Genomic DNA, 144,179 nt, shown 5'->3' on the forward strand with positions numbered 1-144,179 from the left:
TCTGGCCTCCTGAAAACTAACAGCAGCCCCAGCCCCAGCCCATCCCTCCCTCCCTCTGTCAGTAAACTAAAGTCTTTGATGTCTGGTGTTCTGAACATGAAACCTGACTGGTAGTGGTCATTGCTCAGGACCTGTGTTCAAATGAGTGATATGTGTGGGTCATTGTCTACAGTTGTACTAGACTCAGCTTTCAGGAAAACAAGAGATTTAAGAGATTTATCTCCTTGTATACATGAACCAAGAGGATGAGAGCTGGAGCCAGGGCTGGTATGAGTTCCTAGAATTCAGTTAAGGCCCATGTTTGTAACTGTGATGCAACCATTAAAAATTAACTGTGGAAGTAATTAAAGTGACTGTAATCTCTGCTCTCCCAAACTGTTGTCCTCATTCCACCCTAGCCCCATCAGGGGCTAAGATGACACTTCTGCCAGAGAACTGTTTCCCATCAGGAGCGGCACTGATTCTAGCGTTGAAGATTTCTCAGGTTTTGTCCACACACCACGTCATATTTGGCACTCTTTTCACCATAGACTGAGCTATAGCATTTTCTAATACTCACTGCTCCAAAGGAGCGACAGAAAACTCATGAAGTGTTTTACTCTGCTGGCAGTTAGATCTGTGGCTTTGAGGAGTAAGACTTCAATATAATTCTTGAACCACACCTCTAGTATCAGCCCCTAACCCTTATCTTAACTGTGGCTGTATGATACACATCAACGAAGAACTGACTGTAAAGCATTTGGACTTACTGATGAAAGAATGAGTGCGTAATCTTGTTTATATAGGATTATCTTCAGCTACAGTATGGTCCTACACTGAATTATCTGAGTGCACATTCTCAGGTCACGATTAGTTCTAGCATCCCTATATGGCAGCCTGCATAGGCCTGCTCCTTTTGAGCAAATCACTTAGCATTTCTGTTACTTAAATTGTTTGGGTGGGGACAGATGGCTGTGACAGACCTTGTATATTCTCCTCTTCACAGCTTCTCCAATAGTCCGTAAACCCAATCTCCAACACCCTATGATTTCAGTTCTTGGCTTTGTATCACCAAAAATTGCTAGCTGTGCCAAATTTGGGAAGCAGAGCGGTTTTTGAAATATGGAAAAGTATCCAGTAGGGACCAAACTAAAGCTATCAAATTCATTGAACAGATTATAAACCATATTTAAAGCTATTTCTCCATGGGTTAAAAGCTGGTTCATTAACAAAAGATTTAAATGTTTGCCACTCCTCTGCCTCTGTACAGCAGAAGTAGTTCTGAAAATGTGATAGCTCTGTACTGTATTGAACAGAATCAAATCCTTCATATAAGCCAAACTTCAGTTCTCTACTAATATGATCCTACATGCCACTTTATAGCGCATGTTTATTCTGCATTGAAAATGACACAAATCCTTAATACAGCATCCGTGCTGCCTGTTGAGCTTTGTATTCTTATAAATGTTCCCATGGGAAATCTGAAGGTTGGCACTGGTAGACTGTATTTTTAAAATATCACAGATGGGGTGGAACCCAGCATCATGTTACTTATTACTCTGGTTATCTATCTAATGGTATTCTTTGCTGCTGAAATCTAATAAAAAAATAACATTTTTGAAATATTAGATATTGGATTAAAGCTCCTAATTGTCTCTTTCATAACCAAGGAAGGTCCATATTAATAATTCTTTACAGAGCCATTCAAAAGAAGACATCTGTTTCGGCATACATTGTGAAACTCAAATCTGTCCAGTGCAGTTTTACTCATTTGTTACTTTCCATGAACAAATGTGACTGCACATTTATTTAAATCTTTAGAAATGTGGATGAACAAACAGAAGACAAAGTAAAGTTAAACCTGAATTGGAGACATGCTGTTAAGGAAGAAACAGTTCCACCCACAGTAGGTGGTTACTGCCCTTGCAATAACCCAATGCAATAATTCTGATATGGTCAAACTGTGCCTCTCATATTCACTGCCTCAAATGGATGGACAGTTCCAAAAAGAGTGCAAAAACCTCACTTACTTACTAAAAGGTCATAGGAAAGAGAGAAGAAATGCCAGGCACAGAAGCTGACCTATTCAGAGTATAATCACACCTTCTTTAAAAAGACATCTACATTACAAAGGGTAGAAATCTTACTGCATACTCCCTGCTTCCTCAACACAGCTACCATGAATAAGACTTTCAGAAATGAAGAGGGTGTGGCATAAAGTTTTATTATTCAGCCACTGTTTCTGTTTGAATTATTAGCAGTTTATGCACTAGTGTGAGGGTATCATTTTCGACATACTCAGGCAGCAGTTTTCTGGGCTTGCCCTATTGCTAGAATGCAGTTCTGCTGAAAGCTATGAGGATGACAGTCACAAAAGTGCTGCCCTCCATTTGCTGTAGCTCCTACAGAGCGTGAACATTTTCAATATTCCCAAGCATAGTTTTGGAAAGATCACATTTTTATTACTTTGGTTCAATTATAACTGAACTCAGTGCTTTTTGCAACTCGATTCCTAAACTGCTATTCTTACAAAGCTGAAAATGAAATTAATTCTGGCCCACAACCCCCCCCTAAGAACTGAAACAAGTGACTAGAGGAGAGGAAATGGATCCATACAAGCAAAGGAGAAGGTGATAAAATTGGAAAAAAGGGGTGAAGGAATGTGCATAAGTGACAAATCTGGATTGTATGCCCATCTTGGCTTCTAAGGCAGAAAGCAATGGCAGGAGAGATTGGGGTCTGCTTTATTAGGGAACATATCTTCTCTCAGCTGGAGAGTACAGAAAAATTACTGTCCTGTTGTTCCCCTGATGTCTGTGCTACTGAGGAGCAAAGTTAGGATCAAAATAAACCCTAGTTTAAATGTAAACCTGTAAGCCTTTTCGCTGTACCAGCAAAACTGAAGTCCAAAAAATTACAGATTTTTCTTCTACAAATTATCTATTTACAGCAGCAAGAAAGAGTATCAGCATGGATTGGTGGAGTAAAGAAGTGCTTGATGCTTTCAGGAGCTTCAACTAGGTAGATTTCATATCAGTGATGATCCTTATTTTTACTCAATAATGGTTACAATTCTTAGAACATCAAATCTCCAGAAAAGTGCATCTTCATTTCAGGGCACAGAATTATGGTAATACTGTTCTAATTCAGTAGCAATTGTCAGCAGTCACTGCCATTAAACTAATCAGTATTTTGTACCAAAAACCTGCCACTCAAAGTTGGTGTCTCCCAACCTGTAATGATCGTTTACAATTGTACAGTGTTTTCCACCCACCGGTAATTTTTGCATTTTGCATGTACAGAGCATCGGACCTGGTAGGCTGTCTGGAGGAGGCACTTAGCAGGCAGCTGACCTGAAAGACCCTGCATGAAATGCAAAGAACTAAAACAAAAGCCAGTGTTGCCTCTTGGGTTCCCTAATGTATCTACAGTGTTACCAGAAGGTTCAGGAAGTTGCATCTGTCAAGTGTGAAATTCTTAAGCTCCAAAAATGCCCACTTAGAGAATTAGGAAACACCTGGAGATTTTCGTCCACCAGAATGCTCTCATCTCTTCATCGTATGCAATATATAGCCTATACACACATTTTTTTCAGAAGTGTTTTATTGCCCGTTTGTTCAAATTCACATTTTACATTTTCATCCCTTCAAAGGTGTGAAAGCAATATTTGTTCTATATTGACAATATGTTTATTCATTTCCAGTGGTATGGTTTTTGGCCTTTGAATGCCAGTGTTCTGCTGTTGAATGGGTCTACAATGAAGTCGCATCCACTCTATCCCATGTTTTTATAAATATGAAAATAAGATGACAATGAGGGGTTAAAAGTAGCCTAAGGAAATGATTAAATAACTTGTTTCACTGATGCTTTAATTTGTAGCCTTGACGATCATCAGGGGCATAAATTGATTTATAGCAGCTGTGGATGAGTATTCAGGGCTGGGGCCTGAGTTTTGTATTTAGAGGGATGTGTTGAAAGTTAAACAAACTCATCAGAGTCACCTTAAGTACATGAACATTTCTGGTGCATTTTGCAGTTTTACAGCTTTGCTCCAAAAACAACATCATGAGGTTATACAATGAGACAAACAGCCAAGGGACACAGAAACACTGTCAGAATCACTAGAGTGCAGTTACAGAGCACTTTATAAAGTAATATGAGTAATTGCATGTAACAATTGCCAATATCCACCAGCACTAGCAATGTCTGTAGTGCAGTAGCTGAAGAATGCTGTGGCAGACTTTTAAAGGATGATTATCTTCTGCAATAGTGGTTCATTTCAAACTAGCAAGCTTGACATTTCCCTGCAGTGGTTTCTCCTTCACCTATTGCACCTGGCCTGCACTACTGAAAGTCATTTAGTGGTGAAAAATTTTGCAAAATTACAGTATTATGAATCCTTATTTTTCTAGCTAACGTTCTGTTAATTTTGTTCTGGTTTACAAATGTCTTCACAGATTTGTTTTTTTCATGTAAGAAACAAACCCAAGACGTTGTTGGAACTGGTGCATTTCAGCTCTCTGACAGGCAGTGGTGGATTTTCCAAGACTGTTTATAAGAAAAATGAGTTGGAATAGCCTCAGTATCTAGAATTGCAACAGAGGTCTCCTGTCACTTCCTCAGAGGAGTTTCTCAGAGACACAAACTGTAAATTGCAGAGAAAAATGAGGAGGGTGCCTTTACTCAGTTAGCCTACTTCTTCTATAAAACAGTGAACATAGACTGACAAAGTTTTTGAGGCAACAGAAGAATGAACTAATAGAAGCCAAGGGTCTTAAAATATTTGCTGTAGCCTTCCTGTAACTTGCAAAATGGCTTGCTATTTCTTCAGATATCGTACTTTATTCCCAGAGGAATATATCAAGCCATCATAGGAATGCTGGAGACTTTTGCTAACTAGAAATAAACCCATTTACTGACACTGTCAAATGGTCAAAAAGATAACCAGTTCCCAACAGAGCAGTGGTTGTATGCTTAGTCCCAAAGATGGAAGAGTTGGTGCATAGGAAACCAAGCTATGAAGATAAATTTGCAATGCCATAGTGACCCCTGATTGTACTGATGATCACTTTGGTCAGTGGTCTCTAAAGTGGAGGAGAGGAGAGCTGGAGAAGAATTAACTATCAACTTCAAAACAAGCTAGTGTCTGAGGACTGGTGGTGCACATGGAAAATTCAGATTCATCTCTCAGTGACCGAGCTCAGTCGTCAAGCAATTCCACTGCAGAATTTCCAACTAAATGTTTGGTAACTGGTGCATTTCTGCACCATTTCTTCATTTTTTATAAAATCACATTTTCTAGCTAAACAGCATTCATCAAAAAAATTCCAGCCAGCTTTATCTGGGAATAAAGGGGTAAACTTTATTATGAACAAACACAGAAAAAAAAAAAAAATCAGCTCTATACATGCTAGTGCTTGAAAAATGGTCATGTAAATTGAGGACCTTGGAAAAAAATTTTCTTTACATATTGAAGTGTAAATGCTGAAAGAATAACTTGATGTTGTTCATAGTCCTTTTTTTTCCTCCAGGGATAATAGACAGAACAGCAAATAATGGTACAAATGAGAATAGAACTTTATGCTGTTTGACATAAAATACACAATGGAAAACTAATATAGTTACATCAATAAATCTTTTAAATGCAGAGAATTCCCTCACTCCAGTGTTGTATTATGAATTCAGTAGCATAACACTTTATTTGACAGTTGGTAGCAAAACTTGAACTTGGATTATTAATAACCTTTCCACAGTCTATCATTAATGTCAGTGGGTGCGGTTTAGGAGTTTTATTTTGGCAAGTAGAATATGTTAACATATTAACTGACTGCTCGTATAGTCAGAGCAGAAATGCTAGCCAGGGAAGGCATTTCACGCCAATTCTGAAGGCACTAAAAATAAACTGCTACTTACCAACTCAGACAACTTGGTAAATGTCTGATTTCTCCAGCCTTTGAAGTGCTACATCAACACTTAGTCTAGAGTTTAAGACATTTCTTTCAGTAAGCATTTACATAGAAGAGGACAGTTTGGCTACAGGACATTTACAGCAGACAAATCATGTCATTGATATCTTGTCAAGTTTAACATCCTGTGAAGGCAACCGGCATCGGTATGTTCTGCTGAAAGCAGAGGATGGCTGTAAAAGCAGCCTGTGGAGCTGCAATGTATTGACCTTGACCATGAGGCATAGATACAATTTTTCATATCTTATGTTAGGCTATGGGATCTGCTTTTAGCAGCACTGGTGTACATAATACCTTCACTGCAGACTACAATTGGTACCATATAAGAGGTCGCTGTTTCAGCATGGACTGGTATATAAATGTAACTCTGCAACAAAAACTATGGGCTGGGTGAGCACTTGACAGTTTGTTTTGAATTAAGACTTGAACATAAGAGTAAACTGGTAAAGGCCAGTTACAATTTTCTATTACTACTCTTTGTTCTCGGAAGAACTATGCTACTTTGCCCTCTTTGGTGTATCAGTACCACAGGGTAGTCATTGTTCAAGGTTGTCCAAGACTCTCCTAATCCTCCAACTGCTGCTTCATAAGAGACAATATCAAGAGAGGGCTCTCTTTTGGTATATGGACTCACAGTCTCTCAGATCACTTTCCTCTCCTTTGAAGCCATTAGAAGCTAGCCTTAGAAGATAAATCTGAAGTTACAGAGAATATAAAAAACTGTGCCTGGAAGTTGCCTTGAAGAGATCATCTAGTTCCTTTTCCTGCTACCAGGTTGAGGACTCAAACCTAGACCATCCCTGACAGATGTTTACTTACGGTATTTTTAAAAAAACTTTGAATAAGGGGTATCTTAAATTCACTGTGTTTCACTGCTAAAGACTGGAGAACTACTTTAACACTAGTTGGATTGTTTTTTCCTAATAGCTAGCATAAATGTCTCCTGTTACAAATTAAGATAACTACTTCCTCTCCTACCCTCACTGGATACAGAGAATACTGATTGTTGTCTTTTTCATATGTATTACAAAAAAAGTCACTTTTCAGGCTAAGCAATCATAGGGTTTTTTTCAAATTTTCTTTATGCTTTCCAAATATCTTATAATTCTTTGTTGCTGTGTCCATATTTTATTAATTTTCTTTTCTAAAAGGGTGATGTGATTGCTGAATTATCTTTGATCTGTCCTCCCAGTTTAATTTGTTGAGTCCAATTTTTTTTACTTTCTGTCTTGTAGTCTTTTCATCTGGGCTATCTTTTCTCTAGTTTGTTTATTAATCTATTGTTTAGACAGGTTTAAAAGCTTTAATAATGTGAAACTAATTTAGATCTATTACTTTCCACCAACCAAAAGAACAACTTTTCTCTCACAGTAGAAAATTATACAGGCTTGACATGGTATGTCCTCAAAATCTGTGTTGATTGTTTCTTGTCAACTTATCTTTCAACACTTAAAGATAGATTGTTTAAGAATAATGACAGCAGCTATGGTCATAGTATGTTCTAATGACTGTAGACATTAGCTTATCTCATGTGCAACACCCTAAAACTGCTTTTATTCCCTTTTCAAGATGAATACTTTATTTTACTGTCCACAGTTCCTCCCCTGTGATTCTCTCTGTATCTTTAGTAGTCAAAATGTTTTTCTTGTAATTCTTTAGTATTCTAAGTATAGAACTTTAGTGCATTTATTTAACATAAACGTCTTTTTTTAACCTACTAATTTCCGTTTCTGTCCTGGTACCTGTTCTTTTGTTGAAACTAACTGTATTAAGCATCTATGATCTTTTCATATTTAACCTCATTTGGGCAAAATGGCATTGGATAGTTCAGTCTGCACTGCATCATATGGTTAATTTTCTATTAAGTAAAGGACCTAATTTGACTAAGAAGTCCTTTGACTTCTAAAGGACTATAAAATCTTCTTGGATATGCAATACTGTAAGTAGAGCCAGTAGAAATCATATTTGATGATTCCCTTCTGTTTAACATTTTGCCTGAATTCAAGAGACATGGGATAGCTGTACAGAAGATAGCACAATTAGTTTGCACTGCTGAAGGTTTCCAAAAGACATATCATGGAGGTATCATAGTACCTTTTCTCTGTACAGGTATTACTGTACCTAGACCATATAATAGATCTTTTCTTTTCCCCAGTAAAATGTAAAAACACTGAACAATAAGGACTGATTTTAAATGTTTTAAATAATTAATATGAATGTCATAGCCTGCACTATTAATGCTACTAGGCTAACTTGATGAAGTGACATTACAATGAATGACGCATTGCAACAAATGGTGTATATTGTGACAAATTTATTTTTATAATAACATACAATTTAATCACAGATAATTTTTCCAATTTCCACACCACATGAAATGCTTTCCCCCATCCCCACGTACTTTAGTTTAGAACTTTATTTTAAAACTTAAAACTTCAAGTTCTCAAATGCCAAAAGAACATGGACTGTTTTCATACATTGTGTATTGTGTGCCCATTTTCAAGTACAATAAGGCCTTATTAGATCCTTTCTTTCTGATCAGATAATTATAAAATTTTATTTTGTGAATAACAAAGTGACAGACAGATTTGATTCCAGTTGCAAACACTTCTCATATTGCTAATTCAGAATTTCTGTACATGTGGAATGTGTGTGTATTACTTTCAGTGGCACAAGTTACCCAAGGCAATTAAAGGCAATGAGATAGTTGAATGTCAAGTAATAAATGCAGAATTAAGGGCAATAAATAATTTCCTCTTATTTTAATGCCACTGGACATTGTTCTGAGGACAGGGAAATTTCACAAGCATTCACTTTTAATGTTCTCCTTAGAGAGATCTGGCTACTATCACACGATGAAGTTTCTGAGTTTTGGATGCAAAAACTCTGCCCTTCCTATTCACTTCCAAAAGCTGGTGAGAAAAATGCCAGAAATCCCTGATTTGGCTCCTATGCCAAGGCCCTACCACTGCAATGAAGTTTAAACATTAGGATTCCTTAAGTTTTGAATCAGTGGGACATGAAAGATGCTTTTCCCAATGTTATTCCTAGAGTATAGGACATAAGGATACAAAATGACACAGAGGGCATCTCAAAGATGGTATAGATCTGTAGGACATATATCCCTCATACCATGCTGCCTCAGTGCCAGGCAGGTTCCAGTGTGTGTGCCCAGGGTTCTCCTCTGGTAGGCACTGCAAAAATCCTGAAGAAATTATAAAACCCCTTTTGTTTGACACCAAAAAGCTAGAAGGTACATAGCATAAGAAACTAAATGGGAAGAGACAGGTGAGCTATGTGGGCTTTTTTGTCGTTCATCCCTGTGAATAATTTATCCAGCAGTAGATGTGTAGATATGCCAAATGAAATAATAATATAGTTATTTTGGAATTATGGAAAATTCCAATTCTTAAGGCTGAGAACTGACAGAAGGACAAGAAACAGTGGAGGTTGTATTATTCTTGCATATAATGTTCACTTAAAAGCACAAAGAGTTAATCTTATCATCCTACACATGGTTGCATTTATAAAAGATAAAAATCGCAAACAAGTAATGCACAGTTACTTGTTACATATTTTTCCCATTACAGTTGACAGGTTCATTAATCATACAGTGTATTTTACTATTAGAAGCTGTAAAGAAGATCAAATCTCTTGTAATTTTTCTTCTTCTTTTCCATTTGATAAGTGTGTTGTTTCAATGTGCAGATAAATATAGTGTCAGTCACAAACAGTCCCAGGAGAATTGCAACTCACCAGTTAGAAAATTCATCCTTATTTGCAATGTAAAATTCCATGGAAAATGCATCATTTCCTTTTTAACTTGACCATTAGATTGAGTAAAATGCATATGCCTGGGTATTCACAACAGAAGTAATCCAGAATGAAGTGCCTGTGGATATGAGCAATGTTTAAGTAATAGAAATATTGCTTACTGCATGTTGAAAGCATTAGCTATGAATACCTCTATTCATAACATCACATTGATTCATAATTAAAGCCCTGTGAAAATTATAGAGAAAGTTGACATGTTTCACAAGCTGTTCATGGTAAATGTAGCAAATTTTACAGTTTGTTGTGACTTGCCAATGAAGAACTCTCAGGAAGCAAGATAAAGAAGTGATTCTACAATACTGAGTTTTAGCAAGTGTGACTAACACAAATGATGACCTATGCAGAAGGCTTAGACCTGTTTTTTCAAAGAAAATTATGAAAGCTTCCACTTTTTGGTGGATGTACAGCAGTAGATTCTAGCCTACATATGAGGTAGGAAAGCCTCAAGAAATAAAAATAATTCAACCCTCTTAACCAATGACAGTGAAACAAAGCACTGCAAAGCTGTGTGCAACTGTAAAGATACACACTGAAGTCTCACTATTCTTTTCTTTTTGAAGAGGTACAATAGTAATTCTTAGTCCTTCTGCTATGTGTGACACTGTAATGTGTACATGGTCTGCTTTGTATTAAGATTTCCACATCAGGTGTCGCACTAAATATTTAGAAAGAGACATTCTGAGTCAGACTATAGCAGATGATATAATAAAGTGAGTGCACATCAAGCTGATTTTCCACAAAACTTTTCATAAGGATCAGGGAATGTTTGAAGACTTGTGGTTTAAATGTCTTCACAAAGGGGGAAACAGACTTGCTAATTTTTTCTTACACCATCCTTTGATCCCTGTAAAATCAAATTGGGCTTTCTGTCATATAAAAAGGAAACAAATCTGATGCACACCAATACCAGATTTACTCTTCTTCGTATTTTAGTGTCATGGAAGTAGAGGTACTGTCCTACATGGTAGTAACCTCCTCTTTTCATGAACGTTAATACTTGTCTCTTCTGTCCAAAAAATAAAAAGTACACTATTCATACCTCACAGTGTCAAAAGCCTAAATAAACACTGCAGAGGTTCCCATTCAGATTCTTTCTAAAATGAGCTTTCATAGACAAAGTACAACTGATTAGACAGGTTACCTCTCTACAAAGTCCCTAGAAGCTCACTCAGACGTAAGCTTGGCAAGGTAATTTATTAGGTGAATGAATGGTTTGGAGCAGTTATGGAGGAATGTAGGGCTGGTGTACTTTACAATATGAGATGAAGTGACCGCTAGTCACTGCTTCATAGTAAGATGTACAAAAAGGCTGTAAAGCCACCTCCTAAAGCAGTTCTGATACTGGGTGAAGCTCAGGAAGTTTGGGAAGTTGTAATTTACGAAGTCAAGATTATTAAGTAGCATTAAGTATAAGACTGCTGATACCCCTTGATTTTTTTTCCCTTGTATTTGGAATTTCTAATAATTGTGTCAGTAACAGAAATTGACATTTGGAAGTCTGAGTCAGGAATACTTAAAAGAAAATACATGTTTGGGTAAAGATATCAGTACACTTAATTGGATAATTGTTAATTGTTGATACATTAGTTAAGGAGTTAAGGACAAATCCAATGTATTTTATAGAGACATGTTTATAACTGCAGCTACAGTCTTACCCTGATAGTCGCAGTGCTTTTGAGTTAAAACTGAAATCTTGCCAGTGTGTATAAGAATATATTTAATTTGCATTCAATACAAATGAATGTGTGCCATGTGCTCACGACAAATCAAATCAGCAGGTTTCTCAGCTGGTAACGTAGGAATTTAGCTGTTGGAAGCTTGTATGTGTGGAAGGCAAACCAGCCAATCATACTTGAATGCGGGAAGGTGGAACAATGCTGTTGAGCTGAAAAAGAGGTAAAAAATTACTTCAGCAGATGTGAACAAAGTGACATCCACAAATGGTAAGTAGAGAAGTGAAAAGTATCCAGAGGGGGCATTTCATGAAAGTGATGTTACTTTTATTTTTTTATTTATTTAGTACCTCAGTGTTGATACTATTGATTTCAAACAAAAAGCAGTCTGTGACAAACATTGTGAGAGATATTCGCAGAAGGGGAGAATGCAAGCAGTTGAATCCACAGTAGGAAAGACAACTAAAGTACAAAAGATGGTGAATGAGCTATTTTCTGTGAGAAGAGCAAATACATCTTAGAAGAGAAGTTTGCTGATTTAACCGAGGCTTTTTGCACTGCTAATGTTTCATTTCATGTTCTGCACAGCCCTGCTATGAAAAGCTACTTGAAGGCTTCTTGGGAAAAAAATACCTTATGCTGGTGCCATACCTTGTTTAGATCAACTGGGAAAAATATACTTACCAAAGCTTTGTTTCTGCACTGTTTCTGTTCCTGTTCAAAGACCACTTGACCTTTTTGGAAAAAAACCCCACACATGGACATTCTATTTCTCCCAGGATGTTTCTCATGTACAATCGAATAAAAATTAAGTTAAACTTAGAATGCTGCTTCTTGTTTTACATACTTTGCTTTCCTGTGGTTATGTGTACAGAAAATATATAAATGTATTTTCCAGGTTTTTTCTCCAGTCATTTTGGGGAGCATCTGCTGATATTTGTGACATAAATTACTTGAAAGAACTATTGAGGGACTGACATGGGTTTTGTGTATTGTAGACTGATGCACAAGTGCTGATACCTCTGTGTTCATCAACACCTTTCATAGCAGCACCATCTTAGTCCTGTGGGAAAAAAGAATTATAGCTTTGGCAAAGGAGTCTAGCTCTTAAATCTCTTCTAGTAGGTTTTGCTTTTTCAGAAAATATCAAACGGGGGGTGGGGGGTATGGTACGTAGCTGTGAGAAACCCGTCTTGAAATTTGAGACCTTTGTGCATGAGTTGCATGTTTTGTTGTTCCAGTGCTAACTTACTTAGGTTATGTTCAGTACTTTGAACACAGACAAGCCAAATATGCTTTGTATCAATTAATCTTTTTTAATATGAATCCCATTTTACAGACAGTTTATTCATAAGGATGAAGACCAATGCAATTTCTGGTGACATACTAAAACACTTAGATTGTTTTCTAGTGCTGACTATTACTGCTTTGAGAAGTCTACTGGTGCCTAGTAGCACTGTAATAATTTTTTTCTTACAAGGATGTCTTTCAGAATGACATGCCAAAGAGTCAGAAAAGACAACCTCAGTAGAATTTCATTTCAGACCAAAGTGCATGTGCAAACTAATTTTTTTCCTGCTAAATAAATTTAGAGCTATTCTTCTCCATAGCTATTTTAATTGTACCTGTTAGTACTGATGCCATTACTAAGGTATGCTATACTACTAGGATCTCCTCTATTTGTTGGCTGAAGTCGAAGCTACATGAACTGGTAGCCTTGGATGTTAATGGTGAAAAATTCTGACCTCTACCTCGAAATTCTTTGAAAGTATCCTGTCAAAATCATAGCTGTAATTATGACCTAAATGTACAGATCAGTGCTGAGAAAAGCAGTTCATCTTCTACATACCCTGTTCCAGCTTGTAGTTTGATTTGTAGCTCTCTTTTTTGGGAGATACTAATGCTAAGACTGATTTAGACATTTTTACTTTCTTCTGTGAGAAAATTTATTAAAAAAAAATCTGCTGGATAGTTCTGTTTTTCTTGGCTATTGTAACTTTCTAGGAAAATAATACTAACATCTCTGTGAGATTCACAGGGATCTAACAAAAGTGTTAGACTATCACTTCTCAATACATGAAGTAAACTATATAATATATGAGTACATATATATTTGTATATGTGGAATATATATTTATATGTGTATATATACTGAGGACATGCCAGTGAATCCTCAAATGCTTCATACAAATATAAGAAACTCCCTTGTAAAACTTATAGATATTTGGAAGTTTTTTCTCACAGACTAACTGGATGAAAGCACTACTACGTCCTGAAATATTTTGACAACATCATTAAATACAATAGTAAATACTCTTTGCATTGACTGAGTTCACCGCTCTGTTGTATTTTTTCTGGTGTTCAGTTAGCTTCTTGGAGTCTAGGGTGCCACCTCGGGACAAAATGTTTATTGTGAAGAATACACATTACAAGTCATGCCAGTAACAATTTATACTATACTGCAGTGTTAGCCAGAAAAAAGACCTGGTGGTGACAGACTTTTGAGTGTCTTCAGGGAGTCTAGTTGTCCATTTACAATTCTACTTGTATTTCTCCTCTCTGAGCTATTTACTGTTTCCCCCACTATGTGGTCTAAAAAGATATCCTATGAAACCTGACTTACCCCTGCTGAGTTCTGCAGTCTCCTTGGGGTTGACCACATTGGGTGTGCTCCAGTGACTCATTATTTGTGAAACAGATTATAGAGGAACTGGAATATTACACTTAATAAATGCTTTGGGCACTTTTCTGTCCAGATAGATTATCTTTCCAGTAATTACCCTTGCAACTCTATAACCACCATGGTTCCCCATGTTTTTCTTATAAAAGAAATCAGGTTTCCACCTAATACTTCAGATCTGGTCACCCTGATAACTCTTAATCAAGTGCAACTGCTTCTAAAAAAAGCCACTGAAAATACTTCACTTCATGGAAAGGGGGACCCTTTGTAAATACCACCAGGTACCACACTACTAATATCTAGCCCCAAAGAACCTAAAGTATCAATGTCACTGATGAAATGTTACCTTTCAGCTGAAAGGCACACAAGTTATTTACTTCAAATGTCATAATATCACCAGTTTAAGAAAAAGAAGAGAGAGACTTGTATGCAGCAGTATTTTCTTGGTAATCTCTCCCTCCCCCTCTCAAGTAGGGACTGAAATAATTTTCTGCCAATAATGATAACAGTAGATTAATGGACTAAGGATCTGTTTTTCTAAACCCAAGAGATTATCCAGAAACCCCCGCTGTTGACTGTGCTTAGTGAGAGAGGAGGAAAGCACCTCTTAACAGTGCTGTTGCAACAGCTGCCTTCATTGGTCACGGCATAGCAGTCTTTTTTATTATTGTTTTTTTCTTCGTTTAGGATAGGATGTGTAGTGTAGGAGACTTTCCTCTTGGAGTTAATGAACATTGTTAAAATGTTTATTGTTTGTGTTGAGGGAGTGGATATTATCTCCCAAATCCATTTTGTTAACTCTGGCTTTTATTGACTTTGCTTGGTTTTTAAAAATTGGAAAAAAGAGAGTAAGTATAAGTAGAAGGTAGTCTATTACGTTAAGTTCTGCTCTGACATATGCATGCCCATTGGAACTAATGGATTTTCATAGATATAACTCAGAGCAGAATTTGGTGGTTATGTTTAATCTCCTGGCAGGGGTAGGGAAACTCAGATGCCTTAGCTGTGTAGAAGTAGATATATATCCCAAGCATATAGAAATATGTACTGGATTAATTTTAAACACTGTAATATATGTGTTGTGCCAGAGCCAAGGTACCCTATATTACTATAAATTACCAACATGCTACATAATATATACAGTATTCAAGTAGTGTTAAAGCTAAAAAACAGTGCAACTGTACATTCAGTGGTATAAGAAAAATAATATATAACATGAGACAGTTCCTAGAAAATTTATATTGTAGAAGCTAGGGATCTTTAACTCTGCTACGATCATATCAACAACTTTAACATAGTCCTTCTAAAATTGCTGAAGCAATGGTTAAAACATTTTAATAAAAGCTGTTTTTTTCTTTGTGTGTACTGCCCAGTTAGAACCATGGGGCTTTGAGTACTCTATGTGCTGTTCTAGCAGAAATTAAAATTACAGTATCTTATTCGCAAATTTCTCTTAAAACAATCCAAAAGAGAAATCCAACAGTCATTGTTCAGAGATGCACAAAGGTGTTAACAAAATAATTTTAACTTTATAATGCCCTACAGGAAGGTTAAGTTTTTTTCAATAAGGGAAGAGGTATTTTAACTAGGGGATAATTCCGACCTAAGAATAAATACAAAATTACTCAAGAATGAATATGGGTTCAAAATCAATTGAAAGTCTACCAGAGGAGTCAGTTTTGGGGGCAAGAAACTACATTTCAAGACAAAATTATATGGCTGGGTATAATCTCTGGGTATATGACTGAGTGATCCTCATCCTTCTTTGTCCCAGTCCCACGTTCCTACACACTGGGAAAATTATCCAGTTCTCAGACTGTTATAAGCTCAATATCAAGAATAGCTTATGGTACAGTAATCCTGTGGGAGAAAATGGGACCAAAGAAGCAAGAATGTAGGTTAACCACTGAAAGACATGGCTTACGTTTGTGAATTGAAATTATTTCCTTCTAGTGAATGGATGGTGGACAATTAATTTGTAATTTTCCCCCTCCACTCTGTTTGGAAATTTTCCTTGTTCAAAACTCTTACACATCTGTAATGGAATTGCAGGTATAAAGTCAGTACTACATTATTTAGAGGGTTCACAAGTTTATTGGCACACCTCCTCCTGCTCTGAAAAATAAAATCTTTCTTGATCCATTGTGATTCTTCTCAAATCAGAATTACGTCATCAGCAAAACTTTTTTAGTTAGTGTTCTTTTAGCTGAATAGGCAGTGAAGCACTTTGCTCTGGCATCCCCATGATTGATAGGAAATTTTCCAATCTCTATCATTAATGAAGAGGAAACTCTTAAGGAGAAAAATAGTAATAAAGAGAAAACAAAAGGAGACAGTTTTGTTGTGCTTCACTACTTTACAGCTGTAGTGCCCTGCCTTCAGAGGCCTCTTTTCCTCTGGCTGACTTGTGTGAGACTCCATAAGGAAGCACAGCAGCCATCAACAAGTGAGGACAATGCTTTTATTAATCAAGCATTGGAGGTTGCTAAGCCACTTCAGGTTCCTGTACTTCCCTGATAACCATTTATTCCCAACAGCTCACAAAAAAACCTATGTATGATGAGGATACACAACAGAATGCCTGCTTCACTAGTCCTGGAACAGACTATATGGAAAAGATCCTGAATTAGATCTGTTTGGACCTATTGCATTGTCTGAAAATTCATCATGGAATTAGATAACATGAAACAGCTAGCATTTATTGGTTACCCATTAACTGGTGAAGTCAGCTGTTGTCTCTTCCTTTGTCACACTGTGAATTTTATTCTCTTTAAAGGTCTGGTTGTAATTTCATTTTCTGACTTACCTGTTTGACTTGTGAAATTTAACATTGTAATAACATACATGTAAAATATTTTTCAGAATAGGCATGTAATTCTGGGTCAATGTATTCAACACAACACCTTTTTATCCTATTTTAGATTGCATAGTTGAAATTGTCCTTAGTCAACAGATTAAATTGTCCAAATCTTATTTCTCTGACTTGAAGTAAAATAGATCAGAAATTTTTACCCAGTGATACGTAAGGTTCCTATAACTGCCAAGAGTATATTCTAAAATGATTGCAAGTTGAAAATAATGTGTTGCAATATAATATTTATGAAGTTCAACTTGCTTAGATTATCACAAAGAAGATCAAGAAGTGATTTGATTATGGTGTGTAAGTACCTACATGAGGAAAAATAACTGGTACTAAGGACTCTTCAATCTGGGACAGAAAAGAACCAGCATAACAAGAACCAATTGGTAGTTCTCAAAGATACTCAGATTCAAATAAAAAATTCGGTACACATTTCTATCAGCAAGGATAACTAAACACTGCAACAAACTACCAAGGAAAATTTAAGTTGTTCCACTTCGGAAGTCCTTATAAATCAAAACTAGATGTCTTTCTAAAAGGAATGCTTTAGCAAACACAAGCTTTTGAGTTCACTTTGGTGTAAGTATGAAATTTGATTGCTCATGTTACATACGACATCAAGCTACTGGTACAATTGACCTTCTGGCCTTAAAGTCTGTGTATCCATGAATAATTTAGCAATACATCTTTGCTTATTTTGTACATTTGCCGACATTTTGTGTCATAACTATTTCCTCTCTTCCCACATATCACATTGGTTTCTGAAAATATGTTGTTGTATCAGTGAGAGCACAGGTAATATATGCCTTTCTATAGATTCTTTCTTCTTTCATAAATAAAGCGTATTTTGAATAAAACTACTATCCTAATCAGGTTCATTTTTGTAAAAACTAATACATTTTAAAACTTTGATTTTGAATGTTAGAAATTAATAAAAGCCATAACCTCAAAAGTACTCTACACATTTCTTAAGCTGTATTTTAAAGCTCAGAATTTCAACAGAAAAATCCAGTTTGAGCAAAACACTGAACTTAATGTTTATAAATATATGGCTGCTCTGAAGGCAGGTCATTCTGGGTATGTGCAGTTGTCTTATTGGACAGACTTACTTCCTTGACTGAACTCTGCATAAAGCCATGAAGTAAGACTGGTTTCAAATATACCAGAGAGTGAAGTAAGTATTGCCAATCAAAAAGTTTTTCCCCAGCAGTACTGAAGCAGGAAGGGTAGAATATGCTGTAAAGGATTCACAAATAGATTCTGTTTGTCATCAACAGGTCGCAAAAAGCATGCTATATACTGTCAGAGGTCAATCAGTGTTCCTCAGTGTATCCATAATGTAGCTGCTTTTATGTCTTACAGACAAATGAATCAGGCTCCTCTGCATAATATTAATCTCAAAAATGCTTGCTGATTTGGTATCTCCAGCTGCTTTCTCTTTCTTCTTTTTCTACTAATATGAGAAAGTATGTGATTGTATTTGCCTGCTTGAATTTGTATACAGACAAAAATTTACGTCTATTAAGGCAAATAACGACTTGTAAATAATACTGAGAAAATTACTTCAGGCCATGTGTTACTTCATTTACAGTCCTTTTGTTTACTGCAACTTTAAGAGTTCTTTTCTCAAGGCTACATCTTATTACTGTTATCCAACCAAACCTGATAAATATTGCCCTAATTTATCTGATCTAGACATCACTCAGTTCCATTTCAGTTCTGTTTGTTTGTTTGTTTGTTTATCATGTTGCCCTAATGGGTGTTCAAGAAGCCTTGAAAGTATGCTTTTGCTTGCCTCCTAAGTGCTGCTCCCTGTGGTAGTATACCCCTATAATAGGTTGCCTATGGTGTAGCTGTCCATTGCTTTGCACTTTGTACAATCATTTATCCCCCACGAAGTATGAGCAGGCATCACTGTCTTTATAATACAGAATAAGCCTGATCTGGTAACTTTTTATATCTTTGACTGGCTGTTAGGCAATGGATTTATGAAGATGGACTTTTTGAATATGGAGATTAAGTTAAATTCTCTGTTTTGCTTGCAAACCTTAAAATGAACTTATGAAAATTTCAGTGTTACTAACAACAGACTAATAAAGTCCCCGTCTCTTGCTGAAACACAGTCTCTAAAACCCATCTGTAAAACACTCTGTTACACAGAAGAATACGAGAGAGATGAATTGACTTTCACAAGTGCTTAATACACTACTGGGAATGTATGGATACCATTACTGAATATCATTAGAAGAGTAAGAGACATGTACTGTCCAGAGCTATGAGTGAATCTTTAGCATACAGACTGAAGGTCTACCTAAAAATATTTCAAAAGCACAGAAGCAGCTCAGTGGCTTAACTGAGCATTTCATTTTTTTAATTTGAAATGTTTTCTTTTGCCTTTAAAAGTATTATTTTATTATATACTGTATACTGTACCAGATAGCAGCACTTGAAAAATTAGCAATTCCTAGTCTTCATAACAATACTGGCTCAATAAGTAATGGTAACTGATAATGTGAATTGTAAACTTTGTTCCTTTCTTTTTTGGACAACTACTCTTATTTCAGTTATCTGCAGGGTAGGCCAAGAAAAATGTAAATTTAAAGACTTGCATTGTACCTTTTTCTCTTAGAAGACAGTCACCTTTTATAGACCAGATTTGACGAAACCACACAACCTGAGAGAACAGACTTAACTGTTTTGTTTTAAGGATAGGGCATGAATTCTTTCTTTTTAAGAGAATAGGCCAGACAGCTCCTGACTACAGAATCCAAAAACGGTGAAGTGATCACCATCTAAAAATTGCAAGTCTAGAATGGTTTGTTTGTGTTATTTCCCATTTTTGTTACAGCTGCTGTCATGAGAATGGAGTCATGTTGTGGTATTTTATGTTCTCCTTGCAGTCTCTGTCACAAGAACAAAACATGAAAGTTTGAATAGCTACCCTTGCCCGTGGAAGACAGTTGAATGTTGTTCTTCTTTAACCTTTTATATACTCAGTACTGTGACTGATGAGGCATTCCGGTAGGCATTCCTCCTCCTTCCCTAAAGTTGTTGGACCTGTACAGGGGAGTCAAAGAATGCCAGATAATCAAATGGCAAAGCACAGTAAAGGGCAAAGGTAGTGAAATTTATTGCGGTCTTTTGCTGCAAGTATGGAACTTTTCACATTTCCAGCCTACTGAGGCAAAGGTTGCAGAGCTAAAAGCATATCAGGACATGAGGATATTAGATCAATTATGATAACAGTGAAAATTATCATAAGCCTCAGGCACCTCTTTACATTGTCTACCTTTAATAACATAAGCTCGGTGATGCTTTCATGCCATATTTCAGGGCAGAACCTGTCCAGCAAAGCTATCCAAATACTGTTTCTACAGGATTCACATTTTTTTTTGTAATACTGCCAGCTTCATGAATGTCTTGTTTTCTCTGCTCCCAAACGTACATGCTTTTGTGACATTTTTGAAAATCTCTCCCTTGAGGGATAGGTCATCTTTGAAACCAAAAAGATTTCTATCTAAGCAAACTTCATTTCCATGTCTTTCAATTTCCAAGTCTTGCTCTGCATCCACAACACTGGTCCAGATTTAACAGTTGTGAACTCTAGTCCTCCATGACTTATCTACTTTGCTCAAATTTTGCCTGTTGAATTCAGTTCAAGGTGATTGCGTAGCTTGGCCACCGTCTTGGGGTTCTTTTGGCTTTATAATCCATGGCATTAAATACTTAATAGCATAATTACAGAATATACTCCAAATAAGAAGCTGTGCAGGAACAATGACCTCAGTTGCTTACTGCATATTGCAGTTGAAAGTACAAGGAATTGCAGCATTGCAGAATATTGCAGTAGAAATTATGAGGAATTACAAGGAGAATGGCTACCAGGGCACTGCTCCTTTCAAATATCTTTCACGCATAAGAAGTACGCAATTCAGGCACTTGGGAAGTCCCAGCTAGGACAGATGTCTTTGTTGTCAAACAGGATATGCTAGAAATAATAGAATGTGTACATATGTGAAATTTGTTTTACAACTGACTAAAGCACAGAAATAATTACTTACTTGACCTCTTCTCCCTTTAAAGAAATGGACCTGTCTAGAGGCTCCATCAGACTGGAGTCACTTCAGAATTTGCCTTTTTTCCATCCTGATGGAAGGTGGTAGCTGAGAAATGCCTTATTTGTTGAGTTCTCAAGGAAGAAAACCCTGTGTCTCCTTGAAAAAAATTGAAAGTTTGTGGTAGAGTGAACTAGAAGCACTCTTTAAAGACAGTAAAATGACATTTCTTAGCAATCAGCCACTTATCACTAAGCTCTGATGCTGTAAATACTTATGGCCACTCATTACTGTAACCTTGCAAGTAAACCTGAGTTCAGACTCTAAAAGGACAAAGTTATACACATGCATAAGCATTTCAAGCATAAAAAGGGTCATTCCAGGAATATGTGAAAGATGAAACATTCAGTGTTTCTGTTCTTTATAATTGTATTTGTTCTTCAATGGAGAGTTATCAATTTCTTTCTGCCATATTAATCTCTACAAATGAGAATGTTTGATATCTTTTTAAATACTGCAAATATACAAAATCTCTTAAGAAACAGAACAGTAGCACAGATTAGATTCTGAAGATATTGCAAATTGGACAAGAGCACCACATGACTGGGAAAGAGTCTGAAATACATTGCCATACCATGTGCCAAATCAAAATACACATCTGATAAGTAAAGAGACTGAATGAATTGGAAAACTTTTCTTTTTTCTTTAGCAGAGAGTTTCTCTATTTGTTTTTCCTTTCTGTCTAATTTAATGTAAATATATCATGAATGACCTTTCTTTCTCCCTCCCCCCCCAACGCTTTCTCTGAAATATAATACCAAAACATCTGGTTTACACTATAGCATTTTTAATGTTGGCTTTCTGTTCTAGGAAGATATTTGTTATGTAATACAATCTTAATGTACTAACCAATTCTTTTCATGTTAGCCCAACAACATAGTATCATTGGTGACATCCAACAGATTTGCCTTGCTAGTGGTGGGAGTGAGATGAAGCAATAACAAACTCAAAATGCAATTGTAAATTTACTATTTTACCTACTGTCCATTTATTTTTGCAATTACATTGAAATAACTAAGCATAATCTTTCCTTATAAAAAGCCTGCCCTCAGCTGGCCTACATATCAATCTAGATATTTAGAATAACATTTTCTTTTCTGTGTGTAAGTAGGTTTTGTGAAAACAGCTAAATCTTTTGCAATTCTGGGAAGGTGGTGTTGTGGGAGGACAGAATAAAAAGAATTGCAGGGGAGTTAAATACTCATATTTACAAATGTTATCTTTTGTGATTTTGAACATATCTCTTCAGTACTGTTAAGTCCAAATCCTGGAAACCAAATGTTGATTGCTTCTAACTTTTTTTAAAAAAAATAGATTTTAGTTATGTTTGAGATTGTGTCTTTTGCTTCAAAGCTACTCAGTTGTCTCAGCCTTACAATTCTGAAAAAAGTGACCTAGTGCCTGGGAAGAATACAATGGCTGACACCTTAGAACTGTCTTGGGGGCTGACCCTTGACATTGGGTTTGAAGTCCACAAAGCTGAGTATTATCACCAGTCTCAACAAGTGCCAGGAACTTGTGTTAGATCTTAGTTTTTCTAATATAAATGTATAGCAGTAAGTACATACTGAAAACAAAACAATAAGAACAAGAATCTTATCAAACCAAAATACCACACTGAATGCATTATTTTGTCATGGCAAGAGATTGAGAAGGAGAATGACCCTCACAGACAGTACTGAGCTCAGTGCCCTGGAATGCACCTCCTGGAAATTGATAAAGCGCTATAATATTAAAACGCATATGGAAGAAAGTGATTTCACTGAGTTTTTCATTGGAGCAGTCATTTGGTTGATCAGTACCTTAGGTGGTACAACTGAAACAAGCTAGTAAACTTTACTGGGCATCAAGCTTATTCTAAGAAATTTATTTTGTTCCTGAAAAATATTCTGATGTCTTCTGCTTTCAGCAGTGAAACGTGTACTGATAAACAATTTGTAATATCAGATTTTTGCACAATATCATGTTTTTGCAAACTGTCCAGATCAGTTATGCATACTATCTCATGCTAGTACTCATGAACATACCCTCTATCGGCTTCAGCAGGGTCATAAGCATTGACAAATACTTATCTGGTACTACTTATTTTGAAGAAAATGTTATAGGAAATTGCTTGGATAAAATTCTTTTCTTTCTTTGGCCCAACAAAAAGAAATTTAAGATCTGTGTCTTAAATGTTACTAGCATTTTTCATTTTGACCCTCCCCTTTCCTTCCTTCCTTCTACTCTTGCTCTTGCTCTTTTTTTCTTGATTTTTAAAACTTCAGAGCAACTATGATGTTTCATACTAAAAGTACCAAAACCACCAAAAAAAGGTCTCTCCAATAGAAATTTGCTTCTCTACCAACTTCTGCTGTGAAGCCTGTGAAGTTATTTAAACCAATAAGCTGTTCCCAGTTCTTTAGAGAAAATGTTAAAGTCACTTCTGGTAATCAGAGCCTTTTGAAGAGTTTGAAATTTCAGTCTTTTCTTACCCAGCCAGAAAGAATATGCTTTTATTAGGACTGTCAGAGACCTGGTCCCATTATGTGACCTGTTAGTGTGACCCAATGACCTTCATGTACAGCCTTATTAAACTTGAAAAGTCTCTGCATTTGAGTTCCAGGGAGTTCTCATAAATGTGTTGAAGTCTGAGGGTCAAACTCTGTCTTCCTTCCTAACAACAGCTAGGAGAATTATGTCATTGTGGTTGGCTCTCCTTATCTTGGGACTGAGGAGGTAACTGCAATATACAACTAACTTGTGTATGGTATGAAGAAAGAAAATAGAGCAGAAAATTCACAAATGTTTTGAAAGAATGAAGGAGTAGCTGGAAGAGATTTAGAACAACAAAATAAGATGATTTGGAAGAAAAGTTAATATGTTCCCTCTTACGGAATCCAAAATTTAAAACAATTCATTCAGGAATCAATAGAATGCATATTTGTCAGGTTGAGTTATTTTATTTCAGTAATGTCAAAGAATTAGATAATGAAGGGAGAAAGCATAAATTATTTAGTTCAGCTGTTTCCCATTGACACTTCCCTTCCAGCACTTTGATTTCAATGAAACTACATTTTCATAGAAAATGTACTGTTCCTCTCACCTTACTTTGTTCTAAAATAACCCAGATTTGTGGCCTTCCTACATGCTGTGTAGCCTTTTTTCCCTTGGGTGTTTGAAAATGAGTTGGAACTGAAAGGATAAGAAGTTATAGGAAGAAGAAGGAATTTGATCTATTGAATAGTACAGGACAAACAGGGGATCAGGCTCAGTCAGCATGGGTTTATGAAAGTCAGGTCCTGCTTGACTAACCTGATCTCCTCCTATGACAAGGTGGCCCACTTAGTGGATGAGAGAAAGGCTGTGGATGTTGTCTACCTACTTTAGTAAAGCCTTTGACTCTGTTTCCCGCAGCACTCTCCTGGGGAAACTGGCTACACATGGCTTGAATGGGCGTACTCTTCGCTGGGTAAAAAACTGGCTGGATGACCGGCCCCAAATAATTGTGGTGAATGGAATTAAATCCAGTTAGTGGCCGGTCACAAGTGGTCTTCCCCAGGGCTCAGTACTGGGTCCAGCTCTGTTTAATATCTTTATTAATAATGTGGGCGAGGGGATCAAGTGCACCCTCAGTAAGTGTAGATGACACCATGTTGGGTGGGAGCATTGATCTGCTTGAGGGTAAGAAGGCTCTACAAAGGGATCTGGACAGGCTGGATTGGTGGGCTGAGGCCAGCTGTATGAGGTTTAACAAGGCCAAGTGCTGGGTCCTGCAGTTGGGTCACAACAACCCCATGCAATGATTGAGGAAGAGTGGCTGGAAAGCTGCCTGGCGGAAAAGGACCTGGGGGTGTTGGTCAACAGCTGGCTGAACATGAGCCAGCAGTGTGCCCAGGTGGCCAAGAAGGCCAACAGCATCCTGGCTTGTATCAGGAATAGTGTGGCCAGCAGGAGCAAGGAGGTGATTGTTCCCCTGTACTTGGCACTGGTGAGGCTGCACCTGGAATACTGTGTCCAGTTTTGGGCCCCTCACTACAAGAAAGACATTGAGGTGCTGGAGCATGTCCAGAGAAGGGCAATGAAGCTGGTGAAGGGTCTGGAGCACAGGCCTTATGAGGAGTGACTGAGGGAACTGGGGTTGTTTAGCCTAGAGAAGAGGAGGCTGAGGGGAGACCTTCTCGCTCTCTACAACTACCTGAAAGGAGGTTGTAGTGAGGTGGGTGTTGGTCTCTCCTCCCAAGTAGTTAGTGATAGGATGAGAGGAAATGGGCTCAATCCGCATCAGGGGAGGTTTGGGTTGATTATTAGGAGAAATTTCTTCATGCAAAGAGTAGTCAAGCATTGGAACAGTCTGCCCAGAGAGGTGGTGGAGTCACCATCCCTGGAAGCGTTCAAAAAATGGGTAGACGTGGCACTTTGGGACACGGTTTAGTGCGCATGGAGGTGTTGGGTTGATGGTTGGGCTGATGGTCTTAGAGGTCCTTTCCAACCTTAATGATTCCTAGTTTTTACTTTCATTAAAAAATAATCCAGCCACCAGGCCAGGAAACATGAAATTATGACTCTACCCTTAATTGGTTTAAGTGGTGGACTTGGTAGTGTTAGGTTAATGGTTGGACTGGATGATCTTAAAATTCTTTTCTAATCTAAACAATTCTATGATTCTATGATTCCAGAGCAGGCTTCCCATGGGGTCACAGCCTCCTTCAGGCATCCACCTGTTGCAGTGTGGGGTTCTCCACAGGCTGCAGGTGGATATCTGCTCCACTGTTAACCTCCATGGGCTGCAGGGGGACGGCCTGCCTCACCATGGTCTTCACCACAGGCTGCAGGAGAATCTCTGCTCCAGTGCAGGAGCAGGCTCCTGGCAGGACCTGTGAACCTGTGGAGGGAGAGGAGCCCATGCCAGAGCAGGTTTGCTGGCAGGACTTGTAACCCCATGGGGGACCCACACTGGAGCAGTCTGCTCCCGAAGGACTGCACCCCGTGGAAGGAACCAACCCTGGAGCAGTTCATGAAGAACTGTAGCCTGTGGGAAGGACTCATGTTGAAGAAGTTCGTGGAGGACTGTCTCCTGTGGGAGGGACCCCACGCTGGAGAGGGGAAGGGTGAGAGGAGTCCTCCCCTGAGGAGGAAGGAGTGGCAGAGACAACGCGTGATGAACTGACTACAACCCCCATTCCCCGTCCCCCTGCACTGCTCAGGGGGAGGAGGTAGAGAAAAATTGGGAGTGAAGTTGAGGCCGGCAAGAAGGGAGGGGTGGGGGGAAGGTGTTTTAAGATTTCGTTTTATTTCTCATTACTCTACTCAGTTTCAATTGGTAATAAATTAAACTGATTTTTCCCAAGTTGAGTCTGTTTTGCCTGTGATGGTAATTGCTGAGTGATCTTCCTGTCCTTATCTTGACCCACGAGCTTTTCATTGTATTTTGTCTCCCCTGTAGAGTTGAGAAGGGGAGTGATAGACCAGCTTTGGTGGGCACTTGGCATCCAGCCAGGGTCAACCCACCACAGTAACGAGGTGGGTGTTGGTCTCTTCTCCCAAGCAACAAGCGATAGGACAAGAGGAAACAGCCTCAAGTTGCACCAGGGGAGGTTTAGATTGGCTATTAGGAAAAATTTCTTCACCAAAGGGGTTATCAAGCCTTGGAACAGGCTGCCCAGGGAAGTGGTTGAGTCCCCATCCCTGGAGGTATTTAAAAGATGTGTAGATGTGGTGCTGAAGGAGATGGTTTAGTGGTGGACTTGGCAGTGCTAGGTTAACGGTTGGACTTGATGATCTTAAAGGTCTTTTCCAACATAAACGATTCTGTGATTCTATGATTCTAAATTGCCTGTGTTATCAGCAGTGGTGGTTATACTGAAACTGCATTTCTGTACTTAAGGCTTTATTTGTGATATGTTTATAACTTAAATCTAATGTGCACAGTCCTTGGAATTATGAATCCTTTCCAGTATTTGTATAGCTATAATGCCTAACTATAATGTCTAAACAAACACATAACACTTGTTTGTTGTCATCACGTCCCATCTGCTGGATCTGTTTTGCACCATCTCAAAAAACAGGGGTCAAGCACTGAATTTCTGCAGCATTAACCCAAAGCCGTTGATAAGTGGAACTTACAGCCTGACAGTTGGGCTGGCAGAAATGCAATTATTTTACCATGAGCCACAATTTCCTCTGATATTCTCTAACTCATTAAGCCAGCTTGTCGTTAATTGTCAAGAAAGGCCCGGGGTATTTTGTAGCAGCAACAATGCCAGCTCAGATGCAAAACCAGACCTCAGTCTCACTAGTAGTACCACATGTTTCAAAGGTAAAGGCTACATGGAGAGGATTCTTCACTAGGAAATTGTTTGATAGACCTACGCGTGATGAAATGAAAGTAGAAAAGCCATGCATGTGGTGGCAGCGTGCTTCGCACGTTGGAAGTTATTGTGCCTGTGGAGTGCCAGCTGCTGCTGAGCCAGAACACCTCTCTGTCTTCTCATATTGTGGCCTGTGGCTCACAAACCACATGGAAGCCTCGTGCTCTTTACATGACAAGGCAGAAGTGTGAAACAATCTATATTTCTGCCAAAATACTCTGCGTTAAACCTATTGACCAGGCTTAAAAAAATCATAAAAACTGTAAGTAATATCTGTTAGGAAATACCAGAATTTGAAGCTTTGCTAGAGCTTTCCAATGGCTAAGAGCATCATTATTCATAAATTATTGGAAGTACTTAAAGTGAAAGTCAAAAAGATGAAAGCTCATTATAGAAAATGAAAAGACATTTTCCACTGTTTCTGCAGCAGAACCTTGATATCTATTTACATACCATTTCTAATATTAATATCACTGTGGTAAAATAAATCACTCCCCACACTTTTGCATTTTTAATTACATTTTACTGCAGTTATTCTTTTGTTTACAGTTAGTCGATGAAATATTTATTGTATCTTACATATAGGATGGGGTTTCAGTATTTTAATCAGATTTTCCACATAATCTTCCCCCCCCACCTTCCTTTACTGTCTTTTTTATGACCCTAAACACCACAGGATGTTGTTTTGTAGAAAATCTCATTATTTTTTAATGCATGGCTATTTATTAATGTATTGTGTATATAACACACTATGCATTTCTTTGCATTGATGAATACATTTACATCCACTTGAGAATAAGAATTCCCTTAAGGGCCAATCTCACATTTCTCTGGCTATGCTGCCAAAAGACTATGCTTCTGATGTTTTCCTGTTTTTTTGCGGGTTTTGGTTTTTGTTTTTTTTTTTTAAAGGCACAATGGGGTCCGTTTTGATTTGCTGAGGTCTTTCTACCAGTCAACATAGATCATTATTCATTTTCTGAATGTAGACCTGGATGTGCTGTGACAGAGATTACTGAACAAGGTACCCATATCTCAGCTGTGTTTTAATAAAGATGCTCCGAACTGTTCTTTCTTACTGTGAAAGAAGTAAATTGCTTTCACATCACTGTGTGGCTAACATTGGTAAGCAAGCACCTTTTTGGGATAACAACTAACAAAATATTAAAGTAAAAAGTGTGTTTGAACCTCATGCCTTAAGAACATAAGGCCTTAAAAAAATCCCACCAAAACCAACATGAAGTCATTATATGGATGCATCATATGAGAACTGGTTGGAAGACATCAGTTTGTGGGAATACAATGCATTTAATACTTTTCTGCATTTAAGACAACATGCATTGGGTACAGTTATTGATGAGCTTTTTTGTACTTCAGTGACTTTAATCAGAATTGAGAAAATTAATCTTGATGGTTTATTTGCATATTTGGGCTTGGTTTTTTTTTTTTCTATTTCATTCTTCGTTTGTGATAAAACATGAGCCAACTGTAATTTAACTGTATATTATTTACCAAGTTTCTGCAGACAATTCCTACTTCTTCTGATTATCAGCTCTCTTAACAGTCATCTGCAGCAACTTTTCCCCCCAAGTGAGTCAAGAACAGATCACAGTGCATCTTGTGGAACCTTTGAACAGTACCTAGTGAATCATCAAGTCTTCAACAGTCACTGCATACTATGCAGAAATTCGTACTTAGGGCTAGTGAGCAATAGCAGAGGCCAAAGGAAAGACAGTAGTTCTAGAGTCCTTTTGTCTCTATAACTGAAAATGGTCCTTAATTTTCAGGGCATAAATCTACAGTGTAAAAGAAGAATAACATTTTGCCCTCACTACATGTAGAACTCCCATAATCACATGGTGGGATAATGTAGCACAAAGTCTGTTCTGTTATTTTGAAACAGCTATGACAGTTGAGGAAAATGCTTTCCCTATTACTGTTTAAAAACCAAACCAATGTGCATGTGTACATAATTTTTTAATCATCTAATGCACTCAGATGACTCCAACCTAGATTTATCCAAGATGTTATTATGTTCTGGATTTCTGTAACTGCTCTGCATGTAGCCTTTATGGTCTATTGGGTAAATAATACACATTTTTTAAATGATGTAAATACTTATAACAAGAGAAATCCTGATGTTTCCATAGGAGTGGTTATGCTGAGTAAATAACATGCAAATTTAAAATTATCCTCTTACAAATTTATGCATACTGTATCATACATTTGTGTTTGTGGGAGAGATTAGCAAAAAGCTGCTCTGTTCCTGATGCATTCCTATATTTTTCAGATGCTTTCTCAGATGATTTAGCTACTAGAAACATCCTCTTTCCTTCTAGATATATTTATGTATTCCAGCAAAGTTAATATTGTGAATGAAAGAAGCACATAGAAAGTTAGTTTATGACTTAAACCTATACTTAATTCTTCAAACCCTTGCAGTTTAAGAGATGTATAACATGACCTTCTCATGCAAAGTTATAATAATCAGTCCAGTATTTTAATGTTGTTCTCTCATCAGTTTATGCTTCCCAGGGAATTTTTGGGTGGGTAGACTTCATTTATTTTGGCTCATGCTGGAAAGCCTTGGTAACTGCCATTTTACAAAAGTAGGTGGAGTAGCATTTACACTATTTTCTGTTCCTTATTCTGTAAAATACCAGGGAATTATTGTCATCAGCTTAAAGAGGCAAAAAAAAAAGACATTTGCATATATGTGACTTTTTGACATGCATTTGACATATATGTGACTTTTTCTTCTGCATTCTGTAGGGCTGGCTCATTATGGCAAGGCCACTAATGACTTACCTAGACAGGGTTGCAATCCTTCAGTGCATGTGTGCCATTCCTGACTTTATCATCAGAACATTTTCTCAATTCCTATTCAATATTTTTCTTCCCTACTGTCAGTCCTTTGGCTCTTATTTGAGTAATCTGTTTCCTTTGTTCATAATATTATCTCATTGTCATTTAAGTCCTGTTATCCTCTGCCTCTTGAATTTTCACTTTTCTAAGGCTCATCAAATTCCTCCAGCACTGGCAGCAGCAAACTCTTCAATAACTTTTTGTCTTTGAAAAGAAACAGGGTTGGTGAAGATGTGGGTTGAGCAAAACGAAAACCTTTTATATGAATATATAGGCTGTAATCAACCAACAGAGAAATGGTAGCATCCCACCATCCTAAGATGATTTTGTAACTCTGGTTTAGTTTCCTCCTTGTAGGCTTTCTCTCTTGAAACCTGTACCAGGAGAATTGCTGAATGTAACACACAGGCATCAGAGATCTATGAAGCTGCTCCTTTTTTTCCTTTCCCTTTTAATAAAATAAGAATAATTTTGTTGTTTACAGTTTATCAGCATGGTGTTATTTTCCACTTACTATCAGGATGTTTCCTTCTAAGCCAGTATTTACTGTGGCTAATAACTGACTTATTGGAGCTTCTCTGGACTAGGCATTTTATCAGGATGATTAACTAACAAATGAGAAATTACACACTGGTAACATCCAGCTTGTTAAGGATTTGTAAAGATTATTGTTCAGTAAATAAATATTAACAGCAACCATGTCAATGTCTCCAAAATAATATTTGGGGAAAGTTTGTCTGGATACAAATGCATTGTGATATAAACTATGTTCTTAGGAAGAACAGTATCACTTAGAATATGATCTGAAAATTATTTTTATATGACTCAAGGCCCTAAGCAGCAACAGACAGAAGCACAGAACTGAGGAAGATGGGCACATATGAGAGTTTTCAAAATGAAGAACTTGGAACCAACATTCCTCTTCCTGTCAACAGCACAGATATTTCAGGAAATATAACTTGTGCATGTGTTTCTGTATTTAAATTTCTAATTTTTACAGATTATCTTTTAATTATATGCTTAGTCTGATTTCACAATTATTCTGCACAAACATTTCCTATTGCGTTCAATCAGAGTGTAGATGATGGGTCAATAACAGGATAGGGATTATTAGTCACTATTACACATACACGCAGACACATTTGCCCATGCAAATAATTGGATATATCCAAATAACTAGTGAGGTTGAAAATTATTGCCATTTATTTAGTCTGAATGTCATGGCATTAATGTGCATCATTCCAAGCAGTATGTGAATTGTGCCAAATGAATAACAAAACCTTGCTCTAAGACAAATTGAAAGGCATGAGCAGGTAACTGTACAGTACACTATGGAACAAAACAGCATGTTGTCTTCACTGTGGCACTGCCTCAAGAATGAGTAGGTTCTCAGAAATTTTTCAAGGTGGAGAGAAAGAGAACTTTGCATACCTTTGTCACGAATGGAGGTTTGTGAATCCTGTTGATCATGTTAATTTATCGTGAATGAACGACTTGACACAGTTTGATTTAGTAGCAGTTTAGAATTTACTTGTGATAAATTGCAAGATTAGATTGTGATATTTTAATAGCACTCAATCATCAGTGATTAACAAAGCGATTAGACAAAATTGATCAAAACAGCAACTTAGTTACACATTCAAAGATGGCAAGGTTCATTCTATTACTACATGGAAGTGCATAAAGGGAAATTAAGTTACACTGAGTTGAAATGATTCACAGAGATTGCATATACAGGGGATAAGAAGGACCCTCCCGTTAAGTCAGGAGGTTCAGAATAGACCCCCTTGCTTTCTAAACTCCTTCTCAGAGAGGAGTCTAGGTGTGGCTAGGTCCAATCTTAGTCTCAGACTTGGTCAACGGTTTATGTGAATAAGGATAATGCAGCAGCATAAGACTCACTTTATAATTAAATCATACATCTACAGACTACTTAAATTGATTTACACATGCATACACACAGACATGAATACATATATATATATAAGGTATACCTGTTAAAAATTCCCTTTGAGTTCAGTGAAATATTCACGTCAAATGCCTTGGCATTTCTCTTCGGGTGAGGGCTGAGCCTCAAGGAATGAAGGGTTTCAGCCCAAGCTCCACTGTCAGTCTTTGACAGTGGGCCTCTGATTTTAGCAAACTTTAAGAGTTTGCTAGCTCTGAGAGGCGTCGCACTCAGAGGGAGATGGTAGTGCAGCCTGCTGCAGTCCAGGAGAGCTCAAAGGGCCTCACTTATGCTGGTCATAGGATTGTTAGATGATTGGCCTTAGTCATCCATCCAAGCCACAATCCGGGTCTGTAATTACTGGAATTCCAGTAACCATGGTACTGCTCTAGTTTCAAGGCTGCCAGGTAACTGGTTGTTCTCATTCCCCACCTTTGTTTCATTCCTGCCAGGTAACTGGTTGTTCTCCCTCCCCACTTCAACCAAGTGGGAGTTCTGGTACAATTAAGGGGTGCCTAACTGACCAACTCACTACACAATGGTCACAGTCCGGCAGGAGTTCCTGAGGTCATAAAGCGGTTGAAGAGAGAAGAGGGTGGGGGCAGGGGGGGCAGATGCACCACCACAACCTTAACTGAAAACCTGGTGCATATTTTCATGCCAGTAATAATAATAGTAAAATAAGAGACCTTCAAAAAAAAAAAAATCATAATTGTGGATACAAGTTGGACAGAATGAAAACATTTCCTCCATGATGCTAGATCATCCCTCCTCCAAGGCAATCTCACAAAATGATAAACCATGATTACAGCATAGTCTTTAAACTGGGAGATGGATCTGACATAGCTAAGTAGATATAGTAAAAATACTGACATTTCATAGGTTGTGTAGTATCTAAATTTCTGCCTCTCAATCTGTCTTGAGCACAGTAAGACTTGACCTGAGCCTAGTTATTGAATCCCTGTTTAATTACCATAAAAATTCACAATCTAAGTAAATCTGATTTTAGACAGATATAGTAAGTGCAATTAATTACCTGAGTCCCTATAATCCAAAATCCCCACTAGATTAAACCAGATTTCCATTTTGGCAACCCACTAAGGTCACATGTAAGCTCATGAACCCAGGCTATCTTCATAGGTAGGAGAGAGAAAAGTTGGTTTAGGGCATGATTAGTTTCACCTATATGAAACACTGAGTTGAAGATGAAATAAACTACTCTGTAGAAGAGCCTGTTGTTCTCCATTTTTGATAAAAGAAGTCTAGAAGACTAAAATGTCTGAAGGTATCTACACTGTCCATGACTATGGTTATGTCTATGTTTGGTCAGCTAAACCCAGTCCTGAGTATCCAGCTGACTTGTTGAGACATTATTATTTCATCTAATTCACCCAGTTTTATGCAATTTTTTCCTTTCAAAGAGCTGCTTGCTGATTTACAAGTGACAAAACAGGCACAGCTGGGGCAGGAGGAGTTACCATGTGATCCTTGAAGACTAGAACCTCCTACAGCTTCTTCCTGATTGCTGTCATAGTTTCTTTCTATTAATCTAATATTGCTGACATGCCAACACTAGCCTAAATTCTGTATAAACTTGCCTTATTTGCTGGCCCCATCTTGCTTATGGAGCCTGACCTGGTGGGCATACTCAAAGCAGTTTTTCCTAGGGATGAAATAAAGGGTTTGCTTGGGAAAATGAAGCTCTTTATTCTGGTTTCTGCTCCCATTAATTTTTGTCTCTTTGCTATTCATCACCCATAAGTGTTGAATGCAGAGGTGGGAAAAACTGGGCTATAATATCACTTTTTGCACTCAGTTGGCTCAGTGATGATTATTCTACACAAAATATAAGTTTCATATATAGAAATATATAAAGAAACCCCACCTTTGATTACTTTTACTAGTATTTAATACTTTAACAGTCTCTGGCTACAACCTTTCTGTGGGACATGTGGGCTCAAATCCCCTGAGACAGAGGAGGAAACTGAATGCAGATCTCTTACAAGCTGTTTGAGAAATCTAAGAATGGGCTGGTAGGCAATCTCTGCTTCCATACCTGAAGGGGCTGGTGTAGGCACTAGATTTTAGAAAAAAATTTTTAGGCAGGAGCATTGATGTGCCTGAGTAGCTGAGGACTTCCTATCGCTGGTTTAGGCAGCGTACTTCTTTTTTAGAATACGTGGGGAACCAGTGTACATGTTCTGCTATGGACTAAAGTGACAAAAATTTAGGGAGCTGGACATGCATCTACATTCCTGTAGCTTTGAAATCTCAGAAACATTCTGTTCTGTGCCTTTTGAGATTGAAAGTTGGTCATAGTGGGTCCTGCAGTCATAGCCTCCAGACTTACCACAAGTTCTGTAAACCTGGGAATGAAAATATTGTCATTCACAAGCTTCAGTTAGTTCAAAAGCTGCATAATCCCTTCCTCCCTACCTTCCTGCCTTCCTACCTTCTACACCGCATGCCTTTCTTCCTTGCTTCCTCTATTATTTTTAATTTTGTTTCCAGTTGGGAAGCAGGATATTTCAGAAAAAAAAAAAAATCAGACTTTATTATGTTAGTTAAGTTTAGAATGTTAGCGTAAATGTCTCATTATCGTAACTCAGGAGCTTTCCCAACAGATATGGTGCATTTGAATAACATGAGTGTCACTCATATTGAGGAAATACAGCTTTTTTGACTATTGGCCTTCATTAATAGCATATTTGAAGTATTACCACAAAACTGTATCAAAATTACCATGTCCTTTTTCTCAATTCAAATTACATGTGGTACCACCTGTCAGTGAGGATCATGGTCCCACTGCAGTCAAGGCAAGAATTCTGATTCCATGAAGTGCACTTACGCAGATTCCCCCCCCTCAAAAGGAAGTATTTGATTTTTTAAAAAACTCTTAATTCTCTTTTTAAATAGTTTTAGAGTAAAATAAAATAAAATAAAAATTCCATGTAAAAGACAGTTCCATATGTCTAATACATATTGTATTTGCAAAAAAACAAGAACACACTTATGTCTAATACATCATCTGTACCATCAAAGGTACGTGAAAGGAAGAAAGAGCAGCTGCCTGTTCTACCAACTTTCATTTCTTTGTGTTCAGGGTACCCATATAAGAAATATCTTGAATGTATGACAGGTTTGGAATATTTAAGTTTTGTTTTAGGAAGAACAGTACTTACTAGATTTTAGCGATATTTATTTTTGGAGAGATTATAAGTTTTGCAATAGTGAAACTGTATTGAAGGAAAAGAACAAAATTCCTTGCTGTTATTTTCCATGATAATAAATTCCTTAGGATTTTAATCTCAAACTTTTCATGCTTTCTTTCAGTCTCTCACTGGAACCACTTAGAACCTGATCCAAAGCTCTTCTGAATTTTTTTTTCCTAAAAAGTTCAATGCAAGGAGAATTTGTTTTTGCACACATAAATTCCTTTAAAAATCCAGAGGAATTAAAATGCATATTATTGTATAGAGGTGAGCAGAAAAATGAGGATCAGAAGAAAAAAAGTACAGTAATTTTAATAGTAATTTTAATTCACCAATAGTACACCTTGATAGCTGTAGTCTTCTGAGTGGTAATTAGAAAAGATTATGGGCTGTCCTTCAAGTGTCTTAACCTGATTTGCAGGTGGATAATTAGAGATAAATTTACTTCTGAATATCTGTTCTCCTCTCTAAAGTTCAAATTGCAGCCCTCGATTTTGAAATGTGAAGTAATTTTAAAAAACAAGTTTTGCATATATGAAATGTGAGATGTCCAAATTCCTTCCACAGACCAAGATAAAAGTAGTTAGCCCACTTCTCCAGTTAGTGAAAGGATCATAATTTCTCACTCAAAAAGGAAGTATTTTATGTTAGCTGATCAAGCTATGCCAAAATACTGGGTTATACCAAACACAAGCAAAATACTAACCGTTACTAAATAAGCAGCGAGTGTGTATGACACACGGTAAGACATGATATGAAGACACTTTGAAGTGTTCTGTGTACAAAACAGAAAAGAGAGAAGGTTGCAGTTTTCAGGCAGAGTATAGGGTAGGCACATACCCACCTATTCATGATTCATCATATTGGGTGGTATTATCCACCTAAAGAGGTACCATGTGACGTCATCTGACTGAAAAATAATACTTCTTATAGCACACCATCCTATTTCACTGAACCTGCAATGATGTTACAAAAAGACCAATTAGTTCAAGAGCAGTTTGTAAATATATTCACTTCTGCTAAACACAAATCCTAAATTTGTGTTATATCCACTGGTTCTGAGATATTGTTGCCTGTGGTTGGAAGTGTTTATGCTCTCATATGACATCTTTCAAGCCTGCCTTAGAGACTCTTTACCAGTCCCCAAACACACCGAGGTCTAACAAACACACTAACACTATTTGACACACACTGTACAATTACTTTCTGTGTCTCTAATGATGTATAAGGACCTAGAAATATATTGCTGTCTGAGCCTAGTGCATAGGAAAACTACTGTGACCTACTGCATTTTGGCTTTATTGCATTGCTGCATGTGTTATTTCATGTCCTGAAATAGGGAATCTATCCCTGCTCAAAGTTTAAAGAAAGAAATGCAAAGTGCTTTGTTATCAATGACATATGCTAAAATAACAGGTGGGGAGATGTGAGGAAATTTTATCCTCATTATCTTTATGATGTAAATTATTCTCTTGACAAAACCTCTTCATTTGATGCAAAATTAAAAATGCATAACCTGTGAAACCTGTAAAGATTTTACAGGAGGAAAAAAACCCACAAAACACTGAAGAGTATTTATGTCATGTACATTCAGGCTTGTTTGTGCAGTTCTAGACAAACAGTAAAAAAAAAAATCCTTTATAAAAATTCTTTGACCCTGGTTTTTGCCATCTGAGTGGTCATGGTTGATTGGAAAATCAATGAAGTCTGTGAGAATTGCACCTCACTGTTGCAGAAAAGCCACACAAAAATCCAACTTTTCACATGAGATGAAGATTGCCTTTGGTTCATTTACTCTCTTAAGATACATTAAAATCAAATCTATCACCCCATTTGGCCATCTGTCAATTCTCACTACACAGTAAACGAGTAGACTTTGTTCCTTGATCACCAGAATTGGAGGATGTTTTGTTGTTGTAATAAATGGTTGTAGGCCTCAGAGACAGAAATAAATCAATGCAATTTATAAAGTTGGGGTGAAAATGTTAGATGCAGTTTTCTAAACTACAGAGAATTATGTATGGATGACTTGCAATAAATAAAGCACAGCTTTAGCAGCTTCTAAAACTAAATAATGAAGACGAAAGAAATGAATGTGTAGTCCTTTATTTTGGAACCTTTTAAAACATAGAATAAATACAAGAGTAGGTTACACATCAAAGGTGCAGCTATCTATACATTTCATTTTAAATGATCAGGCAATGAACAAAAGAGTTCATTTCCTTCTCCTCTTAACCAAAACTTAGGTTTCCAACTACAAAATACACTAACAACCAAAAGTATATTTCCTACTGCTTACTCAATAATTGTTCTGCTATTTATTTCCAGAAGAATTATTTTCTAGAACGGAGTATGAATTTCAGTAGAAATTTAACTTTTGAGGAGTAACTTATGTTGAATTGAAGAGGAGTGCTTCTGGAAAAGAGCAGTTGTGTTGGGCTGGTGCTCCAAGAGTCCAGGTGCTCCAGTCATTAAAAGCCTGGTCTTGAGCTCCAATCAGCATACCATCTTTTGCCATACCATCATTTGCATGCTATTCTTTGTTGGTTGGCAGCAGTCTTGTAAAACTGAACTATCTTGTAGCTAATTAGCTCCAAAACAAAATGTATGAAAATACCGAGACTAAACATCTGGCAACAGCCATTAACGAAGCCATCAATTCCATATCCCAGCAGACTACATTAGTACAACAAAGTTATTTTCAAGAGAATAAACCATCAGTTCCCAAATTGTGGTCTGTAGCCATAAATGGTCTTTAGTGGGTTGCAGAACAATACCACCTTTGTATAGTTTTGAATTTAAAAGTATGATGGCAAGCATGCATAGTTCAAAGAGTTTGAGAATCACTGAAATAAACCATCAAAGTCACAGGTTCAAAACTCACTGCTGCAATAGCAGATGCAGATTTTTTTCTTTAATCCTTTAATTTGCATAAAAATTTTAAAAGTACAAATATTTAGTAATACATGTGAATAAGTACTTACATGCAATTACTTCTTTCTTTTTCTTTCTTTTTTTAATGTAAATGGAGGTTTACAAACTCTATTGGATGGAGCACTCAGTTTTGCAAATATGCTTCTGAGTGAACTAATTTCAACAGTACAGATTTTTTAATGTTGCTAACTATACAGATACTGCTGAATCCAATGGCTTCTTATGCTAGAAGCTAATGATCTTACATTGCGTATACTTCCGTTATAAAATGATACAGGTGCAAGTACTGACTCAAGATACTTTCTGCAGAAATCACAGTGATTGAAGTGTAATATAGAAGTATATTAGTTCCAGCTTTAGAACTAATTAACATGCTTGCTCCAATCTAGCTGAGATAGCCAGTGTTCAGCAGAGTCAGCTTTTCAAAGTATTTAACTCTTCTTGGAAAGATTTTACACACGATACCAAGTTCCAGGTGGTCAGATTGTGGCTAGCCTGCCACCCATATGCAAGCTAGCAAGTTAAAAGCAAGCTATGAATTAAGTGTAAGTCTATAGTGCCTAGTTAATCCAAATTGAATGGGATTTTCAGTTCAGACCCATTGTACATACACAGAGGAACTGCTATAGGTGTTTAGAGTTGTTTTAAGCATGCTTTTATTCTCACATGGTTGAACTACATTCTAATCCTGACTGTGATAATCCTGACAGTAAAAAAATATTCATGTGCAGGTAGTCTCCCAAAGGTTTTTCTGTGTTTCTCATGATAGGGGAACAGCTTTGCAACAGTGAATTTATTGATTAGAAATTCTTGAGCGTCTCTGTGTAAGGAGCTGAGAACCATGTCCCCAGACATACATGAGTAAATGTGAAAAGGAGTGCACAGCAATGCAGATTGAACTCCTTTGGAGACAATGTTCCTTAGAAAAGGTGCTGATTACTTGGGCTAGCCAGGTGGTCTGTAACTAGCTTTCAGTGTGAGATTTCAAAATGAAAGGCAGCACTAGCCCTTGGTGAAAACCATTTTGTACATCTTTATACCACCCTACTATTCAGTATGTCCGCATGTGATAGAAAAGAGTCCTTGTAACGAAGAAGCAGAAATGTGACATCAAAGCTAAAAAGCAATAGCACAGAGCTTGTTTGGGAATGATGAACCTTGCACTGTTTGCCAGCCTGCCATCATATTACTTAAACTGTTTCTTTTATTCTTTGGAGATATAATATTTTCCTTTTAAAAGAAAGTTTGACCAACATTCTTCGAGAAATAGCTTTTGTTCAGAGTGCTCACAGCGTTTTATTGACAGGAGTTCTGTCAAAAGCAAGACTGATGAAAAAAATAATAAAGCACTGACTTTATTTTATAAAACTAACAGCTATTTTTCTTCTCGCACTTGGGCTCAGATTTTTAACACGATCAGTCTTCCCATTAGTCTAGCACAGAGGTGGCTATTTTTTCTATTGCTGCTCTGTCAGCTAGAATAGGGCAGGGCAGAAGCTGTGACCTTATCACTGAACCTACTTTTGCTGTCTTTCCAAACTTGGTAAAGCTTTGAATCTTTGGAGATTTTTATCTTTATTTTTTGGTGCAACAAGGACAGCTGGGAGTGGTAAAAAGGCATTATTCTACAGAGAACTCCCTCCATTTACTTATAGACCTGTTTTTTTCTTTGCAATGAAGCCCCATTACAACACAAGAACAGTTGTGAATGAGAGTCCCTGTTTGCCCCCAACATTTCCCTTAAGACTTTATTCTGTTGCTGATGTCTTTTTCTATTGGTTCTACTTTCTGAACAGAGTCTGAAAATCATTGTTTCACAGGCCGAGAGAATCTGTATTGTGGCACAACTTACTTGGATCCCTGGGAGGGAGCAATGAGTTGCTTATGAGAACTTATTTTTAATGGCGTTAATATCACAAAAGAACCAGGCATTATATTTATCACTGCCATCCCCTGATGGTACTCCAGGAAAGCAAGGAAAGAAGCAGAAAGTCATAGTCTAAGTAACCCAGAAAGACACAGAGGGATCCTTTCTATTGAAAACTGTTGTCTAGCTGAAAATGACTGGATGTTTTTTGGGGCAGCATTAAAAAACTTAAATTGAAAGCTTAACAAAGCAGCAAGTATTATGTGCAATAAGGAACTCAAGTGAGAAGCCAAAACATCCAGTTTTGTATTTCATGGTGGGCAACTCCACTTGCTTCAGTACTTGTATTCACTTATTCCTGTGGTTGCAACCACACACACGTGAAGGAGTACGTTCCACTGAGAAGAGCTAGCAAGAGTACAAATGAATTAAAAGGACTAAATAGCTACATGGCTTGCAATAGCTGTTCTGGGTATACGTGCATTAAATTACACTTTTGTTTAAGCATCAGGCAACAGGTGTACATGAGCATATGGACTTTTAAAATGGGTCTTCACGTGTAAACAACTTATTGTCTTGGAAGAAAACAAACATTCAGAGCAAAGCAAGATGGTGAAGTGGAAGCAGAACAGCAAAGCTTTGATGGTTAGTACGAACACCATCTAACCTGAACAGATAACAGTCACTTGTACATGCTCACATGCCCTGACTTATTCTCAGAGGTTTCACCAGTCACTCTCATTCATCCAGAAAGACTACTGGAGGCCACACAGATACTGTATAAATTCTTAGACCTATATAAACTGACTTACACAATGTTTTTGACCATTGATCTTGATACAGGGAATTCACCTACTGCTATTTTAAATGATTCTTCTAGCCTGTGTGAATGACAATTACAGGAGAAATAAAGGAGGTGTGCTGTAGTTTTTCCTTTTGTCAGAGTTACATGGTAACTTCTTTTCTTTGTGTATGCTATAACACACACAGGCACATTGCAATGCTCATACAAGCAGGAACCATAATAAACATAACTACCTCTGTTACAATTCAACTTTCTCAGATTTCCTTAGCAACTTTTGCAACATATGTATTTTTTGCTCTCTTTTTACATATTGGAGAGGGAAAGTGATGTTAAGGTGTCATTTTTATCAGCAGCAGCATATTCCACACAAAATGGGTGGATCTCAGCCGAATACTAACACATCATTAGATTTACTTTTCTATGTTTCATGGACATGCTATTTCAGACTTATGTTTCTGTGCCACTTCCTCAGTTGGTGTCAAAATCTCCATGAATTAGCTCTGTCTATGTATGTATATAATATGATTAGAAAATTCTCAGTTATATATTGTGTTCTATAACACTGAAATCTGTTTGAAAAAGGAACGCTTTAACCTGGGCAGAAAGTTTCCTTGAGGTGAATGGCTAATCCTAATCACCAGGTTATTAATAGGACAAGACACAGCTTTAGAGGGATTGTTTGTAGTAATTGTGTCACAGCACAACATCAAGTAGAGTTGGTACATTGGTGGGCAATTTCCCATAATACTCTGATAACAGTGATGTTGGCAAGGTACTTCTTCAGTAAACCACAGATGGGCTTCATCCAGAACCCAAGCATTAAAATCAGTACTAAATGTTGAGTCGTCCTTCCCAGTGGAATCTGGCAACTAGTAACTATTTTAGTTTGAACCAATTTGTTTATAAAGAAACCTAAAAATAATATGAAACAACAACATTAAGTATTAGATATTATTATCGTAATATAATTAACTAAGATTGCTTTGTGTTGAAGTCACCAAGGCAGGACTGACATTGTGAAAAATGGAAGTGCCTGTTATAAATTCTCATTTTAAAATCAGAGTTATATGATGGAGATGGGAAGTAAAAAAGGAACTGTGGTGACTACTGAAAGCAGTTTGGTGTTTCAATAATATGTCATTACATATAATAAAATTTGGAGCACTATGAGAAACTGGTACAGAAAAAGTTGTCATTAAATTGCTATTTTCCTCTTGACACAACTGCTTGGTTACATATTAAGCATGTAATGCAAGGATGGCTTTCCAGAAGAAATACTTTTTCCTCATCTAGCCAAAAGTTTGGGTTAGCTGCTGGGATTACCAGGTGGTTGGTGGGATAAACAAAAAGAAGTGCAATGTTCACAGTACTCATTTCTGGGTTTATGAGTTCATTTTATATCTTTATGCCTTAGTTTTCCTCCATGTGTGATGGAGTAATATAGTCACATCTGCCCTTATGCAAGCATATTAAACCAATTCTTGTATTTTTGAGCACTGTTGCCCAGCCTTTCACAGACTAAGATCCTCTGGAAATTTCCTTTCAAGCAGCAAATATGAAATAAGCTCTACTTACTGGCTGAATGTCTAGGTAGCATGGTGAATCGACACTTTGCAGCTATTAGTAGTTGTACAGGAAGAGGACAACAGAGTTTTTTAAAAAGTGTCATTGAGCTCTAGGTGTTGCAAATCTGTGCTGAGCATCAGAACCAAAACCCAAGCATGGAACAACTCAATGTAATTAGAAATCATGTCACAGCCATGATGTGAACATAGCATAGACTGTGTCTAAATTTCTACGTGACAACTTTTAACTGAATATGTAAGCAGCTGTAGCTTGTCTGACTCTTAATGTAACTTGAGAACACACAGTGTTGTTAGTACTTGTCTAGAGGATAATATTATTTTGCACTCTTACCAGATCTGAACTAATACCTTTATCTATAGCCAAAGAGAAATTTTACCTTTTTACTGAAAAATAAAAATGGACAAAATTTAGCTTTTTGAGCTTCCAATTTTTCAATCGTATCATTTTTAAATTTTTTTTTTGTCATAAAAGCTAGTGATGAAAAAGCATTTTCTAACCACTGCAACATAAATTTTAATTAACAATAGGGTTGACATTTAACATATGCCTGTTATAGTTCTGTGGGAAGGACAAACATTGAACTTCTGAAGGAAATATTCTTTAATTTTTTCATCCACTTTCCTGTAACTTTTGTTAGGGTATGGATGTGTCTTCGTAACTTTTCTTACTTTTATTATTGCATCTGGAATTCAATCCTTTTATAGGACTACAAAAAAGATCTCTGCCTGGAATTTTCTAGATGGCTTAATTACAGGCACATGTAAAAGCAGGGGAGACATGAACTCACTCTCAGGTGGTGTGTGGCTTTATTTGAAAAAGGTTATATGCAGTCAAAGCCCAGCACTTAAATAAACACCAGTACTGTTCTTCTGAGCTGGCTACCACAATGTTACTCTGTGTGTAGGAACTGTACATGTCATATAGGCATACTTGTAAACTGCTACAGGAGTGGACATGTTGGCATGGTTTTATTCATCAAAGTTAAAATAAACACAGGACTTTGGCATCAAGTTTTTTGTCTTCCTATATTATTGTTTCAAGTGTATTGACAACCGTTGAAAATGCACTGAAATATCATTTGCAGGGCTGTCAGCTTTTAAAAAAAAAACTGTTTTGGAATGTAGAAACATTTACATTTTCACCTGATGCAGTGTTAATGCAGATGCTAGGGTGCCACACAGAAGCTGTATGCCAAGCACTGCTTTCACCTCTGTCACTCTGTGAGCTGGGCTCTACCTCCAATAAGGGCACTGTCAGTCAAAGCTGAGGAAATACAGCAATAACCCTTGAACGACAGAGTCTTCCCTGAGGAGACAGGTGGATGAGATACAATTCACAACTTCCTTGTAAGAAAACACTTCCATTTTGTTTCATTTTGGGCAAAATGGATCTTTTCCCACGGTAAACATTTATGCTGTGGAAACTGCATTTTCTGTAGAACACTTTGATGTAGAATTTCCAACCAGCTTCATCAGGATGAAAGTTTTCACCTGTGACCCAGTATATCTAAGGACAAAGGCCTGCATGAGTGGGAACCATGGTACTAACCTGGCAAAGGGGCAGCCAAGCTGCAAATAGGGTTCCAGCAAAACAGTGCTTGAGTGTCAGCCAGCCACTGGCTACGGTGCATTTCACCGCCATGCACTTGCAATACGTTCCATTTTAAGAGCCAAAAGTGAGACAATCTTCATTTCCAAGGTGAGATAAGATGATGAGAAAAGGAAGAGCCAGCTGTTCTCAGCAGCTGTATAGGACTGGAAAAAAGCACAGCAGCAGCAGCAGATGATAGTAGGGTCCCTGCTGGCCACCCCACGGGGTCATTACAGCTTTTCAGGCAGGCAGTGCTAAGGGAGTGGCAGCCCTCTTCCCTCTCACACATTAGTGAGGCTGAAGTAGCAGCTTTCATTCCTCCCTTCTGTGACTTGGCAAGCTGGCATTACAGCTGATGAAAAATGAATCAGGTCCTGGGGATGCGATGAGAATTGACTGTGCTGCACACTTGTTAGTGTTTGTGCTTTGCTGCTTGGATACTTTTATTGATGAAGTGAAGTACTGCATGCTATTAAATTATCATTTCATGCTACTTATGATAATAGGCAGAAGAGCATGGAAGATTATTATTACTTTCATTTATAACTGATTAATGTGTATTGTTGATAGCATGTGTTCCTTTCTTAAGGAGGGTGGAGAGGTGTGAGATTTCAATTTGTAAGATTTTGTTATGTTCCTTTATAGATTTAGAGTCTGCAAAAAGAAAAGGGAGGAAAGCAGAGAAAAGAGGACAAAGTGAAAGGATAGGGATAGCTGTGTTAGACAAGCTGAGATAATGTTGTAATAATAACTGTTTTATGTCTCTATGCATATGGTGCTGAGCAGAATGCATTGAATCCCCTTAACAGTTATGTCTTTATGTGTGCAGTCCCCCTACAGTTAATAATCTATTGTACCTGCTCTTCAAGACACCTGGCTATTGAGTGCATTACTAAATAGCACAATGTGTAGCCATTTAATGAGGCTGAGTAATTCTATTATCTCTTCATACTATTTATTCACCACCTGCATATTTTCCACTTCCGCTACAGATAAGGTTAACAAAATTAATTCTGCCATCAGAGGTTGATAATCCTGTCATCTGTGCATGTGTGACGTGCATGTGATGGAGATTCATAGATCCCCATTCTGTGGTTTATATATGGCATACTATACTTCAAACAGTCAGCAGACAGCAAAAGAATGACTATAGAAATACTATAGAGAATGCTATATAGAATACAGATTAGACACAAAATGACATCTTACCTGCTATAATATTGATTTGCATGAAGAGTGAAAGGAGTTTATCTCCTTTTGACCACACGCAAAACTAAAACTTAGGGCCTGTTGTACGTTAGGTGAAGACTGCTGTGTCATGGTAGAAAAGAAAGTGAAAAGCCCCAAAGACAGACCAAGTGATTTGCATAGGTGCTGCAGCAGTACCACAAATCCACACTGAATGAACCTGGTAAACGTTGAAACTTAAATTAGACCAAATAAAACATATAAATCCTTTTTAACTGCCTTTCACACTTTTTGAACCCTCTCAATGCCATTCACCCCCAGTAGCCCATGAAATTCAAAGTTCACAGCTGAACTAAGTTTTGTGCATTGTCTTGAAATAACTATGGCAGCCGCATTGAACAGATGTCATATGAAGAGCATGAACACACACACATCGCTACACAAAACCCGCCGCAAGTAGTGTTATCCTAATATACACGCTGAACATAGATGATGAAAGAGGAAGGTTGAAGGTCTGTTGAGAACAAAATGAGAATGGCAACCTGATTTTCTCTCTAGATTTGGCATGGAGATCTCAGCTATCTACCAAAGTGTCACTCAAGGTGACTGAATCTGGTAAATTAGGGCAAGAAAAAAATTTAAGATAAAATACTAAATTCTTGTTGCTGGTATTTTTATGGTGTTTCACTGAACTGGCCTTGTTATCATCAGATTTCCACAGTGGGCACAAAGCATTGATTCCTGCAACTGTATACTGTGAATGAATAGAAAAAAAGTAAATGACAGGTAATTCATGGAAGTGGCAGAGAAAAATTGTGTGTAAAAAACTGTTGTTGGATCTATTGAAATTCAGACTTCTGCTGCTGATTTGCCTCGTTACTTATAGCTTTAATACAATTTAAGTTGCTCATCACACAGATATGGTACAGTCCCTTATCTCCTTCCCCACGTGGACTGAGTTTGGGTGCCAACAAAATCCTGTGTGTTATCTTAAGATTTACTTAGGCTTTTGCTGAGTAGTATTCAACACTGGTATCCCTTGACCACTGCCATATATTTATGAGCACAGACTGTCTTCCTGAAGTCTGGAAAACTTCTTTTAGACTGGATATAAGGAAGAAATTTTTTACAATGAGGATGATGAAGCACTGGAACAGGTTGCCCAGAGAGGTGGTGGAGGCCCCATCCCTAGAAACATTCAAGGTCAGGTTGGATGGGGCTCTGAGCAACCTGATCTGGTTAAAGCTGTCCCTGCTCATTGCAGGGGGTTTGGGCTAGATGACCTCTAAAGGTCCCTTCCAACCCAAAGCATTCTAGGATTCTATGATTCAAAGTCTGTTATAAGATGGGGGACCCAGCTGCTTCAGGCCCACAGGACAGTGCTAATAGCCCAGAGCCTAAAACCCCCCACCCTCACCCTGCCACACACAAGCAAAACCCCAGAAACCTAAAAACATCACTCATGACATCAGGGTTATTGGCAATCCCCTACAGTTACACTCTGCTTCTCAAGGATAGCTAAAACTCAGTGACACAGAAGCTTTAAATATGTCATCAAAAAGTATCCTTCTGTTTTAGCTAACTGAAAAATTACATTGATCCAGAAAAAAGAAACCTGCAAAGCCAACCAACATGAATCCCTCCTTCTCCTCCAAATCCCAGTGTCTCTTTCCTGAGTTTGCAGGTTTTTTGTGTTTGACTAGTCTTCAAATTAGAGAGAGCCAACGAACTAAAAAAGCATATTTCTCTGTCTGTCCTCTCGCTGTCTGTCCCTGAGTGCAATATTCTCCTTCCCAGTGTGTGAGAAGTTGAGAGCTGGATTTCCTCTTTACTGCATGGGCACATCAGCACTGCCTGTGGAGAAGGCTGCCAGGCCTGGCTGCAGCAGTAGGGAAACACTGAGTGGCAGGAATCCTTTGAGGTGTTTCTACCGGGGAGTGTATTCCTAACAGTGAAATGATTACACCAAGACACTAGGTCCAGCTGGTTGATAGACCCTAGGGCATAGTTGCATGTGGTGTTTATAGAGCAAGAGAGATATCTGGTATACTGCTACAACTGCATGATGGATTTGCATACTAGAGGGGAAATTGTGAGGACTTGCTCTTGATGTACTTGTAGACACTTTGTGTCTTATAAAATCTGCATTATTTCATATGTATTGATCCAGTCCTGCTGTTAAGAGTTTCAGGTCAGCTCCCTGCAGAAAGAGTTGGAGAACTTGGTCTCACCTACAACATAGAATCAGAATTGTTTAGGTTACATGACCATCCCACATTCAGATGGAAATCATCAAGATTTAATGGCCTTCTGTTTTCTCTGACCTAGCATAAGGGAGGGACAGGCATGGAAATAGGTGTACTCTATGTCACCATTTTGGATGATTTAACAGGACTCATATATTGTTCTATGAGAAATTTTGGAAATCAAGAAGTAGATGCTGTTGTTTCCCTCTTCCCACATCCGCAGTAGTTATTTCATCAAGAAGTCTGCTTAGTCGTGACCAACCACTAGCTGTCCAGAAACCATTGCAGCTAAATCCTAATTCAGCCTACTCATGCTCCTTTTATACTACATCTATTTTCCTTTTAAGGAAATGCAAGTAGGAAATGATATTGTGAAGGCAAGAAATGGAGCATAACAAGCCTAATGTTGCCCAACACTTTAATATTATTTATGCAACTGGCTAACCTCAGTTCCTGTTAGAGGTTATACCATTTTGGTTCTATCACACAACACAACACTACAAGGAAAACAATGTCAGCACCATATGAAACAGTGGAGCAAATGCTTCAGTACCACAATGTGTGTACAAGTCCACCAAGGAAAAAAATCATTTAATCAAATTATGGACATATGGACATAAGCAGTCCTAATTTGTGCATTCTGAAACCTGTCCAGTTACTCTCTTTCCAAGAAAATGAACCCATATTTAGAGAGTTACCTAAACATTGTGCATAATTTTAGGCATTTTATTAATCTTTGTGGTCTTGCTGAGTTATGAATTAATTTAAATTTAGGAGCAAATTTAAGTTGATTTCTAAATCTTAGTCTTTTTCTTGTCTCAAATGCTATTCATCCTACCATAACTCTCCTTAGGAAAATAAAGTAACCATTGTGAAGCACTGAAGAAGAGTCTTGACTAGTCCTTGACCAGAAAGATGATGGTGTAAAGAAGTTAAAAAGAAAGAACTTCTAGACTGAGTCAGAGATCAGGAGGACCTTGTGAAAAAGCATTTCTCACCATGGTAACTTTCAGAAAATTGCACTAAAAGAAGTGCACACAGGTTTCCTTTAAACTAAGGAGACACTTATCATGTCTCTCTTGTTTAAATTAAGTGAAAAGCTGAGATATGTGCAGCATAAATGAGGGAAGCATATGGCCCTTGCTTGGTAATTTAAAGGGTAATTTGGTTAAGAAATCAAGATTAGTTCAGACCAGAGTACTATTATGTAATATCAATGCAAAGCAGAACCCTCCCCAGATAATCAGGTCCTTTTTTCTGACACATTTTTATACTTCATCATTCATTTTCCTTATTTCTCACACTTCTTAATTGTGGTTTTGAAATATTCAGCTTTTCAGCATAGGAAATAAGTACTTTATTTAAAAAAAAAAAAAAAAGAGATATAAGGGATTAGCCTATACAAAGAAAAGAAGTGGAAGCTTTTTCTGTTCAGTTTCAATCAAGAGATAATTCAAGCAAGGAAGAAATAGTTGTCTTATTCTAAAAAAATAGCTTGAGTTTTACTATTTTGTACATACCCACAAAGGAATAGACTCAAAAGCTTTCACAATATAGAATTTCTGCCTGTGAAAAACTAGAGTTGGAGCCACTCCAGAAGAAGTAAGAATGCACTGGGATATCTTTAAAACCCTTCTCCAAAATGGGCAAAGCAAAGACTTTTCTGTAGGAAATGAAAAATTGTGCAGGTTACTTCTGTTCTGGGTCTGCTTTCTCTAAGCTTTTAACCAGAAATATATATACTTGACTTCCCAGTGAAATTTTAGTCAAAACTGGAATGTGTCTGTGTGTTTTCTGATAAGCAACAGTTTGACTTAATAACACTTTGATTTCAGAGATAATCATAGTGCATCCAAAAAGTTATTGCCTTCTTACTTGGGTCAGTGTAATTTTTTTTTTTTTTTTTTTGTATATGTTTACAACCAATGTAAGCAAAAGGAAATTAATGCCTAGTGATGTTGTATACTTAATTATATAGGTCTATCTCACCAAAATCTTTAAGTACTTGCATAACTGCAAGATCATAAGTATTTCTAAGGGAATCATGTATTTAACTGTTTAATTCAGTCAGGAACCTTGTATCACCTAAAACATTTTTGTACTTTGCTGGATAATCCATGATTCAGTAAATTACGTGAGTGCATGCTTAAATACCTCTCTTTGGGTCAAATTGAGGAAACATGCGCAAGCATACTTAAATTCAGTACACATTTTAGTGACTTACTGAATTTGGGTCCAAAACATGCAGATTTACGCAAGGATTTTTGACTTGAGAGGTCTATTCTGCTGTCTTCAGAGAAAGCTGAAGCTTTCTGAAAGCTGAATTTATGCTTCACTGATGTGACTAGACGCTTCTAGGGAAGTCAGTGATTTTGCTTCATTGTTATGCTGCCATTAAGTCAGAATCAGCCCCAAGATCTTTTGAGATTCATGTATGTATATGCACATGAACATGCAGAGAGGTAAACATCTATATTAGGAACCCCACATGATGTTCCTAAGGAGTTCCTAAGGACTTTTCCTGTCCAGAAATAGGAAGAATATTTGCCATATGCAGCTATAAGGCAAATTACCTTTCATTTTTTTTAAAGACAAAAGAAGAGTCAATTTTATTATTTAAGAATTAAAACCATCCAGAGTTTCTTCACGTGAAAAATTGTGAGTGAGTTAAAAGTTAAAAGGTATAGATCATAACCTTTGAAACTTTCCCCAAAGCCGCACAACTACTGATGGGGTGACATGAAAAGCCATTTCCCTTATAATGAGATACCAAGCAGATCTGTCTTCTTTTAAAACCTGGCATTTAAAAATACATTTACTTCTATTATGTACTGGCCTAACCTGCACAGGCTATTTCTTGTGACATATTACCAGAGCAGATGTTTTAGACAACCTGCTGGCATAACTGCAAAGAATGAACAATGTTTTTTTGTTTTTCTTTTTTAATTTTGACAAACTATTGCAAAAGTTTCTTTTTCAGTGTTTTAACACAGGTTTATCCAAGGATTTCTCTATGTAAATTGCCTATTATTTTTCCCCTACTGTGCAACTGAGTAGTATAATATGAAGAAATGGGGAAAAATGGACACCCTGATGACTTTTTTTCACAGGACATCTGCTCACCTTACCCAGATCTTTTGCAGCCAATTTGTCTAAGACCATATGGATGAGATCAAATTGAAGAGAATTGTGGGGAAGGGAGAATGCAGAGGAAAAAGCAGGGGCTAGAAAGGAAGAATAAAGGAAGGGATAAGAAAGAGATGAGTTTGAGAACATACATTTTAAAGAACCAACACACCCCCCCAGAGAAAAAGATTACTTACCAAAAATAAGAAACAAGAAATTTATAGTTTTATAATTTTTAGTTATTGAATATCAGCTCCAGGTTAAAACTTCATGTTGTTACTGAATAACAAGCTACTTTGTTCAGAGTAGCTATTGCAGTCTCTCTACTGTCATGACCTTTCCTATAGTTTAATAACAGGATCTCAAACTGAATCTGTTTAATATTTCATTAAAATGTTTAAAATATAAATACAGAGCATTATGTTACAGAATATATTTGTACATTTTTACCAAGAGATGGTATATTTCTGTATTCATGAAGAAATGACCTTCAGGATTCGGAAGAAGGTCTTCTCAGTTTTATACCATCCTATTCTGTTTTATTAGTTTTTTCAGGCTGTATGGAAATATGAAATTCATCTCATCATCTCTAACAAATGTATGATCAATCAGGGAGATGCAAAATCATCTAATGTTTATATTAGGTTGCTGGCACAAGCAATCACTCCTAATGACTTGGTAATGCCACAGTAAGCTGTGCATATGCTCAAGTATTTTCATTTGTGTTTCTGATATTTATCTTTACATGGCTATGGACCCAATCCTTTCAATAGTTATGTAGGTCCTTAAACTAAAACAACTTTGACTTCCATGGCCTAGTTGCAAACTTAAAGCTAAGCATGTGCATTACTGTTTGTGGAACTAGAACATGCCTTTGTTTAAGCTGTATAATAGGTGTAACAGCTGTGTAAAAGAAGAAGAACAATAAAGCAATATTTTGACAGAAAAGGAAGGGGTTACCAGGCAGGAGTAATGAATAGATCAATACAGAGGTCTCAGATACCCAGTGAAGTCAGGATCAGGTTGTTGGTGGGGCATGAAAAATGTCAGATGATTTGACATTATTTTGAAGGTAATTAAATAGTGCAAAGATATGTTACATCACTTTGCATTTGCTTTTTTGTTAAAACTGAACCAACAATTGCCAACACTCAGCTGCTGCACAGCCCTATGTTAAGCTGCAGTAATGTCTTTGATGCTTGAAATAAAGCTCTTGATTTTGATTTTTTGGAAGAAGAAAAATCTAAATTTCACAAAGCAGAAACTACCTACCAATGCAGGTAGCTTTGCTCCATAAACACATTCTTGCTACTATCAATATCACATATTACATGGATTGGACAACCGGACAATTTAATATTGAAAGACTGGCCAATAAAACTGCCAAATATGCTGTATAATTAAATGAATCTACTGGAAGATTTTCCATAAGCAAGTACGATGGCCTACCAAACAAATTGGGTAGGGAGGACTGTTTGCAATTACATAATTTGCTGACCTGATTTTCTAATTCATGTTACTTTATGAAGGAAAGCACAAAAGTGGACAAAGTGATGTTTCAGTCTTCTCACCTTTGTACTTATTTCAACTCTTTTTCAGCCGTTTTTCACCAATCTAGTTTTGCACTTACTAAAATGAGCAGAAATTGACAGCAGAGAGAAATGTCTCCGATGCAGGTGTGATCCTTTACAAAAATGATCGAAGATGTGAATCTTTTGCCTGCCAAAGTAGAAATCCTGTTTCAGTTTTTGTGTTCAGGATCCAAGCCTCTTCTGGCCAATACCGCCTTTTTGTTTTAAGTCCAGGCTTATGACAGTGTCTTCACTGGGGCTGGCTTAGGCCAAGCTTCCACAAACTTCAGCAGCAGCGCCAGCTGAAGCTCTTTGGGCCCACTCTTGTTGCCCTGCTTCTCATCTTCTGTCCCTGCACTGCCCCCTCCGTTAGGGAAGCATAGCTGGGAGGCCATGTGGTGAGCCAATCAAGAAACTGAAACAGGTTAAAAATACCCTGTTATTTTTAACAGATACCCGTTCTCTGGTCTGGTTCACTGCAGAGCCCCACAAATAGTTGTTCTCACACAACTGAGGTGGCATGTGGGGGCAGAAAAGAGCAGCTGAAAGTGGGGAGTGAACCAGGATCTGCTAAGCTGGTGTTGATGCTGATAGAAATGACCCTGTAAAAAGGCTTTCTTCTCTGGCTTTCTCTGTCCCTCCACCCCTGTTCTCGTACCCAAAGCAGTGCTCAGGAAAAACCCCTCTCCACAGGGCAAGTGAAATCCTGAGTAACATTGCATTTGCCTTTGTTCTTCAGCAAAAACCTCTGCTTAACTGTCTTTTAGAGTGATCTGAAAGGGCTGTGAAGAAATCTTCTAAATTCAGCTTATATGAGAATGTTTCAAGAGAATCAAATAACAATTAGGATTATGTCAGGGCTGTCTTTGATTTATTGTTTAGCTTAATATAATTTTGTAAAGTAAATGCAATAGTGGAAAAAAAAGGCAGTTTTCTTATCTAGGCTCCATAAATGTTCATTATATATATTGCAAACATAGGTTTAGATGACTCTGTAGTCAATACATCTGGCAGAGGATGATATAAGAAATTGTGCTTTTTCTAATAACAAAAAATTTCCCTTAACCAAATACAGTATGTTATAGACACTATACATGATCAAATGAGCAAACAGGGAATATGGTCCCAACAGTGAGATGCCTGCTAGTAAAACAAACAGACAGGAGAATGTCACAAGTAACCAGTCTAGCTGTAGGGGAAACTTAGGCTAAACAGTGTTCTGGGCAATTACAACAACTGAGGGGATTGTAACAGCTGTGTTCAGACTGGAAAAGTATTCTTTATCATGTGATAAATTCACAGAGGGTGTACAAGTGAAATGTACTAAACCTATGGCAGCTTTGACTCCTTTTCATCTATGCACACAAACTATTAAAGGAGAATTTAGGGAACAAAACAGCACATTAGTTAATTAGTTGGGGGTGTTTCTTCTTTCTTCCACAAAGAATAATTTCTGAGAGTTGCAAACCTAGTAATGAAGTGCTGTATTCACGTTCTTGAAAAGAGGGTGGTAGAGGATGCAATATACTTATATAGCACAAATAGATTAAGTGAGAGAAAAACAAAACACCTCCAGACATTCTGTGCAAAATAAATACAGGACTGGTGTGTTCAACAGGTCTTTTGAACATAGAAATCATTTCACTGCATAACTAGGTATGATGGTAGGAAACAGAAACTCCTTTTTTCCCCCCAAACACTCATTTTATAGCCCTGAAATATGCTAATGAAAACAGTTTTGAGTCAAATATTACTTGCCTTACATCTTCAGCACTAAATAATTATACATTTTAGAAATACAGAAGGAAAATAGGGGTAAAAACCTACTGATGTCAGTGGGAGCTCCCCTATTTGCTTGAAAAGACTCAAGACAAGCAGGAACTTAATCAACATTTTTAAAGTGTGAACTTCAGCTCCCATACACCTCCATTCTTTTGTGGACAACATGCTTTTGAGGAACATTACCTTCCACCTTCTTTCATCCTACAGACACCAGTTGTGCCTCCTTAATGCCCCCTGCCCCACTTGCAATCCTCACTTTTTTTGTAGTAAAAAGACCAATTATTTAAGCAAAGTTTTTCTGTAATGGGTTTAAACCTGTTAAAACTGAAACATTCTGCCCTAGTTGCACTACATGGCTCACTAGACTTTTTCTACTGTTAAGGTGAAACCATTGATGCAGTTCCTGGAAGAGGTAAGAATGGTTCAAAACGTGGTAACTGAGAAGGTATTTCTGTCACGCATTCACCTCATCAACCAAGACATGGACAGAATTTATCCAATCTGCATAAAGTTGTTTTGGAAAGTGCCTGCCCATTTTGTGCAGGAAGGAACTGCAGCTCAATGAGGTGTTAGGGAATAACCTATGACTCTGCCAAGAAAACAGCTGCTGCTGTTGGATACCAAGAAAGCATAAGCAGAATGACAAGAGCTGCTGGTGAAATAGAATTGACTGAAATATTCTGAAGTTCATTATGAATTGTATGTGAATAAAAAAAGATAATTTGGGGCAATGGGGAGGAGAGGAGGTCAAGCATTACTTTTCACCTTTGTGAGGGTTTAGATCAGTGTTTGGCCATAAAGGTAACATTTTTCCCCCTCATACTGTTCTAGCAAATAATTCAAACTACAAAACAACTGAAACGAGCAACCAGACTTTCTGGCTAGAAGACAGGCAGCTAGCATTGTCAGGTCCATCCCAGGTTTTTGTCACTTATGGTTGCCAATGTTGGATTAATTTTTTCATTAAATGATTTTTCATAACAGTAGAAACTCTTACTATGGTTAGCAGACGCTGGAAGGAAGGAAGGAAGGAAGGAAGGAAGGAAGGAAGGAAGGAAGGAAGGAAGGAAGGAAGGAAGGAAGGAAGGAAGGAGGAAAGAAGGAAAGAAGGAAAGAAGGAAAGAAGGAAAGAAGGAAAGAAAGAAAGAAAGAAAGAAAGAAAGAAAGAAAGAAGGAAAAAAGAAAGGAGGAAAGAAAGGAGGAAAGAAAGAAAGAAGGAAAGAAAGAAGGAAAGAAGGAAAGAAAGAAGGAAAGAAGGAAAGAAGGAAAGAAGGAAAGAAAGAAAGAAAGAAAGGGAGTGCAATTTGGTAAGCATACAAACAATCCATATTGTCTCTTGGTTCCTGTCTACCTACAGACAGAAACTGGTTATTAATACTGCATGGAAAAAAGCTGCTGAATGTTTGAATCTACTCCATCTGATATGAAGAGTCTTTAAAGCTGGACTTTTCATATCCATGATGAGCAGCCAGAGCCTGTGCCTGCCTTAAATGGGACAAGCATATGAGGGCTGCATACCAAAGGACCCAAATTCAGGCTACTGGAGAAGACTTAAACTCGTTTAGCCTTCTCTACACATGTACTCAAGTATGTGACTATCAGGCTTCCTCAGCTGGTTTAAGTCTTTTTTGTTTGGGTTTGGGGTTGTTTGGAATTTTTTTGGGGGGGGGGCGGGGGGCAAGGGGGGGAGAAATGTCTGGTTTCTGTAGAATTTGTCAAAACAGAAATAGCAGGATAAAGTTTCCTCCTGTTTTCTGTAGTAAGGAGAGCTGCCAAAAATGAGCTGACACAAGTACAGCACTGTCTTCTCCCTACATATGTCTTGGATCATGAAGCATAGCAGCATTTAAGCTTCAGAATAGTGCTTGAAGAGCATGCTTCACGGGGACACGAGCATGTAAGTAGGATGACTTAATTTTAGTGCATATGCATGCGTATCTTTCCTCCCTTGTGAGCAGTTTTTCATTAAAGGGAATGATTAGGTTCTTATTATTTATACATTGTTTTCCATTGCTTAGGGAGATTTTTCTGTAATCTGCCTCACACTCTGAAGGATTTTAAAATAACTTTCTGTCCATTAAGTAATTGGCTTAATGCAAGAAATAGAGAATGAAAGAAATCATGTGTACAGGAGACACTCTGCTGATTTTTCTGCTTTTTAAATTCAGACAACACTCTTTCCTGGCCCCATTGTTGTTTAAAAGCTTTTGAAGATTTTTGGCTGGAAAACAAAACAAAAACAACAACATAAAAAGAAGAGCTATGCAATATGTTTTAAACTAATGGAGCACCCCCAGGAAGCTTGTTCTAAATAGACTCCCCACAGAGGCAGCAGCAGGGATGGGGAGAATCTCTGTCCATCTCCCCATATCCAGTTGTGTTTACATGATAGATGGTTTGATGATAAGCTGAAGAAGGATGCTTTTGACAATTACGTGGTCTTAGTTCTACATATGATCATAAAGATTCGGTTTCATTCCAAAGGAGATGGCAGAGCCCAGAACAAAACATCTAATTTTTTTCAAAATTCATAGCAGACACAACCTTACCACTTTATTCATGTTCAGTAGTACTTAACTCCTGCAAATGAGTGGAATTTTACGTACAGTGAGATAACAGTTGTCTGAAAGATTGCAAAATAGAAAACTAGCTTTTACTGCAAGAAGTGTTTCTGCCATCACCCCGTATTAATGTACCTCCCTTACTGTCCAAAGTGTAACTGAATGTTGAGAACATCCTATATGGGGGAGGTATTATGCTACAGACAGCTCATGCCTTTATGTAACTGTATAGCTTCCACATTAACACAGTATTTGCCTGGATATATTAAGAGTTTGGGTCCTCAAGCAATCACTTGCATGAACGCATTCAGTTTTTTCAACCAACTCATTGCACCTTAATTGTGTCAAGACCATCAACGCACTAAAACTTCTTGCAGAATCTGACCACAGTATTTGCTATCTGGATGCTATGTTTGATGGTTATTCTATATAATATTAATCAAAATGCATATATGATCTTAAAGGTCTTTTCAAACCTAAATGATTCTATGATTCTACTACAAATAGGAGAAGGACATGAATGTATGAGCTTGTGAATGCTGGGATAGAGCTCTTCAGTCTATAAAATACAGAGCACAATTTGTTGTTATTTTAGGTGTTCTAAGAGAAAACAAGAAAACAGGACGTATTGACTATAAAAGCCATTTGGGAATTTTCTAACAGAATATTTTTATCTGAAAATGCAGATTTAATGGGGTTACAGAACATGTCGTTTCAATGATAATTTCATCAAATACTCAGATACTCTCATTTACATTCAGAATAAATGTGATATTAACAAACAACAACAAAGATAGTCATTTAGTCTTAGGGGTCTGCTCTCCATAAAATGTCATTGGAGATGGACTTTTTAAAAGGATAAGTCAGAGCAACAGCTTAGCACATGTGCTTTGAAGACCTCAGCATCTCTTTCCCAAGAACAGAATAATGAACAAACCAGAGAAAAAGGCAAAGTTGGAGTCATAGTCAGAAGCCTTCAGTCATTCTGTGCAACAGGCAAGTATCCTAACCCTGCTTATGGGGTCAGTCCCATTCTGTGCCCAGTTCCTAGTTAGTTATTCAAATTATTTTACTGGATTAAATTGTTAGACAACCATTTCCAGAACAGTTCTATAGGTTGGAATTAAGTCAGTTGCTTGGGAAATGAAAGGCTAAGAGTCAAGCCTTTGGCTTCAACAAGGAAAAGGAGTGTGACATCAGTAATTTTGGCTGGTTGTTCAAGCCCTTCACCTTCTGAAATTACTTTTGAAACCCTTTCCCTTCTGCTCAACAAGGAAAAATATTGAAATTTTGTAGTAAATCTTTTTTTCCCTTGCCCACCACTCCTGTCTAACCTCAGTTTTTACTAAGAAAGAAAATGCAAAAAGCTTAACATCTCTATGTAGGGATGCAGCAGACTTCTGAAAGTCTACTTTTTAGCTTGATAACTGCAGGTACGATGCATGACTCTGTGTGTGTGTGTGCACGTGCGTGCATGTGTGTCTGTAGAACTGAAGGATGTAGGAACTGAAAGGATTATTTTAATGAACAGTTTCTCACATTTACAATACTTTACAAAACAACCACGCAATGAAATACCATGGACAGAGAGAGAGGACTGAATAAAGCTTTCATTGTGTTCAGTAACAAAAAGTTTAGAGTAAGAATAGTCACAGGAGAAAGTCACGTCAAATAATGCAAGAGGCACAATAGGTAAAGTAGTGAATTGTATTGATAAGAAAAAGTGAAATATTATTTTCCTTGTAGTAAGCAGAAAGCAAGGCTGCGACCAAAATCTTGCATGTATTAAGACTCTAGAATAGAGCCTTCCAGATTTTGGAGACTAATTCTACCATTTAAAAGTCTAATTAAATTCAGAAATCCAGAAAATAATAGAAATGTAAACCCAATAATAAATTAGAGCCTGGAAAGTCTTCCAGAAGGAATCTGTGTGCTTTAGACTAATATAAAGAGTATAATCTTACACAGTGTGGGAATTTTGTATCTCTGGATACGAGTCCAAGACGCTGCCAGTGGACCATCTAGTCACTATGCAACACTGCACAATTGTGGTCACAGTCTCTGTCAGGCTGTGGGCGCTACAAAATTAACTGTGAAATGCACAGAGAATTTTTGAAATATCTTTCCACACAAAAATTCTTTCACTCTTTTAAATGGAAATTGGTTAATATCCCGAAGTATGAAAGTTTGCAAACTGTCCAAAATATTATTTTTCTACTAAATTATCTGTGGATGTTCTCATTACTCAGATAAAATATCATCTCTTTTTTAAAGGCTCTTAAACTCTTGAGTGCACTGATATTCTGTGACAGCCAGTTCCACAGGTTAATTACAAACTGTGTAAAAGTATAGTGCTTTCGTATGCCATCAAACTTTTCTATTCTTGTATTGTTAGAGAGTAAACAGGAGTTCCTTATTCACCTTCTCAGCAACTTTTGTTGTTTTATCTGAATCAAATATATTCCCTCTGATATGTCTATTTGTCTTTTTTTTTTTTTTTCTTTTTTTCAAATTAAGCAGCCCAAATCATCTCGGTTTCTTCAGCCATTTAGAAATTGCTTTGCTTGTAGTCTGTAACCATTTTCATCACCTGTCTTTGAATACTTTTTATTTCATCTAGAAACATAATGCAATGAGCAAGCTATTGGTACCATTAAACTCGACATGGGTTCTTGACACTTCATCTTTAAGGCCAGATTTCAGCCAGTGAGACAAGTAAGCAGACACTATTTGCTATTGGCATTATAACATCTTCTAGGACTTTCTTCCATCCCATTTCTTAGGCCTTTATTCCTTTTCAGGTGTAAGACATTGAGGTTAAGCTTAACCATCTTTTTTAGGATATTTTTAGAACCCATCAGTGAGTACAAATAAGGTAAACAATCCCTTCCACTAAACATAATTTGCATTTCTCAAAATTAGCATGAGTTAATACCTGCTGCCCCAACATTAGTATACTTTTCTGAAGTTTTCTGTGTTTATTTGGGGACCATGACCCGTCTTTTCTTCTGCCTTTCTTTTTCCCTGTTCACTCACAAATGTATTTCAAATGTTCCAAGTAGAATATTTATCCTAAATTCTGGGTTTACATCCTTTAGCCAAAGCAAGGTTTGCCTAATTACCTAATGGCTGATTTCCTTAAAAACCTAATTAAGAATTCTACGCTTTAATATGTAAATCTTTTTTTAAAAAAAATAATAATTTAATAATAAAATAATCCATATGGTCAACTTTAACTGAAAATACATGATTTTTATTTGCAAATACTTCATGGATTTGTACTCAGGTTCTTATACAGGCAGGTGTTTTGTAATTCTGTTTGGATAAGTGTACTGGTTTTGGCTGGGATAGAGTTAATTTAATTCATAGCAGCTCCTATGGTAAGGGGAGTTGCCAGGGTTGCTGTTGCTCAGGGGCTGGCTGGGGGTTGGTCTACTGGTGGTGAGCAACTTATTTTTGTATCACTTGTTTCTCTTTTGTTTTGTCTTTTCCTCTTTTACTTATTAAAACATCTTTAATTCAACCTGTGAGTTTTCTCACTTTTGCCCTTCTGATTCCCTCTCCCATCCACTGTGGAGGGAGAGAGGGAGCAGCTGTGTAGTGTTTAGCTGCCTACCGGGGTTAACCTGCAACAGTAAACATCTCAGAAAATCCCGTGATCATCAGACTTGTAAACAGTAAGTTACAGACAAAAATGTGGGCACACCACCAATCACTGGTTGTAAAGTGGGGCTGCTTCTTATTTATAAGGGTTTTTAGTCCCTTCAAGGAATTAGGCAATCTTCAGAATAATCTGATAAAATAACTGTTGCCTCTGTTTTACAGAAGAAAATGAGGCAGAGGTGTTATGGCAAAGATCTTCAAGGGTGAACAAAAGCATGAATTATCATTGTATCTGGGTGTTAACTCACTCTGAAATGGACTTTTTTTAAAGGATAAGGCTTACAATCTGTCCTCAAAGCCTAAACCATCCAATAGTCACTAATTACTAGAAATTTTGGGCAACTGACCTGCAGACCTGTCACGGGAGTTCTGATCTTATTGTCCTTGGTTGCGTGATACTGCACAGTCACAGTGATGTGGCTGTCATTTTATCAGAGGACTTTCTGGTTCCGAGTGGATCTTCAGGGAGGTCCTCATTCACTAGGAAAGCAGTGAGGGTTACCTGGCCAGACCATGATGCTTCCTTCCTCGTCACACCCACACCCCATGCCACTCTTTTTTTTTCCTTCTCTTTTTCTTTTTCCTCTTCCTTAGTATTATCTACTCAATTAGGATGAGCAGGTCATCAAAACACATGTGGCAACAACTGCATGTGTATATATGTATGTATGTATGTACTTAAAAAGCAGGGTTGTCCCATGGGACGTGCTTGTCTGTTTATAATGTATATATGCATAAAATAGTATGAGTATTTAAAATAGACAGTATAAGGTACAATTTCCTATGAAAGATAACAGGCAAAATGTTACTGAATGAACTGTACTTTTTTTTTTTCACACGAAAACTAATTTGTACAATACCACTAAGTTGCCAATTGTACATTAAAGTAGGGACTGTATACGACTATCAGATATTACACAAAATATCCTCTGGAATCAATAAATGGTACCTGAAAATCAGTGACAGGATTTTGCCCTCAGGGTAAATCTTTGCCTGATAACAATGGTCCTACTACCCATTGGGGGCAGCTCTGCTCATGAGTGGTGAGGTAACTCCTATATCAATGAGATAAATTCCACATACTCGTATCTCTCAGGAAGTTGTTTCACACATAACTGAGCTATCGAGTCGTCTCTCTGCACTGTAAACACCACACAACCTAGAATCCACATTCCAACAGACATTGTAGTAAGAAAATTGTCAGGTAAAACTGCAACTTAATTTATTTTATATATTATAATGTATTCTGAGAACAAGAGGTTTCTGGAGTAATTCTTTACATAAGGAATAGTCACCCAGGACCATGTGAAGACAATTGATTATGGATTCCTGGTAGCTGAATTACCATCTCAAAATTTTAAAAGTGACTATAACACTAAAGTTATATTAGTCTGATCATATGAATTATTTGCACAGTGTTTTAACTACATAACCCAGATTCTCAAATGGTTGCAAAAAGCTCACATTATTAAATTTTAAAGAATTGCATGGATTTAATGAAAAATGAGAAGGTAGAAACAAATATTGAATGCCTATATTTAATTTAAAACAAAATCACAGGTAAGCTATGCATTTGAAACTTATATTAGGCTAACTGTTGAATAATAGTACCATAAAACCTATGCAACTGCAATGCAAGCAATAAAGTGTGAGCATAAGTTTAGTGTTCACTGTTCTATAGTTAGAATTATTGTTAGCCAAACAAGTGCATACTAGAATGAAAGAAGTTCTCTTCCCGGAAAGCATTGTCCGCATTGTCTGAAGCTTCCCACCCAAGAGTACTGAGGGAGCTGGCAGAGGAGCTTGCCTAGCCACTTTCCATCATCTATCAACAGTCCTGGTTAACAGGGGAGGTCCCTGATGACTGGAGGCTTGCCAATGTGACGCCCATCTACAAGAAGGGCCGGAAGGAGGACCCGGGGAACTACAGGCCTGTCAGCCTGACCTCGGTGCCGGGGAAGATGATGGAGAGGTTCATCTTGAGCGAACTCCACAGGCAAGTACAGGTCAACCAGGGGATCAGGCCCAGCCAGCATGGGTTCACAAAAGGCAGGTCCTGCTTGACCAACCTGATCTCCTTCTATGACCTGGTGACCCGCCTGGTAGATGATGGAAGGGCTGTGGATGTCATCTACCTCGACTTTAGCAAAGCTTTTGACACCGTCTCGCATAATATCCTCCTCGGGAAGCTGGCAGCTCACGGCTTAGACAGGCATACTCTTCGCTGGGTAAAGAACTGGTTGGGTGGCTGAGCCCAGAGAGTAGTGATAAATGGTGTTAAGTCCAGTTGGCGGCCGGTCACGAGCGGTGTTCCCCAGGGCTCTGTTTTAGGGCCAGTCTTGTTCAATATCTTTATCAATGATCTGGATGAGGGGATCGAGTGCACCCTCAGTAAGTTTGCAGACGACACCAAATTGGGTGGGAGTGTCGATCTGCTGGAGGGTAGGATGGCCCTGCAGAGGGACCTGGACAGACTGGATCAATGGGCCGTGGCCAACTGTATGAGGTTCAACAAGGCCAAGTGCCAGGTCCTGCACTTCGGTCACAACAACCCCATGCAACACTACAGGCTTGGGGAGGAGTGGCTGGAAAGCTGCCTGGCCGAAAAGGACCTGGGGGTGTTAGTAGATAGCCGGCTGAACATGAGCCAGCAGTGTGCCCAGGTGGCCAAGAAGGCCAACAGCATCCTGGCTTGTATCAGGAATGCTGTGGCCAGCAGGAGCAGGGAGGTGATTGTCCCCCTGTACTCGGCGCTGGTGAGGCCGCACCTGGAATACTGTGTCCAGTTTTGGGCCCCTCACTACAAGAAAGACATTGAGATGCTGGAGCGTGTTCAGAGGCGGGCAACGAAGCTGGTGAAGGGTCTGGAGCACAGGCCTTATGAGGAGCGGCTGAGGGAACTGGGGTTGTTTAGCCTGGAGAAGAGGAGGCTGAGGGGAGACCTTCTCGCTCTCTACAACTACCTGAAAGGAGGTTGTAGTGAGGTGGGTGTTGGTCTCTTCTCCCAAGTAGCTAGCGATAGGACAAGAGGAAATGGGCTTAAGCTGCGCCAGGGCAGGTTTAGACTGGAAATTAGGAAAAATTTCTTTACGGAAAGGGTGGTCAGGCATTGGAACAGGCTGCCCAGAGAGGTGGTGGAGTCCCCATCCCTGGAGGCGTTTAAAAAACAGGTAGATGTGGCACTTCGGGATATGGTTTAGTCTGGTCTACCCTTGATTAGTCTAGAGTGGGCTTGGTAGTGTAGGTTAATGGTTGGACTGGATGATCTTAAAGGTCTTTTCCAACCTAGATGATTCTATGATTCTATGATTCTATGATTCTCATACTTCATAATGTCATAGTTTATGTGTATTACACAGTTAGAACAGAGGATGGAGGGCAGAATGGTCCAGGCTTAGCTTTGTCATTGGATTACTGAAAGTACCTGTGTCTCAGTTTATCCATGAGTAAGATGCAAATAATTCCCAACAATTAATTCCTTCTGTATATTTAATATTCTAAATTTTTGTAGTTCCTTTGAGTTTTTTAGATGAAAGATGATAGTTGACAAATACTAGTATGTGCTTTACTGGCTGTTTGAAAACATACAAAATATTTTCAGGGTTGTGTTAAAGTCTTTGTGTTCTGAAGCTAAGATGAGGGAAAGGAGTAGGAGCTGAGGTGAATAGAGGAGAACAGTTTCTAAAGTTTATGGTGTTCAGGTGTTATCCCCGTCTGCAGCATCAAACAAAAGCTGTAAAACTGGGTTCCTACTTTGAACTTTTGAAGAGTATGAAAAAATGAAAGTTTTGCTTTGGCTAGGGCTGGGTTGCTGGTATCCCATCCTTATTCATTATCAAAATTTTCTTAATGAAATTGAAATTGTTGCACTGAGCCACAGTTTGGGGAAACCCTGTTCAGTAGTTTCAGATGTTCCCTTTCTCTCCAACAAAGGACCAATGTATCATATCTAGATTTGTACATAATAGGTGTGGCTAGAATTAAGGGTTTGAGTTGATTCTTTAGAAAACTAGGTACCAGCTGCAAATTTCAAACCACCATCTCTCTATGGAAGCTGAAACTCTAAAGTCTGAAGAAGTCTGGATATGATGGCATTAAGAGATTGGTTAACACATTGTAGTGTCCATGTGATAATATACTATAAAATAAATTAGATTACCAAATATTTAGAGAAGGCATTCTCTCATTAAGAAAATGTGAAATCAGACTAAATTATGCAGGTAAAAATCCCACAAATATCCTCATCTTCTCCAAATCAACAAAAGTTCACTGCAACCTGTGACGTTGATTTTTGGTGACAAATATACTAGACAGAGATCCAAGTGAAAAAAAAAGGACAGAGTGAATTCCAGGGTTGTTTGTTAAGTATTGAATTTGTTTTGGTAACTCAGAAGGAAACACTTAAATTCTGTGAAAGTTAAGAGTACTCATGCTGCAGAATAATACTCGCCAGTTCAGTTTTAATATCTGAATTGTGATGTATTCTAGTACTACAACAGAAGAAGGCAGATGGCCTCTGTTTAAGCTGTGCAGAAGATGGGTGGCCAGCTATGCGCCTTCCACATCTCCATCATCTAGACTGAGAGGTTGACTGGATTGTATCAAGACACTTCTGCTGCCTGAACACCCAGCTTCTCTCCCCACAAAATCAATGCTCAGGGAAAGGGCAGCGAATGCCTAGGTCTCCATCACAAGATGGAGCAGGAGTGGGCCTGAAGCTCACATATGCACAGACCCAAAACATGGGAAGCAGTTCTGGGTCCTGCAGCTGAGACATAGCCATTATGTGTTCAAACATGGCATGTGCAAAAGAACAGATGTCAGTTATTGAATCATCCTGTTCAGATGGTGATGAAATGAAGGAATAGGATGGTCACAGTCCCATGTTGTCCCATACGAAATGTATGTCAAAAAGACAATCCTCTTCCTTGGAGTCTGTGGCCCTCTTCTGACTATGGCAATTTTAATTAAGAACTTCCCACCAGTCCTTAGGCTGATGAAAGCATCTAGAAAAAAATCTGTCTTCAGAAACATGACTCACCTGATCCTTGAGAGTGATTACAACAGAGACATGGAGAACAATACAAAAGCAGATATGCAGATGTTCACACAGTTTCCTTGAAGGTGGTTAAGATGATTATCTGTGAAGCCAAGAAGTGACTGTGAGGTTGAGTCATCAGTGCCAGCTCCTGAACAGAAAGTGTGCCAAGACAGAATTCACCAGAAATATGGTATACCATATTCGTATGAAAGTGGATCAGATGTAAAGCTTGTTGCCTTTGAGGGTGATGATGAATCATTTGTACCTAGAAAAGGTATGCTGCTGAGGAGCATTCTCCGAACTATTGAAGTTGGAATGGAAAGACAAGAGTTAAAACAGACTTGATGATTTTTGGAATGATTCTTATCATAAGGCTGTAAGACAGAATAATGTGATTAATACAGCTAATATAGTATATAGGTTTTGGAGAAAACTACAGTGTGTTAAAGCAAGTGCCTACTATTCCTAAACAACTATCATTCACTGAATCTTCGTGAAGCAGATTCAGCAGAAAGCAGTACCAAAGCTGTTGCTTGTGCTGGCATAGTGAAGACTGTTTACAATTTGCTTTGTAGCATCCCAAAAAGCCAAGACACCCTGCAGCGTCACACTGGAAATTCCCTTCAAGGGCTCTCTGGTGCAGGGTAGACAGATTGTGTTAATGGTGACTGATTCTTCACAGTTTGTTTACCAGGCATCAACACAAATTTAGAAAAGCATTTAGAAATATTTAAATTTAAAAATGACTAAGACATGGCATGAGTAAATGAAGATACAACACATACTCTCTTGCATGTACAGCACACTGGTAGCCATTAACTGAAAGAACTGAATAATTCAAGAAAAAATGGTGATGCAGAAGTGGAAGGTCTGCAAAACTTGCTACATAGAATGGAAATCATAATGCAACAGTTTCATGGGGGTTATTCTGAGCAAAGCTCGACATATTGCTAGTAACAGAAAAAAGAGGAAATAAATTTCAGATTAACACTATAGCTGACAGAGGAATCATGGGATTAACAGCATATTACAGCCCTTCTTAAACTGTCAGCCAACTTTTCAACATTTTGTGGAAGTATTTTGGGGTTTTCAAGAATACCTATTCAAGGCCTGTGCTGGAATTTTACAACTCCAGAACAATTCATGTATGTTTGAGCTGATTGAAGAAATTCTTCACCTGAAGACAAGCACAGCCAGTTTTGGAGGACATTCTCTTATGTCCTTGCATGTACTTAGACTGTGTGGGATTTTCAAAAATAGTTTATACAGATATTAATATTTTTTCATGTATTGACAGCCACAGATGCATCACCTGAACAATCACTCAGCAAATTCAAGGTCATCAAAAGCTATTATATTTGCAAGTTAGCTCAGGACAGATTGTATTATCCTAACGCTGTCCAATAAAACATTTTTCATGAAGACTGATATAAAGAGTTAAGTAAAAGATCAAATATAGGGCCTGGGTATTTCCTTTGCTCAGACAGCCATGGAGACCAAAAAAGCTCTCAGTGATAATGATAGTAGAGCACAAAGACATGCGGGATCACTAGAGTTCTCTCTTGCTAAAAAGCAGCATGACTGAATGATATTATGAAGTGAATTTAGGCTCTGTAATGTTGAAGCTTTGAGACAAACAGCAAATATAGACAATTATAGCCACAGCCTGTAAAATCTACAAAAGATTGTCAGAAATAAAAGAGAAAAAGGGAGGACTGGCACATAAATCACTTTTGGTGGTTTTTATTAGTGGGGAGCCAGAATGTAGACAAGGAAGGGAAGGGAGGTATTCTGTGCATATACAACACTGAAAATACATTAGTTGCTCTGCCACCATGAGAAAGTTAAAGTGCTTAGAAATATAGACCAAAATAAGGTTTAACCTCTACCTTTTATTTGTTCTTTAAATTAGGATTGCAAGTACTTTTTGCTTCCTTGTTCCACTACTACTTTTTTCACCCATCATGTTTTTCCAAGAATTTTACTTTTTAACTGCCTAATTTGGATATTTTGGCTGCTGGACTAGGTTCAAGTCTGTTGGGACATTTCGTCTGACCTGAGCCTGCTTCCATCTGTGGAATACTTGAACGTGTCTTGGCCTACCTGCATGTGCACAGAGTACAAACACTGCATCTATGTGTGCACCCTGAAGCTGGGCCTGGGAGACATCAGGCATGCTCCTCACGCAATGCATGCAAATTGCTGTTCCCATGGCTCATGACCCTCACTTATTTAAAAAAGCCAAGTGGCCTACTGACTTATTTGCTGACAATACTCAGCAGCACTGGCCTAACTTCCCTCTTGTTTCTGTCTATAGCTCATAGTGATTGCCTGATTACTTTTCCCATTTCTGGTTTTTTTTTTCCCCAAAGAAACACAATCTTCTTGCTTTTTGATTGAGAAATACATGGTTCATATGTTTCTCCATGTGAAGATGATGTTGCTGTGATGACAGCTACCACCTAAGATCTGGGTCTCACTTGTTCAAACAGAACACAGCAACTTGCCCATTTGTGCTGTATTTGGGAGGTAAAAAATACTTTTATTTCTGTCTTTCTTATATGTAGATGCATCTTTGACACAAGAGTTCTTTCTATTTATAGCTTCCCAGTCTTTATGATATTGACATTGCTTCTAGTTCCTTTGAAAGAATGCTTTATCAGAAGAAAACCTGTTTCTTCTCCAGGAAACAGCATTTCTGATTGAGCTGCAACAGTAAGTTCCTTCATTTGCCAAGTATTTTGCTCTGCACACTTTTCATTCCACTTAAGTAACGATCCTGTGAAGGCAAACAGAGAAGATTCCCCTGGTAGGTGGTGTTCCTCCCATAGTGCACAGGCAGCTGCAGTTTCTAACTGGCTTTCAAAAGTGCAGGCTGTTTAGTGCTCTAGATCCCATTTAAACATTGACCAGTGCGTGCTCTGTGGCAAAATTTAGGGTTCAGTCTTTTTGTCTACCAGAAAGAATACTTGTATGAGAGTAAGGTACTTTAACTTGGCCTACTACCTCACTCGGGAGCTTCCTTTAATCATCTCAGCCATGAACTGGCTTCCTGCTCTGAACTTAGAAAACCACATCCTCACTGCAGGCCCTTCTAGTTCTGAGCCAAAAAAGTTGTGTGCAGAGAATACACTGCAGTCAGGACTCATAGTCCTGTTTGTTGTTAAAGTATTGGATACAGTCATAAGACCTTGTTGCTTGTTTATTTGCCAACTTCTATGCATTCTGGTTAATATTGTTTATGACAGGTATCAGCCCCTTATGTATTTTTCTTAAACTACAGCCAAAACAACTGTTCTGTTCCTGAAGCTGTGACTGGGGAAAAGACGTTGCTTTTCACTGCTGTCAAGGCTTTCTCTGGCAACTGAGAGCTTGGGACATTGCTGGGGATGGCAACAGAGCCACACACTGAAAAAAGGCAAACACAGCTGAATAGCTCCTTAGTCAGACAGCATTATCTATTCTGTGGAAAATATCTCAGGTGATCTTGTAATTACATACTATGTCGTATATACAAGGAAGCTAAGTGAAAGCTTTGTATTCAGCTAACTTAAGCTTTAACTACTTTATTTTGAAAAAGTGTTCTTTAACATAGCTATGTGTAATATATAGTACACTTTTATGTGAATGACACATGCAATTAATTTATTAAATCCTCATTAATTCTTTAAAATGCATATACTGAAGATAGTAAATTCTTATTTATTTTTCACTTAAGAGAAATTTAACAACCTAGTTTTAAAAGTCACTAAAGACTTGCAGTTCTCAGGTAATAGGAAAGAAAATATGAACAGTCAATGCCCATCAGCTTCTCTTGTTTTCTGTAAAAAAAAAGACTATTTTTACATGGATAAGAAATGCAATAATTATTGGATACTTCTAACTGCATATAGATGTAGCCTACAGCACTAGAAGTTACTCTGCCTGGAGATGAGTTAAAATTTGCTTTGAAGCCTAATTGAAATTTCACAACTGAACCCTCCATGGAATTGTTTAAAACAAAATCCCAGTACAAATAACTATTTATTTAGCTAAAGTTATCTTGATGCACAGAGAACTACAACTTGTGGTCCTCTCTACTCCTAGCTGTCCAGTTGCAGAAGGCCTTGGACTGCAAAGTAAAAAACCATACTGAAGTCTTAACAACTAGTTAATAAACATATATATACACTCCATAACATACATACATTTTTTATATATTTTACTGTTTAGTGATTTCTGTTGTCAATTAAGCCAAAGATGTCAAAAATTTAAATAATCCATTCAAAGCTCAGATGATTGAGACTTGTGCAGACCACCCAAGCCTGCAACTTCAGATCTTTGTAACTTTGGCTGAAGACTAGTTAGGTTCGTGATTCACAGCACATATATCTTATCTCTGTGAGTCCTCAATAATCAGAAATGCAATGATGGCAGAAGCCTGGAATCCAACCCATTAATGATAATTAATGTTCTTTCAGGGATGAAGGTGCTATTAATCTGAGAGGAACTAGCAGAGGTTACAACCTGCCTATAAGCACTATTTCAGCTACTTCTTATGTACAGTGATTTCCAGATGAAGTTATTTAGATTGCAATATCTAATTGCAATCTATCGATTTTATGACCTTAAGACTTTTTTTTTTTTTTTTCCAGTGGATCAAGATTACTCTCTGTTTTAGGGAACACAGCTCAGCATTTCACATCAAGGCTAACGTCTTTTTTCCTTAAACACATACCTAAAACGCTCTCTCAGGGTTTGCTTAGCAATGATGACAGAAAGCCAGTAGTTAGGCAAGTCATTTTCTGCTTGAGGCAGTGCAAGCCCTTGTCAGTGAAATGTTCTAAGGGAACCTTCTCACAACCTGACTCCACTGGTTCACAGGCACTTGCAGGCACAAGGCCAAGTGTACACCATTTGATCATGAGCATACATTGCATGTGACTGGGGAAAAAATTCAAAGAGCTCTTTCAGTGAACATTGGGGTTAGAACTTTTATTATACAAATACGCACCTGCTGCATGAAACTGTGGCAGTGGGTATGTAAGCATATGCTGCTATTCCAGCATCTCTTCTCGAGGATCACTGATCTAGCTTCATACCTGGCTGTTTCTAGCATGTGTTTTCCTGGAAGGCACTGCCACTTTTTTAAACTTTACGTGCTCCTTTCTTCCTCCTAAACAAGTTCAGTCAACTTCTTCCTACTGCTGGAACATCTAATACAAATTATAAAGGCAAAGATCCTGCAAACCCTTTTGTGAAAATGATGGCAGCATTTCAGATAAATATTTAGAAGACAGGAATATAATGAAAAACTTTGGACACTTCTACGCACACTTGAGTCATTTCTTGTGCTATGGATATCATCATAAAACCAATTGCCACATTGCTGCTTGTGTTGGTGTGTACAGCCTACCCTATCAAGGCTTATTTTAATTCTTCATAATTCATAGGCAATTGACCAGACAGGTCATAATGTGACATCGATTATTTTGTGAGTACTTAGAAATACTTCAACCTGTGTATAATTAACTCAATCAACTATTTTGGCTCCTTATTATCACTATGGTCAGTTGAATTGACATTGCTAGTGGGAAAATGCATGACCATTAGCATCCAAAAATGCCTGCAGAATGTTTTAAAGTATTTTACCACGCATATAAAGTAACCATTTGTCTAAAATAATTAATTTTGTCCTGAACCAGTGAACAACAATCAGAGATGGAAAACTGGCAAGCCAAAGGGCCACTCAGTGAATTAATGTTTCCTGCATCTCTTAGGGACTGGGCTCCCAGAAATCTAGTGCAAATGGAAAACCTGGCAGAAAAGTCAGTCTGTCCATGCTCTGTCACTCACAGAGCATCTGCCTCAGGGACACTTCTCATCTTGGCTACCTCTCTCTGCTCTGTCATCATCATGTCCAGGTGAGGCTTTGAGCAACCATTAGTTCAAAATTAGCTTCACAAGATGCAGGCGTGACATCACACTGTACTTTGCAATGCTGTATTTTTGGCTTGGCACATCTGTGGGGAAGAGTGACATTTGAGACAGAAATTGCAAGGTCAGGAAGAGCTTCTCTGGATATGAAGGTAGAGGTAACAGATTTCATCTCTACCTGCTCACCCTTTGCTCATTTTAGGGGCTCTTTTTTTTTTTTCTTGGGTAGCCTCCACTCTATGAAATGGAAAGGGAGAATCATGCGTTCAGTTTTTTTTGGTTTTCATAACAAAGATCTAAAGATACTTAAGACTGATGCTGCCTGAGACCTGTGCAGCAGCAGCATCCCTGCCGAGCTCCATCTGGGTGATGGTTTCTGGTTTTCAAGGGCTGATTTTTCCAGTCAAAGCTGGGGACTGAGCCCTGCGGCCCATAACCACCAGTGCTGCTCCCACACTGTCTGAAGCCATTTCTGTCCCCCTCCACGCAATCTCTCAAAGCCTCAGTTTTCTGTATGCCAACTTACTAAGTAAACAAGTCTCCCCCACTCGGCTATCCTCTACTTGGCAGGCAGCTAGACACTAAAGGTGTGTATCCTTTTTAATCAAGATCCAGACTATTAGGAAACAGCTAATAATCAGGAACCGCAGATGTCCCTAGAACCTACCAGAAGCAACTAAAATTCTCATAAGGAAACCTATTTTATTTAATTGCCATCAGGCTAAAGCAGTTTCATTGTGTTTAAGAAAGAACTCAGTTCTTAGTTCAAATATAGCAATAGGAGAGACACACGCAAGAGTAACATTATCTATATTTTATCTATGAAGATAGTGAATTCAGGAGTAATCAATGTATCATGTGTGCTCAGCTAACCTTTTGCTACTCCAGAACAATCACCAGTATGACCAGAAAAACATCACATGATGAAATACATTAGTGAAATTTATAACTGGCTTCTTCAGCAAAGTGCAGCTTGACCTTGCGCTAACCTTGAAATTTTGTGAACAGGAGCAAATAGTCATTAAACTAGGAACAGCTTGCACAATATTTAAGTAGCAAATATTACCATGAAATATAATTGAAGTATAAGGATTATGAACACAATCACATATTTTTAGTTTTGCCAAAGGTAAACGGGAGAATATTTTTCTAGCTATTCACATAGGAGACAGCAGTCTTTAAGAAAAAGAACAGCAATCTCCCTAATGTACTTACCATTGATTAAAGATTTTGAAAAGAAAAACGATCTTTGTAGGTCAGTTTTCCAGAGATGTGCATGTGTGTGTGCAAATACCAAGTTTTGTGTGCGGATTTAATTTTGCACATTAATATCTATGTACATATATGCTGGTCTAGACCTGTTGTGCATGCAATCTTCACAACAGCATGCCAAGATACAGAAATTCTGACTAGCCACCAGTCCAAGCTACCGTTCATGCAGCCCATGGGCACTAGATAGCAGCACCTCTGAAAACAGGGTCTGATGAGCCTGAGATGCTTGAAAGACTAGCTAGTAAATATTAAATCACAACGTGATTCTTCAGTAATCTCATATAAACCCAATAATATTACATCAACATAAAACTGCAGTAATGCAGTAGCTAATTAAGCCCTTTGAATGATTAAGCTGTATTTATAGATCTTCTAACTCAAAGAGATCATACCTGGCAGATCAATGCCGATGTTAAATAACTTATTAGCCTCTGCAAAGATTGCCCACAAGGTCATTGAATTGTGATGGTGGAACATTTTAATGAGCTGAACACTTGACCTATGGGAACAGGACCGACAACAATTCACTCAGATGGGGAAGTTCTCCATGTCTGAAAAATATCACATAGTCTTTCTGGGCCTTGATTTCTCAGTCAATAAAATGGAAATGATAATTTTGTAACACAAACAAATCACTGAAGTTAAGTAATAACATATACAGAATGTGATATTAAAGTTATATTTTGTTGTCACATTATTACACCAAGGAGTATTTTTACAACTATTCTTACCTTACAATATACTATGGTTAAATGAAATACTAGAAAATCAAAATAATTATGTTACTGTTCAAGTGAATATGGCCCAGGCCCAAAAGCTGCTGAGGATATTTTTTTGGTCCTTGCTGGATTTTTTTAGGGGGCTTAGAACATGCTATCCCTACCTACCTGTTTGACACACAACATGACAGTATTGCTTATTTTCTATTTTGCATCAATGATAGGTGATAACTCTCTGTGATACAAAATAACATATGTGGCCTTTTTTCTTATGAAAAACAAATCCAACTCTCTGAAAAAAGATACTGGAATCTTTTCGAGCCTGGGACAGTATCATCAGTGGGAATGTTTCACTAATTTTTCAACCTGAATTGGAAGTACCTTCTCCAGACCATCAGTTCTAGCATATCCATCTGCTAAAACCTATAAAAAGAAGTCTAATTTCATTTGCAAGTTCCTTATTTGGATCCCTGACCTTTAGCTATAGAGCTGGGACCATTGTCTCACTTCACACAGGGTCTGTAACATCTATTAGAAGATGGCATCAAGCATGACTACTGTATCATGGATCAGTCTTTATCAGCTGTTTGATTTTCTTATTTCAAACCCTAGAGCTATCATGTTACCAAAATCTAGCTTTTGTGATTTTCTATAACTGCCTGATTTTCCCTAAATTTTCTATAATGTGGTTTGTTGAGAGAAAAGCTTAGCTAACTGTTCATACTTGAATTGAGAATTCAACATGATTGCCCTGTGAGTGTGTGCCTGGAGGGAAGCAAAAATAGCATTGCTACTTGGAAAGGTGAAGTGATTTAATTCAGTGCCTGAGGCCACAAACCTCGTTTTTGTGACTGCTAATATGTAGAACTAACTGAAAGCCAACTTGTAAACTAGTTCATGCTTTCTCTTTCTATAAAAACTAACATTATACATTCTACCTGGGAGATTTATTTCTACTGTAGTAAAAAGAATGCCACCAAACTAAGTCTACAGCCTGGAACATGATCAAATGACCTACTGCTCACAAGAAGCTAATGAAGCAATAGTTTGAAATTTTATCTAATGTACTTCTCAATGCCATGCATATGCATTAAGGGCACATTGCTCAAGCCCTTGAAATAGTTTGGGATCCCAGCACTAATGGTACATGCCTGAAGAAGTTCACAGAATCAAAGAGAAACTTCTGTGTGCTCTCACCGTGAACATTGCTCAAAAATGTGTACTGCCTTGATACTGTCACAGTAACTCCCTTTAGAGATGAACCTCTGTAATTATTAGGTTAGAGATAAGCAAGGTCAGGGCATTCAAGTACCATTGAATTGTACAGTGTTTTTACAGACATTGCTTTTGCAGTATTTCTAATAAGTAATGTAGCCACCAAGCTCCTGCTAGTGATAACCTTACTTATCACATACAAAAAGTTCATAATAGGTTGTTCTATGATGCACCAGTGCTTTGTTCAAAAAGTGAATCTGTCTTTGACTTTCAGAAGAGGTTGGCCACATCACAACAGTGATGCCCATTTGTGGGCACAAAGTACCCACTTTGTCAGGCTTCAGCAGATGACTAGTGGCTAAGTGCTGGGCTCAAGACCCTTGTTTGAGTCACAATTTGACAGTGGGCACTTAGGAACACAGTAGGAGGTCTTCAGTAGGACAGCCTCATAGACACTCCTACATAAATAGGTATCATCTTCTTAAGTTCTCACTATAAAACATGATGGATTTCATGAGCAATAATAGATCAGGCAGGCCTGGACCATGGCAGAACATTAAGTGACTTGAACAAGAAACTGCCAAAAGTAAATATGCGCTCAACAATACTCAAAAGCTTTCTTGTTTTGTCACTTCCTAAGAAATGTTGGAAAGAAAAGAAAAAAGCCTTTATTTAGTGGTCCAAATGAGATGAGAATTGGTGGAGCAAAATTTAGCTGATTAAAGTCTAGTTACTGTTTTGATTTGGATTTGGAAATCCCAAGAACTGTTGGTTTCAGGGAGCTCAATTTATCATGTCTAAAGGCATAGGAGAGCTGGGATTTCATTTAAAATAGGAAACATTAGCTACTTTGAAAATATCTCTTAAACATAAACTCATTATCAGGGAACTCTGCCAATGGAAAAGATTGTTTTGTTTTGTTTTGTTTTGGTCTTCTGGAGCTTGCTGCAGCGATAGGCTGGTCCAGAAATTAACAAAAGTACCTACAAAAGAAGAAAATGTGAGTGATGAGCTAGGGACAGTTCAATCATGAAACCTGTTTGCGCCAATATATTCCCATGTTATTTTAAAAATATCAACCCGTTGTGGAACCAGTGGATTTACAAGCTAGTGGAGAAGTGGTAATTTTATACCAGCAAGTAATATGAGCCTGTGTTGGGGGCACACAGCAAATTACGGGTAGGCAGCACCACTGGAAGTATGGAGTTGTTCTGAAACAGCCAGTTTTCCTTTACAAATACTGAGATGTTAAGCAGAGGGGTTTTTGTCCTTTTTAAAAAAAAATCTCAACAAAACCATCTCATATTATTGGTTCTGTTTGCTTTTATCTGAAAACAGAAATATCAAATACAAAGTTTATCAAAAGTAGGATCTTACTTCATTGCCCTCAGTACAATCCTCTTTTATGATCATGGCAGCTGTTCTACTATCACTATGGAGAAGTTTCATCCAGTTCAGGAGCTGATTTTAATCTCTACATGAACTATGAGTTAATAACTGAATTATGGGATGGAATGATTGACACAGCCAGCAATATGGTATTAGAAAGTGGGATTTGAAAGCGTTATTAAATACAGAATGCAATGACTAAGTGCGAGCATGATGATTAATAGTATAACGTATCAGAGGAGAGAAGAATTGTTAGCATAGTAGGAAGGGAAAACCCTGACCAGATTCTCAGCTGATGTACACTGTCCAAACCCAAAGGAAATTAGGGAAGCTCTGAAAGTTTATGACAGCCAGGAATCTGTCCCCAGGAGAAATAGACTGAAATTAAGGAAAAAAAATTAAACTTTAGCTAAATATCTGAATAAGAATCCTGACAGCATGATCCCTTAAATTGAGAAACAGTCTCCCAAGGGAAATGCTGAAAGCTTTAAGCCTGGACATATTTGGAATTAGATTAGGCAAAACATTTGAAAAAATATACCATGGGGACAAATTTGTACTGGAGGGGAGATGAATTAGACAGTCAAATAGGTCTTTTTCACACATTCTTTTAATTACTTAAAACTGACTGTATAAACAAAGAGCTTGGAAGTGGTTTTGCCTGTATAGTTGTCCAGTGGCCCTGGAACACTGCTGAGTGGGTATCGTACCCAGATGGAAACGTTCCATTGCTGAGAACATGGTATATATCACCTTCAACTGGATTTAATGTTTGTATGAATAACCTTTTTTCTGAGTATAATGACAAATAGTGAGAATTCAAAGCCATTAAATGGGGATGTTTCCATGGCTGTCAATGGGATTTGAAAGTTGGCTATGAAATACATATTTTTTGTTTCTCTACCATGGTGTTGTCACAGACGAGTCATGTCAGGCATATAGAAATAGAAGGCGTGCTCATCTTAAGGTATAACTGAGAATGTCTCTTCTTTAAATTAAAAATGGAAGTCTAGGCTTTAAATGAGAGAAGTACAACATCCAGCCCCTAAAAGCCACTTTCATTTTCATATAAATATGTAACCATCATTTGTTTAACTCACACCAAGCTATCAAATTTTGTGGTGGGCTATAAACTTGTTGAGTCATTAGCCTGGCTGCTTAATGGAGGAAAACTAAATTCCTGTTCCTGCATAATGACACTTATTCACTGTAGACATTTGCATCACTAGGAAACGATAAAACCTCATCCTTCATAATGAAGTTCTGAGCTGACAAAGAGGAAAATATAGTGTTGTGGGACAACTATGAATATAAAACAAGCTTAATAAAGAAGTAGTGACAAATTATATTATGCAAAAAGCAATGCAATAAAAAAAATGTTACTAACTCATTGGAAATGTCATAAATAATCTAAATAGTTTTTAACTGTCAAAGCCTTGAAAAATATATTCCTTAAAAAAAATGAGGTACAGAATAGATGCCAGTTTAATTGCCATCATATTTTGACAAGCATGGAGAACCTTGTATCCAGCTTATTTGCTAAATTTAGCTCACTTGCCTAGGATGAAATGATGGGGGGGAGCATTATTAGTCTGCTTTTTCAACTCATTGGTGCTCCATCAAAAACTACCTCCCTCAGCCATTTTAAAGTATTGTTGTTTTCCATTTGAGATTGACATTTACAGTTTGCATTACAATCTCAGGCCAACTGATCCTTATAAAGAGAATCTCTGGTGTGAATGTTTGGTAAAATCATATACTGCCTTCTTAAAATCAATGTTCTTTTTGAACAAATAAATGTACTGTCTGATATATCTCTGTGGGTCAGCAAGGGCATGAAATCCCATTAGGACAGCTCCTTGTATTACAAAAGACTTTGTCCAATTTGTGTGTCCAAATTACTCACTTTCCACTCTTCCAAAAATTTCATTTTACAGAAAGGAAAAAGTCACTAGCATTTTCAAGAATTGCTGGCAGCTCAAATATTAATGACTTAGATTCTATTTCTGCTGAAGTCTCAATGATTCCCATAGTCCCAGTGACTTGAATAGAAGCAGCTTTGAGGTTTGCATAACCAGAAGCATTTCTATTCATGAAAACAGTTGCAAAATTAACTGCTAGTGTGATCAGATCCTCACTTCAATGGAGATTTCCCTGCTGACATAGGCACTTGTTTAATTATATGCTGCTCGTACTCTAAATGCAAAATGTTCAAGATGCTTGAACCAGTTACTACATCTTCTAGCATATGAGGCTGGTAGGGACAAATGATACTTTTAATATAGTGCTAAGAGATCTGTGGAAAATCATATTGCCTTGAAAATACAAAATTTGACATGTTTTGTTAATGATTATAATTCAGTCAATTTTTATATGAATTACAGGTATCACAAGTCAGAAATCCTACTTTGGCTTTTAAATGTGAGACATTTTCTTTTGGAGAAAATCTATTTTAAACTTGCTCTGTTTTCCAGAGAAAACGGTACTTATGTCTTTATAGAAACATAGAGGAGTTTCACCCTAGATCAAATACACATAAAACGTCTGAGCTATTTTCAAAGGAACATGGTGATTTTTACCCTCTAGTTGTTATTATAGTCAACAAGTCAGTGTTTCATTTTTGAAACACAAAACTCAAAGTAAGCAGGTTGGTTTTAACATGCTTGTGAGCCTGGTCTGACTTTTTCTTTTACCCTTTTTGCAGTTGGAATTGGCTGTACAAAATTTTCCATTATGCAACAGGATTTGGAGCTACTCGGTCTGCTATTCTCTCTTTGGTCATGTCCAATAACTGATGTTTCCAGTAACTCATTTAAATTGCCAGCTCTCCTGGGCAAGGCACCAGTCATTGTGATCATCTCTAAGGCTTGTAAATCTTCTCTTTAGTTTTCAAATGCTTCATTTAGCACATTTAAGGCACAAATAAGCATTTACAAAACAAAAATTAAGTGATTTTTAAGCCTGAAATGTGGCTGCAGAGATTCCATCACAGAAAAAGAGAATCCAAATTGGCCACATTTTGGCTACTGGCAAATGAGGAAAACTTTCCTGCCCTGCTGTTTCAGTCTCTTAATAATATGGAGATGAACCAAGCAGTTGCTAGATTTTTCTAATCTATTTTATAACAATAACTTTCACTTCTATCTAGGGACTCTCCAACCCTTCAGTGCCAAAAAAGCAAGTGATTCAGATCTGACAAGAACTGTGCTAGAGAACAGAAGGACTAATCACATTTTCCCAGATTGTACTCCTTAGACCTTTTGCAGAGGCCATAATCAGCATAGTCTACAGACATACTTCATGGCCAAAGAGCATACACGGTGGTTTTTAGAAGGCTGTAAAAGCATCTTTCATAGCTGTTTCCTGGTCAAGGATCTGTCATAAGGCTTGAAATGAGGAAAAAAACATGAAGATATTTTCCAAAATGCCGAATGAAGGGAAAGGAGACTGGGCCGCACCAAACTATCCTATAACTTATGAGACACACAGGACAAAACCTGCCTGATCCAGATCAAAAGCTTGAGGCTGGTTGTCCACAGGCACAAAAGACTTCTTTCACTGTTTGCAGGTCTCAGTTTTTCCTCTTGCTTTTTGATGTTGTATAACTCACCAGTAGAAAGAGTAATAGATTGAGAGAGTGACAAGGCATTTAGTTAAGAGCACTCAGACATTGCAGATTAGCGCTGGTTCAACAGATAGTTGGCTACTTTTGTGTGCTTAAACATCCTTCTTTCAGTACAGGTTCCACACTGACCCTCAAAAACTTTTCCTCACTCAGTTCTGACTCTGTTCCCACAAAGAGATTTTAATCTGTTGAACAGATGATTTCTGGCAGAAATAAATTAACATTTGTAGATGCCAAAAGTGGCAGTTCCAAAAATATAGTTAAGAGGCCTGGTTTGCTTTCACTTAACTCACTCTACACTCAGCTGTGCTGCAGTGGGTCTCCCAGTCTGGCTTACTCCAGGACTTCAAGGTCAATTAGGCACAGTTGTAGAAGCTGGTTCGGAGGTTCTTGGGACAGAAATTTCAGTATGTTTTCACTATTTTAATTCCCTACTTTTTCTGCATCATAGAGGGTATTGGTTAGAGACTTAAATATTGGGGGTCTCCTGGTAGCTGGGAACATTTTGTACTCATAGGTTCTATGGCACCTGTCTCAAATTTTCTCCTTGATGCTGAAGGTTCATTGGATCCCTCCACAATGGAAACAAGAGTAAGAACATCAGTGTGACTGCTAGACTGTCTCTCATTATTCAGCAAGAGATTATTTTTTGGAAACCAGAGTCATCTGAAGAGGTCTTCTCTTTGCTTGCATTAACTTTTACGTCATATTACTATTACATCATTATGTTATATAATTTGGTTGTGTTTCAGTCATCTGGAAAGGCCTATGGTGATGTTCCCCTGTCCCCGAATGACAGAAGTACAAACTGTACCAACTGTGCTGGCAAAAAGGTGTCAGTTTTGTGTTTCTAGGAACACCCTGGACTTAAGCCTTTACATCTGCTGATCATACTCATCTCCCATTTCACTTTTGAATTTACTGTCTCTTTACAGAATGTTTAATCTATATAAAGGCACAGATTTTATGCCAGAATTTGACATGTCAGTCTTTTCTGTATACCTCTCTTTTTCCCTCAGTTTAAAATCTACTTGATTTGGCTTTTCTCTGTATAGGGACTATTTTTTCTCAAATGGGAAAAAACCCACAAAATTAACCCACTAAAAAGAATAATTTCTGAATAAATCCTGATATGAGAAGGAACTTATATTCATTTGAGCATTACTTGGTTGTAGCCCTACAGTTTGGTTATAAGAGCACTCTCTCAGTGTACAACACCAATTCAAGGCTGTTTTTCTTTGAATAAGCACTAAAGTAGATCTCACTGGGTTCAATGCATTGCTTCTACCCTTCAGTTATGATTAAAAAGACAGTAGTAATTTAGGCTCCTATGACTGCTATTCAAGCACACAGATTATCTTCACTTCTCTCTGGATGAGAGACATAATCGCTCCTCTCTTTGACTGCACTTCTGGATTGCAGTTCTGTTGTTCACAAGTCATACTAAACCAGTAAACCTGTAACAGGGTGTGACGTCTGTGGTTCCTTTTCATCCAGGCAAAGGAAGCTGTGCAGAGCAAGCACAAAGAAATTCTCTAGGTTAAGCTTGTTATTCCTAGTCCCCAAAATACATAAAATTCAGAGAAGAAAATAAATAAAGAAAAAACATCTGTGCACGTACCACATTGTAGTACTAGTCCTTGGCCTGATAAGTAGCCTTTGCTTAGCTCAAGCACCCTTCAGTCTGTTGCTGGGTGAGACGACTGTGGCACCTCCTTCACTTAGGGCTTGCCTTGTCAGGAACTGTCAGTAAAATGCTTGGTCTGTTCCCATAAGACTGGCATAGCTTGAGCCTACCCTCCACTGGCACAAGACCACCTGATGAATGTCACAGCATTAAGTGTATTAGATATAGATATGAAGTGTACATGTGAGGCTTCAATGAACCACACACACACCCCTTTAGGATAGGCTGGTACAAACTTAATGCCTGCGCATGCCTATGCAACCAGATGACACCAAAAAAGAAGCCAAGAAACTGGCTTATAGCTCAAGTTTAAAAGAAAAAGAAAAAAACCAAAACAAACAAAAAAAACCCCAAAAAACCCAAAACAAACCAACCAACCAAACAAACAAAAAAAAAAACCAAAAAACCCCCAGAGATGATATCTCCTTCCTTTTTCTCCAGGCTATATTCCAGTGGATCCTTTCATCCCTCTATGTCACAATACAATCTGTCATACTATGCACTGGTATTATTGCTAATAGATGTTTATGCACTGTACAGGCTATATTTTACCATTTCTGTTCATGTTCATGAATTTAGAAGTAACCTGTGAAATGTAGAATAACCAGGTTAGTCAGTGTGGTACAATTCAGGTGCAATAGTATTTGCAAAAGAATATGCAATCAAAGAGCATCAACAAAGTGTAATTGACATCACCCATTGCATCTCATTGAATCAAGAATTATCCTCTGATAGATGCAGAGTGATGTGCAATCACTTGTAATTGATTGGAATTCATTCAGCATAGAATGACATGTTGAGTAATTGCTACCGAGAAATAATGACTGGTTAAAGCTAAGGCTTCAGCTAGTCCATATATTTTGGACTTCTTGGTTCCTTCAAACATTTATGAACTTTATAGGTTTTGGGTTATGGCTTACTGTTTCTGTACACTGGACTTCAAATGTTGTATACCAGCCTAGCTTTATGAATTCATTAAAATAGAAGTGTGTTACATCTTGAGGTTAGTAAATGAAAAAGCTAGATGCAATGTTATTCTAAATGCTTTGAATCTAGTACAACCAGACAGCATAAAATGTTGATACATGGCCATAGTAAAACCTTTTTTTGTGTTCGCAATGAATAAAGGTAGGATTTTCTAAGAGGTAGTGTACATTTAACACAAGTATTTTATGCTTGTTTTTAGTAGAAAAAAATAAATTCACTGTAGTCGATGAGTTCACTCTTTCCTAAGGTAATATTTTGGAGCACCCATAGTTTCAAGGAGAGTTTGGGAGGGACAGATACTGTAGATCTGAAATGCAGGGCCAAACTCTCTTGTCAGTGTCTCTGGTGAATTCATGTTCTCTTCATATGACTTGTAGCACTCAAATCTCAGAAGGTTTCAGACAACATATGGCAAAGTACTGAGCCAAAAGATAGAAATTGAATTTGTTTTTAATTCATTTTGCATAACATGCCATATATATTATCTTACTTTCTTCTTTTATTTTTGATCATAAATGATTCGTAGCAAACTTCCATTTAAGATACCTTTATTATATGTGTACATGAGGCAATTTCACCACAGAATCTCACATAACAACTTTACTGCATTTTTCTAATGTATGTTTAGCCCACACAACATAAATTGATCCAATACTGTCTTCTGCAGAGTCCTAATATATTCAGCACCCTATAATAATCTTACTATGCATGAAAATTTGCACGAGAGATTTAATTTCTTTTCAACAGAACTAAGCCTTTGAAAACAGCACCCAGCCAAATAGTAAAAATCCTGCATTTTTTATATTTACAAAACCTCCAAATCCACTCTGTTTGCAAGTGCTTCATCTTCCATCTTCTGAGCACAAGGTTTACAGAGGGCTGTTCACCCAAGACACACTGTCCTGACCAGAAAACCCCGACAAATTCACAAAAAGCTTGCCTTTTTGCCATATCCCACATTGCAAGGCCAACATTCTCCTTTTTGTGTACAGGCAATGAACACATGGCTTCTGAAGATCTCTAAAAATTATACAGAAATGTCAGCAGAAAAAACTACCCTGCTCCCAAGTTGGAGAAAATGCAGGGGCTGAGATCAAGGTATAATACTGAGAAAGAGATCAGACTGTGCTGCAATCTCATCCTGAGTAGGTTTTGCACATGTGAAACCCAGAGAACACACTTCGCTGCTTTGACTATCTCCTTTTCCTCCTGTAGAGATGAGTGGGATGTGGGCTGAGACAGAAAACAAAAGGCCAAACTGATCAGTTCTGCCTTGAAAAAACAAACCCCTAAGCTTTCTAGGAAAGGGAATTGCTTTCCCACACGTAAGACAAGGGTGGCTGGAACACTAAGGAACAACAAGGAGGGGCAGGGGATACAAGAGGTCACCTTTGGAAGGTGCTTTTGGGGAGGTTCTTCAGTCCTTTGAAGACCCATGCACGAAAAGAGCCATCCAGCATTTCCTGCATTTAACTGAGTTATGGACTAGTCAGCTGTACTGAGACCAAATTTATTGCAGCCTAGCAATTTTTTTACTCTTTTCATACCAAGAACAATTCTTTAAAGAGCCGAAGGACATTTAAACTGATGTTGTTACTGTATTTCTTACAGTACATCTCCAGTTTATGGGATTTGTGGGTTTTTATTGCCAGTGACTTGTTGAGTAGCAGGTGCTAAATGGAGTTCTCTGTTTCTTAACATCACATTCAGATATTTTTGGCTACTACTGGGATTTCTAGTCAATTCACTCATGCAGCATTTTTATCCATAGATGGGAGGTTTTGTTTTTAAATTGAAGGGTTAATGTTACTTGCTTTGAGATCTTGTGAAAAGTCTCCAGCATAAAGTAGTGGAGCCTTTATTGTAATTTATAAAGTCACGTGGAAAAGTTTGAGTCACAGTGGTACCAGACCTCAGTAATTTGCAAAAACATCAAACACTAGCATATAAGTACATAGAATTATTTTCTAGCTGATAGTATATTGTATACAACAGCATGGGCACTAAAAGACAATTTCTGCCTCTTCATGGAGATGAGAAGAAGGTACAGTAAATTTTGTCTGTGTGAAGAGCTCCTTGTGTTCCTGAACACTGTGGTGTGTTTGCAATGTTTAATATGCTGTCCCAAAGGAGGATACATTAATCAAACCAAATGACTGTGACAGCTGTGAGACATTCAAGTTCAAAAGTTTTATAAACTGGAGAGAAACAAGTGTTTGTAAGGAGCTGAGATTTTCAGTTCATCTGTGAATAGACCCTTTAAGGTTTTAGCAGAAGTTGTTCATTGGCACCCTTATTATCAAATATTTTCTCATGTTATGTGTAGCATCATTTACTCCCTAACATCCTACTTGTGTAAAGCAGGCACTGGGTCTTACCTTTTTTCTCATTAGTGCCAGCTCCATGCAGCATCAGCTCTGGATGGGTCCTGCTTACAATCACTTCTAAAGTAATGCTGCCTATTGTAATACTTTAATGCTATATACTAGATATGTGCATTTTTCTAAGATACAAATCTCTGAACGTACTAGAAAGGATGTTTTGGGTTTTGTTACTTCTAAGTATCACTTGGTGCTCATTTCAGATTATGGGACAGGTTCTTTGGAAGTACCAGAGCCAAAAGAATATTGTATAAAACATAAAGAAACTCAGTGGTGCAGTTTATCAATATTTTAGAAACTGATTTTATAAAACATGTTATGACGTATCTTGTGTATTGTTGAAAGTTACTTTCATTCCATAAATAAAACTTTGAATATTCATTTATAATGTTATTTTTCCCACTTGGTTGCTTACTTCTTTGTATGCATGGACATCTGAGCACATTTTAAAAAATATTCTCTCAGTTGATTTGACTTAAAAGCTTACATGTCTTCAAGAAGAGAATGGATGAATTTAGGGTTATTAGATATATGTTATAAATAGCATTGAGCTCTGAAAGCTCTAAGTTTAAGAAGGTTGAACTGTGTTAGTGAATCATATCTGCCTACACCACTCTTACTCTCTACTCTTTTTCCTAAATTGGAAACAGGATGTGGGACTAAATGGACTTTTGACCTGATCTACTCTGGTCAGTCCCATGTGTATTTAGACCATCTTCTGATCTCCAACAACCCACTAGTTTTATAGACCACAGAAACACTGTTCCTTTTACTTTTCCTACTACATCAAAATTAATGAGATGTAAAGCAAGAAAATGTTTTAGGGGAACAAGTCAGAATATATGAAGAGAGCATGGACACAGAAGTACTTGTGTACATAAAAGTACATAGAAATATTTGTAATATACATAGCTAGTCAGAAAGGATTTTTTCTAGATATGCCATATTGGCAATCCAAAGAGGAGAAAGGAGAAGAAAGGAGAAAGAAGCGTAACAGGTTAGTAGCACTGAAACCAGAGATTACCCTCAGTCTCCTTCACTCTCTACAAATCTCTGGGAAGTCTTCAGGCATTCTAAATTCCACTAGTTTTCTATATAGCAGGTAGATAGGAAAAGAGTATCTGTAATGCGGTAAATTTGCACCTTGTTATGGCCAAATCCTTCTCCTTTTTTAGGATTAAGACAGTGCTATGCAGAAGGTATCTGACTGAATTAGAAATTATGCTAACATTAGCAGAATGTTCTTAATTCGATGCAATGTACTAAAAAAAACCCCAACCTTGAACTGAGTCATTAGTTGTTGTTACTTCCTGCCATGTCATTTCTCTCTTTGTACATTATGACTAGTGTTTTGAAGGACTGAGCAAATAAATGGCCAATATGCAATTCCCATAGATCCAAACCACCTTAAGAAGCATTTCCCTCCAGTACAAGATGTTCTCCCACACTACAGAGCTAATTCCACTTTCAACAGAAATAATTTTATTATGAGAGCTCAAGATGACTGTAGACGTTGGAGGCAAGGATGCTGAGAGTCTTTTCTAAATGCATATGTAGTACACAGATATAGCAAGCGTAGGCAGTCTTAAGTGGTTTAGGACCTTACACTGTCATCACCCCGTCATGGGATGAAGTCTAGCCTGAAAATGGTGCCCCCAGATACATGACCTTGACTACTCTGGCCCAGCTCAACTCGACTGGATTAGTTTTAGATGAGTTGGAAATACAGTAGCAGTAGACATAATTTGACTTGGCAACTATTGCTGAGTTCACAGCTTTTGCATTACATTTGGGGCAGGAGGCCAGAAGGTGAGAGAAAAGACAGGGGCAACTGCTGCTTGGCCTTAGATATAGACAAAGTCAAAGAAATTGGTGCGAGGCTACATGATTAGTAAGGCTGTTGGTGGCCTATAACAACAATCTAATTTAGAAGGAAAAAACAGTTAAAAAAATGTCCCTTGTTGGGGGAATGCCATATACAGATATCCAAGACCATATGGAAACTAGAGACAAGGAGACATCAGCACATGTACAAGCCAAACAACAGCCCATGGACCTAGCATGTCAACCAGTCGGGGAGAGGGTTCTACTCCTGTGAGTCCCTGCTGTGCTGGTCTAAACTGGGCAGAGGGGCTGAAGCCCTGGTTTATGTGGGCATGTAGTATGTGTTGTAGAATAAAAACTGCCATCTGTCTGCTATACTTGTCCTGCTAAGTAAACACATTTTCAATTATGTGTACTTGTGTGGTGTGGGTGCATTCTTGAAGCCATCCCACCCCACTGAATTTCCTGGTGACACTTCCAAATAAAAAAATCACTGCCCAGGTGCTCTCCTGTTCAGTGGGGATATAGGATCTTGTTGGATGTTTCTTCTCAATTTTTCTCTCTCTGTTTTTGTTTCTGCTTTTTTTTTTTCTGTAATCATAGATTTACTACGTATGCATTACCTCCATTTGCTTCCACATGTTGCTGATGTTCAGCTGGCCATGCCAGGATATATATATATTTGGTAAGATGGAGAATTCATCCTAGTTTTAGATCAAAACTTTCTATCCATCAGCAGTTTTATATCAACAAGTTAGTTCCATATTCTGGAATTTTATATGTCAGCAAAAAAGATTTTACATCTGCAATTCTCAGGGAAAAAATACAGTTTATGGTATAGAAGGATGAGTGATGAGGAAGCCCCTTTGTTTGTGTGAGTTGGCAAGATACTTCTTGAAGCGGTTAAGATGGCTACAGCTTGCATACTTCATGCTGGAAAAAGAAGAGAAAGAGAACTGGGGGAGGGAGGTACCTCTGATCAGCTGCAAATGTTATTCCTTACCTTACAGAAAAAAAAAAAAAAAAGGAAAAAAATTCTGGCTTTGTTTTAAATTGATTTTTATTTTTGCTAAATCATGAATGACAATACAACAATTCCGTGTGGGCACTCAGAGCAGTAATCATTATGGACTAGGTTGAAGGAAGATACCATATTAAAAGAAAAAAAAAAAATCTCATTTTATATTACCAAACAAGCTTCATCACGCAGACACAATTTACACTTAAATATTTTTAAATGAAGTGCACATTTCTAATCTTAAACTCAATTACTAGATTTTCCTCTGGCTCAGATCAAGGCTGAAAACAGACTTTCTTCAAAGTGTGTTTGAAGTTCCCAGAAAAGTTGATTCCACTGACTTTTTCTGTTCAGATTTTTATAGTAATTATCATAAGATATCTGCAGTTGTTTCTAGTTGTAACATATCTATTTTCTGACAAAACCAGATGTTTAGCATTTCAATTATTTTTCCTCATCTTGGTTAGCTGTTATTATTTTTTTTTCATTGTTCCTCAACTTTCTAAAGATTTTAAGTTCAAAGTAAAAAGTTTTTTCCCCAGGAATGTGCAAAATGTCTAATCTTTCACTTATCAGATATAATAGAAGAAAAGATCTCAGAAAATAACTCTAATTATGAGCTTCTTGGAGTGCACTAGGCACAGTCTCTGAAATAAATGTACAATAAGCTTGTGTGTAGTTAAGAGAGGTAGTCAAGATTTATAAGCCTGCAAGTCTAGTGCAGTTTGGTTAAGTGAGGACATTGTGCCAAAAATGAAGTTGAAAAGAAAACTATCCCTGTTTGCTCAAGGCTATAATATGAACATTCACCAGGAAGGAAAGCACTTTTCAGTCTGCTTGCACTACTGTATATGCAAAACAAATTAGTTTCAGAAAAGTATTTTTCTTAGCTGGCATTTCTGATGTCCCAATGGACAATCATATATGAACAAAAAGTGTTTCTGAACACACACACAAAAAAAAGTATAACTATGAAATATCAGTTATTCTAGAGCATTGCCAATTATGCCAATTATATTGCTGGTTATATTCCACATTTGTTGTTGTTGTCCATAGTTCTAAAGCAAACAGCATGCTGCAAAAACATCTAGCCTTTGAACTACATCAAACCAAAACAGTTTTATTCTCATCACTATATTGGCCCAATTTTGGCCATCAAATATATTGACATCTTCTGACAAAAGGCCACGTATGGCTGTTGATACCATATGTGAATTAAATCATCCCAAGCGAACAAGCAGAGTTGACCTGCACAAAGCTTCAAGGCTTACCTAGCTGCCCTGTTTTCTGGCTCAGAGCATGGCTGACATATGATGTATAAGATCACAATCAATAGGGAAATTCCTCTTTCTCAGCTGGGGTTCTGTTTCTAAATAGATTAGAGAAAGTGAATTTATAATGCAGACATATAACAACAGAGTATAACAGTGTCATCAACTACAGTGTATTTACAGATGTTGCTTCAAGTTATTCCTTAAAGAGCGAGCTTTCTCCCAAGCAGCATACATTTGTGAACACGTAGCACTATGCAGCAGTGCAATTCTGGGGACAAGACATGCTGCTGTAGTTCCCCCTGTCTCACTAAAACACATGTAAGGAAGTTGACAGGGAGACACAACTTAACAAAGTTTGCATGTTTACAGGCAAAGTGTTATCCCTGCTGAAGTATGCTTAGGGTATGAATACACTTCACTCTAACTTAACTCTCAGCATTTCCCACTGTTAATGCCCTGTGACTAAGCATTAGGTTTGTTGGTATGCTTGGCTAAAAAAACATTAAAAAGCTTTTCTGAATTTTGCACTATGAAGGAAGCAAAGGTAGGTGTACCAGGGGCTTCTGTTGTGTTTCTCATAGTTCCTTGTCATACGCTCACTCTCTGAATAGCAAAAAGTCAGGTTTTGCTTCATAGTCTTTCTCAGCATATAACTTCCTTTACATGTGTGCCGCTGTTGCGATACAGTTCAGTCCAGATCAGTCAAACAAAATCAAAAATGCCCACCACCAAATGTGCTGCTGTCTGGAAGGTGGGACATAATGGAGCTGACTTTCTTTGCCACTCTGCATTATCATAACACTAACAGATGCTCTGCTGAAACTAGAATGATTTACAGCAATACTGTAGCAGCCTGGGGTAAGCAGCAAATAGAGGACAGCTGCAGATTGCCTTTACTTTGATATAACTTTTTATATCATAGTGTTCCAATGCAGGAAATTCAAGGAGACCTCCTCTTGCATATCCATGAATGTCCACTGACAAATCCATGAATGCCAACTTGCTATCAAGGAAATTCTGGAGCCTCTACTAGCCAGTTCTGTTCTGTCAATTGGTGTAATTATATGTAAGGAACACTGAATTTTACAGCATGTGCATATCCATTTTCTTTCTTTGTTTTAGGTAATTTTGTGTAGCATAAATTATTTTATCCACCTGTTTTACATGACTTAATTTTTCAAGGCATGGACTGTAGTGTGTCTGTTCGCACATCACTGAGCACACTGGAGCCCTCAGTCCTCTCTAGGTTTGTTCGACAATAATAATTATCATTATCGTCTATCACCATAAAAAGTGTATGAAAGTCATCATTCTAACTAAGAACATAAACACTTCAGGTAAAAAAAACCCAATTCAACAACTGTGCAACAAGGAGGCTTTTGATGAGGTTGAATATATAAATATTCTTCTAAATATAAAATATTAAAAAATATAAAGTTCATGCTCTGTCCCTTCATTCCAAAGTCTTCCACTGGAAAGAGTCAACAGCGCTAATTAGGTGGGTAGCATCTGATGGGAGAACACACATCACTGAAAGCTCAAAGTGAACATCAGCCTCACAGGTCCTCTCTGTGGTGCTTTATTTTCTACTTCATTTTACCTCTAGCAAAACACCTGCTTTTTGGCTGAATAAGTCTTGAAAAGAGTACTGGATATAAAGGCAGTTTCTTTCCCATTTTGTATGAATCTAGCAATAAGTGAGAGTTAGGGATGGTTTCATAAAAGGCTAGTGTTAGAGGAACTTGAAAGGAATTTGATACATGAAACAGGTACATGGCATAGAGTTGTCAGAGTCACAGACTGTTTGATCTCTGACTCCCCCGTGGGCATTATAATTTGGTTTTATTTTGGGCACCATCATAGATCTATGGAAATTCTGAGCTTCACATTATAAACACCAAAGTAACCATAATTCTTGGTTTATTACAACTTTTAAAATTTGTTTATAGGGAAAGAATGGAAAGTTTATTAAAAATGTCCTCTTGATGCAATGGCTGGCATGTTGGAAATGCTATTAGTCAATGAATGAATAATGATCAGTAAAAGTACTGCTCAAGAGTAATGGAAATGAACTCTATGCAATAATATTTATACTTAACATTATACTGCCTGTCACTTGTATAGAAACCACTGTGGTAAAGAGTTTCTTTCAGAATGAACTTTATTCCTTTCTCAAGACAGAGAAAATGTAGGCATGGTCCAAGCTTAAAAGTCCCTGGTGGATAACTGATTTAAGCAAGCCTTCATGTGTTCACATACAGGAGATTTTTTTATTAAATCTGCTGCAAGGCTCTTGAACATCTAAAAGAAAGTTACTTAAGCTCCCTGTGGGGAAGGGAAGCTGGGAGCATTTTCTTGTTCCCAGGTGTGCATATATGCATGTGATTGTGGACCTTGACAGTATTTTGATTTAATATTGAAATGAAATATAGGTGCACAGGACTGCTCCCTCCTCCCTGTTCTCATGCCACAGCATACTCCAACATGTCCTGAAGCTGTTGTCTATTACTTTTCCTAATCCCCTTTTGATCCTGCTGACACTTTCTGTTTCCACAGCATTCTCTAGGAGTAAATTCCACACCTCCTGTGTAAGGAAGCTCTTTTATAAACTGCTTTAAATAGATCTTCTGCTAGTTTAATCATGTTGTCTTGTTCTCCTATTGCAGGACTTCCAGAACAACAGTTCTACATTCAGTTTACCCACTGCTTTCATGATTTTGTAAGCCTCATTCATATCCCTGCACCTTGTCTTCAAACTGAAGAGCTCTGGCGTCTACATACAAGGGAAGCTGCTCTGCGCTGTTGGTCATTTTATTTGCCGCCTTCTCTACCTTCTTAAAGTCTACTTCCTTCCTGAGATGCAAGAACCAGAAGTGCACATTGAACTCATGATATGAGCTCATCAAATGTTATACAGTAGCAAAACTATGTTCTCTCTTCTCAAGATCCTTCTGGATGATACTAAACGCTTTGTTGTCTCCTTTGGCCACTCCTGCCCATTAAACCAATGGTTTTACGGACCTGTCAGTGATGACTATGAGATCTCTTTCCCAATTTGAAGGTCCAAGTACTGCATTGTGGTATGAATGGTTTGGATTATTTTCCCTAGGTGTTTTTATCTACATTGAAACTCATCTGCCATGTTTTCACTCACTCACTCACTCACTCACTCACTCACTCACTTTTATGAAGTACCTCTGGAATTTCTTGGCATCGTCACAACACCTGACTTCCCAGAAGAGCTCAGGCTCATCTGGAAACTTGGAGATTTCACATTCACACAACCTTTCCTTTAGGTGCCTTGGGGAAAATAATGAAAGATAAAAACTATGGTGGCACTGATCCTTAAGGGACCCCACTTGACTCTTCTACATCCTGGAAAATGACAGGAAGTCCTACCTTTTCCTTCCTGTCCTTCAGTCTCAAGTTGTTGTCTTTTGTAACCTTGTTTCTTAAATAACCTTTGGACGCTAACTTTTTCAAAGGTTTTTTGAAACTCCAGGCACGTTACTTCCCCGGGGTGTCCTTTATCGGTCTATTACTGATATGCTTATGGATCTCTGGCATGTCAGGGAAACAGGATTTCCCTTCACAGAAGCCACACTGATTCTTGCCCAGCTGACCGTGTCTGGCCTGCTCAGTGGTCCTATTCTTTAATATAGACTCCATCGATCCTGTCCTTTAATATATACTCCACCATCTTCCCTAGGGCGGATACCACTGCAGTTTGTATTTTCCAGGATCCCTTCTAGTGGCCTCATTCTATAAGGAACTTCTGTTGGCAATCCACCTGCCACCTGGCACAGGGCCTGTTTGTAACCCTATGGTCACACGCCCAGAGTGGCATTTCTGCAGTTTCTCATGGAGGTCAACCTTGGGTGAATGCTGCCTGGACTGGGTGACTTACTAACTTCCAGCTTATCCGTTTGGTCTTGTACTTGAGTTGTATTTCTTTCAAATGGATCTACCTTCTCTGCCTTAGCAGCAGCAAAGAGTATTTCCAGTGTGGGATTGTCTTCATCAAGGAATTCATTGAGCTTTTCTGCTCTGACCTTTGTCAGCCCTGAGTGCTGCTTTTACACACTTGTCATCAATATTCCCACCAATTCCACAGTGTCTGAAGTATTTAAAGAACTTTTTGTTATCAGTTTGAAAATTCTTTGCAAGGTATACTTCAAATTATTTTTAGACCTCTCAATTTCCTGCTTATGTATAACCTATCATTTTCTTATGGGGTTCTCCTCATTTTCGCAAGCTTTCCATTTTCTAAATGCTAAGCTTTCCCTGTGATAGCCTTCTAAGCTTTCTCATTGATCCCATGGCAGCTTTTTTGGGCTGCTTTTCTTTCTTTTTGTGTGGTGGCATGCATTTTACCCTTTTTTGACTACAGTATTTTTTACAGACTTCAGGCTGGTTTAAGCATCTTGCTTTTTGGAATGTTAGTTTTTGGATTTTGGGGTTTTGCTTTTTTTATTATTTTGGGTTTGGTTTGGGGTTTTTTTTTTTTACTAATTTTCTCTTTTTTTACATTATCATCATCTTTCTTGAAATTGCATAGCCACATGCTGGATTTATTTAGCCTGCTCTCTACATTGCAATGTTAAAGCTATTTGTATTGTGGTTGCTATTTCAGAAAGGCTATCCCACTAGTATTTTTTGAGCTATGTCGTGTGCGCTACTGATGACCAAATTCAGAACAGCATCTTTTCTTGGATTCTAAGACTTATATTTCTTGGGAGTAGCCACTTACTACATTCAAAAATGTTATCCCTACATCTCATCCTAATGAGGCATTGATCCAATCAATATTTGGGTAATTGAAATTTTCCACAATTAATACCTGATCTCATACCTGTTCTAATATCGCTTAAGATATTCCATATAGCCCATAGTGCCAACTGTTATTCAGTTCCACACAAAAAAGGTGACTTCCACACTTAAAGACAGGTAGAAATGTAAGCACTTTCCTGTGCTGAGGCCAAGGACAGCCTATCACCTGTTTAAAGACTTTAACCCAAGAAATAAAGTTCTTTTCTTTAAAAACACCAGTCTGGATTTTCTGTAGTTGAAATATATTCTGGTAGTAGATCATGTTTTGTGGTATCATTAATTATGCATTTTCAGTGAAGGATAAAGGCTTGCACATTGTTTGAAATTGCCAAACTATGTTGTAATTTTTTTACTTCCTTAGCATATAGAAACAATTCATTATTTATAGCTCTGAGATGACATGCTTTCAGAATATTTCTGAAACGGAATTCTCCATCTCCTTTGTGTTATAGTAAACCTTTTGTCATAAGGGTTGTAAACAGGATTTACTATCTTTCACTATTAAAACTCAAATTCTTTCTTTGCCCTTTGTATTTCCTAATTACATGAGGAGGATGGCTTTTTATTGAAGTGCTTTATTTAGGAATAAAGTTCTTTGTGTGGCATCAGTGGGCAAGTTATATTGTTCCTGACATCAGGCAGCAACAAATTAGCTTCCAATTTGGTCTCATTCTTGTCAACATGAGATTTACTTAGTCAACATGTCTAAAATCAGAACAAAAATAAGTCTCCCTGGGCTTGAGTAATTTAATACCTGAAACACAGGACTGAGCTTTTAGTGGCTCTTAACATCCTGCAGCTGTTGTTTACATGTTCAGGATATAGAGGAGGCCACTAGAGGAGACAGAGAGACGACTCCAAATCTAGGATCTGTGGTGTTGAATGTAACTACCTCTACCACCATTTCCTCAGATCTTCTGGCTGCTATAGCTAGATTTATTTTCACCCTGAGTGAAAAGGGTGGAGGATTTGGATTTAGGTGAGCTACCTGAAACATATTCTTTTCATGCCTAAAATGAGCTTGATAAGCTGGTAGGTAGTGAAATCAGAGGACATGTCTCTCCCATGATTTGAAGAAGTTTGTCTATCTGCATCCTTTTTACTTCCATGAGCTTGTTAACTTCTCTGTATCTTTCTGATTGTCCATGTGGTGGCAGTCTCAAAGTATATTTCATCTCTACTTAGCAGGAAGACTTTAATTAATTTTTAATAAGGATTTGATTCCTTATCACTTCAGGAATGGACAAAATAACCCACTGAGAAAAGAAGCGACTCTTGGCAAAACCAAGAGAAAACTTTGGTGTGCATGACTTCATAGCTGTTGCTCCATTGTATAGGCAACAACTGCTCCCTTGCTCTGCAGCCACATGCTGTGGCACTGCATGCTTCCTCATGCTTAGTTGTCTTCTTTCCCAAACAGGGCTGCCTCATCCGAAGAGGCTGCACAGCCACCAAGTCAGAGCGCAGACCCGTGGCATTGCACAAAACACCTTCTTGGGGAGTAGGAGTTGGCACAGTCCAAAAGCATGCCAGGAGGTATGCTAGCAATTAAACACTTGGGAAAACTGTGAGATGGTGGTTGAAGCAGTGTCCACTGCTTCACTGTTACTGAACAGCCTTTACCATGTTTTATCTATGGGTATAGGCCTTATTTGGTGGTACACTGAAGAGGGAAATTCCAGCTTGCCTGCGAGGCACATTAATTCCTTGATAAATTCTAAGAGGCAAGATCCAGTTGTTTTGTCCTTCATGTCCTTAATGCATCCTTGTTACTTGAGTAATTGTCATGATCCTTGTGTGACAGAGATTATGCTATGGTCATTGGAACAATTCAAGTTTCCAGTCTTTCTGTGAAGCTATGAAAAGGACACTGCTGTAAAGGCATTTTCTCAACCATCCTGCTGAGTTCATGCTTTTGGAACTCAATTTGCTGCTGTTTGTCAGTCCTACAGTGCTGTGGGACCCCTCTGGCTTTGTAGGTTTTTCCTAACAAAGCATAGCTTGAAGTGGGACATGGTACGGGTGAGAAAGAATAAGTTACTTCTTAAATTTGATATTTTCTATGTAGTTATTTTCTAGAAAATGATGCAAGATAATATATTTTTAAGGACAGTTGTGGTGCCTACAATGCTAGAAATGCTAGATGTATGCCATTTTAAAGGAAATAACCAAGCCAATTAAAAAAAAAAAAAAAGTTTTAGGAGGTGAAACATTTCTGTATTTTTCTCTTTGTGTCTGAAAGACTGTTTTCACCTCATTCAGGCAGATGTAGATAAATCACGTGTCTGTTCACTCAGTTCTATTTGACCAGTAAGAGCTTTAAGTGATTTTCTGGACAACTCAAAATGTTCTAGTGGAGATTGGAAGCTGAGAAAAACCAATCACACTTCCTAAGGTAAGTGGAAAAATAACCATAGAAACAAAACAAACAAATATAAAACCCTATGAATAGTATTACTACACAGGGAAGAATCTTGATGAAGTGTGAAGTATGATACAGGGCAGCTTGCTTGGGGTTTTACTGGTATGACTAGTATGCCTCTTAATTTATTAGCCAGAAGTAAAAATAAAAACCTCTGAGCTGAACTACAGGGAATTCAAGTCACACTTTAAATATAGTCACTGAAATAAGGATTTAATTTAGAAGTGTTAAAAGTGACCAGGTTTTAGAAAAAACAAATTGTTTCAAGAATCTCTCTAATGAAATTTATCACCTCTTTAATTAGATACCTAGGCATATAATAAACATTTATTGAATCTCAGTGGAGATATGTTATTTGACAAACAATATTTTGTATAAGTATGTCACCCTATGTTTAATTACTTGGTAAGTCCATATTACTCTGTGTGACAAGGGAAGACTTTCCAGTGAATTATTCGGGGAAGTTAGAGAAAATTAAGACTTTTACAATAATGTACTCATACATGCAGATAAATACACACATGCACTTACAGCCAAAATTTATGACAGTGTCCAATGATTTTGTGTGTCTCAGTTTTTGAAAGATGCTAAAAATTGACCTCATTTCACAGGATAAATATTTAGTATATTCAAAGCCTCTTTCAGAAGTCTTAGAATAGGCATCCTGCAATGTGTATGGCCAGCATAGCATACCATTTGTTTTCTAATCCTGATAATAATCTACTTATTTTGCTGAAGTCTCAGTTCAAGGTCAAGCCACAAGTCCAAGAAATAGGCAGTGGAATATTTTAAGAAAAATAAGTACAGAAAGTAAATGATGTATGTTTCCTGAAGAGAATCTGGTACTTTAAAGGTGGTAGATAAATGTCCTAAAATCCCAGATCATCAGTAATAAAAACATATTGAAGACATGTATTGCTATTTCACATTTTCCTCTCTTTTGCAGATTCAGACTTGACCATTATTATCTGCAGCTCTGCATATTTAATCATCTTCTGACTTTGTTCTGCAATTGCAGCAAAAGCATCATGTTTGAAGTAGAAACTGACCCACTGGGAATTGGACCAGAAACTTCTCAAAAACAAAGTGAAAAAAAAAATTCAACCACTACTATTGCCTGGGATAAATACTTTAAAAGTATTTTCAATTTAAGCTGCTGATGGAAAAATTTCCTGATTATGAAAATTCTCAATTCTTTCTGGTCTCAGTTTTACCAACTAAAAGAAAATAAAAGAAGCTGTTGTTATCTGTTCTGTCAGTTTCAATATTAGGTACAGGGACACACTAATCGTGCTTTAATGGAAGGCTATTAAAATGGCAAATTCCAATCCAGATGTGCATTACTAGCAAATTTGATCTGGACTTTGCCGTTGTCCTAGCCTGCCTCTCCAAAGGAATTCAGGAGCCATCCCCCTGCCCCCTCATCCAGTCAGCTGTAAATACAGCTTACAGTGCTTAACTGCCTGGCAAAAGGAATGAGCAGGACACTGCTTTCTGCTCAATGAGACTTGAAAAAAACCCCCATATTCACCTTGTCTCTGAAAAACATGTCCCATTTTTAATGTCCTCTCAAGGGCTAGGTGCCCATGAAACTCAATATGCTACCCCTGTAGGCTTGGTTGCGAATTGCATTGGAAGTAGATGCGAAAATATTTTCATAAGCCTGTCCCCCATTGCTTTAGGCCAATTGCAAACTGGTCAAATATTCAAATTTTTAGTCCTTTCTCTCTAGGTCTTAACTTTTTGCCAACACTGGAGAAAGATGAGCAAAAGATCACTGTGGAGCAACAAACAGATCATTAAGAGCAACAAAAGTTTAGGAGTGTCATGTAGTCCACAGAAGCCCAGTGAAGGCTGCTCAAGAGAATTCACAGACGTTATGGAAAACAGCATCTGTCTTAGTGCCCTTTAGGGAAAAAGAAGATCCTGCAGATATTGCAGCAATATTTAGAGAAATAAAATGGACCTGGACAGTCGTTCTTCACAGCATGGGAGAGACTTAAACGAAAGGGAGATGCAATGGATGCTAAATTGGATAAATTAACCAAACGTGTGCATGCAACAGAGGAAGGAATAAGCAACACTGAAGAAAGGGAAGCTGAAACAAAGAGATCTATGAACTGAGACAGAGTGTTGATTTCTTATGTTGAACAAAGCAGGAAAATTAGAAAACAGAAGCCATTGTACTCTTGCTGGAATAGAAGATGTAGTATTGGACAATGTGATGCTCTTTGTTCAAAACTTGTTCAATTAGATTTTTGAGTACAATAGAAAAGCCTCATCGCATAGTCCAAAGGACCAAATCTGAGCTCCTCTGAGACCTGACAATAGCGTTGAGATTCCAAGATAAAGATTATGTTAGTCAAATTAGGTAATGCTGACATGGGGCAAGAATCACAAAAGCCTGGCAATCAAGATAAGCAAATGCTCCATATCTAAACCTGTGCACTAAAATCCTATAAACACAGAAAGAGTGGAACTCTTTCAGTGGTTTGTTGGTAAGAAGGAGACTGGAGCTTGCAGTCAGGTCATAAACTATTCAAACACCAGAGAACCTCTTCCGATTCTTCTCAAGATTTTTGAAATTCTAAAAAGTATTAATTAATCTCTTTCAGATTAAATCAGCTTGCTACCTTCAAAATAAAGCTTGAATAGAAGACACTATGTAAGAAAAAAACTGTTTATTCAGTCTTAGATATGTGATTAAATTGTCTCTTCTTTAGGAGTTGTGTCTCTGCTGGAAATATGTTTTTAAAGCAAACATTACTGGAGGGCATCATTATACATAGTCACCTAACTTTTTTGTGTCTGTGAATAGCATATTGACTTTGAGGAAAAGCTGCATTGTTCAGGGGTTTGAGGGCTGGGTTGGGGAAAGCTGGGGTTTGAGGAATTTCTAAGAAGGGTTTTTGGAAAAAAATAAGAATTTTTTTTTCAGACAGTTCTCTAAATAGAGCCATTTCTTGAAGAAAAGTTGCTTTCTAGAGACCTGGCATTGGGCTCTGAAATGATAGCAGCACTTTCTTGTGTCATACTGGTATTGTACTTGCTTTAATGACTGTTTCGTAGAACTAAAAGAAAACAAGGTATATAAAACAAATACTAGTCCTGCAGTTCTGATTTCTCCTCTCGTTGAAGCGTCTCTGCAAGATCCCAGCACTGACAACTACTCAGGTGGTAGCATAGTCAAATAAAGGATTTGATTGTAATAAAGATTATTTTGTTTATTGTTGGGAGAGTATTTGCTAGCTCACAGAGCAATGGCTTATGATGGCCAGCAGACAAATTGTGCATGCAGGCTTGGGGCAGTGAAGGGCAACCTTTCAGATCCACTTACATGCTCAGTACAACCCATCAGATTACAGTCTCCTCAATGCCTACATCAGTCAGTGTCCACTTAGATCTACTGCAACATAACTGTGGATGGTTCTGCCCAGTCTTAAGACTTCAGGATTGTTGTCTTGCTTATGACTCTCTCTCCTTTTCCAGAGCTCATTCTTAGAATTTCCTCTTTCCGTATACGTCATCATTTTGTGTTTGTAAGTTTCCAATAGGTATGCATGTTTGCTAAGATAGTCAGCCTCTACTAACTATTACTAGACTCCTTCATGGGCTTGGTATTTCCTTACTGGTTCTCAATTTCTCTGTATCTGGCTGTAGCCCATCTAAAGTCTTCAAATACCCAATGGACCAGCACCTATCCTCTTTAGTGTTAGCTTGTTTGCCATCCTACTGGTAACTGGTACCAAGGAGTCATCACAATTTTGTGGTGTTCCCAATTGTCTTCTCCTTTGTTTGTCCTTCTTATACTGCAAGACCATAAGCAGTTACTGGCTTGATGTGTAGGAATCCGTATTGTGCCTAATAAATTCTATTAAAAGATAAACCCTTTTTACCTTTCCTTAGACTATCTCCTTATATGATATTAAACTCTGTTAGAATACTCTACTAGAATATGACATTCAACAAAAAATAAATTGCTAATATGCACCACTCTGCAGCCATGACCAGACTTCCAGGGTGTCAGTTACCATGAAGGGTAAACTGAACTATCTGTTCTTTTGTGGCTTTCCTATTTGAAAGGTGCTTTTGCCACAACTTCACTGTGCACTTCAACAGTTTTCTAACCTGCTATTGCTCATATTAGGCTGGGTAGAATCACATTGAAGCTGGCTCCAGGGCACCATCTTTGGCTAAGTGAATCCACTTTCCCCTCTTCTCATTTGTGATGTGAGAATGCCAAAAAACCAGTAATGACATCCAATCTCTAAAGCTAATGTTTTAATTAAAGAACAACAAAACTAACCAAACTACAGCAAGATAACTCACTAAATAAGAGAAACCTCACAAGCACTGGGTGAGGCAGATTAAACAAGATGTTTGGGAGCAAATCAGCTTCCTAACCACTGTGTCTTTGCAGTGTTTATACCTTTTTTCCATACTGTGTTATAAGTCTAACCTTCAGCATCCTTTTAATTCAAGGAAAACTCCACTCTCTCTCACTACAGACCTTCCTTATGACTTTTCAGGATTTTACCTGACACTCCTAAGACCTAATTTGGGATCACTTCGCTTATTGGACAGGACACTTTTTCAGACTCCCATTTTGTCACTAGTCTCCCAGTCTGTCACTACCTGCTCCATGCTACACTCCAGAAAGTTTTCCAGAACCAGTCATGCTTATTTGGGCTACTGTGGGAGTAATCTTTCTCTTTCTTCTGCTTTCCAGGAGAAAAGAATATTTGACAAAGTGTGGGAGCTAAGACAAAGTAAACATAACACTTTCCTGATCCCCTGCATGACCTTTTTAACACAATATAATATAAATACATAAATGAGACAGCTCTACCCATCTGTTGCAATATAAAATGCTTAAATTAAATTGAAATAATATAATTGCCTGGCACTCTTCTGAAATTTCTGTCCTGAGAGTCTGGATCACCTAAAGTCACATGGTAGCCTCTCCTCTCCTTGCTGGAAAGCTCTCCTACACACACATGCATGTTTATTCCTTTTCCATCTTGAGTAGCTGCAGCATTGGGACTGCAGTTCTGTTTCTCACGCATCTCATGCTTTTTGTCTGTTTTTTAGGGGTATGTGCGCTGAGCCATGTGTTGTCAGTTTGCATCTGTTCCATTTCTGGCTTTCATTGACATTACCTTCTTCTTCACCATGTCGTGGCAATCTTCATGTCGATCACTCTTTTGGTGAGCTGAGCCCTCCCTGCAATTTGGAGACCTTCCACTAGAGTTACAGCTCTTTCTTTTGCTCAGCCACACATCCAAGAAGCAAGAATCATCTGCCCCCTGTATGAACCTCCCTTTCAGACCTGTCTTTCTGAAATCTCAGGAGCTGTATGTGGATACCAGAAATCTGACCTCTCCAATGCAAATATTTGCTTCAAGATCTATGTTACACTCACACCCATGAATGAAGTTGACAGAAGCTGTGACCAGCTGTGTACAGTTCTATGTGTTGTTACACGTTATGAAAAACAGGTCATTTAAAAATTAGTCCAAATTTAAGTCAAATGGTTGACTTTAACCTTGTGTGCCTCAAATTCCCATCTGTAAACTGCTTGTTGCATAACCTCTCTCTTCTGAACAGGGCTTTTGTGCAGATAAATGGATTCATGTTTGTGAGGTATTTCAATGGTACAGGAAGGATTGCTATAGTAATGCTCCCAAGGGAGAGGATAATTATTTCTTAGTGCTTGGTTTGTTCAGTATATACATAGCCTAGGGCCATACGGTGAAAAGTGAGAAAAAAAACAAATAAACAAATATCAAATGCCTACACATTAAATGAGCACTGTCCAGCCTATGTACAGAAGTGGGCAAGGGTCTCATGGAAAGCTCAGATAGTGGTTAGTCATGGAACAAAATAGGGAATATGTTAATGAAGACAACTAATAATGCTGGGAACTCAGCTGAGGCTGTCCAGGCCACTGTAACTGTGGCATTTCCTGATATAAAGAGGCATGACTTAAAACCTTGGTAAAGTTGTTTTAACATAAGTTTTGTGTAAAATACGAGAAATGTATAAATGGCATGAAGAGGGCTGGTTTTCCTCATGCAGAGCTGGTCTGCTAATAATCTGTGATGACACTAATAAAAAAGCATCCCATAGTAGACCATAAAAATAATGTTAAAGTAACTTCTTTTAATATTGCTGTTGAAATTAATACCTCTTGAAGAAATTGATTCAAGCTGTATTGTTGTTTTGACAGTGACTAGTTCTGGCTTCCTCTGCTCTACCATCCATCTGTTTATGAGAATTAATCAAATTTGTATAATCAAATTGTACATATTATGGTATTTTGGTTGTTATTATGTGTAGTAATTGCTGGCATATATAAACTTGTAAACAGCAGATATTGTATTTTGATATATAAATGAGACCAAAAATACATGATCAATTAATTACATCCTTACTAAGCTCTATAAAATTTAAAGGAAGAACAAACCACTTTTATTAACTGGTTGCTCAGAAATAGTCATTAGAATTTTTATGTGGCCTAGAATACTCTATTATTTCTCACCATTACCTTTCAACTTTCTAAATTAATTATTTTATAAAACACAAATAAACTTTTTAAGAGTCTGTGTGGAAGAAGGAAAGCATTTAAGTTCTCTGGCAACTATTCTGAGTCTCCACAGAGCATTACATACATTTCCTGTTCTGATTTTAATCTGTATTAATAGGAATCAACTCCAAATCCTTTTGTCAGGTTGGCATGTACATTCTGAATCAGCTTAACAAACTCGATCAGAAAATTCTGTATCAAGATCTAAAGCTACATGAGATATTCTACTAGATTATACTTGACTAGAAAACAGCTAAATTTCATGGTTCATTTGCAGCTGTTACTGATAAAATTATTTCAGTGGGAATACTTATACAACTAAATTAAGCTGGGTTTGGTCCATTATGGTAGCAGTTCAAGTGTTGGGAAATTATGTTATTTTCATATTTGGAGGCAGCAATGAACATTTTGAATCAAATGGTTTGGACACATGATTACTAAATATGCTAACTGACTAGTAGGAGCAACTGTGATGAAAGACTAATGGATAGGCATTCTAATGGTGTCAGTAAAATATCAAAATAAGCTTCCCAAATTGAGACATCTGCTTCAGAATTAGGGAACCATTCCCTATATATTAAAATATATAGTATTAATATACTTGCCAGCTAATCTATGTATTGCCATTATGCCGCTAAATGTCAGTAAATGTATGACTCAAGTAAAACTCAGGCAATGTGGAAAGCTCTAAAGGCAAATCCACACACAAAGAAAAAAAAGATTTATAATCAAGAGTGGGTTCTTTGCTGAGAGTTATAAACAAAATCTGTATACATTTTTGCCAACAAGTCAGATGAATTAAAAGATTTAGAAGAAGAGACCAAAAGTATAAAGCTAAGTAGTCATTGTCATATATGGCAAATGGAATTCAAGCAAAAAAATTTACTAGTATGCATGTGCCATAAATGGGATTCTGTAGCATAAATCATTATAGCTCAGCTGGGAAGTCAGAAAGTTTTGTTGCATTAGAAATTTTATTCTTGGGAGTGATTTTTGTCCATATAGTTGTTGAAATATAGCCAGGACAGAACTAGCCATGTAATTATCTAGAACTTTAGCAGCAGGTAACCATGATAAATTATTATAAAGACTTTTGCAATTATACTCTCCTTGATACCCACAATATGATAGCAAAGAAAACAAAAACGCCTCTGAGTGGAAAGGTGAAAATTAATGAAATCCAGTTGTCAAAAGTGTGAAAATTTGTCTCATGAGAAACATAGAAGTTATAATGTACTGCATCCTTGTTGTTCAATCAAGGAACTGTGAGTTTGTAAAGGCAAATGTAAGCATAAAATGTACTGCTCGCATCTACACAGTGTGAATATTCACCCTGCGTTGCCTAATCTCCATGGGTGCACTCTCAGCTGATGTGAATCTGCATAGCTCTTTGTTGACTCCAAGTTATCCTCATTAGATACTCCAAAATCCTCATCAGAAATTTCCACTGGGGTTCCCAGAATAATAGGCAGTGCTATGGGCATACTTCTTCACAGCCACTTGTAGTGAAATTTGTCCTAGTGCAAACATCCAGCACACTCTCCTTTGCAGTGTTCAGTGTCTGTCTAGGGCCTTGGAAGCAAAAAGGATGAGCCAAAACAGCAGTGTGCACAGAAAAAAGACTTTTTCTGTAAGTGGGTGTCGAAAGCTGCGAAGAAGGTAAGCCAGGAACAAAATGTAAGGATCAGCTGTGAGGGCTGTAGATATTGGTTGGAAGGATTCTGCTTCCCAAAACCCTCAGTGCTTTATAGAATGGTTTTATGCAGATGGAGCAGATTTCACCCAAGGGGAGAAGCCATCGCAATGCATGGCTTTCCAAAGAGTATGCATCAGCTTCCTATTTGCAAGCTAAATATTGCTTATCAATTATTAACATTCAGGAAAAGGTGACTACAGTCTATCTGTGATGCTATAGTGAAATTAGATGAGAACTCAAAAAGCACTTAGGATAAATAATAGATGATTAACATGTCATATAAATCAGTGTATCATGTTATTTTAATTTGCTTGCTTTTTCTTCTTTTTCTTAGTTTTTATCCTTACTTGTTTTGATAATACTGTTCGACTCAATTCTCTTATGTACTAGGGGTAACTTCTGTTTTATTTATGGGCTGGGGTAGAGTTCAGTATAGAATTTAATAAGAAAATTGCTAAGTGTTTTAATGCTGTTATTCTATTGCTGACATTTAAAAGCTAAAGAGCTGTGTGTTAGATCTGCCTTTTCCTTATAGCTACCTGACACAGGTCAATTAATAAAAATGTGTGCAATAAATCTATTCACTTAATTAAATATCTACTGAACTGCCATTTAATAAAATTTTATCATCTTAAGAATAGGGTAAGTGACAATAATAACAATAATGAATAATTGCATCCAGCAACTCAAAAGAGGTGTATGGCTCATTCTTAAAGATACTTTTTTTTTTTTAATGATTTAACACAACATTCTATTGAAGTTTTTTTATTTCATAGATCTGCCATTCTCTCTTGCTTGTCTTCTGTCTTACCTGTCCTTTCAGCCATAGCTGGTGGTCAATTTGTTCTCTTATACGATGAAATCCATATGTGACAACCCTGAAAGAACGTGCAGTTACCTAATCACATAAGTGCCTTCCCAGCAACAAGCAGAGCCCTGGCAACAGTACAGTACAGAACAGCACAGGGTCTGTTGATAGCTTCCAAAATATCCATGTAGTTTTCTATTACAGGTATACAGACCTAGATTCTAACAGTAAAGACTCCCTGCTGACATACGGTTGTATCTCTGAGACACTAGGATTTAAGATTTCTCTCTACTGCAGCATGTCAGGTGCTTGATTTTAGCGGCTGCGGGTAACCTGTAGTCACAAGTTCTGATGCCTACACTATTCCATTCACAAGCTTAACAAGTGGCTCATGGGAGATATAGTCCAGATGATGAACTTGGCCATGGAAGAAAACGAAAGCATTCAACTTGTGATTTACCCTCCTCATGAGGCTCTATGATGATATTTTGTAATTAAAATGTTTTTCTCAGATAAACATTTCCTAGGGAAAAAAAGTGTAGGTAATAAAATGCAGACATATCAGTGTTTTATTTTTGTCATCTATATTTGTTTTAAATTTGGAGGGGAAAAAAATCAGTTATGTAACAGAAATACTCCACGAAATTGCGATTAAAAATGCAAAGCCTGTGCTATCCTCAGTGGGGTCATCAACCACATTCAATTTTCTGAGTGTTGGTAGAATTTTTATTCTTTCTTTCATGAGTCTGTCTTCTATAGATCTGTTCCCACAGTGCGGGGAATGATGTTTGAATTCCTCATGATGCTGTACCATATTAGCAGAGTTATTTGTTTGTTTCTTATTGGCAGGATGCAAACAGAGGAGGAGTTTCTTGGATGAACTGGATCAAGGTTCAGACATCACAGAGTAACTGCTTTTGCACATCTTTTCATTGTCTGTGCACTCTATTAAATGTTCAGGCTGCATTAGTGCCCAAGCTTATCAGTGTACATGAAAGAAATCTATCCCAATCCAACTTTAATTCCACTCACGATAGACATATACGTGTTGCTTGAGAGAACCAATTTCATTTATATATGAAGTGTGTTTATGCATCAATATCATATTTTTGTAGGCACATTGCAAAATTTAAAATAAGTTTGTCTAAAACATACCTTAGATAATGAAGCATATAAAAAACCTGTAGGACATTTTAAACTAAAAAATGTTGCAAAAATATGAACTTAACATGAATGAGATGATTGATATGTAAACCAGTTTAAATACTATAAAGTCCAGGTCCAGCTTTCTAACTTCATTCAGCTGAGAAATAAACAAATCTATATAGGTGTGCTCTAGCTTCTTTCAGTGACACAGAAACTAGAAAAGGATTCAGCATTTGCCTTTATAGCTCCTCACCAACATGTAATGAATGGCTCATAACTTGGGAACTTTGCAGTATGTAGCTCAGAGCATGAATCCTGGCTTGAGATCCATTTGTGGATACAAACCTTCATGAGACATATGCAAAAAACTTACTAATATAAAGCTGTGGTGGTATGTGAGGTTCCCATTTCATAAGGGCAGACATAGCACCTATCTGATCATCAGTTGACACTTTGCTGGACAGAAGCCAGACAAATGAATACAAACTTTCTGTATTGGTCCAAACAATATCAAAGTTCAGTTTATTTCTTTCAGATGTGTATTTTGGCTATGCAAGAAAGGGGTGGCTTTCATAAACATATGGGACATAACAGGGCACAAGCTGACAAAAAGGAGCATATCGAAACTGGATTTTTTACAAGCGTGTCCTATAGTTTCCAAAGTCTTTACGCAAAACTGTCATTTCTGTTTATCTGGCTCCTAAAAGGCTTTACATTAAAATATTCATTGCTTCTAGCATGTTCCTCATGCACAGTTACATATTGCTTCGCTGATTGGTTTAACTTAGAAAAAAGTTAATTAAAGTGGGCAGGTGAATGATGTGTACTGGGCTGAGTTTCATTTTGAGCAGGTAATCTGCAGGTGTTTATGGCTTGTTTGCAATCTTGTTTGAACACCACCAAGTTTGTTGTGTCTTGTCCTTCACAACTTCTAATATTCACTTGCAGTAAGGAAGATTTATGGTAAATCAGGACAGTCAGGTTTAAAATCCTTATAAAGCCCCCTCACAGTAAAAGCCCTTATTTTCAGTATTTTGTGTGCCATCCTGATAGGTTTTCATATTCTCAACTCACTCCAACTCCAAATTTATGCATACAGACAATTCTTTCTTTAAAGGAACTTAACAAATTCATTAATAACATTGGTGTCTATTTTAAATATTTATTTTCAAAATTGCTAATTGCTTTCTTTTTCCTCTGTAAGATTACTACCACTTGATAATGTCATGATCTTACATAGGTGGTAGATCTAATTGTCATCTACAACAAGGCCTCTTTTATGTCTTTTCTAAAGAGACTGTAAAATGGATGCAGGCATTAATAATTCACAATGTTAAGCCTCTCTACTCGGCTAAAATGGAATAAAAACTGCCTTTGAATCCAGGAAGAGGAAGTTACCTTAAGGTATATAGTTATTTCTTATTCAGATGTATTTCAAATGTTTAAAATAGATTTATTACTAACTCCTTAAAGAAGAAGGAGGAATGAGTATTATGGAAAGAATAAATTATTATAATTAATATTATTTCAAGGTTGGAAAATCTCACAAAGTTGTAAATCTCCATTATCAAGAAGTTAGACCTTCACCTTCTCAAATTACTGCTACATTGACCTAAATTAGAAACATTTTTGCAGGTCAGCATGAACTTTCAGCACAAAAAGGAATAATATTTATCATAGTTACCACTATATTTTTTTAAAACACTTCATGAGCACAGACTAATACTAATTAATCCTTACATTACCCACAGGGAGAATGATAAGTATGATTTCATCTTTAAAATGAGGAACATGATTGTATTTTTCATGCTAGTGTAAATCATGAAGCCTTCTACTGAAGTGAATGGAATTACACTGCTGGGAAATCAACATGAAATCAGTATCAGATACAGGGAAAATGTTATGAAGGGGCTAAGTGTTTTCCTAAAGGAAAGAGCCAGCTTCAAAACTATCCAGAAAAGTTAGTGATTCCTGCTTCTTAGCCTAATACTTTGACCAATACAAAGCATTGTCTTGCAGTTAAAATTTTGAAGGTTTTGAGATTGGTGGCATGGCATTTAATTGCACATAAAAGGGATTGTTGTTCTGCAATAATTTTATGATCTCAGTAGTTCACATCAACCCATATTTTTACTTACGTATGTCTCAGAAAGTATAAAACATTACTAAGAACGCTTACAAGCAATATGTGTATTGCAGACTATGGGTAGCTTGGTTATTTCACAGTGTATTTAAACTACAGGTTAAATTCTTCATGAGTAATAATAATAGAATCACAGAATAGTTTGGGCTGGAAAGGACCTTTAAAGGTCAACCAGTCCAAACCCCCTGCAATGAGCAGGGATATCTTCAACTAGATCAGGTTGCTCAGAGCCCTGTCCAACCTGACCTTGAATGTTTCCAGGGATCAGGCAATCACATCTCTGGGCAACTTGTTCCAGTGCTTCAGCACCCTCATTGTAAAAAATTTCTTCTTTATATCTAGTCTAAATCTCCCCTCTTTTATTTTAAAACCATTACCCCTTGTCCTATCACTATAATAATTTAAAAAAAAAGATCAGAGAGAAAGGTTTGGAAGGATCGACAATTCTGTTTATTCTTTAAGCTTTGACTGAACGTGGCTACTATATGATTAATGTCAAACTAAGAGGACTCAGAACAACATATTTTCTGAAGATATTTGACAGTAATGGAAGCCAATGTTTTTTGGGGAGTAACTTTCTCTTCTAGTGAGCTTTGATATTCACCTTTGTAAAAATTAGTTGGTTTTCAAATTAAGTCAGAAACACAATGGGGAGAGGTTATAACTAAACTCAAGCTGAACTAGGTGGGGGAGTGGATCCATCAAAAATATTATAGACAGAGAATATTTCATCTGTACAAACCACTGTGGAGATTTATACATGTATCTGTGGAGAGCAAACACAAAAAAATAAAAAAATCTATATAGCTCATATTAAAATCTACACAGTCAAGTTCCCTGATTTTTTTACTTCTGATACATTCTACAACCAATTACTGATGTGACCTTGATTAACCTGAGCACATGAATCTATATTTTGGCTGCCTAAAATGATGAATACCGACTTCCAGAAGTGTTGAGTATTTACAGTATGCTGAGTTCCAGAATGATCCCGAACCATTATCCAAGGGTATACTTCAAATACAGTCCTGTGGCTCCTGATTCCTTCTTTGGCTGTCTGGAAGGGAGAAGCGGCAGACCAATTTCATGTATCATGAACTGTCATATAGTTCATAAATACACAGCTTTAATGCAAGTTTGGGAAGAGCAGACACAAAAGGAAAAATGACTGAAAAAACAGCATTAAAGCCTAAGTAGCACCTCCTAGCACACAAGGCATGAAGGGGGCAAGAGGGGTTTAAACAGAATTTGTACTAACATTCTATTTATTAGCTCTTTGAGGGTGTTGAAGTTCAACACAATAAAACACTACTTGTACTTTTAACAGGACTAGCCTATTTCCAACTGTAATTTGTAGCAGAGGCACAATAACCTTTATATATAGCCGTTTTTTGTTTATAGCGGGAACTCCACTTAATCCATAAGCATCCATAAGCAGCATCAGATACATAACAAGGGGAAAAGGAGAGGGCAGTAAATGCCTCAGCCCGGTCCCATGGATCACATGGCATGACACTTCCAAGTCCCTCCTCTCTGTTTGCGCTGAAGGATAATTTTAATGATTTATGCTTCATTAAATATGCAGTATATAAATGGTTAGATTATTAACAACCACCATTTCACTGATAAAAGCCAAAGCAATGCAAGCGTATATTTTTTTCTTTGAATTAAGCTTCTCAAGACCAAGGTGCATACCACATTGGATGAGACCAATACCCATTCTCTCCAGTATTGTGTTTCCAACAGTTGTCAGTATCAGCTGTCTCACTAGAAACTTCCAGAAATTATGCTGCAGTCAGTTTTTACTTTCAGAGTTCTCTTCCCACTCATGACACATAGGCTGTCATATGCTCTATAGTATGACTGGTTTTATCCTGTGCAATTTTCAGTTTGTCTTCATTTGAAAAGGATCAATGCAAAATCAGAAGATACATCTATGTTTATGGTTTGGGAAATTTTATACCATAGTCAGGTTCATATGTGCATTCAATATAAAATCTTAGTGCAATTTTTACCCAATTTGTCACTTAATGTAAAATTATTTTTGTCTCTCAAAAACATAGGATTTTTTCCCCTGGACATAATTCATTACTGATTATCAGACCTTTTCTGATATTCATGGATATGTTTTGTATGGCAGTCATTTTAGAGGGAAAAGAGTAAGTAGCTGATACAAAAGAGCTGAAGGATTAGGTCTCATGATAGCGTCACTACCCATGTTACCGGAATCACCAATGAGGAATCAGATTTGGGATGACGGCAGTTGATTCAAACCTACATGAACTGTTCACCTGCGTGTTCACTTGACCACCTATTTCCTATTTCGTCTATGGGTTTTGTCTTACTTCATTTCAAGGCTTCCTTTGTGAGACTAAACACAGCGAAATGGTGTACACAGGAGCTCTGCAGCTGGAATTCTCAGCACAAAGGCAGGCAGGGAGCCCCAGGGCCCTACCCTGCTCCCCAGTAGCCAACAAGAAGTCATAAGCCATAGTTTGGGACATGAAGTTCTTATCACTGAAGTGCTCTACTGTGCGGTTGAGAGTGTCATTTCTCTCAAATAGCGTGTGTTTTGCTTGGTTTGGCTGCTTTGGTTATTAATCTTGGAGCAGAAAGAAAGGGGGCGATTTAAAGACATCCTTTCAGGACAGAACTAAGTCATCCTCACCATGGTTTCCACATGGGGAAATCTCGGCCTGATGTATCATTATGGTTTCTAAGGGGCTAGAAACATCCATCTTCTGAATATACTTTCTTTCCCTGTTGTACATTGCAGTAACTATGTATCCTTTGTAGTGGTGCTTCAGCTACTTTTAGATGTGCCAACCATAAGCCTCGCGTAGAAGACTCTCTTCATCTGCGCCTTTTTGTCAACATCTCTGGCAAAATCCCCAGCCGATGTGACCTGGCCTATCTCCATGAAAGTTAATGGACACCAGCTGAGAATCTGGCTCTCTCAGTGGCTTTGGCTGTGTGTACAAAATCATCAACCCAGTGGAGACAACTGGAACTCAGCCACTGATTTCAGTGGAGTTTTTTTCTGGATTCTTTAGCAGCAAGGTATAAAACACACCAGAAATTTCTCTTGGCTTTCACATTTAGGGAAATATTTTGGAAGAATCAGGAGAGCTGTAGAGCTTTGCTGCTGTAACTGTCCACAGAATCAGGCTATAATACAATAACTACATAAAGAATATATAAGTGCTTGAGTAAACATAGCCTTAGCTGGGTCCCTTGGCTCTGCTACATATCTGGGCATGTTCATCAGACACCTGAACTTGTGTTTTTCACCTTTTTGTAAAGGTGAAATATTTATTATCATTAGAAATGCCTTATGGAGAGTACCCTGGAAACCTAGACAGACAATATATTTCTCTGTGATGTCTCTTACAGTTCTTCTACCCATAAGACACATGAGGTCCAAAGAGCTGTTGAACTGGTTCTGCATTCAAGTCTGAGTCTATGGCAGCTATTCACAGTGTCTATTGGTGATACTAAATCAAATATTTTTTCTCAAGGAGGCCAGCTGGCTGCCTCTATACTATTCAAAGGCCTGCCTATTCTAAGTCTTACCTCCACACTGTGCAAGTCTCTTGCTATCCAGAGCAGGGTGCACGCAAGCTGCCCTGAACATGCTAACTCCCGGGATGTGCCTGAGAAGTGTTTGGCAGACTGCTCAGTTGACCAGGGCCACAACAGTGCCAGGACTCTAAAAACTCAACAATATTCACTGCACTCCACTGCTCAGGAACTCCTTAATTTGCTGGTGTAGTCAAAGCCTGGGGCTTCAAGCCCACCAGAGGTGAAATAGGGGGAAGGCATGTGTGGTCACCAACATGAAGCCAGAGCAAGTCCTTTTGAAAACACATGTGCTTCTGAGCTTTTCTGTCTGAGAGCAAGTTTAAGTGCTCAAAAATCATATGCTTGGCTTAAATACTATGAAAGCTTGGGGGGTCCATTTTGTTTGATTTTTTTTTTTCTTTAATCCTTTAATCCATAACATTCACTCTTAGTGTTTTTTTATAGGCTAAAATAACATAATTTTTCTGTCTTTGTTGTTATCATGAATGCACTTGGTTCCCAGAATAAACTGAGGGTGTGGAAATCTTCTGGTTTGTTGGTGGCTTTCACAATACACTGACACATTAGTTGCATCTTTTTGTGTGTTAAAAAGACTTAAAACAGGTCTGCAAGTGATTTTTAAAGGGCTAGTAAAAAAAAAAAAAGGCAATTATCTTATGCCCTTTAAAAGAAAATATCTAAGAAACTTTCACCTTTAAAATTACTACTTCATGTGTTCAGCTTTCTCCGGACACTTTAAAGTCAAATGCCCTCATTAGTCAGTTTATTGGTGTATGGCTATTGGAAGACAGCTTTTGAAAAGGTGGTGTTATTCCCAGACCTTGACTTGACAGAGGTTGAATAATACTGGCTCTGGTTCTAAAGAAACAAAATAGCTTCTGGGCTGGGTCTTTGTAAGCATCTGAAAATTATATTGGATGCTTGTAAAGAAGCATCTCTGAAAGCCTTTCATTTTTAACCTTTTCTTTTTTCTCTTTTTCTTTTTTTTTCTTTAAGCTACACATGCAGGTGCTTTCAGGAGCCGGGACATTCAATCCTACAGAGTTGGGTTTTTTCCATTATTTACTTTGTTTCGGTATTTTTCCAAGTGCCAAGGTACTTTCAGTTTTTTAAAAATGAGAAAAAAACTAATGTTGTCAGCATCAATAAATCAACAACCAGGAAGAGTCACTTCCTATCAGGGTTTCAAAAGTGCTTCATGGTTTTCTGATCTCCTGTCTGTACTAATCATCTCTGATGTTTCACATATGCATGGTATGTGATGCCAGATTTTAAAACATAGCTGAGGAGGGGAAGAAGGAAGGAAGGAAGGAAGGAAGGAGGAAAGGAAAGAAAAGAAGGTAAAAAGAAAGAAAGGAAGGAAAAGGCAGGAAAGCAGGTGGGCAGGCTGAATTATCTATTTATAACTACAAAACATCCTGTTATATGTGGTGGTGGACAGGATCTCTCAGAGGTCAGCTAATGGCAGGCACAGCCCAGTAGTGGAGAGATGGACATATATATGAACAAAATGAGGAGAGAAGCTACCTTATTTTCTGCATATAAGTGTATATGTGTGAGTATTTGCATAAACACATAAAATAGTCATGCAGTAGTTGATATGCCAATATTGTTACTTGTATTCAGACGAATATGTAAATGAAAAATGACCAAACCTAATATATCCTAATACCTTAATAGTGTGGATGCTAGAAGACTGCTCCAAATACTGTTGCCATCTGCAATACAGTTGCTCAAAAGTACTGTTGTTTCGATAGGAGGGGGAAGTGATGTTATGCCAAGTTTCCCTAACTGCTCATAGAATCACCTGAAGTTCATCTTCATTTCACTACTTAATTTAACATTTGTATACTATTAAAATTAGTTTGGGGTTTTTTGTTTACAGAATTAAATAGTTTTCTTAACAGGTTTCCAGCTTGGCACGCATGCTTTACTTTTGAGTGTTGCAGGGACATGGCAATGTAGCAACCATTTTCATTTTATCTTTGCTTTTCATTGCAGTCACTATTGCTTTAATCAAGCATTCACAGTCTAGTTGCTCTCTCTTTCCAATGTATTTTGATTTTCATTTCAGACAGGTTTAAGGATTATTTGAGTAATTTGTGATGTTTGTTGTTTTTCTTGATGCTTGAATAGGAGGACTGTGTGAATACACCAGCTTTTTAAAGGTGTGTTCTAACTCTGGAGATTTTAGGGCAAGCTTGAAAATGAGAAGCAGAAGACTTGAAAACTGGAAGGTGAAAAGCATTATTCTCTTTATGAGTGTTGAAATTTCATGACTTCAGGTAGGTAAAATGATCTGTTACTGCCTGTCAGATGCTTGAAGTTGCTAACGCTGCCCTTATTCCACAACCTCATCACCTCATGCTGTCATTAAAAATGGTCATCAATACTTGTAAAACTTTTTGCTTTGGGGATATTTGGTGATTTTTGTAACCTTCAGTAGGAATCCAGGCACACACACAGGACTTCCAGAGGATGAGGCTTCTGTTAGAAACTCACCTAGTTTCCCTCTGCCCTGTCAATATGCAGCCATCCAGCTAAACTGCAGCAGAGCTGGGAGTGCCAAGGAGTGACCAGAGGGAAGACCCCTCCGAAACCAGAGCATGGCATTGAAGGGGTGAGCAGCAAGAAGCCCTGCAGCCAGTCTGCCTCTCTGTGTACACTGGGACAGAGCTGAAGCACAGACCCAGCCACAGGGCCTGGGAAATGCTTCTGAGGGCCACCCTTTGGAAAACCTTTCTGGAGCGGTTGAGGGAACTGGGGTTTTTTAGTCTGGAGAAGAGGAGGCTGAGGGGAGACTTTCTCACTCTCTACAACTACCTGAAAGGAGGTTGTAGTGAGGTGGGTGTTGGTCTCTTCTCCCAAGTAGATAATGATAGGATGAGAGGAAATGGGCTCAAGCTGTGCCAGGGGAGGTTTAGATTGGATATTAGGAAAAATTTCTTCACAGAAAGGGTAGTCAAGTATTGGAACAGGCTGCCCAGAGAGGTGGTGGAGTCACCATCCCTGGAAGAGTTCAAAAAACAGGTAGACGCGGCACTTTGTAACATGGTTTAGTGGGCATGGTGGTGTTGGGTTGATGGTTGGACTGATGACCTTAGAGGTCCTTTCCAATCTTAATGATTCCTAGTTTTTACTTTCATTATAAATGATCCAGCCACCAAGCCAGGAGGTGTGGGGTTGCTACTCTACCCTTAATTGGTTTAGTGGTGGACTTGGTAATGTTAGGTTGATGGTTGGACTGGATGATCTTAAAGGTCTTTTCCAACCTAAACAATTCTATGATTCTATGAATCACCTGCTTGACTGCACTGTACCACCTCCTGCAGGACATCTGGTGTTTATTGCCCAGCCTCAAGCCCCTGTAGTAAAAGTCATCTTGCAGAATGCTTTCTGCAGTCTTAACAACCGTACATCATGTTTATAGAGTATTAATGTCACCACTTACCTTAAGACACTTTCTGAGGAATTTACATCTTGATGCCATGGCCTGCTCTGTTAAAAATATGTACAAAGCTGTCCTCAGGTGGGATAAACTGGCGTGGCCTTACTGGGTTCAGCAGAGCCAAGTCAATTCCAGTTCCAGTGGTGCTTAAGTAGTAATTTTAAAACAGTTCAGACTGTTTAGCAAACTGTAATGAATATTTTTCAGATGCCATAGTATTAAAAGGGAAATAGAGAGAAAGACAGAGAAAGTAAGAGACAGAGAGGTTTTCATGTAATATATATACCAATTCCCCAAAAGGTTTCTTTCATAATGGTGCCACTTGGAGTGATGAACACCAGGAAATAATCCACTCAGGTCACACCAAAATAAAACTGGTGGAGGAAAGAATTGAGGCAATATGTGAAGGTGTAGAGCTGAGGCAATATGTGAAGATGTAGAAATAAAATCTATGAGCATTTTTAATGGTGCCCTGTGACTGCCAAGGAGTTAATATATGAAAAGTGTTTTAATGTAATGCAGAAGGTTACAAGTGATCAAAAAAAATCAGTTGGGATTTTGCCACTGGCCTCTATGGGAGAAGGATCAAGGCCTCAGAGAGCTATTTTGTTGGCATTTAACTTTTAACAGCTGAGACAAATTTATTATTCACATGCATTACAACACCAATTTTGAAACATGAAGGAACACCACAAAAGAGGAAGCACTTGGTTTCTGCAGGACACAATGAGAAGTGTTATACAGATAATTGTAGAAATTAGCTAAGTACACTACACTTCCAGCATATGACATGAGTGAAACATATAGCTGTTCTAGTATGTCATAATTTTTCACTTCTTAAAAGAAGTGTTGAACCTGATGAGGAACAGCTTGCGTTGGGTCCCACTGATTTAATTTGTACATACTGTAATTTACTAGGCTGCAGTAAAAACAGTCATTTTGTGAGGCTATCATAAGCTCATTAGAAGCGTACTGAGAAAGCTTAATGGCTTACAACCCACAGCTTCATGCATCCATTTTACAGAGATCCCTTCCCAACAGAGCCTGCCGCATGGTGTTCTATGCTGCTGGCAGTACAGTAGTTTTCACACACGCCCCAGAAAATTAGAGGTATTTGTGAATAACAAGATTGAAGACAGAGCCAACATTTCAGGAGTACTTGGAGTGCTGCTGGGACAGGGAAAATCTCATGTATTGTTAACCATGGTGAGGCTGGTTAGCTGTTAAGTACTGTATAGTGTAACTAATCAAAAGCTCTAACATCCCAGACAATGGAACAGAAATAATTACTCTCCCAGAGCTACTATTGTTTTGTGCTCAGCCTTCTCTGGACTAATAAAGGGTTTAAATTTAAATTGTGTTAAGAAAATGTCAGTATTGCAAAGAACTACAGCATTCAGTTGCTCTGAACACAGCATCAGGTAAACTACATAATGGATTTAAACATAATGGGCCAATGGAGAGTGAAGTACAAACAAACTCCTTTTCCATCTCCTTCTCCATTTGCTCTCTTTATTAGCCTCTAATGCTTTAGGATACAAAATAATAAGGGCATTTTGCCAAAAAAAGAAGAAAAAAAAAAAAAGAAAGAAAGAAAGGAAAAAGGAGAGAGAAAATGAATAGAGTATTCTGCATTCAATTAACTGAGCTTAGCGATGGGTAGATTTTTAGCATCAGGTGGGATGATACAATGTGGTAGTCCCTCAGCTGGTAAAAAAAAATCAGGAGAGCTCTGTTCATATCAGTGTGGCTGCTCTGATTTGACACCAGCTAATATTAAGATTCATATTAAGAAGCTTTTGTGTGTCATTCTCTTCTTGAAGAGCAGAGCATGCTACTCCTGTAAGATGCTAAGCACTATGGCTGCTCTCCAGAAAAGCACTTTAAACACATGCATGTTCTCACAGAAGTCAGTAGGCCTCCTCTCTCAGTGTAAAACAATGTGTTTTGTTGGGCTGGACCCACAATTCTCAGTGCTCAGCAGGTCTGAGCATGTAGCTGTCTCCATTTGCACATTGAGACTGTGTGAGCTATCTCTATCAAGAATACGTTAATAAATTGCCAGTTGTCTCACTTTGTCTTGTTCAGATACTCAAATTAAAAATAAACTTTAAAAAATGCAAAAATGTCATTATGGATATACAACCTTAACATTACAATAAAGAGCATGTATTTTCTTTTCCCAGATATATGTTTCCTTTAGTCTTTCATACAATATTTTCTAATCGTGCTGAAGTTTTTTAATTGCATAACTGAAGGTTGAATGGCAGGTTGATTTTTCTGAGCAGCGGACTGAAAATTCAAGGGTATTGGGCCAAAGCAAGGTCCCTGGGGGACAAGGGCTGGCCCATGGCAGTGACACAGAGACTTGACTGAGTCTAGTAAACCAGTATTTGCATGCTGGAGGGACTGAAATTAAAATACACATAGGCATATTGATGCCTAAGACATTGACTGTCATTTGAGATGCCAGTTTCAAGTTTACTTGAATGCAAGTTTACAGTTTTATCTTCAATGCAGCTGAGCTGGTAGGTGATCAACACCCACAAAATCTGTTAGCCCTACCTTTATCAGAACTTGGAAGATATCTCTGTGGTTTTGATCTTATTCTACAAAAACTGCCTCCGAAATACAGTGCTTCTGGGAACTATTAGACTTGAAAATGCTGACTGCTTGCACTACAGTGGTTTTGTTAGAACCATTACTTTCCAGATGAGATTAATATTATTCAGTTGCAAATGAAAAAAATAGGTTGGTACAGCATTTTTATTGTAGCTCTGAGTGTATGCTACTGTTATAGTAAAAAGATCACATTCAGCATAAAATCTCTATTATTAATTTACTTCCTGTCCACCGCATTCAAAATGTCTTTGTGATATTAAGTTCATCCTATTTGTGATGTGAATTCAAGAACTCATCTAACCTTGGAGGTCAGCGGAAGTAATATATAATTTCCTGGATGCAAACTTGTATGTTATAACGTGAACGTCTTTTCACCAAAAAAGGGGGAAAGTGACTGAGGTTTTCTGAGGCTGGCATCTTTGGTTTTGTGCCACTTGCTTCTTTATCAGTTTGACTAAGAAATAATTATGGCCTACCTTAAATGGCTTCCTAAAATTTGCCACAGAGTTTAGACTGTGCTTGGGACTTAATGGAGAAGCTTGTTAGGTGGGGGGTCTTTGACCTGGAGAGTCCCAGAGACAACATGGGAGAAACCAAAGATCTGGTCCTAAAATCTGAGCGTCTTAAAATTGATGAACTTTTCTGTCAGTTGTTCCATTTCACATCTCTCTGGGGCACTCAATGAAATTTAAAAAAAAAAAAAGTTTATGTGTGGCTTGTTTTTTAATAAATAACAGAAATCCAGTTAAATTCTATTTAAGAACTTGCATACAGATTTTCACCAGTGCAATAAGGAACGTTTTACCACCATGTATTTCTTGTTTTTAAAATACATTTGACCATTCTCTGACCCAAAACAATCCTTGACTGGTCTTTATGCATGTACTTATTGGGCACATCGTGCATGGCATATTTGAACAACTATTTCACACAAAAACATGAATTACAAACACATAAAATTTTTGTGAACTGGGCTGTAAAATTTCTGATGCAATATTCTCTATCTAACTTGACAGCTGGTATCTGGTCTGAAAATAGTGTATTTTTCCTCAAATGCTAGTCATGCTGTTACTTTGCATTGCATAGATATGAACAAATGTATGGATATGAAATAACCTGGAAAAAAAAAGTCTTCTAGAATAATGGTAATTTTCTGCCACTTTGGCATGAGCATACCCTGAGTCCACAATGGTCTGCTGGCAAATGTGTTGTGCTTGGTTAGCAATCCCCAACATCTGAAAAAAACATCTTGGGCCCGGTCTTGCAACCTTTATTCTTTTAAAAGAAATAGTGAATAGTATTCCTAAATAACAGCTTGAGAAATGAGCCTAAAGTGTGCATGTTGAGGACAGTGGACAAAGGATATATTCTGCAGCACTCCAGAGGACAAGCTGGAGAAAGAAATCTGAGGAGTAAGTGGTCTTGAGACACAATGTCAGAGCTGGGAGCTGATGTGTGCAGTCACTGCTCTCCCTGCCTTGACAACAGGCCTGATGCAGTTTCGAATTGCATCCCCATGCCTGCCCAAGCTTTGCTGCCGTGTTTCCAGTGTGCGCATTGGTACAGAGGCTCAATGTCGCTGGAGCCAGGAGGGCTCCTGTGTGCTCACCACAGCACCTGTCAATCACAACATATCTAGAAGGGAGTCTGCATGGTAGTTTGTAACATCTACCTTAAGAGATGTTTTCCCAGAGTAGTGTTTTCCTGTAAGAGATCACAGGTACTCCATCTTTCTGAATTGCAGTGGTAGAACGGAGAGCTGATGACAGGCTGAATTAACGTGGTGCTCACCAATAATTTGTGTAGTCTGGGAGATTGTCAGAGAGATACCACTAGCCCAATGTAGGATGCTGGCTGCAGTTGCTCTGAAGTGACAAGGAATAGGTGGTTTTCTTGGATATCTCTCTTACAGTTGGGTGCAGTGAAATAAAGACCAACCTCAAAGGGAATTTGATTTGGATCATCATAATTAGTAATGCTGTTGTGCTGTCAGGGTACCCTTCATGTAAATCATGGGCAGCAAACCGGTTATTACATTTTTCAATTTGTTTCCAGCACTTTTTCTTCATAATTACACAAAAGATGACTCCTGAATGCAAGGGAACAGGCAGCGTTATTTCTGGTGTGTTTTGGATTACAAAATGTCTGTTTGAATTATGCTGAAGGAATGTATGTGTTTTTTTGCTGTAAAGAGTTGATTAAATAATGTTCTTGGGGATAAGAAGGGTATGGGATTTTATAGTTCAAGAAAACAGTTGTATGAAAAGCCATGCCAGTAAAGAGTGGGGGAGGAGCAGAAAAATAAAAATAGCTTTCTGGCTTCTAAATAGCATCCTCTGTTAGCACCTATGCAGTGTGCCCCATCTCCTGCTTTCTTCTCTCCTCTCCCCTTCCTAGAAAAATAACTTGTTTCAGTCTTTTTTTTCAGTTTTAGGATTGAGGGATTAGGGCTGTGCAACCCTGTATGTACTCATTCCCTTGTTTTCTTACCAGCATGCATCCCTGTGAGGCAAATCCCCCCTAACAAACCCTTCCATGAAGCTTTGTCAGTGACTGCGAGCCTAAGAAAGAAGATGATGATGAAAACCTCCCTTCCAATAATATGTGCAAACAAGCAAACAAAAACACTCAAGGCTGCTTTGAGATTGAACTCTTGGAGCTACTTTATGTAAAATTTCCTGTTCAGTGTGTTTTGAAATGAATGTCCCAATTCTTCAGGGTATGAACCATATTTTCTCTGTGCTATTTGTAAAGTAAGCTCTATAAAATATATCCCATTTTTGTAAAAGTTGGAAAATAATGTGATAACTACCTGTATCTATCTACGTCTATCTCTCTGCCTGAAAGCCCAATAAATACAGCTGTTATCATATCTACTGCCTTGTTACAAATAAACTCTGACACTGAAAAATATCACTGCCTCCTCTCACAGAGCATCCTCAGCCTGTCTGTCTTCTAATCTGCAGGTTTCTAGGACAAGGAATTTTCTGATCCTGTGAGAAATCATAAGGCCAAATGTTTTTCCAAGCTCACTAGGGATAAAATAAAGAAGAATACTCAATATTTCTGTGGAATGAAAACAAAAGAAACCCCACCCTACTGGGTCATATCAGTGAAAATGTTTTCCTGTGTACTTAAAAAAAAATCCTTTGGATTTTTATATTGTTTTCTTTCTCCTTTGAGTTGTCTAAAGTGTGAATTAAAGCTTGCTTTTTAACAAAAAAAAAACCCTTTATAAATAATTCAGATGGAATATTTTGACAATTCCAAAATTGTTCTTTTTACCAAGCAGAAAATTGGCTACTGACAAGTCTTTCTCAGGAGATATTACTCTTAAGAAATCAACACTTCTCATGTTGTAAAAAGCTGAAGGATTCCTTCTCTGTCGCACAGGTCCTCCTAGCCTTATCAGGGCTCCTTTCTCCCCGAGAAGTGTATCCGTCATATCTCTCTGGTGCTTTCAATGGAGCAATCTCAGAGGAAGTTTGTTCTTTTGTTTGGTTCTTTCATCTGGTGGCAGAATTAGGTCAAACAGTTCCAGTGATGGCTTATAGGCTCCCATCTGCTAATGCCCTCAAACAGGTTTTGTCAGACTCTGTATTTTGTCAGACACAGAGTGGCTCAGGAAAGATACCTTAACTCTTGAGCACTCTCCTTGCTTGCTTGTTTATCTGCTCAAAACAGCCAGGAGCTAGGTCCGCAGGCATGTGCCCAGAAAGGACCAGGGACCTGACCCATTCACGTGCTTCACATCCTTGTTCAGACACCGTGCAAAGAGAAATGAACTTGGAAGACCCTATTTCTAGGCAAGTTCTCAGGTCATGATCTTCTTCCTCTGTAGTGCTCTAGAAAAAGTAGTGTTAAGGACATTTCAAAAATGTCCATTAAGCACAAATATTTCCCTTTTTGAATTTTCAGAGGCATGTTTTAGGCCTAACTCTAGTTCTTGGATTTTGCAAAAGGAACCACTCTGAGTAAAATCTGAGTTAACTGCCAAAAATCTGAGCAAGGTGCTGATCTGGTAGAATGTATTACACTGCTATTTATGTACTCATTTGTTTGCCGTCTCCTCTTACCAAGCACACTGACGGCATGAAACAATTAGTTGAATAGAACATTGATAATTAAATTGCTCATTGAATCTGTCCTGGATTTTAATTTGTTTTTAAGTTTTGCATGGAAATCCTATTTTTAACAAAAGTAAATGCAGACAAATACAGCAAAATATCCAGCAATTTGTTTTAGCATAAAAAGGCGTGTACTCTATCATTACTGGCTTTTGAGATATTTCCAACTAAATTAAAATAATGAATAGTTGTTTAGTACACTTGCTTTGATTAAGTCTCTGGCTTATGAGATTTCACACAGAAGTAGACTTTATAATGCTTTTAGCAGCAAATGTTGATGGCACCCTTGTCCATGAATGCAGTAAGTAGACCTTCAGGTTTGTTGTGTACCTAGTGACTTCTAGGAAAGTTATTAAAAAGTCATAAGATCCTTAAACATGTGCCACATAGCTGTATGAATTAAAGCATAGTTCTTGAGGTCCAAGGCATATTTTTCTTATCTTGAAGAATTGTGTTGCTGTAACAAGTTGCTCTTTATTCATTCATCTATATTAGAGCAGTACCTAGAAGTGTCTCCCAGATTATGGGTACCACTTACTGGACAGTCTGCACCTACCTAAGTCCTTGCCACACAGTTTGCAATTTCAATAAACAATGTACGAGAGAAAGGAAAATTACAGTAAAAAATGGCATTATCATTTTTTGTCAAGGAACTGAGGCATAACCATCATTCTGGGAATGTATTTAAATACAGGCTAGAAACAGTAAGTACTTGAATAATTCTTGAGATTTTAAATTGCCTCTATAGAGAAATAGGCCTGCATAAAACAAGACTGCACTGGACTTGGAATTCCAATAGTTATAAACATTTCTCAGTTAAAGCAGCATTAAGACATAGTAGTACTTATGACTGAATCTGTTTATGCAGCTCTCATCCTGGCACTGAGCAACTTTCCAGAAATTGACTTTGCAATGTAATGTTCTTTTAATAAGCTTCTCATATGTAATCTAATACTGAAATAAAATTTTAAAAAAAAATTGTTAATGCTGGCAATAGAGTTTTTATAATTGGTTAACTTCTCCTTCATTTACTTAACAAGGCATTTACTTGTTTATATTAAAAAGCTGCATCATGGCAGAAGCCATCATACAAAATCTGAGCTCCAGGGAAAATGAAGACATTTTTCCCCATTGGCCTCACCAGAGACCATGATTCCCACACCAGAATTTTAGATTCAAGAAAGATGTGAAGGTATCAAAAGCAGATATATGTCTGACTTTGAAAAATCTCATCTTTTCTGAATAAAAGGAAAAAAAAAAAAAAAAGAGGAAGGAGCAGAGCAGCCTTATGTTTTAAAAAACTGATTCTCTAGAAGTTCCATACAACAAGAAACTTTGATTCTTAATGTGGTTGAATTTTAATTGTAAAGCTCATCTTTACTCTGAAGAAGTTTCAACTCATACATAAAAGGGATCAATACATAAAAATTATTTTTAAATTGTGTAATAGTTAATTTCAGTAGACATTACTTAAACATTAATTGCCCTATGTTCTCTCAGTAACTGTACTAGTCCTATATGCTGCCTCATAACTGCAGTTCCAGGCAGATAAATAACACTAGTTATTTACATCCATTTCTAATTTTTAGACAGCACTTTCTATGACAGAGCCCACCCATACTATGTGTAACCAATAGGGGGAAACAACACAAGCCATGACTTATTTAAGAAACTCACATGGTTACCTTCCTTATCAAAATATTCTAACCTCTGTTCTTCTAATGCAGTACTATGATGCATACTTTTGTGGATCAGGCAAGGCAAAGATATACAGCTACTGGCTTCTGCACCCCAATGAACAGCAGGAATCCTTGAAGTCAGGCCAACAGAGTGCCAAAGCCATTTTGCAGGAATAACAACAGCACAAAATAATGTTACAATACCTAACCAGAAGAAAGCTGTATTAGATTTAAGACCTTAAGGTTTAAGGTCTCCTCAGAGATGTTATTGAGCTCAGAAGAGCTGTATTCCAGTGAGTGGGATACTGGAGAAGGAGTCAAGCAATCTGAGATCCAGCCTCTCTTCTATAATGTGCAATCAGGTTTTCAAACTCATTTAGAGATGCAAATAGGTGGAATTTTTGCTTAAAGCTTTTCTAGCTGTGCATATCCCTACCTGAACTGTGGGATCCCAGGAAGATCCTGAAGCAAGTGGGTGGGTGCCTGTGCCTGGCTCTCTGTAGCTTCTTAGGAGATCTGCAAGTGGCACCGGGGCAATTTGAAGAAGAGTCCTGAGAAGAAAACATAGCGACAACACCACAAAGACAAATGAAGTAGGTAGAGGCAAGTGGAAAAAACACAGACCGCTAAGCTCATCTTCCAAACAAGCATATGTGTGCTTCAACATATCCTGAATGCTAGCAAGCCCAACAGCAACCTCTTTATAATCCATCCTAGAAGAAAAACAGTCTTATTTTGTTCTGTTGGAAAAACAGTTCTGTTTTTGTCAGACTGTGGGTTTTACTGACTTCAGTACTCTTTTTCCAGGATCTGAGCACTTTCTTGCTCTAAATGGAACAACTGATAATATTTAGAAAAATTCTGCAGTGTAGAATTTTCAGAAACTGTTCATTTGCCAATAAACTGTGCTTTGTATAGGACCTTTTGAATACCTCTTTACAAAAAAAGACAACACTGAATGGTTTTCATCTTGGTACTGAGTGGCTTAGAAAAGATGAAAACAATTATAAGCAACTTGGGGAGGCAGCAAAAGGCCCTCCTTGAACCCACAGAGAGGATTTGGCTAACTGGGAAAGTCTGAGGTATTAGAATTAAATTATTGATTTATTAATTTATTAATGTTTTATTAATAATTTATTAATATTATTAATTTATTTTACTTTAAATAAAGGTAAGAGCACATAAAATGAAGACCCTCTTTCTTGCTGTTCCTGTTTTATAACTTCTAGTGCCTTAGGTTGGCAAACTAGATTGTAGCGGCATAATGTGGAGATATAGCACCTTGGGAACAGGACAGAAGCATTTTGCATGAAATCCTGAAAGCTGTGGAACGTCATTATGGAAACTGCAATATTTGGACTAGATGACCTTTAAAGGTCCCTTCCAACCCAAATCATTCTATGATTCTATGCTATTTGTGTGATGAAGCTTCTACATGCTTCCCCCCACCTAGTATCTGATAAATCCCTTTCCCCTTCCTTGCCTGAGTGGGACAGTGTCTCACAAACTGAGTTCTGCTTTTCCACAATAACTTTTCACCTCCCACAGCTTATTTTATTTTATTGTGAAAGAAAAATGCTTCTAAGTATCATTTTTCTTTGTAAGGGGAGCTTATCTCCAACATTTAGATTGGCAAAAGCATTTAAAGAATCATGTATTTCTTGTCAAGCTCAATTTTCATTTCTTTTAAGTGTATTCTTCTTGTTCCCCTGTTCTTCCACATATTCTAATGCATAAATAACATCCTATTGTAATTCTTTTTATCTGACTCCTCTGTTTACCTCCTGCTGCATGTGGAAATCTTAGAAAAAGCCTATGGAGTGGAATATGGTTTTATCTCTATACCATATTTAGTAGAATAAACAGTGGGAGTTGGGAAGAGATCAGCAACAAATAGAAGCTTTAAAAGAGAGGGAGAGTCAAACACATCACTTAAATGGAGCTTTTACTCTCCAGTGCTTTAATGAAGAGGCCCTTTAGGTGCATTATTTTAATTTATCAGGAGCAAATGGCTTTAAAGCTGAAGTCAGATAGTTCCACCTTCAAGCAAATAACATAAAAGTGTTTACAAAATCATTAGCAGTTTTGAAGGCAGCTGATCCTCCTCCAGGTCAAATAATTTAGAATCATTGTGGGCAAAGTCTTAAGCACAATTTAAGAGACATCTTACACTAGGAAGTGTGAATGACAAAGGAACAGGTTGTGAGAAGAGAAAGATGCTATGACCATGAAAAGGAACAATGGTTTCTTATCCACCATGCTTGGGTAAGGAGATATGACTGTGAGGCAAAATGTTTGCATACAGTATTGTTTTGCAAGGTTTGTTGCTAATAGAAGCTCCTTTGATGAACAGCCCCTTTTTAGCCTTTCTCCATTATATTGCAATGGTTTGGTCCTTAGGCAGTGCTGATATTTTAACTTCTCTGTGCTTACAGAGTGTCTGAGACTTTAAGTTATGAAAAAATCTGGAAGCAAATGTGTACCAAAATGTTTCCTCAGTAACAGTGCTTATCCAGACTGCAGACAGCTAAAAAAAAAAAAAAAAGAAAAACAACCCAAAACCAAACCAGAAACCAACCTATCAAAAAACCCCTCAACCAAGCAAAAACCAAACAACTGAACAACCTAGCATGGTTTCGTACAATCTCCTATCTAAAGCAAAATCAAGACCTTTAAAATGACAGTTTCAGTCTGAGATGAGCTGAATTGCTTCCTGGATGTATCCATCTCACTCCATTTTCTCTAGTGGCAGCCTAAAATTAGGAAAACACTGATTTGTGTGTGCACTTCAGTGTGTAGAGTTCAGTTGGACAAGTACAGACTTTTGAGTGTCTCAGAGGCAGGAGAAATGTTCAGAATTATTTTGGAAATGTTTTGTCTTCCAGAAATAGCTGGGGACCAGCAATAGCCGCAGCAATTTGCATCCCTGCAATTCACAGGTTGCATGGCCAACTGATTACCACTATAGTATTTCTGTAGTGTGTGCTATGTTGCAAATGACTATCAGAAAGGTGCATGCCCAGTTTTTTCTTCTCTTTCTTCTCCTCTCTCTTTCTTCTCACCTGCTATTAATTTTGCCCTTTTTCTCAGTGTACCTGCTCTAACGCATGCTATAGAAACTGGGTAAACATGCCTGCCAGTCAGCTGTGGATCCTAATTAGGAAGTACAGAAGTGCTAGCGTCTAGGATGAGAATACAAGATGTCATGGAAATCCCAGATTGCTGAAATAGAGCAAAGGGTATATGATCACTGAAAATTACTCCTTAGATGCCCTTGGCATACTTACATCCATGGTCTGCTGGCACACAGCACAAGTAATCTCTAAATGTATGTACAGCAACAGAAAAAACAGCCACTGAAATAAATTCAAATGTGACTCATGCAGTGCTACTAAAAGGCTGATTGCTCTGTCCTGTATGATATCCATTTGTTCTTTCTTTGTTGTTTTACATCATTTGAAATAAAAGTAATTTAGACTTTGCAAGATGTATGTTCTCCTAGGTAACCTGTGGTAGTGAAAAACACATCAAATCATACCAAAGCTATCATGCTATGTTATAGAGTTTTAAGACATATATCATTTGCAAAACCAGTAATAGAAAATTTACAACCTTCCTATAAAAATGCACAGCAAGCAGTTTTAATAATTTGGGGTCTTTTAAAAGAATAGTTCAGCTAGATCTGTTTGAATTTAGGATTTGGATTTTTAACATTACAAAAAATGTGTATATTGCATAACTGAAAGATCTGATCAAGCATTCAGGGTTTTCAGGATAACAAAAGGGAACAGACTGCATTTAATCCTAAAGCAGAGGACTTTCTGTGGGCTGTATCATTAAATGCATTTCCTTTGCTCTGGTAAAAAGGCAAAGGGAAAAAAAAAAAAATCCAGAAACATTAACAAGTAAAGACAGGGTGTCTGGAAAAAATGCTGGCAACTAGCAGTGGTATGCATGATTTTATAGAAGTTACGGGATGGAAAGCACAGAAAGTTTGTGTAAGTTGCAAGAAGAAATTTGAGCTAGGCTCCCTGAAAATTAAATACCGTGGCCATGTAAATCTAAAGTAGAATGAGAGGCAGACTAAGCTGCAATAGTTTCCTTGAGCTCTTTCTTACTGTTGCATGGCTTAATATCCTCCAGAATGTTATTCAGGATATATCCACATGAGAGCAAGGGAAATAATAGTCAATGGGAAAAGTGGCAAGATAAAATGCGTAAGACAGAAAATTGCTTGAAAATGTTCCTCAGAAAATGATTTTTAATATTAAAAGACATTTTCAATCTATATTTTAATTCATTTTTCTTCAATATCTCGGGCAATTGGGATGAGGGTTTTAAGGCTTGCACATCTGTTTTAAAAATCATCCAAATATTGTTTGGAGGAAAATTCTCTCAGGTGCAGAGGGTCATCACAAGGTCTTTCTATCATTCATGCCAACATTCACCCTTCATGTGTTTTAAGTGGTGCAGGAAAAGACAGGTGGGAAGAAGAATTTCATCTAGGAAAACGATAGCAAAGCATCTGCTCAGGCTTTGAAACACATTACAACATATTGAATACTTGTTTCTGAATGTACTTGGTCTGCATATTGTTCCAAAGTAATTATTGCTGTTGTAGTAGGTGACATCAATGGTGCTTTGCTGAATAATGCTGTGCTCAACATCAGCTGAGAACTTCATCTATAACATTTTAGAATGCCTATCCATCCTTAGTTATGATTTTTTTTTTCTACAGTGTTCCTAATGAGATCGCACACAATGGCAACAATTAATTAATCTTGAAATTAAGGAACAAGCAGTGGTTCCATATATCAGCATTTTGTGGGACAAGAGACATCAGGTATAATTAAATGAAGGGACAGTGGACAGGTGGGAACTTTAATTATTGATGAAATTCTCTCCAAAAAGAAATTCCATTATAAGCTCTTTAGCAACACTATCTTACTCAATTACTGCGACTCAGGTTTTTGTCACATACCCACCCATAAGCAGATGTGTCCTGCATTTAGATGGAAGAAGGTGTTGGCACACAGCCAGCAGATTAAAATGCCTCAAGGTGTATCAGTTGTCAGCATGGGACCAAGTCCAGGGGATCATTTACTGCCCTGGACAGAACAACCTCTCTCCTTCTCAGTGTTATGTAGGAGGGAGATATTCTGCAAAACAATATCAGCATTTCTGAAGGGCTATCACAGGCAAGGACGTAGTCTTCCAGGGTATCAGTAGCTCAGAGCAGAGTGCAGACTTTCAAATTTGTAGCACCGTTTTGGTGTGGATACAACTTTTTTTCAACAGTTTATGCTATTTTTTCAGGCACCTGCATTTTCTCTATTTGAAGAAGGCAACTGCTTCTTGAGACACAGTGCTTCCGATTCCCCCCCTTTTCAAGAGAAGCTGGGAGTGATAATCCCATACTCTATAATGTAATTCCATTTGAAAGCAGCTTGTGCTTAGACACCCAGCAAAAGGAATTGTTTCAGCTCTACTCCAAAACTGACAATCAGCACTGAAAACTGAGGGGCAGGGGAAGAGGGTTAGCCCATTCCGTGGCAGGCAGGTCATTCTTGGTAAATCTCTTGCAGCTTCTTTTGTAGGCTATCAATCCAATTTACTATCTGTGCGCTCAGAAACTCTTAGAGCTTACAGAATGTCTCTGGATTTTCAATTAAGTGCACAAAACAAAGTTGCAAAGCTGTAATTTCTGTTTCTGTATTTAAATTTCCTTCTGTTTATTCACATGTTAGTGCAATTTATGTACCGTCTGGAAAACCAGCAAAGGGCCCCCTCACCATTTAAAATCTCCAAGGACGTCCCTTACAAGAGGCTGTCTATAGAATGATAGACAGTATGTGCTGAATGCCATGTCAGAAAGCAGGGACGGACCCTTAAAGACTGTAATTAATGTTCATTGCAATTAGTGGAAATTTTATGTATATTCCAAACAAAAGATATGAGAATCCAACATAATACCAATGCATAAGAAATTAGACTTTAAAAACTAGGCAAGTCTCAAGCATATGGCTTTCCAGATGAATGACTTTTTCTTTTTTTCTTTTCTTTTGCTTTCATTCTTTCCTTCTTTCCTCCAAATTGCAAAATTGGTGGATGAGTGATAGCTAGCATTTCTACCTGGAATTTGATACAAATAAGAATTGAGAATGTAGTTAAGCTGGAAAAGAAAGACTGATCTGAGATCTGAAAAGTGACCAAAAAAACAATAAACACAAAGTAATGATAAATGGAATGCACCGAGTTGGAGAAAGTCTAGCGAGGCGCAAGCAGGATTGATGGTTGGTAGAAGTTATTTATAATTTTTGTTAAGTCATTAGTAGTCAGCTCTATTAGTGAAATTCAAAGACTGGAAGAAGTTTAAGCACCTTGGAGGCCAAGGAGAAATAGATGAAAAGGACTGTGTTCTGTAACTGTATAAACAAAAAAGAAAAATTAAATTTGGCATAATGTATAATAATATTTGGCAGACATAACGCAAGAATGTTCGTTTGATGAAGGAGACAAACCTGGAAAGTAATAATGGTACAAGAAACTCATGGAATTAACTGTGGACAGCAAAGTATTCATCAATTTGCAATGTGTAACAGCTGCCAGAAAAAGGGCAGTGCAATTTTAGGCTGCATGCACAAAGACATCATATGGTGGAGGGGGCAAGTAACAGTATCTCTGCAGCTCCTGTGTCATCCCAGTTAGACTATTGCATGGTGGGGTTTTTTTGGCTGCACATTATCAGAAAAAGATACTGTGAATCTGGAAAGAGTTTTAAAGAACAGCAACAGAAATGGTGAGTTGGCTGGAGGGATGGATATCCTTGGGAAGAAAAGCTTATTTAAAGAGATGCCAGTATCCTGAAAACTGCTTAGTTTCAAATAAATAATTAAAGTAGCTTAAAGTACTCTTACTCTTTCCCTGGACTCCCCCTGCCAATCAGATTCTTTCTTCTTTGAATTTCTTTCAGTTATGTTTTTTGTAGAATTTATATGTAGTATGAATAAGAATACAAAGCAAAAGAACATTCAGGGAAAAGCATGTTTCTATTAAACCGACAGTGTCTCTTAGCACATATAATTTAGTTAAACTGTAAATAAAAATTAAGATGGAACTACAAATATTTGATCCTTAACAAGACTTTATATCAAATTATTTAATTGTAAGGAAGCATAATTAAGAGTAATGATATGAAATTGAGAGAAGGAAATTACATTTGAATACTGGGATCCCATTCTCACAGCATAAACCATTTTGATATAAAAAACTAAGTGCTCCACTCTCAGAATCTGATAAAATTAAACTAAAGAAATTTTACCAATTGTGCTGTTAGGATCAGTTCTGTAGTGTCAACAAAGTTATTAGGTCTTAAAACATCTCTGATTTTTGTCTATGAGTATGTAATCTTGGCTGCTGCATATCATTTGTCAACTTTTACGGCAGATCATCTCGGAGACCAGACTTCCTTCTCTTCCTCTCTCTCACCCACACGTACATAGTGTATACACATTTAACATATACAACAAAGAAAAGTTTTCCAAGCAACATAGACAATGAAAACATATGTTATCCATTAACTGTAATGAGGCATATACATTTAAATTCATATTTGGTTTGGGATAGATAGATATCCATTAATTTATTTTTCCCCAAACGAGTTAAAATTTAAAAACCTCTAGTTTATCAGAAGTATAAACACCAAAGGAATAAGCTGTCAGTAGCACTTAGTAGTGTTCTATTAACAAACTAAATGTTTGGCTTTTTTTCAGGACTTTTGCTTTATTTTATTTTCTTTTCAAGAAAGATAACCTAGATTGAACAGTGACTGGTAACTGTGGGTTACAGTTGCCTACAACAGTTAAGAAAAACTTTGGAACCTGTTAACAGTTCTCTAAAACTGGAAAGTTATTCATTTTCATGGAGGAATTACAGTATGTACCTTTGCCTTTATGTGTTATGGGATGAGCAGAGTCAAGTCCACATGATGAAGGAGCTGTGCTCCTTGACACAACTGTTTTGGGGAGCAGCATGACTGAAACCAATGCCATCCGTCACCACTGTCTTGGTATTATGGCAATAGTCTCCCATGTTGGTCCTCAAATCCACATTAACACCTCAAAGCAGTGCATAACCATTCATGCTGTTTCTGAATCTTCGTGCCCCATTACCCACCTGTTTAACCACGATATTTCAGGAGTCCCTCCTTTCCTTTCTCTGGGTTTTGTTCTCTACTGAAGGTCTCAGTGCTGAGCCAATGTATAAGGCAGCTACCCAAACTGGATGGGAGGAAAAGCTGCAGTTCTAGCAATTCTTTCAGTTATGTAAATAATTTGGGGTAACTTCAATGTAGAACAATAATTTATTGTAGTCAATATTCAGATTTTAAATGTGTTTGTTTCTCAGAGCATGTCTATATTTTTTTTTAAGATGGATGATTGTTGCTAAGCTTAGGGAGAAAAAAATAGGGAAATCCAGAAAAGGATATTTAAATATTTCCTTTGCAAATAATTCTAAAAATTCCCATTAAAATTGCATTGCTCCCTAAAGAGTCATTGTTTCAGATTTAGAAAGCCAGTCTTTAAAACTATAAAAAAAAAGGGTTTTATTTCTGCTTCAGAAGTAGATTTCAATGCTTCCTCTACTAATCAATGCCTTCTGACACCTGTATAACATAGGCGGTAACATTGTGAAGACATTATTTATTCTGTCTTCATATATACACTACAGACATACTGCATAAAATAGCATATGCATGCATTAATTTGTGTATGTGTGTATGTATACATATATATAAAAAACATACACTCATCTTACTTTTTTTGTGCTATATCATGTCTGAGGTAGAATTTCAGTAAATAAAGTATTCTTTAATCTGCATTGACCACTTCTTTGATGTTAAGTTATTAAATGTTCCTATATTATTTAAATCATTAATATGATTTTTCTAGCTGACTGTCTCCTAGTTTTATGAAGTATTTCCTGTGAACTGCATGTTTTGCAACAGCTCAGGTAAAAGGAGTTGGCAGCATGGTGTCAAGAATAAACTTTAAAAGGGCTCTCTAAAAGTAATGCTTGGAAGGTATTCATTTGACCTTCAGTGACAGAGCTTATGCCTTGCAAATTGATTAATACAGATACAATATCAAATCATTTTTCATACAATTTTTTAATGTTTGTTAAATGCTGGAGCAGTATGTAAACAGAGTATTTGGCATTTTTATTAGGCTGCGGAACTCAGTCATTTCCTTTGCAACAACATCTCATAAACTATTTTGACAGTCTAATAAACTATAAAAAGCTGTGGTAAAAACTGGCTCTGAATGTTATAACCGTACAAAATGGAAAGAGCAAGAGAAAACATCTATCACTGAGATTATTATCACTGTTGCCATGGCAACCTGGTTGCAATGGCAATATCTCCATGGTTCTGCTGTTTGTTATCATCTTTCTTGATTTTACATCATTGAAATTGTAGTAATTACACTCTGCCTGATGAAAAATGCATGCTGTCATGGCAACTAAGTCAAATATTCTTAATCATTTCACCTCTTCAATCTAAAATGTAATTGTTTGTCAGTAAAATAGGTTATACAGAAGGCTTCTATGGACTTATGATTGCCTTTAAGTGTTTTGCAAAAATTGTGCTTTTAGGCTCAAGACCCTAAGCTAAACTAATAGTCTACAATGGTAAACAATGACTCATTAAAGAAAATAATCAGTTCTTATTAATTGTAGAGTAACTGTTCTAATGTGATAGAATAATGAAATATAAAACATATTACTTAAAATCAAATGTACCAGAGAACATTGACAATATTGCTAGAATCTTGAGGTAAATGGTATGTGATTCAGATTCTGTATTCATTTCATTCGAGCCTGCTTGCCACTTACATCTCAAGAGTATCTACCTAAAACTTAAAATACTTTTTTTGTTATGTTCATTGACTGTTCTGTCACCTCATACCTGGTTTGGGGTTTGGTTTTTTTTTTTTTTGGAAATTCAGGGCTGGAGATTTAAAACACTGAAGACAATGTAAGAGAAAATAGTAATAAACACATCAAAATTTTGAGCATTACATTAAAATTCAAATCTCTTGCCTTTCCCTCTGGTAATGTACTGTGCATCTTTTCAAACTGACTGTAAACCAAATTTTCAAAGGGATCTCAGTCCAGCCTGATAATTGAGCCAGTCATGTTGGTTCTGCAATACATTTGGAACATTATCTTACAAGGTACCAATTGCAGGTACAAATGATCAAATTCGTGTCTCATTTCCCAGATCATGCATTTTGTCTCCCAGAAAGCTGCTTATTCTTCAGACTATCATTTATGCTGAAGGTAATTGTTACTTCAGTAAGCTATCATGATTAATTGCAGGGTCAGACTTGCTGAGGATTTTTTTTTTAATTGGACCTGTTTGCCTGTTCTTGAGTATGTATGATAAACTTCTCATCGATTTGCAATGAGGTGAACTCTACTGATACTTACTTATCACCTGGGGTTGTGTATGCACTCAGTTTTGTGTTTTTTCAAGTCTTTTACTACTGTTCATGCACGAGCAGATGGTTCTAGTTAGGTTGAGGCACAACGTCAAAGTTTCTGCTTCAAGCACGATTGCTTGTCCTATTGATATTTTGTATATATTGAGATTTTTTTGCCATCTGGAGAACATGGAAGAACATTTCCTCAACACTCCGAATCAATTAGGGATTTGTTTTGTTTTGTTTTGTGCTGGAAATAATAGTGTGCTCCCAGGTGCCCAGCCCTGAATTATTTCTACTTCCATAAGTGCTTAATTTAAATACTTCACAAATATTAATAAACCCTTCAGGACACTTCTGTCAGAGAAGGAAGTATTGCTGATAGGTAAATGAGACACAGGCAAATAGGAGCCTAATTCATGGCCACACAAGAGCTTATGAGATACCCTTCAACTGAACACAGATTTTCACTGAGGTCTTAGCTAAAAGAACTTTCTTGTTTGAAGGCCAAGTCTTGAACTATTCACCCAAACATTCTCTTTGGAATGACTGGGACCTTCCCTCTTACGTGAATCCTCTCGCAACTCCATGATGACTCTACTGTGCGTGGAATTAAGGTTTAGGGAAACTGCGCTAAAATGACATGCCCACTGGGAATGTGCTGAGCCACTGGCAATTGTTCCCCAGTAGGGAGCATGATTTCTCCCACAAAATTACTCAAGTTGAGCCACAACTCAAGCTGGGTAGAAAATTTGTCCTTTTGTGAGAAACATCCTGCTACTTTTAATTTAGCTGCTCCTTTCTCCAGAAGAAATTAAAAGCTACATATGTCCAATTTCCCCAAGAGGGAATCATGCTGTCAAGCCCCATTACTGTAGGAAAAAGAAACCAAATAAAAAAAAAAGGAAAACTGCCCACAAAACAAAAGAGAAATTTACCCACTGTACAAATAACTGTAGCAATTTGAAATTGTTCACCAAATGCAAATATCAGGTTTTAAAGCACAAAAGCCACAGGCTACTCAGTCAGTGAAATAGTAAAAATGGGTCAGATCCCACAGAGCTAAAATATGGCTCAGTGTTTACCTTGTACCAAATTTCTGCCTCTATTGAACTTACTGTCTTATGAGTCATTGGGACAAAGTAAGAGAGAAAAATGCATTATGATCTTCAAGTGAAATATATTTTTCCTGGTGACTGTCCTCAGGTTTCCGTCCCAGACTTGGATAAGGTTCTGTCATTCATCCCGTATTAATTTCTACATCAACTTTCTAGTGGAACTTCTTGTTTATTGCTAACAGTGAGGTCCGTTCAGTTACGGACGTTGGTCTTTTATTGTTAGGAACCTTAGAGCCTTCCCATTTCTTAAGGTCATCTAGGGTTTTCAAATGCCTACAGATAGGCATCTTTCCATTGACTTTAATGGGCTTTGCATCAGGCCATAAAACTGTGCCTTTGTTCTGAATTTTCTTTAAGTGGATGTTCATTCATAGAATCATAGAATCGTCTAGGTTGGAAAAGACCTTTAAGATCATCCAGTCCAACCATTAACCTACACTACCAAGCCCACCTAAACCAATCAAGGGTAGACTAGACTAAACCATATCCCGAAGTGCCACATCTACCCGTTTTTTGAACACTTCCAGGGATGGTGACTCAGGGTGCTACTGCCTGTGCTTTAGATGCTAACAACTCTGCCTGGAGTCCTTTGGTCCCTTTCAACTGCACATCTCAGTAGCTGTGCCTTCAGGTGGAGCCTCCACTGAGATTACCACTGTCTGAACCTGCCACATCTTTCATTAGTGACACCCAGCGTGTAACTTCCCCACCCACACCAGAGCCTGGCTGTGGTCTCCTGCTCTGCACAATGGTTGTCAGTGGTCTGCAAACCCAAGACCTCTCATTCCTCTCTCCTGCTGGTACACTTGCTTATGACTTAAAATCAGTTTTGGCCTCACAGACTGGAAGCCCCACCATAAGGAATGCAAGCATTATGATTTGAAGTTATGAATTAACAATAGCCTGAGAAACAAAATAGCTGATGAGGGGGACATTTCTTAAGCTTTTGCTCTGCTTTGTGTGAGCAACTGATGGAGTGGGAAGCCCAACTTCCACTGCTAAATAATATAACAAATTCCAGCTGAGCATGAAATCACTGCTAACACAAATGTAGCCAGAAGGAATACAATTAATTAATTGATTAATTAATACTTCATATCTGCCACCTCTACTATTATGTATAATTTGTCCTAACCAACTTGTCATGACTATTTACACAAAAGAAGATGCGGTCTTTGTGAAGAAGAATTTAACATCCTGGGCTGGATGCAGGACCAAGACAGAAGGGTTAGTAGTAGTCATGTCTCTGTGCCATAAGCCCTATATTACTAACAGGTAATGGATTTTTGTTTGCTGACAAGGGAGAAGTTTTTACAATAATAACAAAAAGGTCAGTTTTTCCCATCAAGTGTGACAAAAGAGTATTTGTGAAATTTTGGGTGTTTAAGAATTTCCTTATGGTTTTTGAGACTGGAAAATATCTGTGAAGTTTAACGTGCACAATACAAACAAAAATCTAATATTGATAGTATAGACAAGCTACAGAGTTCCACTTAAGGTCATTTGGTGGGTGACCTTGCTAGCTATCTGTTAGGATTACTATTGTAAGTACTCAGGTATACTTTCTGTGCTCTAAATAACATCTTCTGTGTAAATCTGTTAAGCAATAAAATCTGTCACTTGCTTTCCTGGAGACAAGACGCAAAGAGGTAAGTTTTTCTTCTGCAATGAAAATTGCTGTTATAAAGCAGATGTACCCTGGCTTCTCATTTTCCATCCCACCTCTTGGTGAATGTATGTGTCGTTTGAAAATATATTTAAAAATAAATAAATTGGAAGATACTTTCATAATGTGAAAAGGTTTTATCAGAATATGCTTTATGATTTCTTGAGACATTTTTGATCAACATAGCAATGTAACTGCTCAACCTAAGATAAGTAAATATGTGCTGAATGAGGGCATAGAGCATGAAACAAAAGTAGAAAAGAAGAAACCAAATATGTCTCTCTATTTTTGGTATTTACGGAACCAGACAGATTCACTAAGGCAATCTACTGAAACGTATTGATAGATGAATTTTTGCTGCCCTTACTTTTCTTCTGCAATTTCACTAAATATTATTTCTGCTGTTGCTTTCATTCTTACCAATTCTTTGCTGTTTTATTTGTATTTATACTCAGAAGCTATAAACAAATGCAGAAGTGGCTAGCTGCTTTGCCGCAGAATGTCTTTGTGGTTACTAAGGAATTGCACAGGCCTCTGACAATAATTGTCCATTAAGAATAAACATTATGCTACACAAAGTTCATTGTGGAACTGGAAAAGGTCCAGATTATAGACAGCTGGTTTAAGAAGAGATCTGGAAAAAAAAAAAAAGTACTTTGTGATCCTAAAAAGCAATATTAAATATTTCCCCAAAACCTTAAGGCAGAAATACTATTAATGTGCAGAAGTATGGAAAAGACCATACATGTCACTTTTGTCTCAGTAGGTCTTTCGTTTCATAATGAGAACTGAGATGTGTATTTCTATTCCTTCTTTCAAAACTTTCCCATAGCAGCCTTAAGGCTGGGTCTAATAATTCTTTTAATAAAAGTGCAATCTGTAATGTGAATCCAGAACATAAACTTAGTGAAAGGTGCCTGGAGACATCCATCAATTCTTACTTCAAACAATGTAATATTATCTTATTTAAAGATCTTCAAAACCAGCCCAGTGGGTTGGGATAACAACTGACGTTTCACTGAAGTGGTGACAAATTTGCTGTGCTGGGACTGGTGTTGGAAAAGAGGATCCAGTTATCATGTGGATTTTGCAGTGAAAGGTGTCTGTAGACTCAGCTGAGTGGCTACATATGGCAGCTCATAGGTAGAAGATGACACATAAATTTTAATTGCAAAATAAATTGCAGTTCATATTAACTCACAGCAGATGCCTTCAAATTGAGAAACTCTAGGACAACTTGTACTGATCCCACTTTATAATACCTGTAACACAATAGAAAATCTCAAGCATAGAGGCTCAAATTATTAATGTGTTGGGCATTTTTATGGTGTCAAGCAGCAATACTGGAATTATTATGTGATTTTTTTTGGTGTGATGGGGAACCTTTCTTGAACAAAGCTACAATAAGAATTCATAGAATCATAAAGTCATAGAATGGTTTGGGTTGGAAAGGACCTTGAAGATCATCTAGTTCCACTCCCCCTGCCATTATTGCAGCATTATCCTCCTAAGTGCTTGAATTAGTTGGACATGTTGCCTATCCCTTCTTTCTGGCATTTTAGCAGCCAGCTAAAGTAATCTGATTAATTAACAATAATGGTGGCCCTTCAAGAATTTAAATTATTAGGTAGCCACAGGTGCTGGGTTTTTTATGAGCTGGGTTCAAAGCTAAGTTGCTGTTTCTTGTGCTATCTATAGAGTTACTTCTCATAAAAATAATATTTTTATTTGAAAAATTAAGGGTCAAAATTAAAAAACATGCCCTGAAGTAAGTTTCTAAATCTGACATTTTTCAGTATTTTCCCTGTGACTGGCTGTGTCAACTACATCATATCTTGAGTTTCCTTTAAGATGGGGGAGAAGAGAGGTTGACGAGATACATGGAAGTGCTTCTGCAACTCTCACACCACTGCCTCTGTTAATTTTCAAAGAGGGATCAGAACAGCTCAATCCAGAAGATAGTTGCTGACTGACCTAACCACATCATGGGCTTCACTTCCATTTTTGTCAGCCATCTGTCCTTACCTTCTTTCTCAGCTACAGGGGATGTCATAGCATTCTTTTATTTTCCTACATATATTCAAAGAGTATATCTGTGGAAAGCTGTAGTTCTTGTCTCTCCAGGCATTTATTTTACTAGGATACTCACTAGACAAAGTACACTGAATTCCCATGTTTTTTCTAACGATGGGTAGAAGTCATCTTCACTGTACAGCTAATGGTCTGGGATGCAAAAGCTGATGGAAGTGTGTTACGTTTACACATTGTGATCCACTCTCTTCTTACCAAGTATACATAATTTGGACAGATGCAAGTCCCTTTGCTTTCAGCATAATCTCTGTGCCCCAATATAGTCTGGTGTCCCTTCACCTATTTTTTTCAAAAGAATTTGGAAAACCAAACTAAAAGAAAAGTATTATGTTTTTCTAAAAAGAGCAAGTTAGTTAATCCTTCAGTATTTCCAGTATTTCAAGATAAGTTGTTTGTCTTTTCCTTTGGATCTTTTGAGGTCTGTGAGACTCCTTTAATGAAACAGAATTTAGCAACAGGCTTAGCGTACTAGAACTGATATATGGACAGGTAACATACTTAAAGACCCGCTTCAAGATTTAGGCTTCTTAAAGGTAATAATAAGACACTGGCAGCGGATAGTTTCAAATTACTTTTTCTTTCTAATTGGCAATTAGGTCTAATTAACTTTTAGTTAATATTCAATGATTTCCTTTAACAAATGGAACCCTGATGAGATCACATCTGTTAAGACCACTTGGTTTGTGTCTCCATTTTCTGCATATTTCTATAGTTTATAATGAATTCAGCTTCAGACTAAAAGGAGATCATGTATCAGCCAGAATGAAAGTATGCATTTATCTAAAGTTACCATGAGTCCAGAAAACTGAAACAGTAATTTGAAAAATAACATTGGTATGTAATCCTCAGGGTTTGGGGTGGAAAACTTGTAGAGATTAAGCTGGAACTTTGAACATATTGGGGGTTTCTTTGATACTAAGTGGATTCTTTTTGTGAAATGATTTATAATATTGCTATCATTCTTACACCCAATGGATAGAAATTTAAAGGGTCATGTCCTCAATTACTAGCTTTGGGGGAAAGAAAAGACCACTGGATAAGTGCTCATTCAAAACAAGCTGAGGATTCTGTCTCAGTGTGTATGTAGTAAATATATTTTGCTGATAGATCTTAGAAATGAATGTTAAGATTTACTTGAGTATCCCAGGATGAGGAACTGGAGATAGTGGATTACATTATATTAATGAGACATGAGCAAGCAAATAAGTATACTTAAGTCTTTTAGGAACTCAGCTGCAAAATTTTATCCTTATATGGACAGTCCAGCTAACAAAAATAGAGCTGTTTGCATGAGCACAGAACATTTGCCTAAGTAAAGGTTTGCAGGACAGTCATTAGACACATTTTGTTCCCTTAGCTTTCCAGGCACTGATTTCATTCAATATCTATTTTTGTTTATTGCTTTTTTATTTTCTCACATTGCACTAATGTGTGTCATGGCTGGATTTTTTTGTTACTCACCCTATGTTTTTCCTTCTGTTTCTGTCCCACTTTGAGTGGTTTTTGTGCAATCTCTCAGTAAAATAACATGCTAGTAAATCCTTGGAGACTGTCTCTATTTTAATCCTGCTGATTAGGAATACTTTTCTAACTTGTTTTTTCACCAGTTCAGTATTTAATAAATACGCAGGTATTGCTCATCTTATGTGGATTAAGGGACATTTTGGCCAGCAGAGTAATACCTTTCTATTTGAGGAAAATTCATACCATACAGACCACAAAATTAAAATTTGGTTATGACTAGTGTTTTGTATTTGAACATCAGATTCTATTTCCTTCACAGAAAACAAAAATTTTAAACTTTGCTTGAAGAACCGAAGCACAACAAAAATGTCAGTGCACAACATTTTTATTGTTAAAATGTGGTGCTAAAGTCCATATAACAAGCAATATTTACAGTGGTACAAAGCTGCATAGGGTAGCTGGATGGAAATAGCAGAAGTCATTATTCTTTGTATAAACACCATATGTCATAAAAGTTTGTTTTGGCTTAAATATAGGGCTGCTATGTATCAAACTTTTGCCACTTCATTTTTGCAATTTATTATTTAGTTTTTTCCTGCCTTTTGAATTGAACTCTAGTTGTTTCAATGCAAAAAAAAAATGGACTTTTCCTCACAATCAGCAAAGATTGTTGCTAACTGCCCTGCCCTCACATTTCTCTACCTAATTCAGATCCCAAATTTCACCTTTCCCTTGGATATGATAGGCCTAGTTCAATTCTCATTTGCTATGGTTCATGCTGATGTGACCACGCTGACATTGTGGAATTACTTCCAAATTTTATCTGTGACAGTGCAATGGGAATGATGGCTGCTCAGTCTGCTGCCAAACTCTTCTGTAACGTAATCTCATTAATTTCCAGAAGTCAAGTTAAGACTTGGTTAGGTGGAATCCTTCCAAAGACAACCCCACAAGTGCTTAGGAAAAGAGTAACTATATGACATTTTGTGGGATATGTTTTTATCAAAAAACCCCAAACAAACAAACAAACAAAAACCACCAACAATTTGAATTCCTATTTTAATATTTAAGAGCACTGTACAGGTTCTGTATTTCATTCTTAAAAGCAAGGTCCTAGCATCTTAGGAAAATCTAGAATATGATAGTATTTCTCATGAAAGTAGGGTTGTTAATTAGCTCTAATGCTTTGCCTAAAACAGGCTTTTGTTAATTACATATGCCTAGGTTAAATATTAATGGTTAGCATTTATAAAGAGCTTTGCATTTTTTTAAGTACTCAGCAAACATAAACTAATTATATGTCACAATATGCTGTCTAATTAGATAACTAATTCCCCCACAAGATACATTATTTTCCACTTCCTGTCACTGAATTATTGTGTAGTATTGCTTTACATTGCTAAATGGTTTCTTTCCACTCCAGGAATGATTGAAGTAGAAAGCAAAAAATACATGAAAGATGCCTGGGAAATTTCATTTTCCAATCGGAAAATTCTAACCTTGCCCTTTACTTGAAGGAAAGAGTCAGTTTTGCTGAAGCTCCTGAATAGAATAAAAAAAAGGTGGTTTCTTTGTACAATGTGGAAATGTTACATATGGTGTTTTCAATAAAAAATATTTTGGAAAGTCTTTTTGCTGCAAAAGTTTGGTTTCTGTATACTAAATAAAAAGGAAACACATCTTACACGTCCCCTTTTGCAGGAACCTTTTGAAATCTTTCATACTCCTGGCTTCTGGCCTAATCTGCTCTCTACTGCTGGGAAACATTTGCAACTTGTGGTATATGTAGCATGAATGGATCTTCTGTGCATCCTTCTGGACAAAATATGTGTTGCCTTTAATCTTAACATTATTAAAACAGTATGCACAGATATATGTCTATTTATCTGTCTATTTTTTAATGCTATCCATTCTTAACATTTCTGAAGACATCAGTTCAGGGATCAGTTTGGAATGGAAAAATGAAATTTATACCTTGAAAATTCAGGTCATATCATGAAATTGAGAATACCTTATGAGTAGAATACCTTACGTAGTATCTATCTGAGCTTAGCTTTATTGGAAATGGTGAATTTTGCTACATTTGCTCATCCCTTCCATTTGTCACATGAGAGCTGAGATATGTCCTGTGAAAACTGATGTCACTGCCTTTGCTGAATGACAAACTGTTTTGGGAATACATTATATCAATGCACCAAGAGTGACTTAAACATGGATTTCATAAAATTTGTTTCTTTCTTTTACATAGGATGAGACCTGCCTCTTAGATACCTGCCTGTGATATACCCTGCCACCAATAAAAGCATTCAAACTGCATGTTGGTATTGACCATGTAAGCTTGAAGGAGCTCCTCTGCTTCTGTTTTCATGACTCACATGCATCAGACCCAGGGTTTGTTAAGATACTGCTAATGCTTCAAGGTTTGCTTTTACTATTTCTTATTCGAACAGGAAACAACTTGATCAGAACCTTTCTTCTTCCCACAGAGGAGCATCCTGGACACTGGGACATGAAAAGTCCTTTACCCACCGTGGGCAGAAGGAACAGCTGTTTTTTCCTAATGCTTGGCAAGGTTATGAAGTTGTCAGTTTTAGTTGTTGCTCACAGTTGTCAGTTTGCCCAAGCAGATCCTTGGCACCAGAAGGTGACATGGCACCTTTCACTGAGGCACTAAAAAATAAATATATCTATACAATAATGTTTCTTCTTTAAAAGAATGAGTAATGGTTAAATTCCTCATCTGTGATTTTTAGGAGCTATGGGAATGAAGTGCTCAAATCCCACTGAAAGTCAAACAAGCTCTTAGGCACTTAAATGTTAGGACTGCTTGTTCCTAAGACTTGACAACATAACAACTGCTGTTGAAATTAGAAACTATGTAAGAATGAAGCGTTGCTGAAAATTAGGCCCTTTATTTAGGTACTCAAGGAAAGACTGAACTACAGTGGCAACTCTGACACCAAATCACTTAGGTATTTTGATCATGCTACCAAAAAGGCGCATCTTAAATTTACATTTCTGGTAATCTTGGCAATGCAGTTAAGTCATCTTTCAGAAAAAGGACTATTTCAGTCCTTGTGTAGATTGTGGTAAATATCATGTATAGGATGAAAAGAAAAAGGAAAGATCCATCTGTGCTCCTCACAACAGCAGCTTCAGTAAATGCAGAAGCACGATCATCTGAAGTTTGTGTTTATGGAAAAAGCTAAAGGAAGAGAGAATTTCCAAAACTTGGTGTTCTGGGAAGGCCTTTCTGGAGTAACTATGCTAACTTATGTGTTGTCTCTCTGTCTGTCCAATTTAGATCTATTAGGGACATTAAGGAATCCGTATCTCTTCTGAGGAGCACTGCCTGTTGAGGTTACAGCCTCTTGGGTTATGCAGGCCCTGCATCCTTTGTCACTCAGCCCCTTTTCATGTTATGGATACACTCACCCTGCTTCTGTCTAACTCTAATTCGTAAACAGATAGATTCCCAAGGTTGTGGCAAAGCACAGCTGCAGTGCAAACATAGATA

This window comes from Pelecanus crispus, chromosome 2 (genome assembly GCF_030463565.1).
Source record: "Pelecanus crispus isolate bPelCri1 chromosome 2, bPelCri1.pri, whole genome shotgun sequence".
Taxonomy (NCBI): Eukaryota; Metazoa; Chordata; class Aves; order Pelecaniformes; family Pelecanidae; genus Pelecanus; species Pelecanus crispus.